Raw genomic sequence first — 136,499 nt, 5'->3', positions numbered from 1 at the left:
TTTTTAAATGATGTTTTCAATTCAATTAACTAAATATCTACTTATTGATATAGAGAGGCAACTCAACATTCAAATCTGCTTTTTTTAAGTAAATGTATTCCCAAAATCAGAAGTGTGGTTCAAAATAAAAAGTTTTGGTTTGCATAAAAATGAGCATTTAAAGCGTAATACAACATCAGCTATTTCTCTGATTGTTGTTCTTGAAAAATCAGTTTTTTAATTGGCTTAACTTTCGAAAAATGTTTAATTTATAGAAGTGTATAATAGGCTACCCAAAAACTGCAATGATTTTAACATACATTCTGTAGATTATCGGTCAAAAAGGGGAGTACTAATGGACATGGGCTACAATATAAAAGTTAATTTTACTTCAGAAAAAAATTTCTTTGACATGTTACTGAATTTTTCTAACATAAGGCCCTTTTTTGAGCAAATCAATTTGCAATTACTAGAAAAATGAAAAAGTACTCATTTAAGATTATCTGTACAAAAATAAGTTTGTATTATATCACAGCTTGTTGAGTTTTTGACTGTCTTTAATAAGCTGACTGGGTAGTTCACTGAAGCTTAGCAGGCTGCAAGCAGCTCATTTGCATATTAGATTTAATTTCTTAATTATTCACATCTAAAATGAATTCCTTTCTGCTTAGATTTTTTTTCATCCAAACAATAATTGTAATTTTTCATGTTGAAATGGCTTATACTTTTTTTATTTATTAATTATTAGATTAATTCTCTTTACTATCTATTTACACCTGTCAATATAAGTGGAGCAGTGTCAAATAATAGAGCAATGGTCTTAAACTGCTATGTCAAAATCATTGCATCATTTTTTTAATACACTGTTGAAAAAAATCATAAATATGCATATATTATATTGGTGTAGTCTAAAATCAATCCTTTTTGAGCTCATTTGAGCAATAGTATATATCTCATAGGAAATTGAGAAACAATTTGTTCAGGAATTTTTGAATAGAATTTTGCATTTTTTTGTTTTGTCCTAGTTTTAGAACAAAGTCTTCGCTTTTGCATTGTGTAGTGAGAGAGGTATTGATAAAATATGTTTAGGAACAAAATTTAAAATTATATTAACAAGATATACATATTGTAAGTAAATTAATTCTGTAAAGGAAAGTATGTACCATGAAAACTAAACTAATAATGGGACTATTAATCTGATTGAAGTTGTATAAAAACATAATGAAATACAAAAAGAAGAGGTATGAAAACACTTAAATTTATTGGGTAAATGATGACTGGATTGGATATTGGATTGGAATGGTAGTTATTTCAGCTCAAAAATGCTGATAGTTATTTATTTTTTAAAAAAGAAATATTACGTTTTGAACAGCAGAATTTTAACTCCGAATATGAATTCATGGCTGTCTATGGCAATAGCAAAACTATCCCCAGTAGGCTTTATCCAACAGATAGTTACTAAAATGTTTTATTTGTAATGAAAATCTCATACATATTATGTATTCAGGTCTTTATGACATTTAAACCATTTAGTGTTTTGTGTCTTATCCCTCCTCTCCACCAACACTGTTTCTGAAATAAAAAAAAAATTCAGGTTTTTCAACATCTAGAATTGTTGTATCTCCTGAGTGTTTCCAGGTTTTGGACATTGTACTGTATATATTCACGAGCTTCAAGTTCATAAAGCACATTGTACAACATAGGCATCAAATAGTCATGAACATGTAGTTTTTCTTTTCCAAAAAGAGACTTTAACAAATGATTGTTGTTTTATTTTTATACTTGTTTATTAACTCTTACCAAAAAACTGAAAAAATCATATCTCTGCACAATTCTTTATTCAGTTCTTTATAATATTTGAAGACTGATAATTTTTTGACTGTCAGGTAAAAGCATGCACTTTTAAAGATTTATTTGTTTAGTTTTTTATTTATTGATATAGTCTTGATTTGTGTTAAACTTTTATAGTATTTGTTGAAAAATGTTGCTAAATATTTGTTCATATTTTGATTATTTGTTCATAATTAGTTTAGGAAAAACCTGTGTACCTAGGTCCACTTTTATTTCAATGCATAAAAACAGCCATTTACCTCCCTTCAAAAGTGTGAAACTGCCATACCACACACGTTGTTATACTAATAAAACAATTGTATTGGGAGAAATATAACTGCTCAAAAAAAGAAAAAATTCTTTTAAACAGGAATTTTCTAAAGAAATTTTCCAAATGGCCCATGCCTAAAACTAATAGAATTTCCATTGTTCAAAGGTGGGACATTTAGTGTTTTGAATTTTGTGTCATGTTGCAGAGTATTAGCTAATTGTTTGAGATACTCATTATCTTTTTCAAAAATTTATATGACAATTGAGTAAAAAACACTGTAATATAGCCTTGAAGAGTTTTACATTTTTTAGAAGTTATACCTGCCTTTAAAAATATGAATTAGTCAATTAAAGATTGCTCAAACATTGTTAAAGTGATTTGTTCAAGAGACAATTTCATGAATACTTGTCAACAAGAAATTATTCAAGCTGATGAACTCTGTGATAGTATAGAACATGTCCTGCTGATATGATATTGAACACCTTATGCTCCTGCAGATGCTATTGATAAGATTGGTATCTAAGCATCCTGTCTGATGTCATGCCCATCTGGGGTCTCTGCATTTTGGCTAATTTTGACATCCAAAATTACTACAGAGGGTTTCTACTTCTATGACCCTGAGCGCTTTTATTAACCACTGAAATTCCAAATGAACTTTGTTGAGTATATATGGGATGTCTGGCAATCAAACTGTTCAAAATATATTTTGGTTACCTAACACTCTAGGAATATGTGGACTGTTGTGCTTCATTCTTGGTGTCGATTGTCTCCAGAATACTGTCAGACGCAAATTCGAATTCATGCTATTTGATGTTACGGGTCTTCTTTATGCAAGTAAGGATTTTATCTTATGTTAGTCAAGTGTATTGGTTTTTCTAGCATCTAAGTATATAATTCAAACAAACTGCTCTTATGATTTATATTTATTAGAAGTTTCTGACTGCTTGCTTCTCACAACACTGTCTTTTAGGCTCATATCTTGCTGATTGCAAGTTAATACATGCTGCTGAATCTTCCTCTTCCATTCTGTCTTCAGCCTTTGAAAGTGTATTACAGACTATCATAGCAGCATTCATGACCTAGAAAGAGTATTTTATGGATAATTTCAAACAATTATTTCATTTTAGTGATGTTTTAAAGTTATGCCCAGTTAATTTACTGACATTCAAAATTTGATATGTGTACAGTGACACACACAGGAATTTTAAAATGGGAGGGTCCAAGGTCCAAATCCTGATTCTCTCTCCCCAATACCTCGTCAAACATATTAACTTGATTTTATCGATTTCCGAGAACGAGTAACAGTGAAAAATAAACTATTGAGTAAATGTTTAGTATTATTTAATGAAATATACTTAAGTGAATAACCAGAAAGCAAACTAATTTATGCTTTTACTTTTCTCATAATTAAAAAATGGATTCAATTCCACAAAACCTCATTTAAATATGTAATTACAACGCTAAAAACATGGTTATTACAGTGTATTCATTAATAATCACCATTCTGCTTCTTATAGGCAATTCGTTATAGGAAAAGTTCACAATATTTAAAAATATCTTTTAATATGTGGATTTTATTTTTTGGCTTACCACAACTGAAATTACTGTTACCTTTGTTTGAAATTATTCTACGTACAAGATACATAGAATCATAATCAATTGAGAGAAAAAGCAAGACCTATGGGAGAGGTTCGGACCCCCTGGACCCCTCCCCTGTGTTCGCCACTATCTGTGCCATGTAATTCTGCCATCTCTTATCTAGGTATAAGACAGCTTTGCAGCCTTACATATAAGGCTGAATAATTTCATAGAAAACATCTTCAAGTAAAAAACTTGTATGGAGAGGAATCTTGTTTAATATTGTATTCCATGTTTAATATTTTGTTCGATATTTTATATTACAATCAAAATTGCACTCAAGATTTCAAAGAAAACTGTTTCACTTTCTTTTTTTTTAATGTCCTTGAAGAAAATGAACTGCAAAATTTTGCTTTGAATCTTTTCAAACCTTTTTCACTTACGACTTGCCCCCCCAAGATTCAAAATACTTGTCAAAATATCAATTGGCTTTGACACTCACTCAGCTGAATAGTAAAACATAGAACCAAATATTATTCAAATGAAATAAGGTGGCCCAACGTGCACATGTTTATTCTATTCTTGTTTGGTAACAATGTATTTTAAGCCAGTTCTTGCAAATACTGTAATATAGTCATCCTTTGTATGCTTGTGAAATGTGAATTTTGTTCACAAACATACTTTCTTAAATTTATTTTAAAAGTATATGTACAGTTTATCTTGAAAATTAGCAAATTCTCATTTTTTATGGAAAATATATTTTTGTAAAGCAATTAAATATTTTTAAAACAAATTATTTAAATGTATATACTTCACTATTTATTTATTTATTTTCCTAATGGGGCTGAGAGCACTTATTTTGCCTTTCTTTGTTATCAGATTCGTCATTATTTTATAAATTGCAAAATAAGTACAAATGAATTTTTCTAATATTTGTTGCTTGACATGACGTCCATTACCAATAGAATTGAGAATGTCAACCAGCTGATATTTTAACTCAAATCAATGTAAATAGATCAATGAGCATTTACTTGTGCCTTACAAAACAGTTCAATCAACATATTTCATTTAAAATTTAATAAACTTTTATTGTGAGTGTGCATATATACACATATATACATAAATGTATCTATTTATAACTAAAATAAGATGCAAGTTTTATGTTTATTTATGAATTTGTGCAAAAGTTTCTTCTAAAATTGCATAAAAACCTCATTTTATTTTTTGGTATAAGCTTTGATATAAGATAAGTATGATCTTATTCCGTCCTAAAAGTCTTTCCATCAGCCATCCGCATCATTTTTCTTACATTTTATTTTATTTTATCTTGATTGAAATTTCTCCTGATTACTATTTAATATTTGCATTTTTAAAAGTAATGTTTAATATTTATTTCTTTAACTTTAATATTATAATTAATTTCAATGTTCACCTACCTATAATCTCAGAATTGCTGTACTTAGGTTCTGTGAATGTATTTTAACCTGTAATGTATTTGTATTGGCATCAAGTTTATGATTAATATATTTTAATTTTCTTGATATGATCAAAGTTATTCCTTGCCTTACTTTATCATCAAATTGACGTAAGAAATGAAGATCCTATTGCAAAGGGCAAATAACAAATACTCTTACGAAACATTAGAGATAAATGGTCATGTTACGCTTAAACTTTCTGGAATATTTCAGATAAATATGAAATTTATTCACTTGTATAGCTTATTCGTTTATGGCAGCCCTCCTTCTCACAGCTGCAGGACTTGATAAGAAACAAATCAAACTTACTTGTGTCCTTTCAGTGTTATTTGCAACATTTGGGTGAGAATGTGTTTTATGAAAGACATTGCATGATTAATTATTTGGGAATATTTTACTTTACAATGCTATGATTTGTTGGTTGAGTTTTATAAAAGATATGAGAAATGTATTTCTTATTTCTTTAAGCAGGACGAGGGGTCACTGTTTTAAGCTATTCACATCTCAGGCTAACTTGGAAATAAGGAAAAACTACTACTTTAGTAGGGTCGTGGGCAATTGGAACTGCTTACCGAAAGAGTTGGTACTGAGTAAGGGGGTGGATAGCTTTAAGCGGGCAATTGATCTTCATTGGGACTAATAAACTGACTAGAACCAGCCTAACTGGACCCAGAGCCTCGTTACATTTGTATTTGACGAAACAGTTGTATCTATTCAGGAAGACTTTTATGAGGGGATGTGAGCATTTTTATTCATGAGCATTTTTAGTATTTTTTAATGCTTTATCTGCGTGTTTTTCACAACAGATTAACTGTTGAAATTCGAATATGATACCCTAATTTTCTGTATCACGGGTGAATTTTCAAATTTTTCAGCACCAGAACACCAATGAGAAATTAATTGAATCCTGAGTTGTGACCAACTTTATGCAAAATTGAAATTTAATTTTCCGTAAAAGCAACACCAGAACTGCCTCCCAGAATCAAGCGACCCTATTACATCATCATACTCAACTGTTTTTAATCCACTGCTGCATAAAGAAAATCTTGTTTAGCAGGTGGACACCCCTGCTTAGAATACATACACAGTCTAACAATAAGGAAAACAATGAGAGGGGGCTATGGCTACCCTGAGAAAGTTTCAAAAATAGTTAAAAACCTTTTTTAGACCTAAATAAAAAAAAATTCTTATTATTTCTCAAAGTCTAACAAGAATATAAAAACAACGCCGGGGAGCCATAATACCTCACAGACACAGAGGAAGTTTCAAGTATAGTTTTTTAAACCCTCTTTTTTAACTTAAATTGAAAAAAAAAATTCATTGAAATTCATGTGAAATTTAACAAGAAAGGAAACAATGCCAGAGGAAGGGCATGGCCATCCCACAAACATTTCAAAAATATCAAGTGTATATCAAATATTTGGGTTCATTTAGAATAATGGGTTCATCTCTTTAGATATTTTTACTTCCCCCATGGGGGAAAGAAAAAGGGATATGTGTTAGTAAGTGTCCAAAAGATTTATGACCGTGGTGTCTCCCACAAAGCGAGCAAGAATAGCCGGATGGTTTCCGTTCTCTTTGGAAGGTAGTCATATTTTTTGCTATTAATGAGGCAAATAAAAAATAACCATGATTTTGAAGTCTAGAGAAAATTTCTGTCTAATTTCATATGTAATTCGATATAAAAATGTGATATTTTGAGAAATAGATGTCGCAAACGCTTGCTTCCAAAGACTTTGCTTTCCACCGAAGTTTTTTGTCCTTTGTTTTTCGTACCAACGGCACACTCGTGCTCATACCCCAAGTCTCTTTTTTACACGACTCCACACCACAGAGTCTACCACAGCCTAACATCATTGAAAGTCTTCAAGAATTATGCTTCTGGAACTTCAAGTTAGAAAAATTGCTGGTCCTCTAAAAGTTACTCATGAATAATGGATTATTGTGCATTCATGAGGAGAAGACACTTCGGCACGCCTTCCCGAAAGCAGAGCTAATTTTAGCGCGGGGGTGATCGCTACCGCTTGCAGTTGAGACAACCCTAACTTTGGCGGGCATTTAAATTTGCGAAAATGTCTTTGCGTTCTTTCCTTTCGTTTCTAGCTTCGCGTAACTGTCGCCTACGGGGAATCTTTACCTTTTAAACTGAAAATTTCAGAACTATAAATATTGTATTTACAAAAAAAAAATAAGGCATTTTGTTTTCCAAATGAAACATTTCTATTAAGGATAGGCTTTCTGAATTTTGAACGATATCCTTTTAAACACTTACGTCCTATATTCGAAATTGCAAGTGCGCTGATAAAAAAAGGGGGGGGAGCAGAAAAATTTCATTGCCACACAGACTGTGGCATTGAAATGCTTAAGGGTTGCGTTCTTTTTGAAGACTTAGTATATCACTCTCCATCTCCCTCTCTCTTTTCTTGAGGGGGGGGGGAGATGACTCAGAAGCTCTCAGGGGCTGGGTCTTTGATGCTTCTGTATGGATTGTACAAAATTTCAGATCATATAGAGTGGATATACAATCAGTAAATCTACAGTAGCAGTTATTTTTAAAAAATGCTGAAAACATTATTCGAACAAAAGTTGCCCCCCCCCCAAAAAAAAAAAAAAAAACCTGGTTGAACCAAAGGCGGGGACTGGCCAGTTGTTCCAGAAAGGATTTACATGTGAGAAATAAAATTAAATGAAAAAAAAATCAATCTGAAATATATTAATGCAATTGACTATTAAAATAAAAATTATTTCTCTATGTATTGCATGAATGTTAATGTTTAGAAATATGTAATAATTTTCGGTGCTTTATAAAAAGTGACTTTGGTTGGAATACTGTTTTAAAATTATAGGTTCATCGGTAGGGCCGTCTTAAGAGATGACGAGTACCTCCAGGGCGAATATTTGCCAGCACGGGGGGGGGGGGGGAGGGGGGGCTAATTAACTTCGTTTCTATGGGGGGGGAGCAGAAACGAAGTTAGTTATAACACTTCAGTACAACAGTAGCTCAACGTCCACACGGATTGTCCATAAAGGATGTTAACCTTCACCTTACCCTCTCCCCCTCGTCACATCTCACGCAATGTTCGATGAACATATTGCTATAACGAACGCTTTTATTTGAACTAAAATGTGTGAAGTCACATTTCTTGTAATCCCCTCCTTCCCCCTTGAGACTAACTATCAGAAGTTCATGAACCCCGAACCCTCCCTCCCTACCCCTTTCAAGTGTAACATCATTTGTGAACGGCTCCTTAGATTTGCTCTAAGTCACCAAAATCGCACTAACAATTGTTTTAAGGGAAAAGACCGGCTCCCCCCCCTCCCCCTGCATAGTGGTAGTCACAATATTTTTAAGATCACGTATGTTTTTAACGAAGAATCATGTTGGACCCCGGCAAGGAAAGTAACACAATTCAAAATTTGGAAAACCGCACCGGCAACTGATTTAAATTCTACATTTAATGCTCTTTCTCGACACAAAAATCGCAAAGTTAGCTCACCTAAATGGTGCGGAGGGGAGGGGGGGAGCAATGTGCGATACGTTGAACAACTGAATAGGTTGACTATAGCAACGTTTCTTGCTAAAAATTACTCCTTTTACATTCAAAGTCAAGGACGGATCCAGAGACTATTCAAGGAGGAGGCAATTGATTTCACACTTTTTCCCTTTTATAAATTCGCAAACCTCTGCTCCCCCCCCCCCCTTCCAAACACCATGAAAGATCGTCTCATTTCAGTTATTTTGAGAGGAGGGGGGACTTTTTTTTTCTGAAAAAATTGCAGAGGAGTGTACCAAACCTTATCAAAGGTGTCCCATAATAGTTTCTCTTTTTTGGGGGGGAGCTGACTTCAATTTTCGAAACTTTCCTGAGAAGAGCCCTTGAACCCTATAACCCTATTTAATATCACTAAAATCATCTAAAATTGAGTTTTTGGAACTTTGAAATACTTCCTATATAAAGTTCGGATCCCTATCTCTAAAGTGTTAAGATATGTGCAACAATTTCATTTTCCAGACAGCAAGAGCTTCGTAAAACTATTGAAGATAGGCTAAAACAATTTTCAACTTCAGTATCAAAAATATGCCGTGGAAGAGTTCTGCATCTCGACTCAAGGAAGGAGAGATCGCCCCCATCGCTCCTCCCTTATATCCGTCCTTGTTCAGATATTGATGATATGATTTGTATTAGAATACGGGCAACAAATTTTTGCCTATTTTATGATCCCCACACGTAACGCTGTTCCGTAAAAGTACTGGAAGAACTGAATTACTTTTAGAGTAATTGCAAAAACTTAAAAAAAAAAAAGCATATACATTTTTTTCGTATTTACAAAAAAAAAAAAAAAATAGGTCAAAACAGTAACATAAATTGTTGTTTCAGGCACTTATTCAATTATTCTGTAGATAACCATGTTGGCATGTGAAAAGCTTTAACTTTTGTTTTGTTCCTTTTTTCATTTCTGAAGAATAAAAGTTATATTGAAAAAAAAAAATAGTACTAAAGTATTGAAATGTGTCACACAGAGTGCAACTTACCTATTGTGGCTTCCAAAATTATTCGTACGCTTTAAATGTGTGTGGTTAAAAATGAAGTTCCTAGAAATTGAAATAGTAGTTCAATACTTTTTCATACTGTCTCTATATTACATCAACCCAACATTTTTTACAAAATATTGACTGTTTGAAATGGGCCAAAAACGAGATGACATAGAAATATTTTCAGAAAAATTCGAAATTTAAGTTGTCGTCTGTCGTTTTCCTTTTTTTATTATTTTTTCAATGCAGTGGTTAAAAGATTGTTTGGTATTAATTTTTGCTTGTTTACTTCACAAATTCTACGTATTATTTTCAAAATGGGTCGAATTCGCAAAGTAACAACAAACGCAATTCGAAAATGTATTAATTCTTCATTATATGCGAAGTAAAACAGTTCGAAATATTGCAAAAGTAGTTCATTTGTCCCATACTACTGTGTAATACTTAAAAAAACTCTTTAAAGAAGAAAATTGGATCGAAAATAAGGTGAGAAATGGTTGACCAGCAAAGTTAACAAAATGCGATCAGAGATTTATTATTAGAAAATGCGTTAAAACCCACGTTTGGTTCTGTGTAAGTTTCAGCATAATAGAATGAAACATTTTCGTTCCAATTTCACCTGTAACTGTTCACCGTGTTTGCAGAAAATGTTAAGTTAGTGTGAAAAACAGAAAGTTTAGGATTTCCTTTGCAAAATCAATGATAAATTAACCCGAAACGTATAGAAATACACTGCAAATCTTAACAAATGTAGCACACCTTTTCTTCGAGAGAGATGGTGAGAGGTGATTAGAAAATTATAGAACACTCGTCTTCTTCCATTTCGATAACGATGGCCAACTGGCAACCTTTCTCAATGTTGGTCTGAAGCCTCATCCCCAAAAGACGCATATAGAATCTTCCGATACCACGTGTTGGGGGCATGGCCAAGTCTCAACTGCTGAAAAACGGACAATAAAGGGGAGAAACATTTTGAAGACCCTTCGTTTCAGATTGATTAGAAAAAAAGATGGGAGGGGGGATAGTGAAAGAAAGAGAGACGAGCTTAATTTGCTGAGCTATGATCTGCAGCTGTTAAACATTTTTAATTAAAAGGTTTCTTTATGAAAAAAATTGATATTTTTTCCACAACATTCTTCGCTTTTCTTTAAAAAAAAAATACTTTGCTTTCCCAAGACACGTTCTTTTCTTGAATAAGAGTTACGTATCCCCTTACTCCTTCTGAACGCCATTGCCTGATTCCCCCTAAAGCAAGGTTCCTAAACTTTAACGATTCGCGGCACAGTTTGAAGAATTAGAATTTTCTCACGGCGTCCTAGTCTAGTTTTTATATAGGGTAAGTGTTCTAGCAGTCGGCCACAAGGAGATAAAACTGCTTATAAATAAAATATGTATAACGCAAAATCGGATATGATGCATTCCCACATTCCTTTACCTGTCCCCAATTATCATCCCACAACAGTAAAGTTGTAAGTACGTTTTATTAAGTAGTAATGAGTCATTTTACTTTAAATGGTGTGCCCATCATCCTAGTTTGCGATTCTGCTTATTTTTTCCTTAAGAAGACACTTCGTCTTTAAATGTTAAGTAGCCCTTATTTTTTTTCGTTCTGATGTAAATTTGATTTTACTTATGTTTCAATGGATAGTAGAACATTACGTTTCAATTAAAAATTAAACTCCTTCTTCGACTCAATTATTTTTAGAGGGGTGGCCGACCACTGGGTACTGAATTCTTATGCATTTCCAATAGTCGGCCATGGCAGATTGACCACTGATTCTATACTGTTTTGTTGATCTACCCAGTAGTCAACTGCGTACCTAATATGGATTTTCTAATCTTCATCAAATACTAATTAAAATAAAGTATTGACACAGCGGCAATTTAGCTGTTTTGAGAAAAAATTCCCTTTCTAACGTTATTTCTTCTAAAGAAAATGTTTAAACATTCTGCTTAAACCTTTTTTGACAAAAGGGGGTTATTTCGTCATTTTATTGCCTCTAGTGTTGATTTTAACTCGGAATTCTTAAAAACTGGTGTTGTAAATTTTATTCTATCGTTTCATTTAGAATAAATGTTCTATTACTTAACATGTCATTACCAGGGCCCGATCAAGACAAACTGGTCCCAGGTCTTGAGTAAAAATTGGTGCCCCCCCCCCCCATGAGAAAATCAGCACAATTTCAAAGTCAATGTTTTATACTAGAAACCTAATACACTAGAAACCTACACATTACTACAAAAACCTGGGATTTGAATACCAAACACTTGATAGTCACCATACTAATCATAGTTAAAATTGCCTTACCTTAAGGTGAAAATGAATTAAAAAACCTTTTAAAATTGCAAAAAAAAAAAACTAGTTCAGACATTAAGCTTTAAAAAGGCTTTGGTTTTAACAGAGGCAAATATGTCGATCACATCATCGAAATCTAATTTTGATGTCACAGAATTTTCAATGGTCAATAAGAAAAACGCCTGTAAATTATCCTGAGAAACGCAGCTTCTTAAACGATTTTTGATTCTTTTCAAAGCTGAAAAGGAACGTTCACTTTAACAGAAAAAAAAGGAAGGAAGTTAATTTAGGCTATTTTAGTGCCCCTAAATTTGTGGTGCCCAGGTCCGCGAACCCGCCGGACAGTGCGTTAATCAGGCCCTGGTCATTACCGAATGGTGATTTATCGTCTTTCTTATCAAACCATCTTACGTTTATGGTTTGATTTTACTAAGGCTAATTATTTTTAAAATGTTGGTAACACATTTTATTACTGCTTCCATAACCAAATATTTATTTCCTTGGGTTTTCTTCTCTAGGAAATCAAAATTTATTTCTCGTTTAAAATAATGCTGACTTAGCTTCAAAATTGTATTACATAGCTACTAATTCCATTTTAGTTTATTCGTCATTTACTAATATTCTTGTTGAAGGATGTATGATTGTCTTCATGACACCCCAAATATCTGAATTTTCAATTTACCTATATACAGGCCCGTCACTTGGGCAATCAATTGGGGGGGGGGCAATTGACCCCTCTGAATTTTCACAATATAATGCAATTATGCATTTTTGCTTGTATTTTGATGATTTTTTCCCCTCTAACCTTTGCCCCCCCCCCCCCCCGCCGAAGAACTTTGAAAGCACGTACGAGCCTACATAATTCATCTTACTGCAGGTCGTTCACAACGAAGTACCATTGTTTTTTACGATAAATTTTGCTTTAGACGTGACCTTGATTGTTAATCTTTTAAGTTAAAGTATTTTTACTTTTATTGTTTTGAGCTGAAATTATTTCCCAAACTACAATTTTAATTTTGTGTTCCGAATGTTGAAGTTTCGTTCTAATGAACATAGACTAGTCAAATGTCAATCATATCGATCGATAATTCGCTCTTTATCGGTCATGAATTCTATCAACTCTTTCGTTCAGTCTTAATGTTAACATAAACAGTTAATGCTGAAACCTTTTTGTGCCAGGGTAGAGGGAGGGGGAGTCCAAATTCTGATGTTTTGGAAGTTTTCAAAATGCCATCCCCCCTCCCCCCCCCCCCCAAAAAAAAAGAAAATTCCGGCTTAACCCGGGTCTGTTCCATCAATCAAATTTCATCCTCCGCAGCGTATGATATCATTTCAGTTAATGACGTAGAATCGGGGTTCTCAAACTTTCAGGCTCTGCAGTCTCTCGACATGAGATCACCCCCCCCCCCCCCTCCGCTCTCTCCGTACATGCTTAATACAAGCAATCTAATTGGGAACTAGAGCTGATATGGATAGTTTAAAACTAGTAGATAAGGAAAAATCTAGATAGTTTCACACACAAAATTCAACTCAACTTTTCAAAGCTTTATTTTAAATAGCTTATTACTACAACATATGAAATCCAAGATGAAAAGAAGTAAATACAATTTTTAGAGGTAGTTTAGGATCTAAATGAGGTTGAAGTACACGTTAGTCACTTTCACAGCATTAATGAGAGGGTTGATTTTATTTTATCTGATATAGCCTAACGCTCCCCCCCCCCCCAACTTGAGATTCTTTTGAAACCCCCCACCCCTGTAGGTTGAGAACCGCTGATGTAGAAGATAAATAATAATAAAAAAAAAATTTGCATGAGATGCATATTCAAACTGATTGCAGTTTAGAAGATAATATAAAGATGAACGTTATGAAGACATCAGGAATGCAGAATTCTTTCGTAATTACTGGAATAATTATTTTTTTAAGTACACTGCTGTGTTGTAAGTTTCGCATTCAATTTTGTTCAAATTTATTCACTTACAGCTCATAAGAGTAAGAAAATGAAACGGCCAACTACTGGCTCATGCATGGCCGAGCACTGGGTTTCTATGGCCGACTACTGGAGCATTTTCTCGTATTAACAATAGCTTGGTTTTCAAAATAAAAATATTTTTATTCCAGAAACAAGTTAGTGGATCATTATCAGAAAGGTACAGCCTAAAGGTTTACATTGTTTCTGTTGTATTGATAGCTGAAATTTATAGGTTAACAAAACTCAACAACTAATCTCTTATGGCCGATTTACTGGAGCATTTCCCCTACATATTATTGTTACCATGGACACGTCGCGGCACCCATTTCGGAAATCCCTGATATAACGTATATTATAGTTATTATTATCGCTATCATTATTTCTTTTTATTATTATTATTATTTATTTATTTTTTTTTTTACTTTATTTATTTATTTATTTATTTGTAGCTAAAAGTTCAGATATTAGAGCGAACTAAAACCGAATAATAACTATTTGTAATTATTTTTTTTTTTCCAGATTTTGGAGGGGGCCCTTGCCCTCTCAGCCGCTCCCTTATGTACGCCCTTGCGATACCCTATATAGCAATGGCGTAACTACAGTTTCTTTCGCCCAGGGCGGTTCCTCTATTTGCTGCCCTTTCATTGAGACATATCTAATACATTAAAGCATTGAAAATTATCGAACTTAAAATTGAAAACTGCATTTAAGGAAGCAAAGGAACTGATTCAATCTATATTCTTCCGACAAAAAAAAGGGGGGGGGGGGTCGAGGCCTATCTCGGAGAAATATATAGTCTGAATTAACATCTAAAATTGCAGTTAAAAGTAACGTTTGGGGGGATGGGGTTCTCTACCGAATCTTTGTAAAAACTGAAGTCAGTTTTAGCCTTTGGGTCCATATTGAGTCAGCTTTTGTTCGGTAACAAAGTTCCAACAATTTGTTTTCACCGCATTAACTCAGCACTGGCAAAGAAACAACTTTTACAGAAATATATTTGATATTTATATACAGAAACATATATTATATTGCAGAAATATATTTGATAGTATTTAAATATTTTCCGAAATTTAAGTTTTAAAATACAATTCAAGTCTGTCTTAGAGGACGTACGTCAATGAGGAAGGTTCAGTGGCTCACTACGAAAATATTTCAACTTTGAACACTGAAATGACCGTTCAGTCATACCAAAACCTTACATTTCAAAGGATTTTTTTTTCTTTGCCTGCAGTATTAGATTTAAAATATGATTCCCTTATTTGATTTTTTTTTTCACATCAAAAGTGCTGAATCGTTGATCCTCGACAAGTATGCCGCCCGGGGAGGACTGCGCTCTCCGTCCCTCCCTAGCTACGCCACTGCTGCATTGTTGCACCCCTAGAATTTCCACATTAAATCCGCCTATGCTCAAAACTCTCTTCCCTCTAACATCATCCAAGATTGTCTAAAACTGCATTCTTATAGCTACATTTTCGAAAAATAGACAGGGGAGCGCCACCGAACCTCTTCTCCCCTAACATTACCAAAACCAAAGATTGTCTAAAATGCATTAAGACTATAAATTCGAAAACTTTCCGGAGGAGAAACCTCCGGACCCCCTTAATAACTTCGGAGTTAATATTATACTTACAGTTGGTTCACATCGGCTTCCTCTTAAATCAGAAGTCTTATATGTTTAAACTTGTGTCGCCTAGTGAAAACTCCTTAAAAAATGCTCTAGTTAAAAAGGTGAGCTATATTAATATATCCTTCCCTTCTGCCTCTAACAGAGTTAATAGAAATAAGCATTAATGATGATGAATGGGATAGAAGGAATAAGTAATTACTTTCAAGCAAAATCTTAGTCTCTATACCAGTAAGTGTATGATTTGTCAAAAAATCGAAACAAAAACGTAGAACTCAATAGAGATTCCATGCGAAGTCAGTTCTTCATGTTGTTGACAAAAGTTATCAGTTCCTTGAAACAAGCAGATATTGAGCTGTTTTCATTTTGAGGGAAATTTTTTATGTCATCTTCTGGAAAGAACATTGCCTGCTTTTTGTTGTAGTATTTTACCATGCATGACATTCTAAGACTCGAGGGTTGTGCAGATATGTCTCGTAAACAGGTCAGGCTCTGAGAAGTTGAGCTCCGACTCTTACAATGTTTACCTCTGTTTCGGTAAATAGGGACGGGTAGTTGGCGCTAAATTGAGTTGAGAAACTTTCTTAGTAGTTTTTCAAAAACATTCCTACTAAAATCCGAGCCAATAACACGTCTACTTTTCACTAAACTCCCCTAAAACAGGTAAACAAAGTCAAGGTCACAGCTCAACTAACCAGAGCTGCACTATAATCTGTGCTACCGCACAAATTTTAGGGGCAGCTAACTTAACTGATGGCAAAATGTAAGGAGGCAAATTTAAAAAAATAAAAAATAAAAAACTCAAATCTGTTCCTAAGGTTTTTTTTTTTTCTTTGCAGCTCAAATTGCAGCAATGCGTGTCACGGCCTGTGGGGATTTGGGAACGCGTCCTCCTCAATAATTTGGGGAGACAGCTTTTGTTACATATTGATTTTCACTCAGAAAGTACCCCCTGCTTTTTCTTTTCTTATATGGCTATTCTGCTATTAAAAAAAAAAAGAATTCACTCAATCGGCGTCAGGACGCATGGAATTCCGAGTGACCGCGTCCACTGTTCCAATTTCTAAATATGAGTCATAATAGCAAAAGAAGGTTGAGACAATTTTATGAATTTAAGCTATAAAAAGTTGAGTGAAGATAAGAGTACGAGTTACAGATATTAGCACAAATCAATAACTTAACTTTATATTCATCAGCATTTTCTCTGCAGTTTTGGCTTTATTACATATTTCACTTTATTAGTAAACTTTTTAGTATTTTCAAGCTGTTTAGTTTTGAAAATCACCATTTAATTTTTAATTGAGTTGCAAATTTGTATCTAATAGCATACAATCATGTTGTGCTGTCTTCATACCCTTGTTCAGCTTTTACTTTACACCCTATTCAGTCTGTAATAAATTTTCTTTATTTTAACTATGGTAAGACATTATGTTCAAAACACTAACAGAAGTACGTTAGGTGTCCAAATAAATATGCCTAAACGTGCCCCGCGTGCGGCGGGGCAAGTTGACGCAACCGAATTGGACTCGAAAATAATTTTTTTTTTTAACAGTTAAAAACAAACTGAGGAACAACCAAATATACCAATTTTAACTCCATTAACTGCTTTATAAAACCGTAATGTCTAAAATTTCCTAAGTTAACGCATAAAATTTAGAAAATTCATTAAAAAAAATCCGCGTGAATGTGCCCCGGTCTACCCTAATTAATTGGTGCAGCACGGAGTTGTACATGTTCAAGTTTCTGTAGATTTGTGTCAAAGGCGTAGGAGTAGATTGTGTAACCGTTTTCGAACACAGGCCAACTAAGTAGATTAATGTACATGTTATGGAGAGTGTACATTAGCTCCTCTGTCTGGTCTCGAGATATGCTTAATGATATTCCAAGGCATTTTCTGGCCTGCAATACAAGATGGTCTGTGTGAGTCTAAGTATCTATGTGTTTATAAAAAAAGTGCATTCCTCCAAATATTTTTTTCCAACTACTGTAGGGCCGTCGCACAGTGGGTATGTTAATAACACGCCCTATGGTAATTTTGGACATTGGGAGGAAAATTAAACTATTTAATATTTCATTTTTACTGTTGTATTGACAAACTAAGAACATATTCAAACTAAACTAATCAGTTTTTAACATTATAACCCGAAGAAAATACCTTATTGGGTACCAATAATTAACTTGCTACTTCGTTAGTAGACAATTTAATAAAAAGTAGGTAACTTGTTTAGAAACTCAACAAATTTAATTCTGTGATGTGCTGTGCTTTATGCGCCCCTAATAAATAACAAAAACACCCAAAAACGTATCTTAGAAAATAAGAAAATTTTGGAGATATTTTTCAAAATTTTTGAATGTATTTTTGAATTTCGAAAATCGCTAACAAACGCTAAAAAAAACCTATTGAATCTCATACATTATCGAAAGTTTCAGCTTTTATAATCCGGTTTCAGTTCTTGCCTATTCATAGTAGGGGAGCCCATGATGCTAAATGTGGATTCACTCGAGCGTCGCGGGGACCTATTGGATCTTGTAGTTTAGGTTATAAGAAGAAGAAAATGTTTCATAATGTTAAAATTCAGTGGTGAGTTAAGTGTTAACTGACATTCATAAATGTAAAAAAAAAAAAAAAACAGTTACATGGACATACTCGAGCGTGTGAGATAATGATAAATATGATGCTCCAACGTGTCTCTAATTCTCAAGTTATGTTTATCTGCTGACTTGCGTGGTGGGTGTGGCTATCCGGAAGGATAGAAAAAAAAAAAAAAAAATTTGAATTTTGACATCTTGAATTCAAATTATGTTTTTCGCAATCACAAGTGTGTGTATGTAGGCGTGTGTGTTTGTGTGTGGGGGGTATGTGTGTTTGTGTGTAGGGGTATGTGTATGTGTGTGTAGGCATGTGTGTTTGTCTGTGTGCTGGCATAAATGTGTGGGTAGTTGTGTATATGAATGTGTGTATGTGTGTGTAGGCATATGTGTTTGTGTCAGTGTGCAGGCATGAATGTGTGGGTAGTTGTATGTATGTGCGTGCGTGTGTGTGTGTATCTGCGTATGTATGCGCGTGTGTGTAGGACATGGATGCAACCTGGAGACGGCTTTCGCTATAGGAGCAGCATCGTGAGGACCCGGTCGACGGTGACAGGGTGCGGAGGGTGGTGGTGGGAAAATAAAAAGATAAGGACATCAAAACAGTCAAATGAGAACAATAAGCAATCGTGATTGCTCAAAAAAAAAAAAAAATCTGGAACGCGTCAGATATTCAAAGGAGAGGTTAAGTGACCTTTAAAAATGTCACCATTTAAAAGACTGACGTTTTGGAAGTGACGCAAGCTCGTAGCGAATTTTTGAAAATGCAAAAAAAAAAAAAAAAATCGCCACATGTATTTACTCGAGCGCATCAGATTTTTATATAGAAGGTTCAGTTTGATGGTTCAGTCATGGTAGCCTAAAATCTGACGATTATTTTGAGGGGTATTTTTAATCTGACAGCTAGAAGGGGGAAAAAAGGGGGACTTTTCTTGTTTCGGCAACTTTGTGACCCTCAACCCCTTGCGTTACTCTCAAATCGTCAGATTTTTTTAACGTACCCTCTTTAGCTAGTAATTAACCCACCTTATCTTAATCTGACGCGCATCTTTAAATCTAATGATCCTTTTCTCTTTTTTTTTTGCAAATCTGACAGGTTCCCAATAATAATTTTAAAAAAAAACCCTTTATACTGAAACATTCGAGCGTGTCTGATTTTTATACAGAAGGTTCAGCTTGATGGTCCAGTCATGGTAGCCTAAAATCTGACAGCTAGAGGGAAAAAACTTTTTTTTTGTAACTTGGTAACCCTCTAACACATTTGCGTTACGCTCAAATCGTCAGATTTTTTTAAATATACTCTTTTGCTTGTAATTAACCCACCTTATCTTAACCTGACGCGCTTCAGTAAATCCAAGGATCAGTTTTTTTTTTTTTTTTACTATTCTGACAGGCTGTCCTAGACGCATCCACCTGCAAAAAAGGCAAACATTTGGTGTAAATACTCGACAGGATGTAAGGTATCTCCCTTATCCTATGTTTAGCTGACGCGCTCGAGCAATTCTCCAAAAACACATTGGATTGGACTCCCCTTTTACCAATCTTTGTAGCCGATTTGTGATAGCCATGTCGAAATTGGTGGATTATGTGTTTTTCGAGATTCTTGCATTATTTCCTTTAACATTAAAAAAAAAAAAAAATAAATAAATAAAATAAAAATAAATAAAAAAAAATCAACCTCACTCGAGAAAATCCACACAACGTTTTTTTTTTTTTTTTTTACAACTTTATTCCCCTCCCACACCCTTGCGTTACTCTCAAATCGTCAGATTTTCTAAATGTACACTCTTGAACTTGTAATTAGTCCACCTTATCTTAATCTGACGCGCTTCAATAAATCCAATGCTTTTTTACTTCCTTTTACAAAAAAGGAAGTATTGTATTCGCGAAAAAATTTTCACTCAAAAATCGCCCTTAATTTCCATTTTTCTCACCCCCAAATGAATGTTGAGTTTTTTTTTCGATTCGACCACATGCGGAAAAGTGCCTAAGAATGTATAGACACGCGAAATATCCATTTTGACCATCACCGAGGTAATTACAACGACTTTTCTCGTGACGTCTGTATGTATGTGCGTATGTGCGTATGTGCGTATGTATCTCGCATAACTCAAAAATGGTATGTCCTAGAAAGTTGAAATTTGGTACATAGACTCGTAGTGGGGTCTAGTTGTGCACCTCCCCTTTTGGTTGCTTTCGGATGTTCCTAAGGGGGTCTTTTGCACCTTTTTGGGGGGAAATCATTGTTAATTTCGATGTAAACTCAAGTGGCGTTATAATTTGTTGGACACTTGGCGATATATCGCCAGTCTTTTGGTCGCCAAGTTTTGTCGCCAACTTGGCGACAAATTTGGCGGAGTTTTTTTTTCTTTTTTTTGGTTTCAATTTGGCCATTGTTGGTGATATTTAGAGAATAAATATTGAATCACATTAAAATAGTGAATAATGGGGAAATGACATTAAATTGGAGTAAAAGGAAGTCATGTGATGCACACATCAGCTCGTTTTTTCCTAATCTGACAGGCTGTCCTAGACGCATCCATCAGCAAAAAGGCCAACATTTGGTGTAGGTACTCGACAGGATGTAAGGTAATTCCTCTATGTTTATCTGACGAGCTCGAGTAAATCCCCAAAAACACTCTGGGCTCCCCTACTATCAAAAGATATTGACGATTAATACCAAGCAATCATTTTACATTTTTTAGTTTGTTTACTTTTCATTGCAAATCCTTTCAATTTTAATTCCCTCGGTGAATCAGTTTCATTGTATCCTTTGTAGGTTGTGGGACGAAAGCATGAAAGATGCTAAGAAACATGGTTTCTTTTGCAAATTTTGGGGACTACAAAAAGATGTATTTTTCTTATTTCATAGTGTCAACAGATGAAATTAATATGTTGTGGCCATCACGAAACTTTCTTTTATAACTTTCTTATGAATTCTGTTCCCTCCCCACGCTTGTCGAAGAAGCAATAACTCCAACAAAAAATAAATTGCACAAGCAAAAACTTGACGACCATCCCAATTTCCGAATGATCGCAAAAGCAAAGAAAAGAGCGAAAATTGAAAGTCATTTTAAAAGCCTTGCTTGAATTAATTACGAATATTTTATTTGTTAGCAAAAATAAGATGGCAACTGTTAAAAGTCTTAAATAATTGAGATATTATTTTTGGTCATTTCCCAACAATTAAAATCACGCGAAATACGCAGACGACAGACTATTACGATTTATCTTTCTTATTGTTGCATTAATGAGGCTAATTGTATTTGCACGAAAAAAAAATCAGCACACATTTATTCCAAATTTCATTCAGAACGTAGCATTACTTAATGAGATATAGCACTTGCAAGGAAAAAGAAAGAACGTTCGATTGCACCACCCCCTTTTCAGCTATTGACGCCGAAATAGAATCAAAACATTGAGACATTGCAGTCACAAGTGTCGGAAAAAACGTTCGACAGCACAGCCCACGTTTGATCTATTGACACCAAAATTGAATCAGCACCTGTACCTGTTAGGGGCAACATATGGACCAAATTTTGTTTGATTCCGCCAGTTACTTCTTGGGTAATAGCAGGCAAACATAACTCAAGAAACGTTACATTGCTCCCCACCCCCTTCTTGGAGGAATTCGAGCCAAAAACTAAGGTTCACTAGTTCCATAAATAACAATTCATTAATCAGTTCTGATCCGCCGATTTCAAATTTTGCGACCGAGGGCTCGAAATTTGCAACACGAAATGCCACAAGATGTGAAGAATTTGCTTTGAAGATGATGTAATGGAAATTGGATTAAAAGTGCCTAAGAACGTATAGACACGCGAAATATCCATAATGATAATTCCCGAGTTAATTACAACGAATTTTCTCTTGACGTCTGTATGTATGTGCGGATGTGTGTATGTGCGTATGTATGTCGCATAACTCAAGAACGGAATGTTCTAGAAAGTTGAAATTTGATACGTAGACTCCTAGTGGGGTCTAGTTGTGCACCTCCTCTTTTGGTTGCATTCGGGTGTTTCTAAACGGGTCTTCTGCCCCTTTTTGGGGGGGAAATCATTGTTAATTTCGATGTAAACTCAAGTGGTGTTATAATTTTTGGCGGGCACTTGGCGATATATCTTCAGTCTTTTGGTCGCCAAGTTTTGTCGCCAACAAGGCGACAAATTTGGCGATTTATTTCTTAAAATCTGTTTCAATTTGGTCACTGTTGACATCGCAAATTTATAATTTAGAGAGTAGTATAATAGAGAGCAATATTTAGAGAGTAGACTATTGAATCACATTAAAATTGCCAGTAATGGGGAAATGACATTAACCCTAGCGTCAATGACCAAATTTTCCCCTTACTTTCAATAACCGGGTACACGGGTACCCATTTTGAATTTCGAAGATTTAGAGCAGAAAAAATAATTTTTTTTTCTGACACCTCTTCTATTTAATTGAAACGTTTTCTTTCACCCTAATCTGGGGAAGTTTGTGTATCCTGTTTTTATTAAAACACGAAATGGTTTATTGTTTTCCAGCGTTTTATGTTTACGTTTCACGCTAAATTGTCTGTTAGAAACAAATGTGTTTCTCCAGTTTTTTCGTAATACTGGATATATTAGATTTTACACTTTGTTATTTTATAGTGAATTCGCAGTATTTTATTTATTTATACCAGTGATGTTCAACTTACGACCCGCGGACCACATGAGGCCCGCGAAGCTCATACCATATACACATAGGCCTGTTGTATCAAAAAATATTGTCTGTAATTTTATCCTCACTATCATTTGCTCAACCTTTGCTGTCATGCCGTCAAAAAAGAAAAAAAAAAAGACAGATAATATATTCCAACTGAAATATTATTGTCTACATATTGAGAGAAAGGATGATCCTAATTCGGTATCACTGATGATGTAACAATATGTTCGTACATCAGCAAAAAGAGAAAATGCCGTAATATTGTTTTCCACTTCACATCATAACAAAAGAAGTTCTGGAGCAACCAAAAATCACAACTATTTCGTTTTATAACAAAACAAAATGTAGTGTTGACACGACTGATCAAATTTTGATAATTTCGAAGCATTTGATTGAATGGTAAAAAACCAACGGGTTTAGTGCCCTGTGATATATTATTATGAGTATACTTAATTTAATTTAAATCTTAATTATATCTGTAAATGCAATTTGAATAAATGTAAATTATACGGAAACTTTCTTTGCGTCTACGATCTGCAGTGTGACTCGTGTGTAATTGCAATGTTTTCAAGTGTTTATTAATTTTCATTTATTTAACTTTTTTTTACAGCGCGAAAAATTTTTCGGATATGGGAAGCGAGTCCAATTCTTTGGTTTTACACCAGAAAATAAGTGAAAAAATTGGAAAACGAACCTTTATCGGAAAAAAAATCGTTTCTGAGGATTTTTTAGGTTTTTTTTTTTTTTTGGGGGGGGGGGGGGGGGGTATACGCTTGAGGTGTACCAAACTTGCTACAAATGTTCATGCTTTTGAACTATACTCTTCTCTAACCCTTCAGAAGAATATAAATGGTGAATACAATGCTGTTTTCCCTATCAAATATAAATAATTACTATGTATTTGCCGAAAGCGTTATACAATTTGGGGGGCGCGATTCCGAAGGGGGGAAGGGGAGTGAGGGGGGGGGGGGGAACGGTGGTCATAATTTGATTCAAAGGCTCATTTTACATGATATTCATCAAAAATTGGTGTCAGAAGCATTTTGAAGGGGTATTTTTTGACGTGCAGTGCAATGGGTACCCGGGTACCTGGTTATTGAATCTAGGTATAAAAATTTTAAAAGCTAAAAAACTCCCCCCAAAATTTTTTTTGAAAACACGGTTACAACTTTCTTTAGTTCGGATTCATGTAAATAACAAGGATTAAAAGCAATTTTAAAAAAGACCTTGTTACAAAGCGTAAAAATTATGATAAAAGTCGCAAAAAGGTACCCGGGTACCCGGTCATTGACGCTAGGACTAAATTGGAGTAAAAGGAAGTCATGTGATGCACACATCAGCTCGTTTTACATTTTAAATCTGAATGGAACTTCAGTTATAAAGTCTAACTGCTCTGAAGTGATGACAACAATAATAATAATGACAACGTCGACAGCGTAAAATGAAATGAGCAAAATGCGTGCACGTGTTTTGGAGGTTACAAGAGGCTTATATTGTGATGCAAAAGATGTGTGCTTCTGTTTGAAAATATATTTGAAAAAAAAAAAGATGTTTAAATAATCTTTCGTATATAGGTATTTATTTATTTACATTTGTTTTTGCTCTAGTAATTTAATTATGACAACTCTCATAAGTTTGATGAAATTTCACCCTTTTTTAATAAATCAGGAGTTTCGTCTACAGCACAGCATTGCAAGTAATAAAGCCAACAGAAAACTTGAGTTTAATCAATACATGTAGATCTATTTCAAACAAATCTAAAGAAGTTTCTTCTGCCTTTATATAGAAGTTTGATAAGACCTCATTTGGAGTATGCTGTTCAGTTTTGGTCTCCTGATATCGAAAGATATTTCTTTACTGGCTGAGAGGTTTCAAAGAAGGGCTACAAGACTATAATAGTAAGGGGACTTTCAGATTTAGGTTATGATACCAGACTTAAAATGCCTAATATGTATAGATTGGAACAAAGGAGAGGCAGAGGGGACATAATGGGCAGTGGCGTGCGCACGGGGGTCACCAGGGGTACCGTCGTACCCCCATTAGCTCCAAAAAAAAAAAAAAAAAACATGAGGTTGAAAGTCCAGAGCGCCACAATGTTTTGCTGAGGCTGCCTGGCAATAAAGAAGCTTCTCCTTACCAGCTTCTACATCACACACGCCCAGCTTGCATCATTTCTTTGTATGCATTTCATTTATGCTACGATAGTTTTTAAAGTAATGTTTTCATGAAACGATGCTGCAAGAGAGGAAGAACTATTGTTTCACGTAATCAAGTCAAGTTCTAAATTTGAATGGGATCGAGCTCTTTCTGACACTCTTCAAACGAATTTTTACCCCCTTTTTTATACGAATGAAGTTCAAATGGGGGCCCTTTTTCGGTAATTTTTGGGGGCGCTTCAACAGATTTTTTTTTGAAATAGAAGTTCTAAAAACAAAAGTTTAGACGATCTTTGGTGATATTGGGGGGGGGGGGGGGGGAGCATCTTGAATTTTTCCGAGTTGAAGTGCCAAAAACGAAATTTTTGATAACTTTTTTATAGCATGCAAGATTTTGAAAATTTCGGAGGGGGAGGGGTACTCCTGACCTCCCTCTCTGGCTTCGGCCTTGCTCGAGAGCAAATAAATTCCGTGTTCAAGTGGTAAGGGGCCATTCATTAATTAAGTATGGATGGTTTTGGCAACTTTTGACAGATCTTTCCCTCACGTAAAGGTTGCGCAAGATTTTTCATCCCCCCTATTTTTAAGAAAGATTCCATTTCGTTTTTCGAAATAATAAAATATTGTTAGAAATGGATCAGTTACACTAAAACTCCCAGTTTCACGTAAATCAAAGATTTTTATTTTTCAAATATATGATGCGATACTAATTAAAAATAAAGCATGCCATGCATAATGCGATCCTTGTATTATATTTTACACTGCTCATTCTTTGTGAAACAAGTGAAAACAAGCTCTTTCACTTAATACGTTTTTTACCTTCCAGACGCAAATGAAATATGACCCCTACCAAACCACTTGACCGTGCGATTTCAAATATAAAATATCTACTAGATATTACATAAGAATGGGTTTGACCCACCCTCCCCAAAGTAATGTACATGTAAGGTCTATTTTAAGAGTTTGCGAAACTGGATTGACATTCTAGTTTCGGTTTTACGTCATGTCACCGGTTAACCGCGGTTGACCGGTTGCTCTGTACGAGCACAAGGAGAGAATCAGAATTACTGGAAAAATTTGATCAATTAATTCCAGGGAGGCTAATTAAATCAAAAACTGTACACTGATGAAAAGAAAGATTTTACAGTTACCAAAAATAATTAAGAAAATCACGGAGGTTTTTACCTTCCCGATATTTTATGAACATTTCCCGTGGCATGGCAACCGTCTTTTTAAGTTTTCCTTTGCGGGTATTTTCGTTGTATTTATTTACAAGATTTACTTCTTGGAGCTCTACTTATTGATGTGCTTAATCTGTGATCTTACGTTGTCTATTTATTTCATTTTTTACATTCCTGCTTTATACATATAATCTCTTTATAAACGTTTTATAAAAATGGTAAGGATGGTTGAAATTATTCGTCATGGTTTCGTAATATTATTACGCATATGTTCAACTGAGTTTTTTTCGTAAATTTTCCAATATGATGAAGGTCTGCTACTATTTTGATTCATATCTGTTTCTGTTCAGTTTCCTATAATTGTGGTTTGAAAACGGAAAACAATAATCTGTTTTAATTTGGCGCAAATAGTTTATTAAGAAGTGGAAATTATGGCAATGTTGCATTAATTGTAAATAATGCTTTGTCATAATATAGTTAATCGGGAACTTAATGTTATGCACCCAAATATCGGTAATAATAGTTTTCATTGAATTCTCTGTTAAGTTCTCATAGCTGATCTGAATAAGCTATGGGAGAAATCAATTAATTGTACTGCAAAAGCACATTTTTTCGCGAGCCCGTCGTAATCGCGAAAATTTAAGCCTCGTGAAATATTTTTTCGCCCAAGAGTTTTCAATTTTCGGTTCTGTGGAACAATGGAACATATAAAATTTGCGAAATCACCGATACCTTCATTTTCGTGAAAATAAGTGCTTTTACAGTAATACTTTTTGCTTACATGTTTTTGTTATGCTTGTACTAGTCTGCTATGATGTTTCTGAATTTTTTATATTCATATTTTTTGAACACATATGAAACAAACACTCACTTCACTAGAAATTACTAACTTACTGATATTTTGCTTCTACATTCTGCAAAATTTTTTTTTTTAAAGTTGTTTATTAAAGTCTCTTGTAATTTAATTGAAATTTTTAATTTACGTAAATAAATATTATTTGGTTGCGCATTCCAGCATAAAGCGAGTGTTTCACAGAAAATAAAATGCATACACAAGGGCGTGCACAGGGGGGAAAAGGTACACTTGTTAGCCCAGGCCACAAGGAGACCCAAAACACTTAGAAATAACTTTGCACGTAAATCTTTCAATTTTTTAAAATATAGTTAGCCGGAAAGTAGGGTCAAAAAGAGATGTTCATTTTAAATTATTAAAATAAGCTATTAGTAAGCATTATATGTATATTTAGAATTGAAAATACAGTGAAAGCTCCGAATAGCGGACAGTCAAGGGTCCAGAAGTTTTGTCCGTTATTGGGAGGTGTCCGCTATTAGGAGGAACTACTTCATTTACCTTTTTCAAAATGGGCTGTTGTCCCCTTTTTAGAACACAATCGGAACAATTGCGAAAGGTTTACTACATTTTACGTCAAGTGTAATTAATCTGTTTTTTCTTAATAAAGGTATACTGACAGCACAAACTTGTCTTAAAAAGCATTTAATCAATTAAAGTAATCAGTTAAAACAGTTTGACATCTCTTTTTTGCATTACCAACCACGGCGATTCGGCGGAACAACCCCCCTTTCCCCCACACACTTTTTAGGGCTAATTTATTTATTTTATCTCGAGTATCACTATTGCATGATTGACAGTTGGCAATATGACCTTGAATATGGGCAAATCTTTTTCATGTCTAAAAATTAAACAACCCAACGAAACCACGGCGCCATAAAGCCGACTACTACCGGCGCCGGTCAGCTCAATTGCATTTCCCAAGAGCCCCAGTTAGAAAAAGCCCCCAGTTTCCTCTTTTTTATCTTAACTTTTGAATAGTTATTGTGTATAAAATTCTTTAAAATCTTAAGAAAAACGTACGTTAATTGTTAGACTGACATCAGTTTTCACTTATCTGCTTCAATACTCTCAAAACTAGCCGTTACAAAATTATAACTTTTTTCACTTTTTCATTCTTTGCTGCCCGCAAAAAGTACCATGCCTTTTAGTTCTTTTTTTTTCTGCCCCCAACTTTTAAGCCCCAATCGCTGCGTCTGCCCATTACCACCCTTTTAATTCCAAGAAACAGTGATAAGGAAATGACGGGGGGGGGGGGGGGGTGGAATATCAGTGGTGGAGGATGAAAAGCTTTGAAAGTCAAGCAGTTATTAAGATATTCTGTGAAAAGAAAAAAAACGGAAGTGCTACGATCGCAAGGAAACTTTTTTGTGAAATAACTGTCCGTTATTCGGAGTGTCCATTATTCAGAGTGAATTACATGGAATGGCCTATATTGAGGGACTGGGACTTGCAAAAATGTCCGTTAATTAGAGGTGTCCGTTATTCGGGAGTGTCCGTTAAGGGAGGTTTCACTGTATATGACTGTAACTTATAAATCCCTCCAACTACAGGGGAAGTAATGCTTCACCAATCTTTTTCAAAGATTGTCTCAACATTAAGATTTCAATTTCAAAACATTCTGGGTGAGAGTACCTGAACATTAACGTCACCAAATATTGTTTAAAATTTCATTTTTAAAACTTCAATTTTGAAATTTTTCCGGGAGAAAATCTCCACACTCCCTTCATCCATTAAATTCAAAGATACCTAAATTTGAGTTATAAAGATTTCAATTTGAGAGAAAAATTCAAGAAGAGAATCCCCCTAGATAGCGTAAAACTGCGTTTTCATGACTCCAGTTATAATTTGAAAAAAAATTGGAGATCTTTTTCTGAAGTCCCCAAAAGAAGTTCAAGACTCAGTTCTTAGGTTTTCATTAGTTCAGGAAAAAAAGAAAAAATACTGGGAGAACCTCGGAACCCTTTCGTTTCCCCTTAAGTCAATAAAAGAGAAGTCTGAAATAAAGTTTTAAAACACATTTATAAAAAATTTTAATTTTAGGGAGACAACATCAAACCCCTTGCTCTAAGTTTGCTGAAGATGACTTTAATTTGCATCTTTAAGACATCAATTTAAGATTATTTTCCGGGAAGAGACTTCCTTACCCTTATATTACCAAAAACAGTCCTAACTTCTTCATTTTTATTTTTATTATTTTTAATTAGACTTTATTAAAAAAAAAAAGAAAAACATTACGGTTACAACTCCTCAAACATTGACAAAACTCTACTAAAACGGCATTTTTAAAGCTACAATTCCAAAACATTTACGAGAAAGAACATCAGAGGACCCCCCCCCCCCCCCGTAACTAATGATAACCTAAAATAGTCTTCAACTTCGTAAAAAAAAATTTGGTCCCGCACTTATAAGCAGCAATTGCCGCCTCTGGTCGTGGGCTGTCCCACGTAATTACGAAGTGATAAATCCATCATTAATGAGCTAGTTGAAACTTTGCTCAAGGACACCCAGGCAGCAAAGACCCCCTTTTGCAAATATCTGGGTGCAAGCCCCCTTCTATCTTTACCCAGGGCCCCAAAGTAATAAACGTTTTTTTTTTCAGAAATTAAGATTAGATGTTTTAGTGTAGTTGAATTTCAATATGTATTCAAGCAGTTTTGTTAGCAAATGTGTTATTTATTGTTTTAGTAGTTTCATTAAAGTTTTGTTTTCATACTTGTGAAATTTAGCTCACCTGCTGCATTCAGGGTTCGTATGCTCCTTACAAACTCCTGCTTTTTAAAAAAAAGAAAATAAGGGCCCTTAAAACTCTTGAATTTTGCTATTATCTCCCTACAAACTCCTTATTTCTTCATTCTACATGACCTTAAAGATTTCTTCTATCGCCAATCCGATATGTATGATTATGTTATACCGAATTTTACCGAAACTCTGCATTTTTTTGTCTGTTAATACCGGAAATTCAATTTTTTCGTTAGACTATTTTCTTCCCCACATCCAAATTTTTTTTTTTCCAAATTTCTGACGATTATGTCGATAATTGCTAACAATAATAACACCTTGTAGACTTGTTAAAAAGTACCATTCTAAATTTTTTTGCTTAAATAAATTCTTTTATTTGCTGTTTTTATAGTTTTGATGCTTTCATTTTGATTAATGTAACCTCTTTACATCCGATATGAGAATCAATTTTTTTTGTTTTTGATGCTGATCATGCTTTTTTGGAAGGCAAATAAATGAAATTTCTTTTTATTCCTATAAAAATCACAAAGTTAAATTTTAAAGCCAAATTCTGTGTCCTGTAGAGAGTCTAAATGTAAAAATGTAAATTGCTGGTTTAATTTGATTTTTGCTTCAATTACGTCAATTGTTATTAATAATGCGTTTATTGAAGAGCTCTAAAATGCAATTCTAAAATATTTTGCTTAAATAAATTCTTTTATGTGTCGTTCTTTATACTTTTATCGTGTTCACTTTGAAAACCGCAATCTTTTTGCATCCGCCACAGGTATAAGATATTTTGTATTTATGATGCTTACTATGCCTTGGGAAGAGGCAAAGAAATTAAGTTCATTTGTATTTTTATTAAAATCATTAAATTGAAAAGTTTTTACAACGAAATTCATACTCTTTAAGAGTGTCGAATGTCAGAAAGTTAAGTGCAGAATCGCTGGTTGAAATATATTTTTGTTTCAACTTCTTTAACTGTTTTTAATACATACATAACATCTGTAGTTGGCAGGGTTTGTAATTTTTTATATTTAAAAAAAATCGTACTTTTTTCTAATCTAAATCTTTCTTTTTTTTATTTTTAAATTTGTAGATATTAATTACTTAACATGAATGAATATAACATATTTTGTACAATAAATGAAAAAGCAACTTAATAGCTAAACAGTGGTATCACTATTTCCTAGAATTATAATTTTCATACTTTTTAGAAGAAAAACTCTTAAAATTTGTCAGTTTTCTATGTTTATCAGTGCAGAGTCAACACAAAAGTTTTGAAATGGTCTACAAAATTTTGATCTATTTTGAAGATTAAAATAGTTTGTAAAATTTTTTCAAAAGGATCCATAATATTTAAATTGAATTTTCTATATTTCAATCTCGTATGAGTAACCTTATGTTTCTATGCCAAAATCAAACACAAGCTTCGGCAAAAAATTGTTTGTTGTGTTTGAAATTAGTCCTTTTGTATCCTGTAAATATTTCAATTACTTTGATAAGGAAGTTATTTTGGCCTCTACTACTTTCAGTCGGCTTATTATAGTTCTTATTTTAGCAATTATTTTATTTTGTAAAGTCTTTTTTTTTTTTTGGTTAGGAAATTATTTCCTGTTTTGTTTTTGAAAAAATACTAGTTTTCAATCAATATCACTTATTTTTTATTAATTTTCAAAATAAAACATATTTTGATGGCTCCCCCCCCCCCCCCCCCCCCCCCCCCCCCCCCCCCGGTATTTGAATTTGATTCAGAGACGGCTCAAGTCTAATAAGCAGTAAATGCATGTTTTTAAAAAATTTAGTTTGTGCATTCAATGTATTGTATGAAAACAAAAATAAATAATATTACAGTTGTACATATTTTTTCTGAAATACGTTTTAAGAAATGCATCTTCAAACAAGACATTAGTCCTTAAAAAGTAAAATGAAGTCCTTAAAAGCTCCTTACATTAATACCAAAGTGACTATTAATGGGGAAAAAAAACACATTTAGAGAAACGTACACTATATATCACCAAAAGTATTGGAACACTTTCGATAATTCCCATTTTTAAAAATTTTCTCTAGAAATAAGAGAAAAATTGTTCTGTAACTTTTATCACATAAAAGGTATGCTCCATCTGTCATTCCTTAATAAAAATTAAATCAACGTTGCATTTAGGGGACTAGCAACAAAGAGAGAGGGAAAAAAGGTTTTTGATCATCCTTCATTGGGAATAGCTGTAAATAAGCTATATATTCCAGAAATGAGTTTACGTACTATGTAAAATTTATTTTAATATTTTCGTGAAAGTGTCCCTTATATTCACAAAGATAGAAGCTTTTCTCGTAAAAATACAAATTTTATTTGAAGTATTTTGGCTTGTAAACACAGAGTTTTTTCGGCATCCTTTATCAAACTTTCAAAATATTATACAGCATGCAAGAGACATAATAGTCGGACCCCAATTTAACAAACCTCTATTTAATGCATTTTTCTCTATCCCCAACTAAAATGAATACAAAAAACCCTATTTACCGAACAATAAACCCCTAATTAATGAATTATTTTAACAGCCAAAATGTTTTTTTCTTGTTAATTTGAGTTAGGAAATATTGGATTGTTTTCCAAATGTTATGTCCATATTGTCAGAAATAGAAAACAATTTTTCTTTTTCTTCAATCAGAAATTTTTGATGGGCGAGAGGGCAACCAACGAATATGTATTTTGATGCAGAAAGAAATTGTGAAACTGCCATTAAAACTGTTACTTTTTCAAATGGTTTACATGGCCTGGAAATTAAAAAATCATACACTCCTGTTTGAAAATTGCAACACCATGAAGGAAGCATCAAAGTTGAGTGAAATTTAATACACAGTTGAGTGGTAATGGTACAAATAAATGATTACATTTTCAAACCAAACAAAGAATAAAAAGAGATAGAAATTAGTATTTTGTGTGACCAGCATGCCCTGCAATAAGAGCTGCTACACGACTCGGCATGGAGTGAAACAAAGTTTGATATCTGCCTGTAGAAGAGTATTCCATATTGTTCGTATGCGCAACCAAAGTTCATCTGTCGAAGCAACAGGATGAGGATCACGAGCGAGATGCGGCCCAATGAAATCCCACACATGTTCAATCGGTGACATATCCGGGGAATATGCAGGCGAAGGAAGAAGCTGTACCTGCTGCCAATCAAGGTAGGATTTGACAGTCCTGGCGACATGTGGATGGGCATTATCCTGCTGGAATACAACCCCTGGCAATCCTTGCAGGAAAGGGATTGCTTGGGGCTGTAAAACTTGGTTTATGTATCGGGTACTGTTCAAATTGCATACAATCCGTAGCAATTGTGATCGTCCATGATATGCTATGGCACCCCAGACCATAACTCCGAGTGTTCGTCCACTGTGCTGCCCACTAGCGCAGCCAGGATTTCCTCTTGTGGGGGGGGGGGGTATTCATAGCAATCCTTGAATGTATATACATCAATATACCAGGATTGGTAATATATCTTAAAACCAAAAGTACAGGGGTGACAATTACCACCCTCCTGGCTGTATCGCAGAGAGGGTTTTCTTACTCGAAAGAAATATCCAGAAATACAACTGTACGGAAAATGTTAATTTCAACTATTGAAACCATATAATTTTCTTATACATCCCATATTTCTGTATTACTATGTAGTGTAAATAGTGATGTGGATCGGGTAAATACCCAGCGGGTAGGTAAATATTTTTTGGGTATTTACCCGGGTATTTACCCAAGGTCTGGGTAAATACCCAAAAACTGGGTATTTTACAAAAATTGCAAAAAAGTGAATGGGATTTTTTTTAAAAATCTAAATGTGAAATAATTGGTAAAACTGATAGATACATATATGTATTACACAGTTTATAATATTTTTTTATTGAAAGACTTGATGAAATCATGAAAGAAACATATGGTGAACCAAAGAATCTTTCTTTTCAATGTCATAATTGGAGAAGTATAAGCAATTCATTATGAACTTCAGGATTTCAAAATCACAATCTAGGTTAGTCATATCCAAAATGAAAAAAAAGGAAGCATGAGGGATGTTTGGAAGAATAAACTGAGAAGTTATTAAGACTATCGTGTTATTTATTTTATTGATATTTAAGTGATAACATGGAAAATATAGAAACAGTTTTCACATTAATAAGCAAAAAACAGCAAAATATTCTTCTCTGTTGCCTTGCTCATTTGCATTTGCTCCCCTGTAGGGTGGGAAGTTCATTTTTTTGGGTATTTTTCCGAAGGCAGGGTAAATCCCCTAATAATTGCGCATTTTGCAAAAAATTTTTAGGTGGTATTAAAAGGTGACTATTTTCTTTTTTAAACATAAATCCTAAAATAAAAGATTAAAAATTTTAAATGTTTATGTATATTACGTGTGTGTGTATATATATATATATATATGTGTGTGATACAGAATACACCTGAGCAATTGAACTAAGTTTGGAGGAAATTTCTGCATAAGATATAGGTAAATAAATAGTAATAATAAATTGAGCGACATTTCGTTACATTTTGATGTCATGCAGGGACATATTACTGCATTATAAAAGACTAGGACCTTAAAAAATTGATGTTTGCTTTTTTCGTAACCAGTTAATCTTTTTACTTTTTGTAGAATGGCTTTTTATATGTGAAATTTGGCTATCGACATTGATCAGGCATATCCAACACATTTAATGTGAATATCATATTAGATTGCTAAGCTGTTTCACACAATAATTCTTTAAATATGTGATCAAAATACAATTTTTGGGCAAAAATTTATTGTTTTGTATATTGTTGGTTGTATACAGAAAAGTATTTTAGTTGAATATAAATTTTTGAAATAAATACCCGGGTATTTACCCATTTTGGGTATTTACCCGGGTATATACCCTGGGTATTTACCCCTAAAAATAAATACCCGGGTATTTTACATCACTAAGTGTAAAACAAATCTATTATGCTACCACAGTTTAAGAAATAATTTTTTTTAACTATGGAAATCAGTTTATAGCCGATTTTTTGCTTCAAAAGCGACAATAAGAATTAAATGCAATTGACTTTATATAAATATCCAACTCCTCTTTATTTGTATGTAAACAACATTTTTATCTCTGCTCATTAGCAAATTGGTTCCACTGCTTTCTGTCGAATTCAAACAAATTAACAACAACCCTAATAGAATTACTTCTAAAACGAGAAGTGTAAACAAATTATGATATTCAAGGCAATATTAAATTCAAGTGAAATAATTCATTAGAGTGTTATAAATATATGAAAAGATAAAATGGTATAATATAAAAAAAAAGCGTTAAATGTAAATGTAAAAAATAAAATAAAAGTGCAAAGGAAAATAGGCAAAATACAAATATGAATTTTTTTTTAATGGACTTTTTGGTCATTGAGATTAAAAATGAACCTTTACGAGGACAAAGGAAACTAGTTGCAAATACCATTCGGTGGTTACAAAGAAATTTGTAATCTGCGTGACTTTTGTGCTAGCTCGTTCAGAACTTCATCTTCACTAATATGAATTCGATCATGGATGTAAGTCATTGCTAGTCCATTCACACGCTCTTTGCAAGTTTTGTTTCTCAAGTACGTTTTCAATAATTTTAAAGAGGAAAACGACCTTTCAGGGGTACATGTAGTGACCGGAATCGTGGTGAAAATGATGAGAAGGGACCTTATTGTAGGAAGTAAATCAACGTTGCAGTGTTGCAAAGCTTCAATTGCATTTTTTGGTTTTTTTCTTTTACGATCTCTTGCCAAAGAATAATTTCCCCGTGTAATCTTGAAGCATCAAGCTCATAAAAGTCTGCTAGTTTCATAAGATCAGAAGTTACTTCATCGTTTATGTCATCATTTATCAAAAACTGGAAGGGTGTTAATATTCTCTGGTGAGATTCAAATTTCTCATAAAGAACTTGGATGGTGTTTTCCAGAAAAGGTATGAAAAGAGAGCGTCGAAAGTACTCTTCAACGGTATCTGCTGGGACATTATCTCTCTTCGCCCGCCACCATACCATCCTTTCCTTAGAAATTGGGACATCCAAATCAACGCAAAGCTCACTTGCTTTTTCGAAAACATGAGAAAATGTTTCCTCAGCGTTACTTCTTATATTCTCAAGCTTCCTCTTGACGATCATGACTGATTTTATTGTAGTTGAAAGATCCAGATTTTCTTTCTGCAAATATAAGCTGAGTGGCAAGGTCAGAGAAAATACGTGATCAATCACAAAAAGGCTCACCAAGAAATCACGTTTTAGTATTGCACTCTGGAGAAGCTGGGCTTCAGTGGCTGTTTTCGTGTCAAGCTACGTTTTTATTTGTTCCAAAGCTAAAAGCAGAGGGTGTAGAAGCTCTATAAAGCTTGTTCCCGCGCAATGGCATTCAATCCAACGAGTGGGACAGATTCCCTTCAATTTTTCTTTTTTTGTTCTGTTAGTTTCGATTGCTTGAATCTCTACTGTCAAACCTGCCTGCCGCTTCGGGGTGTTAAAAAAATTATGCGCTTGCTCAATGACACCAATGCAATGCCTTATTAATGGAACATAGCATCCGTCAGATATGCAAAGATTTAAGCAATGTGAGCTACAATGTACATACAGAGCTCGTGGGTACGTCTCTTGTATGAGTGCTTGAACTCCTTTTATGTCTCCACTCATAGCCCTTGCACCATCATAACCTTGACCAACTATACATTCGGGCTGGAGATTCAGGTCATTTATGGTTTTGATTATTGTTTCAGCTAGTCCCTTTCCAGTTGCATCAGTGATTGGGATAAACTGCAAGAATTCTTCGTGCACTTTACCCTCCTCGATAAATCTGACGCAGAAAGTCATTTGCTTAATTGTGCTGACATCAGTCGTTTCGTCAACGAGAATCCAAAACCACTGAGCCTTTTTTACTTGCTCAACGATCTTCCTGATGATAATGTTATTGAACGATGCTATGATTTCATTCTGAATCTGCCAGCTTGTATATGTGGCATTAGCTCCTGCTGTTTCTAAATGGTTCTTCAAGAGAGTATCTCCAGATTCAACACGAAATCTCAGAAGAGCCTTGAAGTTCCCCTCTTCTTTCGATTTTTCGTTCTCCAAACAGGCTCCAGAATCTTTGTGACCTCGAAACGCCAATCCTCTTCTGGCAAGAAAAAGTGCTGTTGATATTATGGGTTTCAGCTGCTCCCTGTTTTTCTTGATTTGAGCTAACTTACCCACATCTAAAGCCTTTTCAATGCTAGGAACTTTTTCCGTGTATGTGGCTAAGAATTCACCCGCTCTTTGAAGACAATCAGAGTGGTATTTTGCCTTTTCATGTTCCCGGAAAATTTCTTTAGCCTCTTTCCAGTTTCTGAATGGCTGTCTCACTAGTTTTCCTGGGCACGAACGCTGTTTCCCAACCGTAGTGCTAAATAAGAAGCAAAACTTACAGAATGCTCCGTCTTCGGATGGCGAGTATACAAGCCAGTCCCTCTCACCAAGCCATTTCAAAACAAATTTCAAATTTCTTGGTCCAGATGAGGGAAATTTAAAGCTCAAATCTCGTTTCCAAGGGCTCAAAAGAAGTTCCTTCTTTGTGTTATCATTAATCTGAAAAAAAAAAAAAAAACAAATAAGTTCCTGAAATATACCTTCCAAAAACATACACATACAGTATCAACAAGCTTCGTAATTTACCTGTTTTTCCATATACAAGCCAATGTCGCAACTATACGTCATTGATGAGTTCGGGCTACGTAAATCTGGTGACATTTCATTCTCCTCAAGTTTTATTTTTTTCATTACCAAAATGAGTGGAGTCGGTTCCTCTTTTCTCTCTCCTTCCTCATTACCTGTGAAAAGAAATACTAGCTTAAATATTCATTTGAAATTAGTTTAACAAATAACAAAAAGGGATTTGACTTATGAGAAACGAATATGGGCTAAGAGTATTTCAGTCAATAGAAAAAAATAAAAAATTACAAGAACAGAACAAGAAGAATTTAAAAAAAAAAAAACTTTTAGCTTATGCCTATCACTTTATTATTTTCTTTTCTTTATTGCATAACAGTTTTAAAAAGTAAAACTTACCTGAAGTAGTTGAAGTTGAGCTTGTACAAGATGTAGGAGCAGGCTGGCCGAAGAATCGTCTAATATCCATCAAAATAGCGAAATTGCGCAAGAACTCATAAAACTCTACAGCAGCGACAAACCACAATGGCAGTTTTCTTGAGCAACCAATTAAAAAAAAAACTTTATCTGCTGTTCAAAGCTATATTTTTGATTGCGGAAAACTAACTGGGAAGTAAAAGGTCTTGCAAACAGTTGCAGGTTAATCTGAACTCTTTGAGCCTCAAGGACAAAAACTTTCAATGAACCAGGAATCTCAGTCACATGTCCGAGTTTCAAATTTTGTGCTTACCTCCCTCCTGTTCCTTTGTCCTCTCTTATTGGTGTATAGCTGAGACGACACTCCAGGGACAGGACCCTATAATACTGACAATGTAAATATCTATAGTCCTGCTCCAGGGATTTCCGGGGGTATTGGCTGTGAGAAGCTAATCCTGTGTGAGTAATGTCAAAGACGCTTCCTACCCTTTTCTTCAGACTCGTCAAGTAGTGACACCTATTCTATCTTTCCCGTGAGGTGCAAATTCCTGGAAGTGAAACTGCAGTGCACATTCCTTTCCAACTGCCCTTCACATCACCTGTCGTTTTCTAATCTTTTGTACACCTCCTGTTTTGATCTGGTTTTAAACTCTGCAGTGTACACAAGAATATATCTTATTTAAGTGTATTAATTTCGTGCATTCATTTTTTTTTTGCTAGTTGAACCTTTATAAGGACCTTAGTAAGAAAAAAAATCATAACCCTCTGGGGGGGGGGGGTTCACAGCTAAAACCCCCCCTCGCTGCACCCCTGGTACTGCCTATTGTCTAGAAGAAGCTGTGCGGTCCGTCAGCCCCATACGCACCAGGTGTCTGTCATCGCGAGCTGACGTCACATTTCCGGGTCCACTCCCGGATTTCCGAGCTGTCCGACCCTTGTCCTTCCACTGCTTCCAAACACGCATGATTGTGTTGCTGTTACGCTGTGCACAAGGCCGTATCCAGAAATTTTTTTCGGGAAGGGCCCGGATTAGCACATTGCCCTAACACACACACACACACACACATATAGTATATATAGACACACCAAACTCATAAAAATGTTAACATAGAAGCCTTTTTGTCTCGATTTTTAATAATTTCACTGCTTGGACTGTTGTTAATTTTAATTCTTATTATTTTTCTTATTCACCTTGTAGTGGTAAGGATAACAAGAGAGTGTCCCTTTAAATCGGATGTAGAACATCCATAATTTCAGGGGGTCCGGGGGTTTTTCCCCCGAGAAATTTTCGAAAAAAAATCTGTATTTTGAGGCCTTATATTAGGTAATTGAAAATACAAAAATATGAAGAAAAAAAAAAGGCAAACAAAGCCTTTTAAAAGTTATACATTCTTTTACAAATCAAGATCAAACAAAATAAAAACTGCTTGCTCGACAAATCATGGAACTTCATGGACAGAGAGGAAAAACGAGAGAGGAGAAAAGAGAAGCACTTCGTCATCTGCTCATATCGGCTTTTAGTGAAGTTTGTTTTTGATCACTCCCCCTACCCCCATTTTTTTTTTTTCATTAAATGCCCTACAGTATGAAAATTGTAAAAAATAGTTTAAAAGAAATGGTGTAGACATTCAGAAAATAAGAATGGAAGAGTAATATTCTGGCCATTTGGACAATTCATACTTTATTTTCTTGATAAGATACAAAATTGAAGAACTTTTCAAGGAATTTCAAAAACTTAAATAATTTTCAAAGACTCTCGAACATTTGAAATTATTTGAAGCTCTTTATTTACACTTTTCAGAATTTGATTGCACAATCTTACAAAATGATTATAACTTTGTAAGACACACCCGTTTTAAGTTAAAAATAAATGCAACGAAATATTTCTCGAAACACTTTTTTTTTCAATCACAAGTAGTGCAGAAACTGAAAGAGAGTAGAGTAAGTGTTATTTTTTTTCTCGTACTAAAGGTATTAACAGTATGCAGTAGAAGTAAGAAAAAAAAACAAGCAATAACAAAAGAACTTCCCTGATACTGAATTTGGCATTAAATAAATGCAAGAGAAGAAACATATCAGTCACAAAAATGATCTTGAAAATTATGCTACAAAAACGCGAGAATCGTGGTTTTTGCATTTTTTACTCAGGATGTATCAAGGAGCTGAATTTGGCACATCTTGGTAACAAAATACTCGCCTAATCGGAAACTAGGGGGCCCAGCCTTTGGGAAATCCCCGACTCGAATCAGTACAGTGCAAGTTTTATAACAGTTTTAGGGGGAGGAGGGCAGGGTCGTGCACAGAGGGGAGAAGGGACACCTGTTGGCCCGAGCCCGAGCTTAAATGGGGCCCAATATTTTAAAACCTACGGTTGAAAATATGGGTAAACAATATGGAGAGGGCCCTAAAAAAGCATTTGTGACGGTCCCAAAATTTCTGTGCACGCCCCTGGAGGAGGAAGTGCACAGAAGTCAGTTTGGTAGACTTGAAAAATCTACCGAACTGACAAAGGGCCTGTCTTAACCCTGGACTGCCCTGAATTGAATTGGGAAAGAGAGCAGAAGTCCTAATTAAAGGTCTAAATTTCAAGTGTGCCTTGCAGCTAATGAGAACTAGAACTGCTTTTTCTGTACTTCTTCAAAATATTATAAATTTTGAATAGTAGCAAAATTAAGAATAAAAAAAAACTTTGTTATTTTCCTTTTCTGACATTAGGAATTAAAAAAAAAAACCTTCTTCTGTTTTACGGTACAAAACATTTTGGGTTTCGGGGGGGGCCCGGGCCCGTCAGGCCCCCCCTCTGGATACGGCCCTGGCTGTGCACGAGCGGCTACTGCATGATAAGACAATCCAGCTTCACGAAGACCAACGATTCTGCCTCGTTCAAACTCCGAAATTTGCTCAAATTTCGTTTTCTTTCGTCGAAGTGGCATAGTAAAGATTCAGTTAACGTTTACTCTAGCATATAACCACCGATAATCATACACGCCTCGCTACAGCCGTCTATTTATATTCGGTTTGATCCGCCGTTCAGAGGGCTCTGCTCAGCATACACATGCGCTACCGGTCTGCAATTCTAATCATTCCCTTCTTTACATTTCCTACAATTTTCAGCTCACTCGCGTATGTCCTTCGTGGTGTTGCAATTTTCACAAACAGGAGTGTAGTTATTGCATTACTAGTAGTTAATAGTTTTTAAGAAAATACTCAGGTTTTTGAAGAAACATTCACTTTTAAGTCTCATCTGGTATCACATTACTTCTGTAATGGGTTTGTAAATCTATTCTAGAACTTAGAAAACATGTTCTAATATCCTTTCAATGGTTGGAATTTATTGTACAAAATAATTCACTTTAAAATGATTTCAGTGAAAGAGAATTTGATTTTTGTGTCAAGCAAACGTAATAAACATATTATTTTTGATTTTAGCTTTTTACACGTAATGGAGACTGACATACTGGTCAAATGGACAAAAAATGGTCGTCATGTTTTACAAAATGAGGATCAACGACAATATCGATCAGTAAATGCTTGTGTAAGTGCGCTACATTCATCTGACAACACTGAAGCAATTCACCGTAAGCTCACTCGTTCAGTTAGCAGTGATGATGAAATGATTGATATTACTGCTGGCGGAGAAAGCATGGATAACCTCTTTGAACATACACATGCATCACATAGTATGTAATACATTGCTACGTCTTTTATTTATTTTTTATATTCACTTTTTTATTTTTCTGAGATTATATGAGGCAGGGTAAAAAGTCAGGTGGGATTAATCACTCTGACCAAATTTTTAAGCTTGATTTTAAAAATTGAAGTGGGAGTAGTTTTTTTAGTTGCTTGAACGTTTTAGATAAATATTTATTTGAGCAAAGTATTATTATTGGCATATCATGTTGTATAAAACTTATTTAACAAACAGAACATTAAAAGAGAAAATTCCATTTGTTTGCTAGAATAATTGCATTTTATTGTTTTGGAGATGTTGGCCAATTTTTTTAAAGCAAGAATTAACATTAAAATGTCTTAACTACAAAGGCAAAATTCTTTTTCAAAATCATTCACTTTCTTTATGATGTGCTAATAAAGTACTCGCAATTGTTATAAACTGTATCAATGCCTCCAAAAGAAGGAAAAAGTCCGAAAATGGCAATTTTGCTCACTAATGTATTTTGGTGTAACTTGGATGTAAAATGGACTAAAAATGTGTTTCATTAGTGCAACTAGAAACAAAAGATAAGCTCAGTTTCAAAAGGTGTTTGAACCTTCAGTTAACTAAGATTCCTAATGTTTTTTAAATGTTCATTATTTTATACACATGTACATTAATTGCTTTTGATAAATGTACTAGGCACAGTCATAATATTGTGCTAAATTAATTGCTAATGAGTTTTCAAGTACTTTAGTATTTTTACTTTTAAGCTGGTGTTATGCAAATTATCTCTAAAAAATATTTAAAAATAAAAGCAAAAATCCCGCAAATTGTTCTTTCTATATTAATTATACAGTGCAAAGTAACCTGTTTTCAGTAGTTAATGGAATGTCATTACGAAATTTCATTTTGCTTGAAGAATTGTAGTTAGCGTTAAACGGAATGCTGTCGTTTAACGAACATGAAGCATCTGTTTCATTTTCTGCCAAGGATTTCATTTGGTAGCAAAATAACATGGCAGACAATTGCAGCATCAGAACTGATATTCATTGTCAGATTATTTGAATTGGCACGAAGATACCCAGGTTCCATTTAAGTTCCTTTTCCTTATCTTTTAAAATGCAAAGCACTTATGTATCAGACATAGAGAAACAAGAGTTGATGTTAAAGCTTTTTAAAATTTAGCACAAGGGAGGTTTGCTGGAGTTTTGAGCAATCATACTTTGACTTTTATTGCTAGCCACAACCCTTTTCTCAGAAGGTTCGATTTTCAAATAGTTTTACTAATTAGTTTTGGACATAAAATTTTTTTTTCATGTGCTTATTATTTTCTTGAATTTGCTTTGTTTTTCAACTTTTCAAAAAACTGATGAAAGCTACATTTTAGTGTATAAATGCAAAATGATAAACTGATGTGTGTAGTTATTTTTACTGTTTTTGCTTGTAATTTATCTATTTTCCATCATTTATGTTATGTTTGCACTTATATTTCAAACGTTTTATGCATGTTTTTTTTTGCATGATTCATGTAAATATTCAAATTTAAGTTTTGGTTACTTTGATTCATAACTTTTTTGCATGGAGTTATATTTTTGCATGTTTCTTTTTGTATTGATTGCTTTCCATGTACCTGTTGTAGGGGAATGTCTTCCAAAATTTAATGAATTGAATGATCTGGATGAGTCTAGTAGTGAGTCTGATAATGAGTTAACTAAACTTCAAGGTAATTTTTATGTCACAATTGTAAAACTAATATTTATGAAACTGATGAAATACAGTCAAGTAGGTACATCTGTTGTAAATTTTAGCATATTACAAATACTGATTTTTTGTGTACCATGTATCTTAAGTAAGTATTGTGCATGGAAAGATAGTAAAATCTCAATTGCATTTCTATGGATGTTATCTTTACACTGCTGATAGGTTGTGCAAAAATATATTATACTGTGAGGTTAGAATTTAAAATTGTTTTCACAACAGAGTAAAAGGTTTTCATAAAGGCTCATATGGAAATTATAATGATTCATATGGAAATTAATGTCAAGGCATTTGAGTTGAAAATGATCAACTACCTCTCACATTCTCCCCTGATCATACAACACCTGATACCTACATATATCCCAAGCAGAAGTACTCGGCTATTCAGATTCACTCAAAACTATGCACATATTATGTGAAAAGAAAAGTCTCAGTTTTTAGGAATTTGCAGCAACCTATGCTCGGTTGGAAGAAGTGTGGGAGCTTTATAGTCTTCAGAGCTTCTTTTAATGTATAAATAGCATGAATTCTGCCAATCATGAGAAATTCTCTTAAAATTGAAAAGAAGTGTAGGAGCTAAGATCATGTGAGCTCCTACACAAATTAAGCCTGCCTATGCTTCAGAATCTGTATGACCAATGACTATTATAAAGTGTCTTTAGTGCCCCCTCTCATTTTGAACATTTATACCACAGAAATGAAAATAACACAGGATAACATCCCCAATACTGTATATTTTGGCACACTACTCTTCTAACATTTTGTCATTATTCTGTTCTGTGCATCAATAATTCTCTTTCCATACATCCTCGTATACATAATAGCAAATTCACTGATCGAGTAACCCTGACGTCATCCGCAATGAAACTTGTGCCATGATATGATAATTTGATAATATTTTTTGGTAATGTTTGACATGCAGGGAAATGCTTTATTTTGACAAGGTTGAGCTGGCTCTAGTAACTTAACTGTTTTACTGATAAGACTAATTTTAGGAGAATGAAGAAACAAAAAAGTGGTCAGCAATGAATACTGTCTACTGGATTTTAGGGTTAATCCACTGGAGTTACATGGTAAAATTTTCAACTGTCAAAATATCACCTAACAGGCAATTTCTTTGTTCAAATGTAGAAGCAATTTTCACCCGTCATACCTTGACGGGCGATTTTCTGGTCATGAAATAATTTTTTTGGTTATAATCTTGGTAAGCAAAACGAGCACAGGGTTGAGCCTTTAGTTTTATTTAGTTAAGCAAATGCTCTGTTTTGAATTTGGTCAATCCAAATTAACACTATCAAACTTTTAACTTCTTAAGTCATAGAAGCGACCTACCATCTTCAATTTTTCCAGGGAGTATTTCACTTGGAAAAAGCATTTTTTCTTTCTGTGTGTGGTAACGGCTAGAGCGAGGAGTGTGGGGGCGTCTTTTATTGCAGAGTAATTAGTTTACTTTGTGTCTTTAAGGAGCTGGTTGATCAAGATATCATGATAATTATCTTAAAAATTATAACCCCATACAAAAGCAGAAAAAATATATTTTTCTTGCACTAATTTTTTTGGTTATGATTGATTGACATGTAAGGGAGCACATAAGAGAACCTGCACACAAACACCCTCCAAGCATTTCATAGGTTATAACCGCCAAGCAATTCATTTCAAATAAATATTTATGAGATTATTTTATTTATTCTTCTAGGATTACATGTTTATGGCCAAGTTTTCACTTTTATTTTATGATTTACCTCAAGAAGAAAGAATTAGATACTGTATATTTTTAGTCTTTCTTAAAGAAATCAATGCTAGCAAAAATATCTTTAATAGCATTTTTCAAAGTCTTTACTATTTCCTATAGAAAAACTAATAAAATTACAGAACAAAGTTTTTTTTCTTTTATTGAATTTGGGAGCAAGACTATTTCTCTCCTTTTTGCGCCCTTGACAGAGAGTTATATGTTTAATCGCTGGAACTTGTATATGGCTCCAGCAAAATTTGCAGGCTCATTCCCCTTCCTCTTTTCTAAGAAAAGGGTACTTTAGAAAATTTGTTAAGAAAAAACTATTGTATAGTTTTGAATATGATATAATTTCTAAGGAGAGACAGTTCATTCATTTTTTTACTTCAGCTAGAACCGGTACTGGGTGAAAGCTGTAATTTTTGTCTTCATTTTTGTAAAATGTATCAGCTTAAAGCTTGCAAAGTTGTAATAATCTGTCATATCGTCACCTTTCAAAGCAACAGTAGGATATCTACTTTATTTCTCGGATTAGATGTCTTACTGTTGCTCTGTTGAGACGATATATTGTAACGAGTAATGTCTTTGCATAAATATTACTTGTTACAATTATTGAATTTTTAACCACTCATAAGCTTTGGGTTATTTCTAAAAATATAACATTAACATTTTTTGAATTTCCAAAAGAAATTTTAATATAAAATATCGCTATACTTTATTTTTGAATTCATTACTTAAATTATGAAAAAATAGTTTTGCTATAAAATATTATTTGTTTATTTAGTTAATTCCAATTTTTGAAATTTTGCTTCAGTTGTCTTTATAAAGTATTTAAATTCTCTGAAAAAATTTTATGTGCAGAATCTGTAATTACATTCATAAAAAATAATAATATTAAATTAATAAGTGCTAGTTTGATTGAATCATGCTTTATTAGAAGAAAAGCAGATGGGAATTAGTTTCATTTGAAAAGATTGAGTTTTATAATTATGTTTTTAGGTGGTTCTCAAGAAATAGATGATTTGCCTCCTGGTATTGGTCAATATGACGATTTTCATACCATTGATTGGCAGAGAGATATTGCAAGGGATCGTATGCGACATCGATACATTGTGAAAAAGAGAGGGGATTCCATATGTGATTTGATCCGTGGCTTTCATGATGCATGGTCTGGATGGCTTTGTGTTCTCTTGGCTGGACTGGCTGCAGGTAATTCTAATGTTCATTTCCTTCACCTTTACTTAGAACAAAGCAGAACACCAAACTGTATTTCTTCATTCATTAACAATACTGAAAATCTCTTAGCATTTCACATGCAGTCCATAAGTATACTTTGTTGACAATGTCAGTAAAAATAAAAATTAACTTTTCGAGCTTAAAATGTGCAATAGGGTATGTCATAAAAAAATTTTTTTTTTTAACTTTGACTTCACATTTAGGATGCACTATATTTGCACCCAAGTAACTCATTTCTAGTATTATTTTTGAAAAATATTAAGGTTTAGCTACCGGGAAGCAAGTTTAAAAGTTTGAAAAAATGGCAATTTCCAAAATTTTTTATGAAAATACAAATATTTAAAATTTTTCTTCTAAAACCACTCAAATGCTTCTTTTTAACACTCTTTTCACATATCTTTGTGATTAACTGCATTTCTTTGCAGTTTTTACTGTGCGAATAAACTGTACATTTTTGTGAAATCAACAAAAAACACCTTTTTTACCGTTTTTCGTACATTGCAATATTTTTCCTTTTATAGTCCAGTATATTTTTTTTCTCCATAAATGTGCACTGTGCATCTCTTTGTTGGAAATTCAAATATATTTTATTTCATCAAGAACCGAGAGCCACCACAAAGGCAGTTCATACTCCACTCTGCTCTTCCCATCCATCCTACCAAGAATGATAATCATTACAAGACTTACATTTACATTTACTGCACAATTTTAAACCAATTTCAATTTTTGGACCAGGGTATGAAGTTGTACTAATGATTCAGTTTCGGCATTATGATGGTCAGTATAGAGTTGCTCTTTCATCTCTTGCGTCAACCTATCTTTACCTTGTATGCCTTTCTCTGACTCAACTGCTTTACATTTGACTGTTGCTCAGTATTATGACCAATAACAAGTTCTTCAAATTGGCATAGTAGCCATATCACACTCCAGCTGCTGACAGGGTAATGAAACTGGTTAAAGAGTAGGTAAATTGGTATTTAGAGAAGATTTATAAGAAAAACATTATACTTGGGATCATCAATGTAAAAACTGACTCAAAATCCAACTTCAAACCTGTATGCAAAAGTAGACATGTTTGAAGTCATTCAGTAATTGTAAATACGTAAATAACTTGGCTGGGTGGATGGGAAGGGCAGGATGGAACTCGAAATGTAGCCACTTCCTTGTGGTGGTGGGGTTGTTAATGTACTTGAAATATAATTGCATTTCCAACAAAGAGCTGCATAGTACACATTTATAACGAAAGAAATTATTACTGGGCTAGTAAAAAAATATTGTGATATCCAGAGATAAAATCTAAAAAAAAAAATCAGTTTTGGTTAATTTCGCATATCTTTACAGTTTATGAACAAACTAAAAACTGTGAAGGAAGATAATGCAAGAAGCATTTAAATGGTATTAGAACAAAAATTTTATGCATTTTTATTTTATGTATTTGTATTTGGACTCTTAGAAAGAAAACCCGGAATTATATATAAATTCTGTTTTTCCAGTAGCTAAAATTGTTTTCCCCAAACTTTTTTTTTACATATCAACTCAAAATGAGTAAATACACAGGAAAATGTACATTCCAAGTTAAAAATAAACAAACAATTTTATGTCATACCCTACTACAGTCAAAATATAAAGGAGTTGAATTAGAGAAAGGCATTCAATTAGAAGGAAAAAATGCAAGAGATGGATTTATGAGAACACCTTTATCCTTATGATCATAACGCCGAAACTGAATCATAAGTAACCACTTCATATCCTAGTCCAAACATTGAAATTCGTTTAAAATCGTACTGTAAGTGTAAATGTAAATCTTGTAATGGCTATCCTTTGTTGGGTGGATGGGAAAGGCAGAGTGGAGCTTGAAGTGCAGCCACCTCCTTGTGGTGAGTTCTCGGTTGTTAATGCAAAAAAAAAAAAAAAAATATTTGCATTTCCGACAAAGAGATGCAAAGTGCACATTTATTGCAAAAAATAATAATAATAAAAAAAAAATAAACTGGATCAAAAAAGGCAAAATATTGCAATGTACAAAAAATGGTTAAATAAATCTATTTTTGGTAATTTCACATAAATGTACGGTTTATTCTCGTATAAAAACTGTATAGGAATGTAGTAATCATAAAGATATGTGAAAAGAGTGTTACCAAAAAGCATTTTAATTGTTTTAGAATAAAAATTTTAAACATTTGTACTTTCATAAATTTTTTAGAAATTGCCATTTTTTCAAACCTTTATACTCATTTCCCGGTAGGCCTATTAAGCCTTAATATTTTTCAAAACTAATACTAGAAATGAATTTTTTGGGCGCAAATACAGTGCATCCTAACTGTACAAGTCGAAGTTAAAAAAAAGTATATATATATATATATATATATATATATATATATATATATATATATATATATATATATAACATTCTCCTCTAGTTCATAGTTAAAAAATTTTGGTCTTTTGACCATAATTAATGAATCCTCCGCGGCTGATGAGCTCTGGATTCACTCTTTATCTATTCTTACTTAATAGCTGTTTGCATTTTTCCTTTTTATCATCACTTATTATTTATAATTTGTTTAATATTTGAAATTCGATTGCTTAATTTTATATTTACTTGGCTTTTTAGTTTTGCTGTGTTGCGCATCTATGAGCTCTTGGTGTGATCTTTTCAATATTTTTCACTTTTATATATATATATATATATATATATATATATATATATATATATATATATATATATATATATATATATATATATATATATATATATATATATGAAATGTACCCTAATGTGCAACTAAAATAATTTTTTGACCTGTTAATATTTATAAAATTACATTTATAGCATTCATATTCTACGAGAGCCTTGAGTTTCATGGCCAGTGTCAATATCATAGCATTATCTAGGGCTTGTTTTGGATGGAACTACATAACCCTGGTACATGTGTATGCAGTTCTTCGCAATTTTGTGCTAATTAAGGTTGTAATATTTCCTCTTATTCTATGAAGGGTTTAGATTCAGATAGTGAAAAAAAATAAAAATATTTCACTCTATATTGAGTTCATCCCTTATATTCACAAATGCCTCACTCACAATTTGTCTACTTTTACCAGTCACACGTCATTGAAAAATATTAATGTCGGAAGCTGCAATAACCATTCCATTCTGTTTTTCCTTCTACAGTCAAACCTTAATGTCTCAAACCTCCTTATCTTTAAACCTGAATATCTCAAACCTCCTTATCTTGAAATCCTTGATGTATTGGGGGGGGGGGGGGACCCTGCATTTTTTTTCTATGAAAATACTTATATATTTTCCATATTTTATTTTTCGAAACCCTTGATATGTCGCAATTTTGAACAGATGCAAGTTTCATTTGTTGTTTTTCCTTGGCAATATTTATAGTAGAACCAGTTCCAGAAACAATTGCTTGCAGTTTTTCATCACTTTTCTTAGAAATTTTGAAACAGAGAATTAGGGCAAAATAATAGTGGAGGGTAGTTATGATGGTAGTGCTGTAGTCCTTGTTATCTCAGCGTTTTCCCAACAGTTTAGATTTCTTTTGCATTTCTTCAGAACACGTTGCCCCCTTTGAGGACGGAGGTCAAATTTTAGTCAGTTTTCAAGCGAAAATGGAAAATGTGTTCCTCATCTACATCATTCTGCTTTTCCAGAAGTTAATCGTTTTTTTTAATGAATTAATATATTACAAAAGAGTTTAATGGGAAAATAACTCACATTGAAGATGGTTTGTAATTTGTGTTGTAGATAGTCAAAAACCATTGCCAAGCTTATAACCCAGGGTTCGAAAATATCCAAAATATCCGGTATTTTGATATATATCAGGTATTTTCGATCAGCGAAAACTAGTCTTTAAATAGTAACTATATCCTTATATCACTATTGTTTATTTTATATTATTATTATAAAATATTGGTAGACTTAAAGATAATGTTTATTTCATTACTTATATATAAATACATTTTATGTAAAAGTTTATTTACACCCAAAACCTGTTTTTCAAGTCTTTTTTTTTTATGGAGATTTTTTTTGTGCGTTATATAAAATTTCAATCAGATTGGAATTCAATTGATGACATAATTTTTAAAACAAGTGCGAGATAGTACCTTCCAAGTGACAACATGGGCACCCTGATGGGAAGAGTCACTGTGACCTCCCAAAAATTTCCTTATTCAAGAAATTTTGTCCGACTACTCGGCAGAAATTATCACTTGGTTTATTTTGATTCAGTTTAAATATTACAATTTTGTAAGTTTTTGGGACATTTTCTGTGTGAGACTTTTTTTATGTGGTCCCTATCAACCACATATTTTTTTTTTTAAAACTGTGTTACAAAAACAACTTTCTAAAGCTACTAATGAAGTTTTGAGCAATTTCTTTTTGTGCGTTTTTTTATGTGGTCCCTATCCACCGCATAAAGACAGGTTTGGGTGTACTTAAAATAGTATTTACGTATGAAGGGTATTTACAATCACACATTTGTAAAATGTCATAATTTAATGTTGTAAAAATAAAATATCATATAAGTGATACAAATGCGGGATATTACATTGGATATTGACTATCATTTTAATGTGCTCTGTAAAACTGATTACATATATGCATGTGCCCGCAAAAATTACAGAAGAACATCACAGTATCATACACATAAAATATCACGTAAAATAAAATCAAGAAAAAGTTATTACAAACTTTGTAATATATATTTTTGTTATATGTATTTTAAAATAATTATATATTTAAAAGTTATATTAATTTTAATTGAGTTACTTAAGTATTAGCTGCTTTACTCATTTTTTTTCTTTTGCCAGCATTATTAGCTTCTTGTTAGTTTATTTAGAGAAATCATATAATTCAGAAATAAAAATACTCATAGTCTATGCATAGCAATAAGACATTTTCTTTTTTTAAGACTAACTTTTAATTTTAACTAGATCTAATTAAAATTGTCACATGTTACAAAAAATTTTATGAATATAAAATAATAAAAGTTATTATGTTATGATATTATATTAATAAAATATCAATATACAGGGTGTATCAGTACAGCTTTTACAGACTTTCATGGCAGATTCTAGACGATGGGAAATCACATAGCAATGCATGGTTGGAAACGCTTTCCTGACGCAATAGTGACGACAAAAAACACAAGAAAGACTGGACATGAATAAGAGGAGAAAACATGTTTTTTATTCTTCATACAGCAAAAATACTGGTAAGTTTTTGTCTGGTGCACACGATAGATGTTGTGGACCGATGCATCAGATGATGGTGCATGCACACAAGCGGTTTTTATTACACTGGGAAGTTCGAGACGCACGCTCGGTATTTTCGCTAATGTTTGATCTTCAATGCGCCGGAGATGTGAGGAAATCATGACCTGTGGTCGTAATTTCGAACACCTACTTTGATAACAATCGATGGCTCCTTAATGTTCTTTTTTCTTAGTTTTCTACTGTATGAAGGGTAACAAACATGTTTTCTTCTCTTATTCATGTCTTGTCTTTTTAATGATTTAAGTCATCACTACCGCCCGCGCCAGGAAAGAGTTTCCGACCATGCATTGCTATGTGGCTTCCTATCGTTTAGGTGTACTCTATATGCCCTCAAAGTCTGTAAACGCTGTACTGATACACCCTGTATATCGTATTTTCCTGCGTATTATCCGCGTGCAGCCTATAATCCGCAGGTCCTAAAATCGGCCTGAAGAAAAAAAAGCTTCGTATAATCCGCGGTCAATACGATGTAAAAAAATAAAGTTTGAATTTAACATACCATTTGAGCAACTAGACGAAAAATGTGAAAAAGTAATTACTTTGAAGGCTTAATCAAAATTAATCTGAAATATAATCTAAAATATAATGATTTCTTCTTGAAATCTTGATTATAGTCCACTAATTACTTGAAAAACAAAGAGTCAAGACAAAGGAGCAAATGGTCTAATCTTGTGCAAATGGCTACCTATTTCACTGTAATCTTGCTTATTTTACATGACCTGAATCGCCAAGAGGAAAATTCAAGCAACGTAAAATAACCAACATACAGGCAGGCAGCGAGGAAGAACTTGCATGCTTCATAAAATAAACAACATTCAGTCGCATACGGTCTCGATCAGTGAATCCTACTGTAAAAGTATTGAGGTTCAATGCGTTGGTGTTAAGGGGGGAAAAAAATCACAGATAATCCGCGGTTGTGTATAATCCGCACCTCATAAACTTTGCCTTTGTTAGCAGATAATCCGCGGATTATACGCAGGAAAATACGGTAATATAAATGCAGTGTGTCACTTTTTTGGTTATTTTTAATGATGAGTGAATAACATTCATGTATTTTTTATGTTGCTTATATCATAGTTTGAAAAGTAAATATTGAAAATATCAAAATGTCCTTATATTTTCTAAATAAATATCAGATATATATATTGGCAAACTCTGCCTATACCTATAGCAATAGGAGTTTGAAAGGTACAAGCAGAAACTCTTTCTATCATTGTATAATTATCATTGTTGTATTATAATTCGCAACTTACAACATGTTAGATCATGAATTTTGTTTTCTTTTGAATTTATTGCACAAAATTACAAAATACTGAACTTTGAGAATGCTCAGCTTCCTCTAAAAGTAAAAACTATGAGTTAAAACTTCACAGTACTTACTTTTTACATAGATGAAGCCAAAAAAGTGTGTGGGACCAATGAAAATAGAAATTAAAGTCCTTTTTCGGACCACCCTATTGTAGAGGGGACTTTCACCCATTTTTTTGTTCAATTTTCCAACCGCTGTTTCATACCTTCCAACTCCAACAAGTGTTGTTTATGATCATGAGTGTGTATTTTCTTTATTGATTGGTGTTATTTGTTTTGATTGTATCAATGTATGTACACACAAAATTTTATCAAAATCAGTCCAGTAGATCTGAGATAATCGTTCAAATCTGAGAATTCTCTCAATTTTTCACACTAGCCTCATCTTACTGAGGATTACAGAACATGTAAATAGGGCTGTAATGGATTTTTCATAGGACCTATTTTTGTGAATTATAATTATATTGAAATTAAAAAAATAAACTAAAAATAATGCATCGTATATATTATTTCTCTAGCTTCCTTTGCTGTCTCAATATGAGATCTTCCTCCTTCCTCAATCAAATTCCATTATTTACCCCTCATTTTAAAGCTTATTGTGCTGGCTAATGACAAAAAATATAACCACAGTCTAAAAAATTTCTTTTTTTTTTATCACCCCCCCCTATTTTTTTGTTTTTATTACACATTACTTTAATTAATAGCATCCTAAAATGAAGACACATTTGCTCAGCTTGATGCAGCATAATGCTAATAGTGAGAAGGGCGTGGGTTTTAATTCAGGCAGAAAAATATCATTTGAATGTATTTTTTCTTCAGCGGAATTCTAATCCAAGTTCTGTTAATGTGTAATATAAACTCATTGCAGGTTTCTGAGCTACAGTTCAGTTGTTGTTAAAATCTGTAAACAAAACATTGATTTTAACCATGGTAAACCACAGTTTAACTTTGTAAAAATATTTTAACAAAATAAAAGCTTAAATTTCAATTTATTTTGTAACTTTTCTCTCATTGCTTTATAACTTCCCTAATACTCAATCATATTTGTTTTTTGTCAAAAAAACCTTTTTTTTTTAATCACACTTTACTTCAATGAATAGCATCCGAAAATAAAGACACATCAGCCCAGTTGTTTAGAGTGTCGTGCTTTTAATGAAAAAGGCGTGGGTTCGAATCCGAGCTGAAAGATATCGTTTGGCAGTTTTTTCCTTCTTCAGCAGAATTTTAATCCAAGTTTTCATTCATATTTAATACAAACTCATTGCAAGATTCTGAGCTACTGTTCTGTTGCTCAGTATAATCAGGAAACAAATCATTAATTTTAACAGGCTAAACCGCAATTAAACTTTAAAAATATATTTTAACAAAATAGAAACATGAATTTTAATCACATATATTATTTCTCAAAGGTGTTTTTTGTTACGTTGCCATAACTTCAAAAATAATTAATCAAATATCTTAAGTAAAACATTATTTTATGATTTTTTTCACCGCTTTTGAAGAAAAATGAATAGAAAACTCTCATTGCAATGTTTTTTTTTTTAAAAATCTGTTTATTCTGTTTTATCATACCCGTTTCTTAAATGTATAACGCTCCACCAGTGAAGCCTTATAGCTCATTTAGTTAAATCGTCATGTTGAAAACGAGAAGGATCATTGGCTCGATCCCGCTGTGGGTTTCGTTGTTCTTGAATGACTTTTTTTCCTCGTTATGATTTTGATTACAAATTTCCTGCAATATATTCTCTGAAGTTATTGCAGGATTCTGAACCGCAGTTGTACTATTGCATTAAAAGCAGATAAAAAACATGTTTATTTTAGCATGGTAAATTGCAGTTTCTGGAATGATATTTTTAAGGGTGTTTTCTTTCTTTTTCTTCTTTTTTTTGGGGGGGGGGTAGTACTTAAGAGAAATACAAAATTAACGATTGATTTTTCTATTCTCATCACCATCAGTAAAAAATAAAGCTTCGCATGGGTCAACTAGTCAAAATATATTAGATTTCTGATTTATGAACTACTTCATTAATAGAGGAGTTTGTGAAGTGCCTGATTTGGCCAATTTGATTTTTTGAAGGGTCCATTTTAACTAGTTAATATTTTGTGAAGGGTCCATAGACAGACAAATTTCCTTCGCCCAGAACCTTAGTAAGTAAAGTAGTTCTCTACATTTATAAGATGTACTTTATTAGTTTGACTGAATATAATAATACTTCATAATATTTAGTGTTGCTTTCATTTCTTAGGCGTTGTCTCAGCCATAATTGATATTGGTTGTAGTTGGATGAAAGATCTTAAAGATGGCATTTGTCCCCAAGCTTTCTGGTTAAATCGGGAGCAGTGCTGCTGGTCCTCAAATGACACCTTCTATGAAGGTGACAAATGTGCACAGGTAATTTTTTTTAAAAAGAATATTAAAATTTTGTACCCTTTGCTGACTATATTTTTCCCTGAAAAGAATTAAAATTATTATCTCTTTATTAACTTTATAATAGTATTGCATCCAAAGTTTCAAACGTATGTTCTTAGTTAGTTCATCCAAAATTTTTTGTTGGGGGGGGGGGGCATAGTAGAACTTCTATGTACATATAGTACCATGGAAGGATTGGCAAAATGGTAGAAACCCGAGAATTCCAGGAGAGCAGTGGCGAACACAAGGGGATGGTCCAGAAGGTCCGGACCCTTCACATCGCCCTTGAGTTTCTTTAATTGAAGATAATTCTATGTATGTAGTGCGTAAAATAGTTCCAAGAAAAATAAACAGTAATTTCAGATTTAGTAAATGAAAAAAATAAAATTTATTTTCTCACTTTTTTCCTTTGCAAAATCAAATTATATATAAACATAAAATGTTCAATAATGAAGATTTTGATTAACTATTTTTATTTTTGATTATGAGAAAGGTAAATACTTACATTCTTGTGCTTTCTGGTATTTTAATAAAGTATTTGATACTAATAATTTATTTTATTAACTAACTTTAAGTAATTATTCAATAATTTATTTTTTACTGCTTTTTACTTTAGACAATCGATGAAATCAAAAGAATAAGTTTGATGAGGTGTTGGAATATGATATGAGAATGGTGGACCTTCAGTCCTGAACCTCTCTTTTGAAAAATTCTTGTATGCGCCACTGCAGAAGAGGGTGACTGTAACCCACATTCCTTAGGTTGGCCCCCAAACCTATGGTTACAATACAAAATGCTCTACAAATACAGACACTGACTAATTTTTTTAGTTATTCATCCTAATATACTGCCAAAATGTCAACCTTTTACTCATATTAAAAGATGGTGCTCATTACTCAAATAGTTGTCAAGTTTTGTTTACTTTTGAGTGTTTTATAATTTTGCACTAGAATTTTCGAGAAGTTATAATAAATTTTATCATAGTATTTCATTCAACATTAGTATCATTCAACATTAGTATTACACATGCATAATCGAATGTTATATTACGTCAATTAAGTTGTCTCTGTTTTATTAAGTGCTTTGGGAAAAATTTTACTGATGCCAGTTTTGAAAAGTTGACAAGTCTGCCATGCTGAACTAACTTTTATTAAACAGTGAACTATAATTGTCAGATTGTTTCTCGATATTTATAACGACCTACTTTAGGAAGTCTGGCTTAAGTAGCGACACACTTTGAGCGATGCATCGCCTGCAGAGCTGCCAACTGAAAAGATTGTTGTTTTTACAAACTACAGCTTACCTCACCATTGCTTTACTACTCCAACTTTCTAAATGTAACTCTCATCTTTAAAATATTTCAAGTTATTTGTAGCTTACAAAATCTTTAAAAAAAAATTTGAATGAAATTATTCTTCAAATTATTGAAAATTCTTTCATAGCACCTATTTACTAATATATGGTTTAATGATAAAATAAACTTTTGATCATGGTAAAAATTAATAATTTTGTATGTATACTGTCAGATATTTAAGTTACCATTTGAAATCCGTAACTTTCACTAGTAAAAAGACTATTTTAAAATGTGAAACTGCATTTTTCTACTGGAGAGATAGGGAAATAGTGGTAAGACACACACACACACAAGATGGCCAGCAATTGAGTGTGTCGGTACGTAAGCTCCCTCATGCAGGGCTATTGCAAACATTGAATTTGACCCCCTTATTGTCCAAGAAGGTTAATCATGACTAGTAACTCTTTTTTTTAAAAATTGATCTAAAGTTGGAAGTCACTAGTTGTGGGATTCAGGCTGTAGGGATGGTGGGTCAGAGCTTCTATTTTTGACCACAGCAAGTCCCTTCTGACCCGGGAACCACTCATTGCATCATGTCGGTAAGCTATACAAATTTGTCCAAATTTCGCAAACTGTGGTATTCCTTGTGTTAGAAATTGGATGACTGACTGTATCTTGCATGCTGCAGGAATGTCGACTGATTTAAACTCTCACTTAACAGGAACCATATAAGTCTGCAATCTGAAGAGTCTTTCCTTGCTTGTAATTGATTCAACTGAAAGAAACAAGTGCTTTTGATCTACCAAGCACTGCTAGTACACCCCCAAAGCAGAATACTACTAAATTTGAGACTTACATCACAGAACAGATATCTGAACTGCAAAACAATTCTGTTCAAATAAGGTAGAACCCAGGCAAATTTTTTCCAGAAATTCTATAGATTTCTGTAGAAACTGCAAATTTTCTACAAATGCCATCCAACCAAAGATGTAATTTTTGTGAAAATTCTGCAATTTCTACAGATTTCTTCAAATTAGTCGTAAATCTAAAATTCCTGCAAATTACGCTCGTTTGGCTGAAAACTTGTGCAAAATGTCGAGTTTTATGCATCTTTAGCAAAAAACTTATGATTTTCCTTGAATTTGATGAAATCTGCAGAATTTCTGTAAAATTACATCATTAGTTAGAAGATATTTTCAGAAAATCTTAGTTTCCACGGCATTTCTAGAGAATTCTGCAGAAAATTATGTTTGACTGCCTGCACCTGCTTTATGACCCTTAAGTGCCGTGAATAAATGATTGACTACATAAGGTAAAACTTTTCTGTTCAACATCTTTGTGTAGTCATTTCTTGATTGCACCATTGACCATGTGCTGTTATTCTCAGGTTAAACACTGCTTCTAATGGGATGAGATATTTGGTATGGTGTCAAACTACTCGAAACTCTGCAATGTTTGGAGAAACAAAGACAGAACAATACAGTTCATTAATAATTAAAGTAATGGCAACATATTGAAGGTCAAATGTAAAATTTTTGCTCATTTCAAAGTGAGATAAGTAGCTTAGGGAACAAAAACAGAAAATGAAACATGACAAAAACTATTCACTGTAATTGTGCGTTTGTTTACCCTTTACAGTTGACAGCCCCTCAAAAATCAGAAAAATGACATTTTTAGACCCTGCAAGCCGAAAGGGATGGAACTAAAAATAATATTTCTTAGCCAATTGAGTATTCCATTTATGTACTGCATGTTTAATAAATTGTTTTGTGCACTTAGTTTGTAAAAAAAGATACAGTTGTTTGAAATCGAGTAATTTTGCTAGTTAAATGTACATACTAAAACAGAAATTAAAAGTATGAAAACATCATTGCACATTCTTGAATTATGTATATTACACAATATATATATATATATATATATATATATATATATATACTGAAAAACGTATTGTAAGTATAAAAATAATTACTTTAATGTGATAACTTAAAAATATTTGGTCAGAAATGAGTAGGTTATACTTGATATACTGTTCAAGTAGTTAATATTTAGACTATACTGATAATGTGCACACAAAAACTTGCAATACATGCAAACATACTAGCTGTACATTAAGTTACTTGCCTTAAACACATGCAGAAACATTATATACTTAATTTGAAAAAAAGTTGCCTTTATAATATCTTGTTTGAGTGTCATTTTGAGAAAATGAACTCACCCGGTAGTACTATATAGTTTTAAAGGTGATACATTATGTGGTGTACAGGAATGCTTTACTCAAGTACATTACAAAAATAGGAAGAACTTTGTTAATTTATGCAATCACAAAACGAATGTCAACTTGAGAGCTGAATGACATTTTTCGCAATATCACTTGGTATTGGACAATGTAAAAGGATCAGACCAACCATAAAAATATTTGATACAGAGGCCAACTTGCAAACAGCTACTAGAAGTCACATTTTATCTCCTGCAGAAATGTGCAAGTTCTGCTATTACAGACATTGGATGTCTTCATGTGAGCACTCAGTACAGTAAACTAGCTAAAAAAAATGCTGCAAGAAAGGTTTGTCTCTGCAAATAAAACTCCCAACAAAGAGCTAATCATTGCTTTATTCCACCCAGCTTAAATACTCTCACAGTAAAACTATTGTCCATTTGCAATAGGTATAAAGAAGTGTGTATTCCTAATATATACAGGGTGATTCTGAATTCATCATCAATATTTGGTGGGGAGGTAGGGAATAGGAAAAGAACACTATTTCACATAGGAAAGCATGGGCACAAACGAACGCATGACGGTGTAGAGGGCGGTGTGTGTCCGCATCTCCCATGAACGCACATAGCTGTCTGCCGTGTGCAGCCAGTCGTCATTCGACAAGGTGACTTCGCAGAAGTAACATGAACCGGTACACGTTTCAAGAACTTGCAGATATGCATCTAACTTACGGTGCCGCAGGAGAAAGCTGTCTTAGAGCTAGGCAAATGTATGCAGAGCGCTACCCCAACCGGCGCGTGCCACAGCATCAAATGTTTTCACGTGTGCATCGACAACTGTGCGAAACTGGATCATTTGCTGGTATTAATGTTGATCGAGGCAGGCGCCGATCAACACGGACAGTTTCAGTCGAGGAAGCTGTCCTACAGTCTATCGAAGAACAGCCAAGTTCTAGCACACGAGGTATTGCTCGCCAGTTTGAAGTTTCACAATCGTCAGTGTGGCGGATACTACACGAGGAACGTTTACATCCTTTTCATTTGCACACAGTGCAGTTACTGGAAGCAGAGGACTATCCCAAGCGTGTTACTTTTTGTCAGTGGTTCATGCAGAGAACAGCCGTTGATCCCAATTTCCCAACGTATGTTCTTTTCACAGATGAAGCGTCCTTCACTCGTGAAGGTGTCTTCAACACACACAATTCGCATGTGTGGGCTAATCAGAATCCACACGGTACGAGAGTTCGAGCTGCGCAACAACGCTTTGCCGTCAATGTGTGGACTGGGATCGTCGGCGACTGTTTGCTGGGACCGTATTTACTACCATCCCGTTTAGATTGCGCAAACTACCTCATATTTCTTCAGACTGTGTTACCGGGTCTTATGAACGAGGTTCCTGCTGTTATTCTCCGGCGAATGTGGTTCCAGCATGACGGCGCTCCAGCACATTTCGCAAATGATGTGCGTTGTTACCTGACCAGAAAATTTGGAGCTCAATGGATTGGTCACGGTGGACCGGTTTGTTGGCCACCACGGTCACCGGATTTATCTCCAATAGACTTCTTTGTATGGGGTGCCATGAAAACCATGGTGTACGAGACCCCTGTTGCCAGTGATATGGACCTTGTAGCACGCATATCGGTTGCCGCCGCAAACATCCGGGAAACGCCAGGCATATTCCAGAAAGTTCGGTTGTCCATGCAACGTCGTTGTGAGGCATGTAATCTAGCAAATGGTCAGAATTTCGAGCACCTCTTGTAAGTCTGAACAAAAGATGCACAAATAAATGTTTTTTCTCTTACCACTTTCTTGTTATGTTTTCTTTCCATCATTTAACCGGATTCATATTGCCCTACTACATGACGTCTGCGCCCATGCTTTCCTATGTGAAATAGTGTTCTTTTCCTATTCCCTACCTCCCCACCAAATATTGATGATGAATTCAGAATCACCCTGTATATATATATATATATATATATATATATATATATATATATATATATATATATATATATATAAAAAGAAAATGCTCATCATTGTCAACAAAGTATTGCATAGTCTGTGTTGATCACTGTAAATTTAGAAGCCCTGTCATTGTCTTTGTCCTGGTACAGTTTCAAAATGTCAGTTTATGAATATCCCTTGGTAAGCATCCAATATGCCGCATACTGTGACACAATTAGGATTACAGTACTACTGGATGAGTTCATTTTCGCAAAACTACTCAAACAAGAAATTAAAAATGCACTTTTTTTTTTCAATTTATGTATGTAATGTTTTTTCATATGTTTAAGGCAAGTTACACAAATTAATGTACATAGAGTATGTTTGTACATATTGCAAGTTTTTGTGTGTGCATTGCAGTACACACAAAATCTAAGTCTAAATGTTAGCTACTTGAACTGTCATTTATAAACTACTTATTCCTGTCCAAAGATTGTTAAGCTAATAATTCCTATAAATAGAGATTGGCACTGGTTCTCATAGATAAAACAGAATCAGTGATAACTTAAATGTCTTGTACAGAACTCTAATGTGAAGATTGAGAAGGTTAGAGTTTCATTTATTTTGTTGCTATATCAAACAACTGAAGTCAGCAAGTGTAAGTTGTATTTTTTAGCAACAAGTTACTACTAACATACATGGCGTGTTTTAATTAATTACTGTAACCAGACTTTGTTTATAAGAGGGGTGGCACTTTCCCTTTCTTTAAAGTAAGATGGAGTAAGTGCGTTTCATATTGTGGGGAAAGTGCGAATCTATGTAATTTGTCATTAATTTTGCTTATTATTTCTATTTTCAGTTCATTCTTTATTTACCCTTTTCAATAACCTACTAAATTCCAACAGTGCATTCAATTTTGAAAATGGGGAGACCTTATGCTAGAAATAATAGATCAAAAGAAATCGTATTTGAAGGATAACCTCTAAGCAACATTAGTCTTCAAAAAGTAAAAATTGAGGTGTCAATTACATAATTTCAAGCAGTTAGGTAAGTTGGCTCTCCAAAATAAACTTTTGTAGACCATTTAAAAGCTAGGCGAGGTTGGATATCTTCGTTTGGTAGAGTTACTGCAATTCTTCAACTGGTAGAAAGAATACAGATAGTTTCGATGAAAGCAATGACTATGAGACAGAAATGAGTTTAAAAGCAATGAACATTAACGCTTTACTGGCTGAAGAAATCAGAAAATATGAAGAAATTAAATGTCTAGAAAAATAAGAAAGGAGATTTGGACCATGTCTTCTGTAAATTCGGCAAATCAAAATATGTATAAGAGATGAAGTCAATTCTAAAAATCATAATTATATACAAAAACTTTACATATAGGTTTCAAACAGAAAATATACTTTAAAATTCATTAATACAGTGTTAAATTCATGCTCAATTCAATGTAAATATAAATGTGTGATGAAAATGGCCAGGGGTTGCACTTACCCTGCCAAGTGGGGAAAGTGTGACCCATAGAAGAAGTGCCTTAAAAGCGATCGGAAAGCTTTTTCTTGTGGTTTAATTGCCACAATATATGCTTGAAAACCTTAAGAAAGGACCTGAAAATGAACCTTAAAAATTTGGTAAACGTACAAGTTACAAGTACATACTCAAAATTCTCAGAAATTCACATGTCTCAATTCTTGAAAATGAAACAAGTGCAGTTTACAAGCAACATAAATTAAATTTCATCCCCAGCTGATGATTTTCTCATAGACTGTTTGCCTTATATTGCTGGTCAGATAAAAGCTTGTGGTGTACAAATCAAACATTTTTGTCCGCACAAAAAACTTGGAGCTCAACACAGATACTAATCATGACATCAGTGCTGCATTATCAAGTGACAATACAAGTTGAGCACAGTTTCCCAATTACAGAGAAAAAAATCTTAGTTCAAATATGGTTTATTTTTGCATGTATTTTGTGCTATGAATTAATTATGCTCAAGTTTCTCTTCTCTTACAGTGGCATACTTGGGCTGAAGAATTCGGTTACTTAAGTAAAGATGCAGGATCATATATTATTGAATACATCATGTATATTTTGTGGAGCCTGCTCTTTGCATCACTTGCTGTATTGTTAGTTAAAACATTTGCACCGTACGCTTGTGGATCTGGAATACCAGAAGTATGTTCTATTTTACTGTGTACACTTCTTAAATGATATTTTGTTGCTTAAGTAAATGCATTTTGTTTCGATTCATTATGTAATAAGAATTAAATAATTAAAGTGCTAAGTCAGATTTCATAACAGTAAATTTTAAATATAAAAATAATGCAACTTACTGAGATCCTAACTACTATAGTTTCTTCCTAGTTCCTACTAAAGGTTACCTCTTAGTATATGTTAAAAATAATATTGGTAAACAAAGGTTTTGGCTCGTGTAACATTTAGTTTTCTTAACACTAGAAAAACTGAACATTTCCATATACCTAGAACAACAGATGGAGCCAGAGCATATTTTAGGTTAAATTCTGTAAAAATACTTTCTGAGTGAGTTCACATGTCCGACGCATCTTCTTTTAATACTAAATAAAAACTTAGTATATAATTATTTTCAGGTTTTCTATCTTTGCACGCAGAAAGTTAGAATTAGTTCCCTTTCAACGAACAATGGCTACCATTTGGCTGGTTAGCAGTCGACACTGCTTATAGCATTTGGAATACCAACTAGTTGCATAAAGAGGAAGTTACAGATGAAACTAGAGTTAATGGCATTTTTTTATGCTACAACCATTTGAGAAAAGGAAAAAGAGCTTAAAGGCCACTTAGCCCTCTTCCAGTCTTCCTAAGTGTAAAAATCAATAGTCACAGTAGTATGAGGCGAATAACTAAATGATTTAATAAGCATTCATATAATGTCATGATATGAAAAGTCGGAAAATTCCATTAAGCACCTACTTAAACTGCTCGACACCAAGAAGGAGTGTTCAGAAATTTATGCAAATTTTAGAGTTGATGTACATCACTGAGTTATGCAAATGATGTGAAATGCGCAGCTCTCTGGCGCATGTGAAGTAAGATATAAGGGAAGGAACTTGCAGAATGGGCAATATTCGTGTTGTTATTTCTGATGGGAGAATTATTGAAAAAATTTTGTTTTTGTTGTGGAGGATACGTGTAACACGAGAGAATGCCAGGCCGTCGTCAAGGAAGGCCCTTACAGCAGATAGACAATTTTATGAGGGGTATGGTGATCGACTGAGAAGGGGAGATTGGCCCGTACGTCAAATTGCAGCCGATACCCACATGGATGTGGGCACGGTGCATCGGCTGTGCCGAAGATGGTTGGAACAACAAAATGTGGCAAGATTGAGGGGTGCAGGGGCAGCCAGAGTGACGTCAGAACGCCTGGATCGACGCATCCACCGACAAACTGTAGCAGACCCACAAGTCACTTGTTCCTCAATTCTGCAGCAGGTGCAAGATACCCTGAATGTTCTCGTATCAACCAGAACCATTTCCCGTCGTTTGGTCGCATATGGTCTGCAATCACGGCGTCCGCTAAGAAGATTGCCATTGACCCCACAACATAGACAGCAACGTTTAGGTGGTGCCGGACTAGAGAGATGTGGATGACAGAATGGCGAAATGTCGTGTTCTCAGGTGAATCCCGCTTCTTTTTATCCAGTGATAGTCGCCGCATATGTGTGTGGTGTTGACGTGGAGACAGATCTAATCCGGCAGTAACTGTGGAACATCGCATAATGGTTTAAGGCGCAATTGCATGCAATTCCATATCACCTCTAATTTGTATTCAGGGTACCAAGATGGCCTAACGATATTTGGATAATGTGCTGCGGCTGGTGGCAATCCCTTACCTTCAAGAGCTACCTAATACAATTTTTATGAAGTCATGAAAAAGTCTTTAAAAAATCATGGAATTTTTTCATCCAAATTGAGTATGAACCCTGTTCCTTGCATTTCAAAGTTGTTTGTTACAAAAGCAACCTAAGATTTTTTTTCGTTACATACTGAAATCATTTGAAATAGAGTTAACTTACTTGTGTACTTAAGTAATTACCTTTATTTTTTTTATTGTTAAAATGCTGTATTCATTCATTAAAACCTATGTTCTTGATTAGAGAAAAACTCCCTATAAATGGATATCAAATGGTTTCATCTGTTTTGCATTAATATGTCAACTAGTTATATAAGAATAACTACATTACTTCTATTGTTTCACTATTACTTGTTATTCTTGCAACAATTATTATACTGTTTGAAAACTTAGTTCAAAATAATTTCAATTACTTTTTAGCTCTATCATAAATACGCATATGTTTTTAAGAGTAATTTTAATAGTTTCTTAAAATTCTTATGCTAAGTAGTTTCTGGAAGTAAAGTTTTTTTTTTATTTTTTTTTTTAATTTTCTATAATCTTTTCATTGTATAAAAATTTAATATACTGTTTTGTAGGTTCTTTTCCCTTCCAAAATAATTGTCTTTTTTTTTAAACCATTTTATTGAAAAGTAGCATCTTTTTAAAATATATCTTCAGTTCAACAACTTTACACAACTTAAAACGTTTAAAATACCGCATTTTATACAAACATACAATGGGTTTCAAGTAGAGCAAAGAAAGAAAACCATTATCATTGGTAATGTAAATCAGGGAAATTTGGTGAACTTAATCAGGTAAAAGTCAGTGCACTTTTTTTCACAGTTCCTGTCCCCGCCCTGTTATTGGACCCCATGATATCCAGCAATTTAATTGCCCAGCGATATGTCACAAAACCGTCCAAGTATTGTCATTGTCCCCAGAATTTCACCCTGAAAACGGTTTCATAAATAAAAGGAGAAGCAAACACATAGGCAAAGAGAGTAAATGAGATTCTCAGAATTCAGACAGGCTTATCAGTTGGGTACTGAAGCAAGTTCTTCCTTCTTCCCAGGGTGGCTTAAAAAGGTGTTAGAAGGGATCCGGTCATCTGTGAAGGGAAAAGATTGTTTCATTCAAGCCTCATCTTTGATCTTCTGAGAATGAACAATGAGAGTAAACCAGTGTTCCAGGAAAAGTAGAAGGGGTACTTGGAAAAAGTCTGAGTGAGAACACAAATGACACGTGCTTTCTGCACTAAAAGGAAAATTAGAGTTGGGAGAAAAGAATATCGATGCCAGCAGATAAAATATGAAGATTAGTGATGTTTCAGGCATTTTTTCTTCTGCAAAATAGAACAGAAGAAGGGTTGGTATGCTCTTGATAAAACTTGAAAAGGGCTTAGGAAAAAATAGTTCATTTTTAAGTGATTGAAAATGTTATGAAAGCTTACCTAGTGCTTGAATTCCTTAGGCATTCATTGAATTGTGCATATTTTTTTAAAAAACATTTCATCAATGCAATTTTCAATTTTCTTAACGTGTCAGTATGCTTAACACGTGCATCGCACAAAATCGCCCACCACGCTTGGGATGTCAATCCTTTTGCATCTTGTAAATTTTCTAATATTTTTGACAGTCGGAAATTCTTTTGACACATGCTGACTTATATTAGCGTATTTTTTGTTTTATTTTTTAAAAGTACTGTATTTTTGAAACCATGCCAACATTGAACTCGCATTTCGCGGAAACATGCTTCTCATCTTTGAGATTGTAATATTGTAATATATTGTAATATATTTGACAATCGAAAGTTGTTTTGACATATGCAACCCAAGATTAGCTTATTCTATATTTATTTCAATAAATCTTAACACTATTTTTGGGATGTTTCGCGAAAAATTACTTCCAGTGTTTGAGATTTCAATCCGTTTCATCTTGTAAGTATTTCAGTTTTTTTAACAATTGGAATGTATATTTTAACATGTGCGACTTGAATTAGCATAAATTGTTTTTCATTTTAAATACTAAAAAATTAATTGTTTTTGTTTTTAGTCTTGTCTATTAATTACTGCAAATAGGATTTTGATCATTATTTCCTCATTGGTTATCACTGTTTTTTTGCAAAAATATACTAAATAATAAACAAATAAGCTCACGATATTTTAATTTATTAACCGTAATTAAATACTGTTCTTACATTGCAAGTTAAAGGATTTTGCAATGCCTAGAGTTTTTACTCTTACGGAATAAGTAGTAAATTTATAGCCCAAAATAATGTTGAAAATCACCCAAAAGCCAAATTTTAGGATTAGCTAAATGCTCCTCAGGGAGTGGGGAAAATGTGCTTAGTCAGGTGAACCCTTTTCTAAAGACAAGTGGCTCTGGATAATATCACTATATTTAATTCTGAAGTCAGTGGTGGCCATCAAAGAGGAGGGTGGGGGGCTCATGGTGCAGACTACACTGTTTGAATTTTTGCAAGGTGTTTTAAATTGTTATTTCTCTCTTTTTTTGGGAGGGGGGGGCGCTAAGTACTTTTTGAGTGGGTGTGTCATTGCTCTTTGGTAGAGGGATGCACCATGTTGAATAATGCCCTTTTTATGATAACAGTGCCCCTTTCATAGACCAGCACCCTGCCCTTTTTTCCGCTAGAGTGAACACGACTGACGTACATCAAATGCAGATCTTTTTTTTCCCTCAGCCCCCACAATTTTTAGGAACTGTGTGTTTCACCAGAAAAAAAAAAAGAAATTTTAAATATTCTTTTTTAAGAAAACATTTTATTTTACATAAGAATTAATGAATAATATTGTTAGATTTGTTATTTTGTCATGACTGTTATGTGTTAAAACTCCATTTCAGATCAAAACCATTTTGAGTGGCTTTATCATTCGTGGCTACTTAGGAAAATGGACTTTAACAATTAAATCTGTCTGTATGATGTTAGCTGTTGCTGCTGGTCTCAGTCTGGGCAAAGAAGGTCCATTAGTACATGTTGCTTGCTGTATAGGAAATATTTTTTCATACCTCTTTCCTAAGTATGGGAAAAATGAAGCCAAAAAAAGAGAGGTATGTTCATGTTTTTCATATTTTTTAGCAAATTCATATTTTTAAGCATACTTCTAAATGTTTTTCTCCTACAAGTCTTTGTATAATATGTTCATGTAGGTTTAAAGTATCCTGTAAGGTATTTTAAAAAATAAATAATTGGATAAAAAGAAAAAAAAATCAAAAGAGGGAAAGGGGATTTATCTGTATATATAAAAATGAATGTTTGTATGTCATCCATGAACTCAAAAACTACCCGGCAGATTTGGCTGAAACTTTCACCGTTTGTTATTTTTGGTATGGGAATGTTTATAGACCAGTTCAAAAAAAATCTGATCGATAGTTCCTTTTTTATTCCAATTTAAGTTACAATCCATTGGATAAATACGAATAAAATTATTGGCTTCAGAAATTAATTCGCGTGAAAGATCTCATTGATAAGAAGTTAGCTGTTGCCATTTTTCTTGAGTTTGAACAAATAAATTCTTTCTTTATTGTTTTATGGCTTTTCATGCAACGGGGGGATTTAAAACTTTTTCTATTTGATATTTTTAGCGATTGATTTATCTTGCAAACTGCGTGAGTTCAAAATTTGAGTATAGTCACGGCTTCACTTGATACCTGGACCAATTATTATGAAAATTGCTATATATATGTATTTTTCCATGGAGAAGGTGCATAATATGCTCATTGAAGCCACTCGCCACCAGGTGGCACTGCAGAGTAGCAATTTCTGCCCCTTTCAACCGATTGTCATGAAAATCAGTATAATGATGTATTTTTTTGTTGGCGTAGCAACGCGCGTCGGGTACAGCTAGTTAGAAATGAAATAGTTTCAACATTGTACTTGTAAGAACCAGCTGGTTTTCAGGTTCCTTAAGTATTATTGCTAGCATTGAGATATATTTTGATCCGCTTTGGCTCCAGTTCTGTTTTGGTGTTTCACTGTTTTTAAGCATGTTTGAAAATCGATTTTGTGCAGTTGTGTATAACACTTTGAATCTGTTCTCAGTGTGCCCAAGTTTAACATTTGTAGAAATTTTTATTTAACCCAAATAAAAATTGATTGATGTTCTGTAACCTAAAAAACCAAGTTGTTTTTTGCATTCTCTTGTCTAGGGGCCTCCAAACTTTTTTGCTCAAGGGCCATATTGTAAAGTTTTGGAGGAGAGGCAGGCTAACAGTTCAACAACATTTCAGTTCAGGTGGTTAATTTAGTGCCCACCAGTTACCAAACTTCCTTTTGATGCCTCAGTGATTCATTTGGTTCCCTTGATGCCTACTGCTCTTATTTAATTCCCACAAGGAGTAATTTTGTTTTCATATTTCACAAAATCAGTGTAGCCCACACTATCTTTGGAGCAACTTGTAGCATTAATCTTTGTTTCACCTACATTTCCTAGTCCCACCTCCAAAAATGGGGATTTTGAGCTGGCGAATCCACTTCATTCCAAGCCCCTCATGTTTAAAACATGTAGTTGAAGTAAAATGTGTAAATGTAAAATCCACCAAACTGCTAAAGTGAGCAATATTTGCTGACATGATGAGACAAGACTTTACTGTTGTGGCTAACAGGTATTTATGCCTAACAGAAAAAGCTTTTCTTCAGTCTTCGAAAGACTCCGAGACGCTGTGCTCTATTTCTTTCTCTATCTGGCTCATCTCGGCCGTTTTCAGACTCCTGTGCTCTACGCTTTCTCATTGGAGATGCTCGTAATGAAGGCCTTCTTGTCATGTACCATAAACTCTATCCTACATGCCTATTTTATATTTAGACACTAAAAAGAAATAAGTAAATTATTTAAAAAAAAAAACGACCACTTTCAAAGAACACCCAGGAACTAAAAAGCAAAAAATAATTGGTCACATTTACATTTGATTTCCTACCCAAACCTATACGATTCCAAGCACAAAAATCAACTAAGCTAAATACCCAGTTATAAAATAAACACTAATTTTAATTACTATGTGACAAATTATTTAATACTAATTATCTATGAACTCTTAATTTTTAATCACCTTTTGAAGTCGGTGCCTCTTATAAACTACCACCTATCATAACTGACTAGGTTTGGTTTTAAAAACTGTTAGAAAAATAATTAATTTTTGTTCTTGGAGACTATTCTTAAAGTTCTATAATATTTTTAAAGTAATGGAACTTACATTTTCAATTCAATCTGTGAGAAAATTGATCCCGTTTGCCATCCAGCGCACGAAATTCTCCCAATGTAAAAGCCTATGATTCATATTGTTATCTTTCCGCGATGGTGTGAGGCAATGAGCTGAAGTTGAGTAACATTTGGCTGATGCATAATGAAAATAATTCTATAAAGATTCACAGTTTACAGGTTCAGTTTCGATATGTCTATGCTAATTTAATTTATTCAAAATTTGATGTGCGTCACTTCATTGCATATGGTAACTGTAACAGGATAAAAAGATGATCAATCTTTCTCTTTTCTTCTGTAACTGCGACCTCAGTTAGTTGGTTGTTTTGGGTGCTGAGATTGCACCCGGGAGCTTAGTACTCTTGTTTCTTTTTCCACATTGGGGAATATATTTAAGAAATGTAAGAAATATTGTTTCCCCTGCTATGGGAGCAAGGAGGTCCTAAACCTTGTCTTGTGTACTGCGAAGATGGAATTTTTAAAGATTTAGTTTGAAATGTGAAAGTGCTTGAGTTAGGCCTAACAGGACCATTGGTAAGTTCAGACTGGACGAAGTGGATGTAGCCATAAGTGTGTTCGGAGGGTCTTCGACTAGATAAAGAGATCCCAGTGTCTGTCCTGACTGAATGTCTGCATGGATGGATTCTTCAGCAGAGGGATTAGTTCCTGGAATATAATAAGGGATGATCTACTAAGCAGCAAACACGTCCTGGAGAGGACTGCATTTTCAGCTGTTTAGTGTACCCGACTATTGAATGTGACTTTCGTATTTTGTTTGTGCCAACTTTTTGAGTGGATTAACCTGTGGTATGAACTGGGAGTGTTCTACTAGACCTTTTTTCCATGGTTTGGCAAGTACTCAAGTGATGAACTGGATTAGAACTTTTGAAACATTTTGAATTGTTTTTTGAGAACTTTTAAGGGGAGGGGGGTTATTGTCAAAATTATTTTGAAATATAAGTCAAATTATTTTTACTCATGTTATTTCCTATTTACTCTTGTATTTTATTAAATAAATTGATATTTGTTTGTTAAAAAATGAGTATGTATGTCTTTTCTCTCGGGGGGGGGGGGGGGATCACACAGACTCAATTTTCAGTTGGCTTGCTTTAACCTGCCTTTAGTTCTTTGAACTTTAGGTTCTAACTCAGCTATTAGGGGCCAACAAAGACTAATTTGGTGTTAGTAAAGTTAATGTTTAGCTCAGGATTTGGTGAGTTTTCAATTTGGTTGAGTAGTAATTTTGTAGGAGGCACCGACTTCAAAAGGTGATTAAAAATTATTAGATTGTATATAATTAGTTAGGTATTAAAATAATTTGTTGTATAGTAATTAAAATTGGTGTTTATTTTATAATTGGGTGTTAAGTTTAGTTGATTTTTGTACTGAAATTGTGAATTAAATTTTATTTATAGGTTTCGGTTGGAAATTGTATAAAAATGTAACCAATTATTTTCTGCTTTTTATTTTCTCAGTGTTTTTTGAAAGGTGGATGTTTTTTTTTTAATTAAAAATAATTTATGAGTTATAATAGTAGCTGAGCAAGTTACATTTCACTTCAATTTGAATTTTTAGGAACATATGTCCAAAGCATACATCTAATCGTTGCAATTGAATTCTCACAAAATAGTAATTTAGAAATTCTAGTGAAAAAAAAAATGTTTTTTTTCTGGAAAAATTGCATCCCGTAAGTCATTGAAAGTTATGAGCAGAAGTCATAGAATGTCATGGATTTCAAACCTCGAAATGTAGCAGATACCCTGAACCTCCATCTTAAATTGCTTTGTCAAAAAACTGTATTTTAGTGAAGCTGTTATGATTAATACTTAAATATTTAACAAAGGTATCTTTTTCATCAGTAAAGAACAAAACCCTACAATTTCAAACAAGAACGTTAGCTCTCTATTGGAAACTCAAGATCTTGGCAAAAAAAAAAAAAAAACTCTTGCTTTAACAGCCCCTGTTTGTGATCCATCATACACAATACTGGCTAGAGTAACTTTTTTTTCCTGGGTTCATTGTTATTTTATTAATTATTGAAGTTACATAACTGTTTGTTATGTATTCTTGACTATCAGTACCCTCACGTCTTACCTATGGTAGAAAATTAAAATACCATCTGGTTTGTCTGTTTATCTACAGGTGACATCTCTTATGCTTACAGTAATTTTGTTTTTCAAGATATCTATACATTTTTGGGAGAATGAAAATTTGCCACTAATAACTTACACATGATTAGCCTCTTTTATGTCAACAGCAGTATTATTTGTTGGAAAAAGGCAAAATTAAAGCATGGTTCCATGTAAAGTTAGGGTTTTGATTATGAAACATGAACAGACAGAGATTAGAAGAAGGACTTTTGCAACCATGCATCAAAATTTATTTTGTCAGAAAGTGGTGATCAACATTGTATTCATCATCCAGAAGACACCAGAATAGATCTTATGTATCAACATGCAATATTAAAGCTCCTAAACAGATCAATAATGGTCTGAGAATTTTAATGATGCTTTTTTTCCTCTTGTAGACATCAATGGAATATGGGATTGTGGGTCAAAGTATGTACTGTATTACTCCGCATTAGCCGGCATGCCGGAAAGAAGCAAAGTTGACCAGCATGCCAGGAAATTCAAATTTTCCGGCATGCACTATAATTGCAGGTTTATTTCGCAACGAAACAAAAGTAAATTTCCCTATTCAGTTACAATCAGAAAGCAGACCACTGTAAGGAAAAATAAATGAATTCAGAAAGTAACCTTCTTTCAAAAAAAAGAGTATTGCATTAATATCTGCTTGTTATTTATGGTAGGTCATTATTAACGGATTTAATTATATGCCAATAAAGTAATCAAGAAACAATCATTGTTACTGCAATTTGTTCATAATTTTTTTAAATAAATTATTTTAGATTCCTTTTAGAGAGGCGAGTTTAACATTTTAAGCGCCAATGTTCCCAAATGGGAACATCAACCTTAAAAATCATAAAAAATAAAGTTTCGCTTGTGAGGACTTAATTTTTTTTTCTATTTATTGCCAAAAATAGACCTGAATTTTTGAAAGAAAAATTAGTTCTATTTTACAATTACTGTCTTCAACAAAAATTCGCAAAAAATGCTTCTTTACCGATTTTCAGGGAGACAGATAAAAAAATTTATAATTTAAAAATGATGCTTAACTATTTTGATATTCTAGAGTAACAATAATAGGGATTCTTTTGATGACCAAAAATGACAGATGATAATTTCAAATACAAGTGTAGATCCTATAAGTGAACAAACTTTGTTGTTCCCGATAGGGAACATGGGCATAATTCAGGATACAAAACTGGGCAATTAGTCCCACAGCGTAAGTTCTGTTATGCGCCTAGTAAAAGCCTCAGAACTGAGAACAACGTCTATTGACGCATTTAAAAGCAGGTGGGCGACATTTCCACCTTTCACTGTTCCGCTTTCTGCCCCCTCCCCTTTCTCTCCAGTTTTAGGGTGGGAGTGATGTCGAAAAAGGGCTTTGTACGTTAAAATGAAGATGTTTACAGCTCTACCCTGCTTAAGCTACAATCAGTTATCAATAAATTCCAATCCCTGGTCACATGAAACTCTCCAGAAATTTGGCTCCCAATCAATGATTTTAATTTTGGGCCTACTTTCTCAGTAAAAGTCAAATAAAGAAGAAAAAAGCATGAAAGGAAACTTAATGCATCTTAAAAATATCGCTAAAAACAAACATAACAAAAATTAATAAAATAATGAAAGAAATGTTGAAAAATTAAAAATTGAAATTTGGTATTTAGATGCAGAAAATGTGTCTGTCGGTCTACCCCCCCCCCCCCCCAATAAATTTTGCTTAAATATAGTCTGAGTCAAAAAAAATTTTTCTTTTTTTGGTTGTTCGAAAAATATCAGAAAAGAGACCTTATCACCATATTTCATTTTTTGATGCGAACAATTTTTTGTTCAACTTTGTGAACAGTTCAAGAAACGTTAACATAGTGTCTGCTGGGAAATTCAAGACGAATATAAATCCCAAACTTATATATACACTGCTCGACGTTGCAAAATGCAACACCAAGAAGGAGTGTTCAGAAATTTATTCAAATTTTAGAGTAGACGTAAATCGCTGAATTATGTAAATGATGTCAAAATCGCAACTCTCCGATGCACGTGAAGTAAAATATAAGGGAAGGAACTTGCAGAATGGGCAATATTCGTGTCGTTATTTCTGACTGGAGAGTTATCGAAGAAATTTTGTTTTTGTCTTGGAAGATACATGTAACATGAGAGAATGCCAGGCCGACGTTAATGAAGGCACTTCCAGCAGATAAACGATTTTACCAGGGGTATGGTTTTCGGACTGAGGAGGGGAGGTTGATCCGTACGTCAAATCGCGGCTGATGCCCACATGGATGCGAGCACGGTGCATCAGCTGTGCCGAAAATGGTTGGAACAATGAAATGTGGCAAGATTGAGGGGTGCAGGGGCAGCCAGAGTGATGTCAGAACGCATGGATCGACGCATCCACCGACAAACTGTAGCAGACCCACAAGTCACTTGTTCCTCGATTCTGCAGCATGTGCAAGATACCCTGAATGTTGTCGTGTCAATCAGAACCATTTCTTGTCGTTTGGTCGCACATGGTCTGCAATCACGGCGTTCGCTAAGAAGACTGCCATTGACCCCACAATATAGACAGCAACATTTAGTATGGTACCGGACTAGAGCGACGTGGGTGACAGAATGGCGAAATGTCGTGTTCTCAGATGAATCCCGCTTCTGTTTATTCAGTGATAGTCGCGCATACGTGTGTGGCGTTGACGTGGATACAGATCTAATCCGGCGGTAACTGGAATGTCCCACCGCACGGCAACGTTGCATAATGGTTTGGGGCGCAATTGCGTACAATTTGATATCACCTCTAATTCGTATTCAGGACACTATGACGGCCCAACGGTACTTGGATAATGTGCTGCAGCCGGTGGCAATCCCTTACCTTCAAATTCTACCTAATGCAATTTTTCAGCAGGATAACGCCCGACCACACATCTGCCAACTTGCTCTCCAAGGCACACAGATGCTTCCCTGGCCACCATACTCTCCTGACCTGTCACTAATCGAACTTGTGTGGGATGTGATTGGACGCCGTTTGCAGACTGTCCCTGCCTCGTTCAGAAGACGAACTGTGGCAAATAGCTGAAAGGAATTGGAGAGCCATCCCTCTGGACACCATCCGCACCCTTATTGACTCTATGCCTAGATGTATTTCTTCGTGCATCGCTGTCTGTGGTGGTCCTACATCCTACTGAGTCGACGCTGTTCTCGCTCTGTATTCTGCCTATCATTTTGAAATTAAGATCATTTATTATTCCTTGCTGTCTCTATCTTTTTTCCAAATTTCATCACATTCTGACCACTCCTTCTTGGTGTTGCATTTTCAATGTCGAGCAGTGTATGTGTATATATATAGAAGCGAATTAACTTCAAACAAATTTTGTAGAAAAAAGCTTTTGAAGAAGTTTGAAGATTTTGCATAGCAAATATCTCTTTGAATTGATTGATTTTCTGTTTAGTTATGAACAGTTCAAATGCCTTACCATTAGCACCTCCTGGGAAATTAAAAGTCAATATAGATCCCAAAGTAACAAGATCCTAAAGTAGATTTCCTTCAAACAAATTTTGTTGGAAATAGCTCTCTTTGGCCAACTCCAACTCCTAGAATTTTAGACAGTCCACTTCGACTCCTGTACGTGAAACTGTGAGATTCCGAATCTGTAGCTTTGAAAAAATTTAGACAAAGAGAAAAGTTTCATTGACCACGACTCTCGGATTTCATGTAATCAGTATCAAATTTTGAATGAATTTGTTTATAAATGTGTACTTTTTTTTTCTATTTTTATATAATTTGAAATATTTGACATTTGAAATTGAAATGAATTTGACAAATAGTATCATGTATATGAAACGTTTCTGCAATAGGTACAAAACTGAAGCTATAGCGAGCGTGAAGCGTAATTGATTCAAAGCCTTAGTGGAAAAATTTAACGTAACACACCAATGTTCCTAAACGGGAACATGTCCTAAATATTAGATAAAAAATTTTCTTGGAAAATTTCTTCTTGCATTGTTTAAAGGGAGAGGTCCTATAGAGTCCCTAAGAGTCCTATTTTTATGAAGCAATTCAATATTTTACACTGGGAACATAGAGCAGCATTTAAAGGGTTAATTTTTATTTATTGAATAGCTATGGTAAATTCTTTAGCACTGGTTTAGGTAACTTACTGCTTAAATGTTTGTTTAGTTTTAATTTAATTTTTATAAAATTATTCGTTATTAAACAATATTTTTCTTGTTAAAATAACAAATGACATTGTTAGTAAATATTTTTACAAAATTAAACCGTTTATTAATACTAATAAAATATGTATAGAACTTATATTCATTTTTAAGCTGAACATATATTTTTTATAATTTTTTTTCCTAACCTCAATTTTTCTGTCATGCCAAAAAGGACCAGGCAAGCATGATTGAAAATCTGGTGACACTCGAATTTTGTCGGCATGCTGTCTTATGCGGGGTAATACAGTAAATTAAAATGATTTAGAAGATCATCTGGTGCCTTATGATCATAAGCAGAATAATGATCCCTTGCACACTTTTAAAATAGTAACAAGTATTATACTTAAACAAATTTTTCTGTATTTTTATTGTTTTTATTGTTACATAGGTTTATTATTTGAACACATTTTAAAGTTGATTTAAAATTTTAAAGCTTATTCTGGCAACACTTTACTTTTTTTTTTATTTTAAATGTGACAGACGTTAGTGTCCATTAAAATTTCAAGTTACAAGCTTTTTCTTGTGAGTGTGATTGAAAATATCATCAAAACATGGCGCAATACTCCTAGACTGCAACAAGTAGCCATATCATGCATTGAAAGCATGCACCACCACATTCAAGCCATGATAGCAGCAAAAGGCAGAGTTACTCAATGTGAAATAATTATTTTTTTTACCTATTTATAGTATCAATCAGAAGATACTTTAGGTTTTCATATGTTTAATTCATATTTTAAGTAAATTTGAAAATATGTTCAAATAATAAAACTAGGTGACAGCAATAAAAAACAATAAAAGTACAGAAAAGTTTTTTTGAGTGTAATAGTTTTGGCCATCCTCTCTCTCTATATATTTACATATATTTCTATATATATATATATATATATATATATATATATATATATATACATACAGGGGCAGACTGGCTGAGTTTGGCCCAGTCGGCAAAAGAGTATTTTGGCCCACCTCTGTAAATTATAAAAGTTAAATTAACCTGTACCGGATCTCCATTCTTCCGAGTCGAGCAAAGACATTAAACTACCGCTAATTTCTATTTTCCTTCAAGTTTCTAAATCAGTTTTAAAGTTCTAAAAAAAAATGTTGTAAACTGCAAAATAAAGCTACCACTGACACATTTTTGTATGTGCCTTCAAAGAAGGATACTAATGGTTATAAGTCTGATAAGGCATATCTTAAGGCTTCTATACTGACAACATAGGAATTACACGAGGAAAGGGTAACACGATCAGGTTACACGATCAGGTAAATTTCGCCGGAAATTTTTCGAAATTCGTTGATCTATGTAAGCGTAAGGAGAAAAGAATCAGGACAAGGGGTTCTAGTTCCCTTCAAAATGATTTTTCAAAGTTGATTTCAAAAACCGCAAATTTACAATTTTCGGTAACGTTGAGGAGAGGTAAAAGAAGGGGTACACCCCATGATTTGTTTTCTTAACTTTTTTTCAACATTGAAATCTATTTTTGTCTATCTTTCTTTACAATAGAATGTCGGGGGGCTTTCCCAGAAATTTTCCGAAATGGGGTGTTTTAGAAATGCAATTTTAGGTTATGCTTGGTAAAAATTAATGGAATAGGGAAACATCGGGAGCTCTCTACGAAACCGTTTCGACTTTGAACTATTAAACCCCCCCCCTGTGCACGCCCCTGCATGGCCCCTAGAGCTCTAAAAACTAGAGAGAAAGCTGATAAGAGAGGAAAGCATTCGGACGTGTGAACTTCGGCTATTTACTTTGGTCCTTGCTTAGGATGGGGGAAAAAACTGTTTCTACAAGCTGTTTTCACATAGAGTAAACGAATTACATGTTTTTTTTGAATTATTTATTTTTTTTTATTATGACATTTTAAAAAATGTTAGGTCTGAATTTAAATGTATTAAGTTCAATAAAAAAATTACTTGAAGTGGCCCACTCGGCGGTTGGCCCAGTCGGGAATCCCCGACTAGCCGACCTGGCCAGTCCGCCCCTGTGTATATATATATATATAAATATATCTTTACTAATAATAAAGCTGAAAGTCTCTCTGTCTGGATCTCTGTGACGCGCGTAGCGCCTAGACCGTTCGGCCGATTTTCATGAAATTTAGCAAAGTTAGTTTTTAGCATGATGGTGTGCACCTTGAAGCGATTTTTCAAAAAATCGATTTTGCTCTTTAACTATTCCAATTTTAAGAACTTTTTTCTGAACAAAATTGTCATAAGATGGATGAGTAAATTAGCAAGTTTTCACAACGTGGAACCGTAACATGGGAAAGCCAATTAGCGAGAAATTCACCATACATTATTTGTAAATATACAAGCTAACCGAAAGACCTTTAAATTTTCTACTACAAGCAAAGCCGTACAGGTACCATTAGTGTGTATGTGTGTGTGTGTGTTGGAAAGAAACTAATTATAGAAAAGCACATTTAAAATGTGCTTTTTCTATAATTAGTTTCTTTCCATTATTGTACTTTGCTGCAATTTTGTTACTGTGTATGTTTTTGTCTGTTTTAAAAAATTGTTTTATATTATGTATTACATATATATATATATATATATATATATATATATATATATATATATATATATATATATATATATATATATATATATATATATATATTTATTTATTTATTTAAAATTTATTTAGATACTGTCTGCTGCATCAGCTGCAGGTGTCTCTGTTGCATTTGGTGCACCAATTGGTGGAGTTTTGTTCAGTCTGGAAGAAGTATTTTCTTTTTTATAAATCTTTAGTTATTATCACTATGTTGTGAGCTTTTGGAAAAATTTGAATTATATTCATCTATAGAAAGAACTTAGGAATCTAAATATCTTTAACCAGTCAACCCGTGCAGAATTCCGCACTATGCTTCAAATCATTTTGTATGGCTTTTCACTCTATAAAAATTTGAGAGAAAGGAAAATATGAGAAAGAACAGCCAAAAAGTAAATGGATGTTGACACAAAAGAAGGCATGTAGACTTCACTACAAATAGTGTTACATTTTTTTTTCTACAGAAGTATTATATTAAAACACACTAATTATATAAGCGTTAACAAAATCTCTTTAAATACAATCATGGCAGTGATGATGTTATTATTAATCACGTTTTGGTTGTACGTATCTTCGATGCAAACATAAATATGAGTAAAAATTTTTACTCATGAGAAAGCTACATGTAGTTTTGCATGTAAAAAAACAAGTTGTGGCAAATAGAAAACTGCTTTTTGTGCCTCTGACCCTGCCTTATGAATGGTCATGACATATGCTACATTGATGGGCAATGATTTTCTGACCAGTTTAAATGGCATATTCGGATCAAAGAGAATAAGTATAACCGAGTCGAATTACTGACAAACCAGTAATTATTTGACGAATAATTACTGGCTTGTCAGAACCAAGGAATTTTGGCATTATTATGTATCCATAAATATTAGTTATTACCAATCTTGTAATCAATTAGTTATTGATAAAAGTTGCAAGATTAGTAATTAGTAATCTATAGCTGCCAACTTGTACGATTTAGCTGTACATTGTAAGAATTTCGGACATTTTGTATGATTGTATGGTCTTATGACAGATTTGTACGATTTGTGCAAGAAGTGTGCACTTCTTTATCAGATAACAGCATGGAGAACATTTTAATCTGTAAAAACTTACAGAAAAACTATTTTTTTGAACAAGTTTTTGGTAGATAATTTTTGAAAGCTGCAAAATCAGCAACTTTTCAAAGTTTAATTTCAAAGAAATAAAAGTTTATTTATTTACTTATTTTTAAATTTATTCATTGATTTTTTGCTTATAAAAGCACAGATCAAATAATGGTAAGGGTTTGAAAATGATATAATATTTAAAATTTTAATACTTTGCTTTATAATGGTCAAAAAAGCGTAGAGAAATAGCTACCGCGTACATCGTAAGATTTTTTAAGTTGGCATATTGGCAGCTCTGCTAATCTTGCACCTTTTATTAACCCTTGTTTAGCGTTAAGATTTGTAATGAACATAATGGTCTCATTTTTATTTAAAGAATGAATGATTTGTTCTCTGATTTTAACAATAACAGAACTGTAGCTCAGAATCCTGCAATGAGTTTTTAAAGAATTTTAATGAAAATTTGGATTAGAATTCTTCTGATCAAAAAAGAAACATAACAGTGATATTTTTCTACACGGCTTCATACTCAAGCACTTATCATTTTCAGCACGACACTCCCTGGGGGAGGAGCGGAAAAAAAAAGATGAAGAATAAAGAATTTATAAAGCAATGCGTATTTAAGCTATAAAATAAATTGAAAAGTTTGCTTCTACTTTGCCAAAATATTTTTAAAAAGGTAAAACTGCAATTTACCATGTTAAAATCAATGTTTTGTTTCCTGATTTAACAACAATAAACTGTTGCTCAGAATCCTGCAATGAGGTATTTTACTTATTTGTAGAAACTTAGATTAGAATTCTGCTGATCGAAAGAAAATAAAATTATATTTTACTGACCGGACTCGAATTGACGCCCTTCATCACTTCACATCACACTTCAGAGTCCCCCCATGTCCTTCATCAGCAAAATGCCCCATCCGACCAAACAAATTCGTCTTTGTTTTTGAATACTATTCATTGAATAAATGTGTAATAAGAAACAAGGGGGGGGGGGGGGTTCAAAAACAAACATTTTTATACCGTGGGTCTATCTTTCGTCATTAATTAGCACGATTAACTTTAAGATGCGTTTAAAATTTGATTAAGGAACAAGGAAGATCTTGCGCAGCGATAGCAAAACAGGCTTTACAATTACTCTAAAAAATAAAATATTGAAAAGAAATGCTTTTTTTTTCTGTGAAAATTTATACAATTTCCCATAGCAGGCTGCTTGAACTGTTATGGCTTTGATGGCAGCACATGTAACTCATTTTACTGAGCAGTTAAAATAGAAAATCAACTGAATCGAGTCCGTTTTTTAAGCGTAGTTTTTCTAACTTATATATAACATATTTTGTATGGTGTCGGTCTAATTTTTCGATTTTGACAAATTGACCCTGTGAAGCCAGAACTTGCGTCCAGCTGGTTAGTAACCGAACGCCTTGCCGATTGAGCTACTCAGCTCTGTAAACTTATAAATTTAACCAAAAAACTCTGTCTAGTGCTTTTAAACAGGTTTTTTTTTTTGACAGAAAAAAAAAAAATAGACCGTGGGTCTACTTTTCATCATTAGCCTACATGGTAAGCTTTAAAATGAAGGGTAAATCAAGGAAATTGATCAAGAAATGAGGAAGATCTTGCTTAGCGACAAAAAAACAGGCTACAGAAATAATATATAAAGATGTGAACAAAAATTTAATAATTTTTATTTAATAGGATGATTATTATTGTTTGGTAGCTAGGATATGCTGATACATTATAATGCATTAAATGTTTTGTTTCCCTAAGCGGGAGAAATATTGTGTTAGAAATTTCAATATTGATCGAAAATGGTTATTTACTTTCTGTTACTTTTTTTCCTGGCCAGCAATTACAAATAAGTGCAAAAAAAGCAAAACAATCAAAATTCATAAAAAAAGTTCTTATTCCAACAGCAGATTAAATTTCAGCACTCACCACTGAAAAACATATAGTCCCTTTTTATTTCTCATTGAACTTTCACATTTTACAATTTTACTCCTGAATCAATTTCAATCAGAAATTTCGCCTTTTGTTTCAGTTTTAAATAACACGTATTGCTAACTGCAAAATGAAACACTTAAAAGTCAAAAATCTGGTCTGAGGCAAAGGAGATACAGAATTATCATTCTAGTAATCTGTAAGAGTTTCTTTGTTTCATCAACAGGCATAATTTAATTGTGTTATTTAAACAGAGTTAAAGAAATATAAGAAATTATTTTTATACTAATCTAAAAGTTATTGAAGTTTCAAACTTTAATGATTTTGGCTTATTGTGTTTCATTTGTAAGTAAATGATATAGAGATGTTCAGGATGCATAATACATACAATAATTTTCATTAATTTTATTTTTAATTTTAGGTTAGCTACTACTTTCCTCTGAAAACTTTGTGGCGGTCATTTTTTTGTGCCCTTGTAGCAGCTTTTGTGTTACGGTCAATCAATCCGTTTGGGAATGATCATTTAGTGATGTTTTATGTTGAAAAAACGAGGCCATGGATCTTCTTTGAACTTGTTCCATTTGTGATTTTAGGTATTTTAGGGGTGAGCAATAAAATTGTCTTTTATTCATTTATATGTGTTAATTTAAAGGATAAATGCCCCTTTGGTGTGCAATACAGAATACACTACTCTTAGTTCTTTAATGGGAGATATTTGTTTACTTGAGCTCTTCAAATCAATTTTTCTTTTTTAAAATCTTATACAGCTATCTGCATAAAATTGCATCATTCAGTACCAGAGTGAAAATAGGCTAACTGTAAGCCAAAAGTACTCAAATATCTCCCGAAGAAGATGATGCTGAAGGGAATTAAGGCCACATCTTAAAAAAGTCTTTACTATTTTTCTTCTTTTTATATGACTTATCTTGATAACATTTGAGTTTGTAAAAAAGCTCAGTCCACCCGGGTTCTTGATAAATATTCTGGGTTTTGCTGCATTCTTAATTTTTTTCTAGAAACTTGGAAAATCTTGATATCTATTTGAATATTGTGTTTTAATAATTTTTAAATGCCACAAGAAAAGTTAGAATTTCAATGATTAATCACTATTAATAATTAGTATTATAGTTCTTCCCCAAAGCTAGTATCAGAGTATTTTGAAGAGCAGTCCCCTTGCCTAGTGATTCCCAAACTGGGTTCCTCTGAAGGATGAGAAGGGTTCCACCATAACTTTGTTCTTCTATGAAATTGTTATTTTTCTCAGTAATTTAAGAAATAAAATAAACAATATCAAGAATTTAAAATACCGGACCAGATTGTAGTATTAGTCATCATGGTGTTTTGCATCATCATGCCAGCATTACGAAGGAACTGCCATGTGATTTAAAGCAAATTTTTGATAATTCTTCAAAAGTAGCTAATTTTCTAAAGTCTTCCTTCCCTTAAGACTAGTCAGCAAGAATTATGAAGACATGGATAGTCAACACAAATCACTACTCCAACCTGAAACACGCTGCCTACTCTAAGTAATTTTTTCTTTGGGAGATTGTATGAACTTCCCAGATGAACTAAAGGTTTTCAAACTGAATCAAAATACATCAGTTTTTTCAAAACCATTCTGAATTTTCTGCATGAGGAGGGATGACTGGTAAAATCAGCTTATCTAGGGGACATTATTTTAGAACTGGAGGAAACTGCTATTTCCATGCTTGGAAAAACTGTTTTGACATTTTTAAGAGAGACAAAATAACAGAATTAACAGAAAGCTGAATTTTTGTACTACTCGCCTAAAAGAAAATAGCATTGAGTGTTTTCCTCTCCTAAATGGAACTTCTGCAGTAAAATCATCTCTATAAGGAGAATGCGTGGAGTTATCAAAAAATGTTCTGAAAAACAGTAATAGACATTCGTAAAACCATATAAAATCCTGTCGGATCACTACCAGCACAATTTCACTCTTGATGACTTCAAATTGAGGGTACAAATTAAATTTAGCAACAGAGATATGACACTGTCCAGTGTCAATGCTTGGAACATAAATCATTAGTTCAACTAATTAGTTCATCTCCTTTCTTTGAAATATGTTCGATTATTTTCCACTGAATTTTCAGTTAGTGTTGAAACGTGGTATATGGTATTGGCAGAAAGTTATGTACCTTAAAACAACTTCCGTTCATAACAACTTAAGAACATGTTTCCAGCCTTATGCATACACAAAAAATAAAATGAGATCTAAATTGGATGCTGCCCTGGTTATGCGTGCTGAACCTTCCGCCTATATAAAACAGAACTTTACAGCCATTATCAGTAATGCAATAAATCAATTTCATTCTTCCTGTTAATATAATGTGTTGCAAAGACAATCAATTGTAAGTAGCTATAACCATTTCGTGTAAAAATTTTGTCTTTATAAATAGGTCTTATTTTAAATTACAGGTATATGTTTATTTGTTGTCTTGTCAATTTTCAAATTTTTTTTTTTTTTTTGCAATCAAGTTGAATACATAAGTTGTTTTTGCCACGGTTCTAATGCACAGGCACTGAATCATGAAAGAGAAGTTCAGTCTTGCTGGGCAACTATAGCCTTTTCTGGAGACTGACATTTTTTTTTATTTTACATTGAATACATTGTAGTTCCATTTTTTCCCCTTTGAATATTTCCTTTGCTATGATTATCAAAATAATGATAAAGCAGCAAACTAAAAGCAGCAAAAAAAAAAAGTTTGCATAAAATGACATTATTAAATTTTTTTGGCTTATTTCCATTTTCCTCCAGAATAAGAAAAAGAGAAAATACTTTTAATATGTTTATGCCTTTAAGCAATAGTAAATAATAATGGTGTATCTTATGTTAAAATGTCTTACTCTCAACATGTTGTTTTAGGGCATTGTTGGTTCAATATTTATTAAAGCAAATATAAAATGGTGCAAGTATCGGAAAGAATCAAAACTTGGTCAATATCCCATATCAGAAGTAAGATATTTCTTATTAAGTATCTTGTATTTATTTATTTTGTTATTTTCCTTTTTTCATTTAAAATGCAACACTTCTTTTTATCTTACATTATTTCATTTTCATCAGAAAAAACAAATAATACAATTTAAAAAATAAATAAGCGATCTAGTAATAGGGTCATTCCATGTCAAAGCAACAAGGCACTCAACCTAAACATTACAGTGGGCCAATTTTCTTTTCAACTTTTATTTTAGCATAATGCAGAAAAGTTATGCTATAATTCTGTTAGAACCCTCAAAAAGATTCATCCATATTATTTAGTATTTAGCTGTGCCTCTCTAGCACCAAAAAAATTTTTTTTTTAAATACAAAATCTATTATTTTCCAAAGAAAAAAAAGTTTAAAAATTAATTCTAAAACTACAGTTGAGTCTTGTTAACTCAAAGCCTATAGCTCGAATATTCATTTATCTCAAAGTTTTCATTTCATCCCAAACTCATTAGAGGGCTGTGAGAACTTCCTATAGCTCAAACTACAAATAGCTCGAAGGTTTTAACTGGTCCATAGGGACTATGTCTGAGAGTAGTGCGGAAAAGTCGTGCAATAACTCTGTTATGACTCTAAAAAAATTTCATGGAATTTTTTTTTTTTACAATCAGCTGTGCTCCTTTGGCATCAATAAAAGTGAAGCATAACTCTATTTTCCAAAAATATATATTTTGGAAATTAATTTCAAAATTGGTCTGGTTGTTTTTAATTTAATGGCAGTTTAAAATTTAATTTGCAAGGAAAAATGTAATTCCGTTCCCTTACTTTAATACTACAAAAATTATGAAAAATGTTTCCAAACTTTTATCTAATTAAATAATAATGGAAAAGAAAGCAAAATACATAATTAAAAAAAGTATTTCATAATTTGTTTTTAAACATTAATAAAAAATTTTTTTAAAAGATTATATTTTGAATTTTGAAGAAATATTTCTATTTTCACAAGAATTTTTATTTTTTTACATTACAAACATTATTGCATCACTTATGTTTATATTCCCTTAAGTAGTACAATATTTTAAAAATACACACATAATATTTTTCAGTAAAAATAATATTTGTCAATTTAAATTCAATTTTTTATACGGGGACAGAAATGACGATGAACTGAAAAAAATCTTTAAAATTCTTTTTTCGGTGTTTTAAGTTGTAATAATCTTTGACATAATACAAATCACCTTCAAATTTCAAAATTTATTTCTCCTATGTTTATTTTTCCTAAATTGCCTATGGTGTTGAAACAAAGGGAATTTCGCCTAGGTGGCATATTTGTATGATGCATAGTTTTGTTTTCAGGAAAGCTCTGTTTATCTTATGCACTATAAATATATTATGCATAAGATAAACACAGTAAAGCTATTTATAGTGCGGGGGGGGGGGGGGACTGTTAATAGTGCATATTATCTTGTGCACTATGAATTGTTTCTGCCCTTGAAAGTCCATGAACGATGTACTAAAAGTGAATGATGTACTGTCTTACAACATTTAAAGGCACTAGAAAATGTATTTAAAAAAAACCTCTAGAAATTATTTACCATTGTTAAAAAATAAGGACAGTAGTATTTATGAGTCAGTTACAATGAATATCTGGATACCATTTTCTGTCAAATAGATGCAACCTACTGACCAACTCTTGTTTTATTTCAAGGCATTACAGTTTCTTTCCTTTATCTTTAAGTGTAAATTTTAGATATTTTGATTTCATTGATAAAATGTTGACTATCGATGGACTTGATGCATACTGCTTACAAATTAAATCAGTTTCACAATAGACACTGGCCAGACTTCGTAAGCCTAACACTGATTTGCTTTACAACAGCATTTTTGTAAAATAAGGATAAAGCAGAATCAAAATATGAAACTCTATTTTAAACCATAACTTCGTTAAAATAAGGGTTCAAAGCAAAAGTTCGAAATTATTCTAAGAATGAAAGAGAAAACAAAGTTGTTAAACTTATAATGAACAAATTTCACAACATTGAAAATGCTGTTAATTTTTGAAAAATATCTTTTTTTTAAATGTTTCATTTTGCTCTATGCTGTAAACAAAAATTATTTTCAAGCACTAATTATTTTAAACTTAAAAAATATTGATTAGAAAATTTCAATTTCACAATAAGAATAGTAATTAACTGCTAAAAGTTTATTCTTAGAAGTTTTAAAAATGTATCGTATAACCAATAAATAATAATAACTTTAGATATAACTAAATATCTTTAAATCTTAAATATTATGATAAATATTCTTAACTTATTTCTATTTGAAATTCGAGAGAAGAATTAAAAAATGACACAATCAAATAAATCAAGTGCTCTAAAAGCTTTCTTTACCACTAAGTAATTACTGTCACCTGAAACTACCTATGACGAAGAGACAGAGGGGACAAAATAGTAGTTTTTGCCCAACAAGGAAAAGAAAATTTCATTACTTTAATTTAACTATTCATAGCTTATAAATGTATGTAATTACACTTTCGACAAACTAGTTTTTTAAAACTTATTTCAATTTCTTGGAAAATAGGTAAAAGGACAGAGGTGATATTGAATAAAGTTACATATGGAGTTTTCAAGATAAAACAAGATTCACAGCGACCTTTAAAAATATGTTATTTCATTCAAACTTTGTTTTTCTGCAGAGAAGAACACTCTTTGTATTCTGGAAGTTAATTTTTAGCCAACTAGTGCCACTTATAGATATTACTCTTTTTTTCTACTTCTGGCAGTATTAACACAAAACCTGGGGACGCATAAAAAATGATGCGTTTTTTGAAATCTATAGATAAATTAAAGAATATTGCTATGACACATTCACGTAGGCAGTGATACTATATCATAATGCATATGTTTTTTTTTTTTGACCCTTTCGTAACACAATAAATTTGTTCAAAAGTTGACAAATGTGTGTTGAGGATAGGGTACAGAAATGACATTTGGCATACATTTTAGTTTTTTTAAATAAAATTTAAACACAAAATGTGACTGATCCACATTTTTAACTCTTTGTGAGTATTTTAAGTAAAATATGTCATTAAATATTAAAAATAAATATTTAGTCGAAAGATATAGCTTTAGTTCACAAAAGAACAAATTAAGAAAAATCACCCTTAAATTATTTTTTAAACATTTTGTACACCCTTTAGCAGGGCTTGAAAATTATATTTCCCAACATGCGTGGGGCATGTACAAACAGGGTTGGCACACTCCTTACAAACTCCTGCTTTTTAAGAAAAGAAAATAAGGGCCCTTAAAACTCCTGAATTTTGTTATTATCTCCTTACAAACTCCTAATTTTTTTTCTATTTTACCTTAAAGATGTTTTTCTATTGCCAATCCGATAGGAGTGATTAGGTTGTACCGAATGTTACCAAAATTCGGCTATTTTTTCATCTATTAATACCGGAAATCCAATTTTTTTTCCAAATTTCTGACGATTATGTCGATAGTTATTTGTAATATAACATCTTGTTGACAAAGTATCATTCTAAAGTTTTTTTTTGCTTTTATAAATTCTTTTATTTGCCGTTTTTAGACTTTTGATGCTTTCATTTTGATTAAAGCAATCTCTTTGCATCCGATATGGGAATCGAAATTTTCGGATTTTTGATGCTTATTATGCTTTTTTGGAGGGCAAATAAATGAAATTTCTTTTTATTCCTATAAAAATTCCAAAGTTAAAATTTTCAAACCGAATTCTGTGTTCTTTATATGAGAGTCAAAAAGTTAAAAATCTAAATTGCGGGTTTAATTTGAATTTTGCTTCAATTACGTCGATTGTTATTAATAATATGTTTATTGAAGAGCTCTAAAATGCAATTCTAAAATAATTTACTTAAATTCTTTTATGTGCCATTCTTTATAGTTTCATTGTTCACTTTGAAAATCGCAATCTCTTTACATCCGCCATGGGTATAAGGTTTTTAACTTTTATGATGCTTACTATGCCTTGTGAAGAGGCAAAGAAATTAAAATCATTTGTATTTTTATTAAAATTGTTAAATTGAGAAGTTTTTATGAGAAAATTCATGCTCTTTAAGAGTGTCGAATATCAGAAAGTTAAGTACGTCATCACTGGCTGAAATTTATTTTTGTTTTAACTTCTTTAAGTGTTTTAATACATACATAACATCTGTAGTTGGCAGGGTTTGTAATTTTTTATTAAAAAAAATGGACTTTATTTATTTATTTTATTTTTTTTTTTAATTTGTAGATATTAATTACTGAACATGAATAAACATAACATATTTTATACAATAGATGACAGAGCAACGTAATAGCTAAACAGTAGTACCACTATTTCCTAGAATTATAATTTTCATACTTTTTAGAAGAAAAACTCTTAAAATTTGTCAGTTTTCTATGTTTATCAGCGCAGAGTCAACACAAAAGTTTTGAAACAGTCTACTAAATTTTGATCAATTTTGAAGATTAAAATAATTTGTTAAAATTTTTTTAAAAGGATCCCTAATGTTTAAATTGAATTTTCTGTATTTCAATCTTGTATGAGTAACCTACCTCTTTCTATGCCAAAATCAAACCCAAGCTTTGCCAAAAATTGTTTGTTGTGTTTGAAGTTTGTCCTTTTGTATCCTGTAAATATTTTAATTATTTTGCTAGTTGGAAGTTATTTTTACCTCTACTACTTTCAGTCGGCTTATTGTAGTTCTTTTTCTAGCATTTTTTTTCTTGGTTAGGAAATGGTTAGTATGTGTTTTTTTTTTTTTTTTTTTTTTTTTTTTTTTGAGAAAATAATAATTTTCAATCAATATTAATTTTTTTTATTCATTTTCAAAATGAAACATATTTCAATGATTACCCCCCCCCCTCCTTGTATTTGACTTTGATTCCAAGATGGCTCAGGTCAAAGAAAATGCAGTAAATGCATATTTTACTATAAGTTTAGTATGTTCGTGCATTCAATGTTTTGTATGAAAACAAAAATAAATAATATTAGAGTTGTACATATTTTTTCTGAAATAAGTTTTAAAAAATACATCTTTAAACAGGAAAATAGTCCTTAAAAAATAAAATGAACTCCTGAAAAAGTCTTTAAAAACTTACTTTTAATTTTCAAAGTTGAGTATAAACCCTGACAAATTCCGATCAGGCATGAATCTTTTACCCTTGCATGCATGGCTGCCATGTAATTATTATAATTTTTTAATTACGTATTGGTATTTTTAATGACGGCTTATTGTGTACTCAGACCCTGCTCTTAGGGTAGGAGGCAGCAAATTTTAGGGGCAGCAAATGTCGAAGTCAAAGCATTTTGTTTTCAAGTATGAATATTTTTTCCAGTGCCATAATATTCAGTCTCAATGCTGGGAGGGGGAATATCCAATGCTTGGATGGATATGCAAAACAAAGTTAGGAATTAAACTAGAAGGCGGCAAATTGGGTGAATTTTCAACAGCTAGAGAACTTTGGAAAAGTGTCTACAAATCTTGAATTTTAAAATTTCTAGCAAACAGGAGGAGGTGGAGGAATTCCAAAATATATCAAATTCAGCTCCTTGCTACATCAGGTACCAAAAATGTAAATATTATGGTTCTCACGCTTCGGTAACATATTACTTAATATAAGTTTTTGTGACTCATATCTTGCTATTTATTCAATCACGAATGCAGTATTTTGGAAATTCTTTTGTTAGTGCTTGCTTTTATCTCACTTCTGCTTACTACTTGTAATTGAAAATGTTATTCTAATGAGAAATCTGTAGTTAATTTTTTCCTTTTGAACTTAAAATAGCTGTTTCTTACTTAGTTATAACAATTCTGTAAAAATATACAGTCGAGTACTAAAATGTCAGAGACTAGAAAGTGAAATTGAAGCACCTTAACTAATTTTGATTGTTCTAGAGTCCTTGAAAATAATTAGATATGCCTTTGAAACTCCTAAACAAAGATTGTTTCTATTTTATTTTTTATCAAGTAAATAAATTTTGAATTATCCAAATGCGCACAGTATCTTACTCTCTTGTTAATTATTTTCTAAATCTGTGCAACATTTCTTTTGAGGATTTTTTAATATTGATCATTTTATATTTAATTCATTGTTTTATTTGTTGGTGGGTTGAAGGGGTGATCGAAAACTAATGTTACCGAAAGCCGATGGATGAATGCATTATCTTTTCTCCTCCCTCACTCTTTCTCTCTCTTGACTGCTGCTGTCGTTTGTGTGTCAAATCAAAAACAATTTTTTCTGTGTTAATTTGCAAAAAAGCATATAACTTTTAAAAAAATTTGTAGGCATATTTTTCCCTGATATTTTTGTAATTACAATTATCCCTTATAAAGCTTTAAATGCAGAATTTTACATCAAATTTTCAAAGCTTCCTCTGGGGGAAACCCCCCAGACCCCCTAAAATTGAGGATATTTTATATCTTTTTTAAAGGTCAGTTCTCCATCGATCTCTTGATATTATTCCCCCTCTTAAGAGCAGAGCGGAAAAGACAGCAGGGAATATACCTCAAAACTCAAATTTTGAATTGGTAGCCAATGGCTACCAGATCCTCACAAAATGGTAGCCAAACTTTATTTTAATTTAAATTATTTAATTTATTTTAATCCGTTTATTTATTTAGTATTTGTGCATATGTCATTGGCGTAGCAAAGAACGTTTCTTATAAAATAATAATTAAAAATAAAAAAGTGAATAGAAAATATTAAAAAAATAAATAAAATAAAATAAAAACGAGCTAAAAATAAAAAAGAAAAAGAGGGTTGAGGAAAAATTTTGAAGGGGGGGGGGAATTGAACTTGGGGGGGACGGGCACCCCTGCCCAGATATTATTTAACACATCTTTTGCAAACTATAATCTGCATTAATTTATCTTTAAGCAAAACACATCAGGATAAAAAAATAAATAAATAAATAAGATTATTATTATTATTAATTTTTTTTTCAGCTTTCAAAACTTCTAGAAACATCACAGCTTTCAACCAAAACACGAGTTAGTTCCTTGATAAAGAAAACAACAAAATACCAAAATCTTGAACAGAATGTAAAACCTAAACCATTTGCGATTCTATAAAAATATTTTTTTGTTTTTACAAATGCATGCAGAATTTTATAAAAATCGAAGCCAGAGTGTCAAAAAATGAATAAATAAAAGAAAGGTAAACAATATAAAACAAAACGAAAAAAAAAATAAAAAGTGAAATAAAAGATCCAGCAGAAGAAAAAAAGGGTTTCAGCCGTATTCTTTCCACCTTCTCTAGATGCAGGAATGCCATTTTTTTTTTATTATTTATATGTTTTATAAATACGATTGTACTTCTCTTTATTTATTTTGGAACACACATTTTCCTCTTCTAAATGGTGAAAATGGACAATCTACAACGTGGCGCCATTTTGAAAACGCGGGACGCCATTTTGAAAATTTACCGCGAAACTTAAAAATAACAACTTTTTTAAGGAGAAATAAAGTAAATAAACGGATATGTCCTCTCCTCCAGTAGGTTTTTTATTTTAAAAAGAAAAGAAAAGGAAAAACTAACAATATGATTAAAACAAAAAAATCAAAAATCTTGCAAAAGAACTTTTTTTTCAGCGATATAGTTTTTACCTTGTCTCGGTGCATTTTGACTCAAAGGCGCCATTTTTGTTTATTCATATGCAAACCAAATGTACAAGATTAATTCTTTTTATTTTGGAAAGGACATTTTCGTCTTGACTGGTAAAATAAACAATAACAAAGTGACGCCATTTTGAAAACGCGTAGTTTAAAAATACCGCAAAACGAAGAAATAGCCAGTTGTTAAGGAGAAATAAAGTTGAAAAATGAATTTAAGATCAAAAAAGCGTAATTTACTAAATTGGTGTATGAAATTTGTCTATTTTTACGATCGCGTATAAAGAAAGCCGAGTTTTCAAAATAGCAAGTTTTGTAACGAATTTGCCATCCTGATTGCGATTTTTGTTTTCTATTCAGAACAAGAACACATAGCACAATTAGCCACAATTGGACAATACTCCCCCCCTTCCCTCCTTCATCCCTGGCGATCCGATAGACAAATTTTTAGTGGACAAAAGAATTAGGGGAAAGGTCATATATCAAGACTATAGGTCAGGGAAGGTTGCATTGGCGAATGGTAGCCACATTGGCTACTGAAGTGAAAATAATGGTCGCCAAAATTTGAAAATTGGTCGCATTTGGCGACTGGCGACCGCGAGTTTTGAGCTTTAGCAGGGAAACACATTAAAAAACCAATAAAACATAGAAAGCATGCCTTTATATATCAGAGGAAAGAGCCAAAATAGTTAAAAAACAAAAACTCTTGAAATTGACCCTTTCGTCACCGTCAGAATAAGTTGTCCAGATTGCAATAGGAGCCCCATACCTGAAATAGCTTAGGGGCCCGTTTGGTCTAAATCCGGCTCTGGACAAGAGATGCACTACTTTAATGTTAAAAAAGATAATTTAAAGTACCAGTGCTTAAATATGCAAAACCCAGTTCAGAATTCAACTAAAAAGTCACTTTAATATTAAGAACATTACTGTTATTTTAATTTTGTTAATATATAATTTTTAATATTATCATTTAATGGGGAGGGGCGGCACTTGTTAAAATCGCTTAGGGCGGCAGAACTACTAGAGCCAGCCCTGGGTGTACTAATTTTTTAAACTTTTTTAAAAATGTTTTATTGAAATAATCTTGATTCAGATATAAAGCTGTTAAATTATCTTTTTGTCTGATAATGCTGTACAACATTCAAATGTTTCTATTATCATACAATAAAAAAACTCGGAATGTAACATTTTTATTTGGGCATGTATTTTTTAGACAAGCATGCCCGACAGGGCATGTAAAATTTTAAAGATTTTTCTAGCCCTGCCCTTTAGCATTTAGAACATAATTTGTTGATCCCCTATTTTAGGGTCTCTTATCTAACATTTATCATTTTTATTTTTGCATCCCCACATAAGTCATGCAGTTAAAGAAGTTCAAATGGTTAACTAATGATATCCTGAGCAGTATGGAGTTCCCTCCTTGACTTAGACATTTTTTGAACTCAATTGAAACAAAATTTCTTCAGCCACGTAAATTTTCTTTCAGTCCAGATTTTTTGAAGGAAGCTCTTATGCCATTTATTGAATTGAAATTCTGATCTAGTATTTTCTATTCTGTAGTTTTATAATGGATCCTCATAATTTTTATCCATTGTTCCCCAAAGAAGCTTTGAAGCACTAATTTTGATTTGGAAATCATTATAATGATTGGACAGAATTGTGGCTATTTACTTCTTGGCGAAACATTCTGCTTGTTTTGGATCCTTGAAAACTGTTCAATGATCCAATTTTTAAATGATAGAAAAAGTTTACAATTTTATAAGAAAACCCTTGTAAAAAAAGTGTAATTTAACCTCCCCTACCCACACACAAAGGTAATATGGTCATGGCCTCATTAAATTAGTATGTGATGACTTAGGTAGATACTTTTAGTGAATGCTTTGTACTGATTCAAATGATAAACTGTGATTCAACCTTACTTACACGCTTTTTGTTCAGTCATAAATGTTGTAACTGCTACTTAGGAGACCCAAGTCCCTTTCGCTGAACTGAGTTGAAATTAAGGCAGAAGGATCATTTATCATTCATTTTTCTCAGTGAAAAAGAGTTTGCTGATCTGACATAAATATGTTTGTTAGATAAATTCTGGCTTAAGGGATCACTATTTTTTTCATACTTATAAGCTTAAGATGCAGATTTCATATAATATAAATATGTCAGTAAAAATAACTTTCAAAACTTTTTTTATCGTTAAAAACAATAATTGTTGCTTTTGAAGATTTAAAAAGAGATATTCACGTTTATTGATGCTATGGCCTTGGCGAATTTCTCCTTAGACTGGGAACATGGAAATATCCCATTTAAATTAATTTCTTTAATTTACCAATACTTATTAAAAACAGTATTATGCTTATTTCCTCAATTCAACTTTGAATACCAACCGTAACTTATATTTTAGTCTTTTTCTTTGCTTCTGTACTTTTCTTAGTTCATGAAGCAAAACTTTACTTTGCAGAAATACTCTTGTGTGCAGTACCCAATTTAGTAGCTTCTTTACCTCATTTGCCTGTATGCTCATAGGTAGGGTGTGAAAAAAAAAAAAAAAACACCCAATCTATTTTCTGATTTTATTAAATGAACTTCCTAGATATTTTCCTTATAAATTTGCAATAAACAAAACTGACTTTGGAATCTTGATCTTAGGTTTTGTGAAAAATCCTATTGGCAGGTCTGCTAGTAACCCTGACCCAATGAAACTGGCTCAAAAATTTTCCTAAGTGCCTGCTTAACATTATAGGGATCTTATGTGTAAAAAAACAAATTGTTTTAACTGTTTTAAGTACTCTTTAATCCTTGAATAAATGACATATGGAATACAAATAGGATTATTTTATGCATCAAATTTTGAAGTCTTAATTCCCCATTTTGGTTCTGTCCAATAAATCTCTTTTAATCACAACTGTCTTCATTTCTTGTGACTGTCAGTTGAGCAAAAAAGTTTCTCAAGGCTAAAGTTTCATGAATATTATTATTATTTTTTTTATATATTAAAGTTACATGCAAATACTTTTTTCTATTTGTAATTTGTTATTGCATATCAGAAAAGTATCATTATATCTTATAACAATAAAATTTAAAATAAATGTTCATTCTCTAATGTGTCTGAAATTCCTTTTCCATTTCTTATACTTTTATAGGTTTTGCTAATTACCCTCATCAGTGCAGTTATAAACTATCCTAACCCATACACTCGAATGAATACTAGTGACCTGATCAAGTTGCTGTTTAGTCAGTGTGGCATTGCTAATGTTTCTCCTTTGTGGTGAGGGCTTTCATTTATTAATCTTTGTTCTTAAAAAAAAGTTAACTTTGTTTTTTGTCAACAAATATTTTTATACTGTTGTGCAAAAGTTTAAAACTGCAAACTGTGCCAAAATTGATCCATTAAAATTGAAATTCTAATCATGGAGAATTTGTATTTAAAGCATACGAAAATCATACTAGGATACAAATGAATCCAGCATGAAAGTTTTCATCCTAAGTGTAGCATTGGTATGAGTAATTGATTTCAAAAGAAAGAGGATTATGAACAGATTATTATTTTACTAAAAAATGTTTCTCCTTCACTACAAGAGTTACATGGCTCCTCCATTATGTATGTATCGTTATATTTTCTGATAACTGTTGAAGTAACACTAACCACTTAGCAAAGATCATGTGTTTTGATCTGGTGTGTGTGTGTATACCATATAATTCTGAATATCTCCTTTTGTCTCAAAAATATGTTCTTAAACTAAAATGTGACTCTTAATCAAGGACTTTATATTTGCTTTATTATCAAATTTTTGTTCTAACTACATATCAAGTTGACAGTAGTGCTTGTAGTGTGTGCTTCATCCAGTGGCGTAGCTAGGGAGGGGCGGTCCGCCATGGGTGGCACTTTTTTTGGGGCGGCAGTTTTACTTTTGATGCGAAAAAAATCAACGCATTTTCACAATAAGGAAATCATGCTTTTGATCTATTACTGGAGGCAAAAAAAAGGTACAGTAGAACCTCGATTATCCCAGCTTCGATTAACCAAGATTTCTGTTAACCGAGCCGATAATGAAGTCTATTTTTCAAAAAAATAATGTAAATTTAATGAAATGAGGAATTTTCAATTTGAAAATAAAAATATTTTCTGGAAATATGTGTGTTTTTTAATGCATCTTTCAATATTTAACTTGGAATAGCTAAAAAAAATTGATTGGCTTTTTAAAACGTACTACAAGTTATTTTCCATTTTAGTTTCTTAACTGTAAAACATTACTTTTTATCTGTCCATCTTTTATGAATATTCAATCGTATTTTTAATTAATACAATTTATGATCCTGACGAGTTTTATATAAAGTTTCTATTAACCGAGAATTCCGACGTCCGAGGCTCTAGCGGTTCCAATTAGCTCGGATAATCTATGTTCTACTGTATTTAAATTGTAAGGTTTTGGTACGACTATGCTTAATAATAAAATTACTCTATTGCAAAACATGTGTTTTTCTTGTGGACGTCTCAGCACTATTGTTTGTTTTTTCTCTTCTTCGTCTGAAGCTATTGACTGAGGGAGGGGGTAGTGCAAAATCTAGGGACAATGTTTTATATATATATATATATATATATATATATATATATGTATATATATACTGTTAAGGTTAATTATTGCGGGGGAAACGATACATTTCATAGCCTTTTGTTAGATCATGAAGCTACCACTTGATTTTAAGAAAGTTCTTTGGAAACCACCTTATTTTTTAAACAAAAAAAAAAAAACTATTTTTTTTAAAGGAGAGTGACAACAAGTATATGAGGAGAGAGGTCTCGAAAGGTGGGCAATTTCTAGCACATTTTCAGGATAGCATCACCTGTATCAACAATTTGTTTTGTTTTTTCCTTGATTACAAAATTTTCATTTACAGAATGAATTTTACGTTCATTTTACAAAAGCATTTAATCACATCTCAAATAATAATTGCTTGTGTTACTGCTTTATGTCAACAAACTCCTTTAAACAATGAGTTTCACATTTAGTCATTTATTTTAATGAAACATTTTTTATCAACAATGATGTCTAGGCAAAGCCTTTCACATTTCCATCAAAAGTAATGATTTTTGATGCACAACTTTTTTCTTCTCTTGAATCACAGTCTGTTTAATCGAATGTAAAGGGCCTCTTTTTCTTATCATCCTTTATCAGTGAAACAGAGAATCATCCAAATTTGGTAATATAGCAGTATCGGATCTAGGAAAGGGGAGGGGTTAAGTCTTGCTCGTACCCTGGGCTTCATTAACTTCTGCGTTCGCCAACATTAAGTGATTCGCTCAAGCACAGATCCAAAAGGAAGTTTTTACTCCATTTGAAAACCAAAGAGACCCAAAATTTGCATTTCTAAAACTTCCAGGTAGGAAAATTTCCCAAACCTTTACTCTCCTTCCTACTGTCACAAACTTAAAATGCATTTTCAGGACTTTAATTTTGAAAAATTTCCAGAGGAGAGCCACATATCATCCCTTCCTCTTTGAACTTGACCAAATATATCCTAAAACAGCATTTTTAGGGGTTCCATTTTCAAAATCCCCCCCTACTCCTTTGCTGTCTAATGTTGCAAAAGATAGCTTTAAAGTGTGTTTTTAGGCCGGAGAATTCTGACCCACCCAAGTTAAACTTTAATAAACGTCACATTTTGGAGGAAGAACACCCGAACCCTCTGATCCTTTAACGTCAGCAACGGAAAGGGCCCACTCCATCCGTTCACATCTTTTAGCACCTTTTTTTGGCACCTTTTTTCCCCCTTTTTGTACCTTTTTTTTTGCATCCTTTGGAGGCCAAGGTTGGCGCGCTCTTGTGGGGACCAATCCACCCCTGAACATCTGTGTTGATATAAAAGAGCATTTTGAAATTTTGTAAGACAATTCATTATTTAGCATAAAATTCAATTAAAAAAACTAAAGCCACTTTTTTAAGATTGTTTTTGAGCTTTGATAATCATTTTGAGCACAGGCATAAAAACAATTATTTTTAAATTAATTAAACAGCTTTAAATACTATGTCATGCTCCAAGTATAACCATCTTTAATTTCTCTTATTTACATGGCTATCATAATAAAATAGCAAAATGTAATTAAAATTAATTTTATTTTATTCGAATCTTCATGAGGATCATTCCACGTCAAATCACCTAAATTAAATAGTCGGCTGTGCCGTCATGTCTCCCATTTTTTCCATTATTTTTTTTTACGAATAGATATCTATGAGAAAAGCCCAAATTAATTTTTTTAGATTTTTTTGAATAAAAATTACGCTTTGGAGAATTTTTTCAAAAATTCGATTTTTGATCATTTTTTGGAGTCACCGTTTTGGCATGAATTCAGAAAATGTCTCTCTATTTTTCAACCAATTAAGCTGAATTTGGTATCAATTTCAAGCTAATATTTTTCTCTTTCAGTGTGAACGACAGAAAGTATTCTATGAACAGTTGGGTGTTGCCACTCTTTATCTAAAGTCAGTTTTTATGTTTTTTTCAAATGGAGGATTAAATAAGTTATTTCTCCGTAATACCTACTACAATCTGCATCAATTTTTTTTTTGTATTATTTTTACATCATTCTCTTGCTAGGTAGAAAAAATTAGAAGGGTGTTTTTTGTTGTTTTGAAATAAAAAAATAAAGTTTGTTATGCAAAAATACAAAATTTCTTTTACTTTAAATCCTTTTTAAGCTTAAAAAAGGCCAAAAACTTTTAAGAACAATTAATACTGGATTCTCAAAGGATTTGTATCAATAGTCAATCGCTAAAAAGTTGTTTACTTTTGAAAAGAATTGTGCAAAAACCTCCATTTCATCAGACTTCTTAAAAATAAATAAATTAAAAAAGAAAACACTTTTGATTGAAAGTGTACTAAATATTAAGAATAATAATTTGAAGAATAGTATAAAAATATTTTTAATGGAATTATTTTGCTTTTTTTTTTTTTTACATTAAAGGACAGGAAAAAAAAAATACTGTTAAACTTTTCTTAGCGTAATCTTGTTTGGATTATGTTACACCTGACAATGAACTTCCACACTTACAGTAAGTACTCCACAACTCTAGATTTCTCTGAAGAAGATTATTTTTGCTGGTTGAAGTATATTTTGAAACCTCTTTGAAACTTATTGATAAAAATCCTGACTTTTTCATCTTTACGAAGGAAATAGAAAATTAAAAAAAAAAAAAAATGCTGTCCACACAAGCATGCCGATCATTTCACATTGTATAATTGACAAAAGCTATGTGTCGATTAACTTTCAAAGTGAAAGAAGAATGATGCATATTGCATGAGTATTGTAAGAGCGAAAGATCATTGTCAGGTGTTACATAATCCAAACAAATTTAGGCTATGAAAACTTTTCAATAGTAATTATTCTTTTTTTTCTCCCCATCTTTTATTTAAAAAAAAAAAAAAAAGCTAAATAACACCATTAGAAATATTTTTTATGCTATGCTTCAAATTATTATTCTTAATATTTAGTTAACTTTCAATCAAAAGTTTTTTATTTATTTACTTATTTATTTTTGCGAAGTCTGAAACGGAGGTTTTTTGCACAATTCTTTTCAAAAGTAAACAACTTTTTAGCAATTAACTATTGATACAAATCCTTTGAGATTCCAGTATTAATTGTTCAAAAAAGTTTTTGGCCTTTTTTAAGCTTAAAAGGGATTTAAAGTAATAGAAAACTTGTATTTTCTGAAAAACAAACTTTATTTTTTTATTTCAAAAAAACAAAAAACTCCTTCCTACTTTTTTCTATATAACAAGAGAATGATTTAAATATGCTACAAAAAAAAAAAAAGATTGATGCAGATCATAGTAGGTACTCCGGAGCTATAACTTATTTAATATCCCAATTGAAAAAACAAAAACTGACTTTAGATAATTAGTGGAAACACCCAACTAATCATAGAATACTTTTTGTCAATCACACTGAAAGAGAAAAATATTAGCTTGAAATTGATACCAAATTCAGCTTAATTGGTTGAAAAATAAAGAAATTAGAGAGATTTTCTGAATTCATTCCAAAATGGTGACTCTGAAAAATGATCAAAAATCGAATTTTTGAAGAGATTTTCCAAAGCGTAATTTTAATTCAAAAAACCGAAAAAAAATAATTTGGGCTTTTCTCATAGATATCTGTTCGTAAAAAATAATGGACAAAATCTGAGGCATGACATTAGGCGATTTGACGTGAAATGACCCATGAGCTATAATTTCGGTAAGCCTGTTGAGTAACAAGACTAAATTTGGCGAATGATGAACTTGGATGGAACTGGATAAACATTTTTGAGTTTCAAGGCAGTCTTCAGCCAAAAAATAAATTTAAGAATGCTTAAAAATACTAGTCGTTGAAAAGATATTAGTGTCTGAGTGGTAAAATGGCATAGTAGACAAAAATGAAAAAGTGTTATTGAAGCGAATGCAATGAGATTTCAAAATACTAAAAAATCATCACACAACGAGCTACATCTAATGATTCTTCCATCACTCTCAAGCAGTCCCTTTCAGGGTTTAAGCTAGGTTCAAAAGTGCTTTAGCATAAAAGCTAAAATTGAGGGAAAAATGTTAGCAAAATGCTGAAATGTTACACAGTCTCATATATTTATATATTTTGTTTCATCTGCAGTTGAAAATAAGATTCATATTTCATATGTGACATCTTTAAGAAGTAAGTACAACAGCTATTTTTTTCAAACATAAAATAAAAAAGAAAACACCATTGGTGTTTAGAACCTTGCAGTCCCCTCCTCGTAATAAATCAGTTATTGGGGGGACATAATGCTGGATAAGCCTATTAGTTCTTGAACTTAATCGTAGTTTAAACATCTTAGCTAAGATTTAAAAAAGATTAAGATGATTATCGCCATGCATGCTTCCTCTCTAGGATCATACATTTCTTCTTTTTTTAAAAATTAATTTATTTTTTATCTGAGCAAAAATGCGAAAATGCGTTGTTTCATTTTCGCAATTCAGATAGTGTTTTTGCATTATGGGAAAAATACGATCATCACGGAAACTCTGGTCCCTTCACTCCCCTTCTACCCTCTTCACCAACAGTAATAAGTTCCTTTCTTCTGTATGGGGTATTAGCACAACCATTTGAAAATGTTCGGTCGGGAAATTGTTGTGGAAAACCGATAAGCATATGTCTTCAGCAAAATAATAGTCTGCAAAAATGTGTAAAGGTCTAAGTGGTAGGACGACATAGCAGACAAAAAATAAGCAAGTGATATGGAAGCGTATGCTATCGGATTTTGAAATGCATAAATGCTAACGCTTGCACCATCAGTTCTCCTCACCCACAGTATGAAGTTCCTCTCTTCTCACTTGCATCAGAACACGTGGGTCAGCAAATATCCTGATGCAGGGCTTGGAACAAGTCTCTTTTCTAGCTATTTGTCTCTTTTTTTTTTTTTTTTTGAGTGTCTCTTAAGTCTATATTTTCATGATTTAGTCTCTAAAATCTCTTTCTTTTTTTCGCGAGTGCTATGAAAATCTTACTTTTGACGCCTGTTGAAACGATTTTCAGTTCGCGGAATTTCGTTTAGTAAACGTACGCAGTTTGACCAATCAGATCGCTTCTAATGATCAGAAAAATAGCTGAAAAAAATGAGTTTTTGTCAATGGAGTGTAGTGCAATAAACCACTCCCCTATGTGCAGTTTTTTTTTTTCAAAGAGCTATTGTGTGAAGCTTGAGGGGATGGATAGTCCTCAAGCACTCTGTGTCACCAATTCTAGGATAAGCTGTAAAGTTCAGAAGCTATCAATACAGAATAGACTTTTTATTGTGCAGATGTAGTTTTATTTTATGTAGTATAAAACCTGTTAAAAAGGAAGATTAAAACAATAAAAAAAAGTGCAAACATGGAGCCACGTGCTTCGCGGAAAATTGACTGCTGTGTGTAAGATATCAATCTTTTTGCATCCTTCAAATATTTCACTTATTTTTCAGTTTGGAAGCTTTTATATGCAAATGTAGGACAGCTTTTTTCATTTTCATAATTTATTTTATAATTATTATTTTTTCTTTTTGTTAACTTTATTTCAGGGAAACATTGGATCGGAAAGACATAAGCATTTGATTTTACATTTATTGAAAAGCTGTTTAAAATAAATTTAAGTAATGGAAGAATAAAAGTATGAACATGGAGCCACGTCCTTCACGGAAAATTGATCTCTGTGTATAAGATTTCAATCTTTTTGCATCTTTCAAATATTTTAATTATTTTTCAGTTTGGAAGCTATTATATGCTAATGGAAGGATAGCTTTTGTTTTTGTTATAATTTATTTTATTTTATTTTTGTGAACTTAATTTCAGGGAAACATTTGATTGGAAAGGAATAAGCATTTGGTTTTTAATTTGTTGTGAGCTAAAATAGAACATTTATTGAAAAGATGTTAAAAATAAATAAAGTAATGGAAGAATAAAAACATGCAAACATGGAACACGTGCTTCGCCAAAAATTGATCACAGTGTATTAGATTTCAATCTTTTTGAAGCCTTCAAATATTTCAATTATTTTTCAGTTTGGAAGCTGTTATATTCAAATGTAGGACAGCTTTTTTTATTTAAATAATTTATTTTATGATTATTATTATTTTTTTCTTTTTGTGAACTTAATTTCAGGAAAACATCGAATCGGAAAGGCGTAAGCATTAGATTTTTAATTTGTTGTGAGCTAAAATAGAAAATATATTGAAAAGCTGTTTAAAACAAACAAAGTAAGGGAAAAATAAAAGTTTGCGAACACGGAGCTACGTGCTTCGCCGAAAATTGATCGCAGTGTATTAGATTTCAATCCTTTTGCATCCTTCAAATATTTCATGTATTTTTTACTTTTGAAGCTCTCATATGGAAGTATAGGATAGCTTCTTGTACTGCAATAATGTATTTTAATTTCTTTTTTATTATCTTTTTTTCTTTTTGCAAACTTAATTTCCATGTAAGATTTCATTATTTTTGCATCCTTCGAATATTTTTCAGTTTTGGAGCAATCATGTGACAGTGTAGGATAGCTTTTATTTTATTGCAATATAATGTATTTCAATTTTATTTACTTTTTTATTACCTTATTTTTTATGAACTTAGTTTTAGGTTAGAAAGAAATAAGCATTTGATTTTTAATTTGTTTAAAATTTAAATAAAACATTTTTTAAAAAGCATTGAAAAAAACAAAACTGAAAATTATAAAATAATAATATGCCGACATGACGTTATTTTTTGTTTTACTTGCTTTATGCACAAAGGTATTTTTTTAACCAGGGGTGCTGACCTGGTGGGGGGGGGGGGGGTCATGGCACAGACTGCGCCATTGAAATTTTTTAGGGAAGGTTGTTTTGAGAGGTATTTTTTTCATTTTTAGGGGGGGCTCTTACTTTTTTGTGGGGGTGGGGGGTCTTTGCAAAATTTAGGGGCGGTGCAACCTTTTTCTAAGGGAAGGGGCACCCCTGATTTAACTTAACCCTGATTTAACTTGAGCTGCGCAGTTCTGTGTGGCTAAGCAATTATGTTGAATTTTCTTCATGCAAGTCATATGGTGGCAGGCAGAATGGACAAGGTGAGTGAGATATGCTATTGAGGATCACTATTGAAAATGAAACCCTCACTCATGCTAGTAAATAAGCAAAGCAATGTCTAAAAGGAAAAAAAAATCCTGAAATTTCATCCTTGAAATAAAAACAAAACTTTTGTGGAAACTTTGAGTCAAAGGATGTTGATTCAAGATATAAAGATTACTTTGTACTGGAAATCGCTAAATTATTTTAAGGCCCAATGAGCATTTTAAGATTTAGGAATATTTGAGGTTTAAGGCTTGATCCATTGGGAATCAATTGTATGTTTTTCATTGTTCAGTGAACATTTTGATTTTGTTCATACTTTACTGATGTTTTGTGATTCATGTATCAAATGTGCTTTCTTTTTTCAGTGACTATAATCGCAATTTCACGAAGGTGAACAGTCCAGTTGAAATGGCAGAAGCAAATGCTGGTGTTTATCATTCTTTACTTCTGTTGAATTTATCTCTTATTTTCAAGCTTGTTGTCACAGTCTTCACATTTGGAATTAAAGTAAATGCATTTGCATTTTGGCTTTATTTTGTGGCACTTATTTTATGATTTATGTAATTAACTCAATCATATAGTCTGCTAGGGTTTTCAATTCTGAATTCTGGATCCCTCAGTTCGCAAGATCAACCTGATAGGAAGATTAATTTAATAAAATTGACAGCTGATCTCATTGGATATCCAGATCTCTAACTCGTGCCATTCACAAAATGAATATTTTCGTTAGTATTATCTAAAATGTAATGCTTCTTCTCATCTGATCAGATTTTTCTCCAATAACTTCCTCCCTTTTTCCATGATGCTTTTAAGATTGCCTTATAGTGCACTAGTTTCTTCCCATGTTAGGGATCTAGTGTAGGTCATTTGTGTGAGAAAAAGTTTGAGAAATATTTTTCATCTATTTGTTTCTTCCCTTAATTTTATTCTTTTATAACTGTAAAGGATAAAAATGCAGGCTATTTTTAAGCATAGTATATTTTTATGTATAATAGTTAATCATGGAATAAAACTCTAAAAAGGTGTGTAAATAGAAAATTAATTAGAAAAGTTATAAAAAAATAATTAAATAGAAAATGATTTATTTAGGTGAAAAGAGAAGCATGCTTCTCAAGTAAATAAGAGGCGAGAAACATGGTTTTGATCAATTGTGAGTAAAAGCCTTTAAAATAAAATATCATTGGTATTAAAAATATTTTGAGAAGAACCTAAAATCTTCAGTCAATGCCTTTCATGGATCGCATATTTTTCTTTTGAAAATATTGATTTAATGATTAGATTTTCTGTTTTGTTTTAAGATCAGATTAAGCAATGGTGTTCATAGCTTTGATATTACATGCTGCAGTAATTTGAGGTATCACCCTTCCCCCTTAAATATTTATTTACCTTTTATGTTTTAAATAAATATGTAATTTTAATGGTGGAAATAAGTTTATTGATTTATTTATGGTGACAAAAGTTTTGAATATTTTCTATTTAGTATTATTGAAATGTATTTTTATTCATTTGTTTTATATTTATTCATCAATATTCATTCATTTTACAAATGCCAAACATTAGCCCCTAAGGCCTAAAGCCGTTTGTTCATCAGCTGTCCGGTACTTTCAAAAATGTTCTTATACTGAGATAGCACAATGCAATTATGCAAATATTCAAAAGTTATTGGTTGATTAAAGTCACTTAAAATACAGTCTGGGAAATTCACAACTCTGATTCTAAAGAAATAGTCTGGAGAAAAAAACCTAATTTTTATTATAAAATGGATTTTTATAAATTTTTGTAACAGACCTTAAGAATGTCAACTGTTAACTAATTTACATTGCTAAGCATAACTCCACTTAAAATTGATGTTTTTAAAATGTACAAAAAACATGTTTCAAGTATAACTTTATTTAAAAAACTTTCACTATGCAATGTTATTGTAGATCATTCAAACCAAATTTAGTGTAAATGGCATAGTAAGTATGCTTTTAATGCAGAAAAATAGGGGTCAAATCAACAAATTGGCCGTGTTATATGCAGGTGAATATCAAGTGAGAGTAAAATTAAAAAGAAAAAGGATTTTTTTTAAACTTTATTTTTCAATTAAAATCAATTAAATAAGAAAGTTCAAGTATTTGTTATATATATAGAGCTGGTATTTGTAAATCAGACTGCTGCATATTTTTATTTGTCCTCTTTCTTGTAAAAGAATACATACACTTGCATTCACTGTTTAGGTATAACGGTATTCATCTACAATTTGTTTTTGGAAATTCAATTTTTTTCACTTGATAAATATTTTATGTACATGTTTTAAATTTTGTATAAAAATTGCAGAATGAAACAATTATCTTTTAAATTCATTTTTTTTTTTTTTGTATAAATATTCATGCAATAGCAATAGATCACATTTGCAGCGGTGTTGCTACAAGGGGTGGGGAGGCGGTCGGCTCCAGGTGTCACCAGTTTAGGGGATGAAACCCTAAGTGAAATTGAAAATGTCTTTTCTTTTTCTCTTCTTTTGTTAAATTTATCATGGGCAACGCCATTTGTCAGAAAATATTGAAGTTGTATAACTTTAAATTCTGGAGTTGTACTGAGAAACTAAGTTATTGAGCAACGGCTCTAAAACTGTAAATGGGTATTCTCCAGAAAATGTAACCTTTGAAGGCATATTTTTTAGTTTCAAAACCTTTTGTTTTCTTTTTTTTATTCTTACATGAAAGTGTCACGTATTAGATGTAACCATAAACATTGGCTCAGCTAAGTTCCAATTATTTTATTCCTGAATAAAAAAAAAAAAAAATGCCTTGTTCACGGAAATAAAGAAAAATTTTTTTTTATAATGTTTAAAAATCAAGACCAATTTAATATTAAAGTAGTAATTTTGTTAATTGTGAGAACAATGAGCTATTTTAATGATTAGTGGGAATCTAATATTAAGCTCTCTTAATTCAAGTATGGCATAATTTTTAGTTATCCTTTTAGTTCAAATGTGTGCTATAAAATATTTAGTAAATTTGAGAAAATACTGGTAATTTAAAATTTTTGTAGAATGCCTTATATTGATGTATTTCTCCTCCATAATTTATTTTCACCTCAGAAATAATGACTGATAAGGTCTGTCATGGAGGTGAAGAATTTTCTATTAATAGAGGCCTAATGGATACATTTTTCAGGGAAATATTTTATTTTTTCTTCGTTGCTACAATCTGCACACGTTAAAAATATGAAAACATGTTCACTTCTTTCTTTACATTACATCCCTGAAATTCAAGTTCATAGAGATTAGAGTTCACAATAACCACACTTAGTTTTACAAACGAAATCCATCTTCTTGTTTTTCAACAAAATTCTCACAACTTCTTTATGGCTGAAAATAAACAAGGAGGCGCCCTTGTATCATGGAAAATAAAATGTGATGTCATTACTGCTACGTGTTAATGAGAAGTGGAATTTTGTGTTTAGGTAACGGAGATGTTTTGTGTTTAGGTAACGGAGACGGTTTTGCCATTAGAAACAGGCACTCTGATTTTTCAAACCTTTTAAAAACTCTAGTTCTCATATGCACCTCCTTTCATCAAAAACCATGGCTGTCAATAAGTTTTCGGGATGCACAAAGAAAGAGTTTCTTGCAACGACAGGGTAAAACAACTTGTTTCAGGTTCTCCAGGCAAGTATCCACAAATTTAAATTGTTTTGAAAACTTGAATGGGACCATTCGTGAAGTTTTTCCAGTTCTTTATTTCAAACCAGGCTGGCATGTAACATTTCAAGATAAAAGTAACAATGTGTTTTAATGCATCTGATGGGATTGTTACATTTACGTTAAGTCTATTCCACAATTGTGAACCATCTGGAATGTGAGAGTGGGCTGGGGTTTAAGATTTGACCAATCATCTGGGCCATTGCAACTCTTTATTGCTTGAGATATATCCAAAAGATAACTTTGACTCTAGCATTTTCTGTTTACTTCTATAGTTGTATCTTGTACAATCAAATACTTGAAAATCTATTACCGGCAGTTTTTCACAACCTCTGAGATGTTCTAGTATTGGTCCAGAAAATAAACTTGAACCGGTTGTTTCACCATTCAAATGCCGAAAAAGTGACGAAAAGACAATATGATGAAATTGGATTAACAAATAGCCCATTGCAATGGCTGTCCGACATAAATTTCAAATTGACGAATTATGCCACTTTTCCATCTGGTATAAATTTTAGTACCATTATAAACTATGATGTCTAAGTAGTCTAGTAAAATTCGTTGTTAATTTTGCTATTCATTGTGTCTTTGGCTGATCTGGAGTTTGGAAGAGACATGTGGCTTTGCTTAAAGTTTACAAAATTAATATCAAGAGGTGGCTACCTAAGAGCAACATTGAGAGCAGCATTTCCAGATGAATTATTTCCTAGTTTTCCAAAAAATCTAATTAATTAGATTCAACAAGTCACACTTAAAACAATAAAACTTGTGTACTGGATGATAGAAATTTTGCTAAATATTTTTATAATCTTTTATTATCTTAAAATGGCTAATTACTGTAAAGAATGGGGCTTCTGCATGGTTAGAAGATAGCTTCAAAATCAAGAAATAAATTAATGATTATGTGGAATGTAGTGCATTTTAACAATCATTTTCCCTATATTACTGGGGAAAAAATTGACCATTTTTTTAAATCTGAAATATAACTGAAATTCTAATTTGGTCTTAGAACAATAAAAAATAGACACAAAATTCTTAAAACATCTGTAAAAAAACATAAACGTTACCATTTTTCTGAATTTTCAGCCTCATTGCACAATTGGAAGATAGTATCCGATTTCAAAAAAAAAATGTTTTGTTTTTTATGTCTTCACCAATCGCAACTTTCCGCGCTATAGCAAGTCTCAAAAAAAATTTCGTTTTTTCCACTCCACCCTAATGTGTGTTTGTTTTTAACCCTTTTTTTAAAATAAATTCAAAGATTTATACATTCCCTCCTTATTGACTAGTATAGTGCGGCTCTGATAAGTTGGCTGCAATATTGACAATGTTCACCTTTTTTTGGATGATAGGGAAGGGTAATTAGGGCTGAACTGAGAGAGGCTGATTTGGTGGTAGTTTTGCAAAAGTATTCCAACTTAATTTTGCAGTATTAGCACATCCCTTTCTCACTGAACTCTTTAGAAATACAATATACATTGGAAGAAGCCTTATTTATTTTGGATAAACTGAGTTTTGCTGTATATATTAAAATTAATTCACCATACTTATCTTAGATACAATAGGGCATCAAAAATCTGAACTAACGGGGACCAAAGGTAGTTCGGACTCTCAAAATGTTTTGGTTTTCTACAACCAAGAAAACATCATTTAGGAAAATCAAATAAAGTGGTCATACAACATGTATGTACATAGTATGTAATACAGTACGTAATGCTACAATATGTAATTACATTTTTTGACAAAATTTAACAGAAAGTAACTCTCTTTATTTGCTGAACATAGGAAAAATATTTATAGAAATGTATGTAGACTGTAAGAAACTATTATGCTGTAATTAAACAAAGAAAATTGAATAAACTTCTGGAAAATACAGACTTTGTGTAAAGGTAAACCGATTTTTGTAAGGGAAACCAACTTACACTCATTTAAAAAAAAAAAAAAAAAACAGATTTTTAGCTGAGAGAGCTTTGAAAGTGTTTGGGTTTTTGATGTTTTACTGTTCAATATATTTAATATTTTATTCTTTTTTAGATTCAGTATTTGAAATTTCCACACACATTTTTTGATTGAAATAAATTGCAGAAGTGTATCTATTTTTCAGTTTTATTCCTTAATGAACAATACTTCTTTTCAGGTTCCTGCAGGTCTCTTTATACCAAGCATGGCAATGGGTGCAATAATGGGAAGAATGGTTGGCATTGGTATGGAACAAATAGCTATGTAAGTTTTAGTGAAAATGTTTCAGTTGTGAGTTTTTTCTCTAGTGTATACATATGTTGTAGGATCTAAAAATTTAGAGACTAATTACCAATGACAGTGAAAACATGTAGTTGAAGTAAAATTGTATGAAATGCATTCCAGTATCACTCCCCTTAATGTTTAGATTGTCTTTCCCATGCATAATTTTTCTTGAAACCTTTTCATATTTTCTTATATTTTGATTTCTTAAAATTCAAATTTAAGTTAAAATATCAATTTTTAAAGATAAAATAACTTAAGATTTAAAAAAATCAAAACATCAGAAAATTTGCAAACTTAAGACAAAAATTGTCCAATTATCTGATGCCTGCTGTATACCATTATGAAATCAATTCTTGGGTTATTAAAAATGATTTATATTCTCACCTTGATCAGGTCATACAGTGATTGGAAACTGTTTGAAAAAGCTTGTCCTGAAGGTGAAAGTTGCATGTCTCCTGGACTGTATGCTATGGTTGGTGCTGCTGCATGTTTAGCTGGTGTCACAAGAATGACAGGTTAATATTTTGTTTATTGTAGTATTTAAAAAATATGCTGAAATGAAACTTTAAGAAAAACTTTTCCAATGTTCAAGTGTTCATTTTGTACTTTCCTTGTTTAAATAGATTGTAGATAAAATATGCTGTATTATATGATTTCTTTTAACCCCCCCCCCCTTTTTTTTTGAAATGGGAAAGAATTTTATTATGGTTATGTATTTATAATAACATTGCATGTACACATAAAATGTTTCAGCTAACTCTGGTTATTTCTGTGACCACAAGTGCACACATTTATTTTTGGTTTATTGAACTTAATATTTTACTACTTTTTATAGTTTACATCATTGAATTAGGTGTAATATTTTTTGCTTTCAGTCTCCTTGGTAGTCATTATGTTTGAGCTTACAGGAAGTGTTAATTATATTGTACCACTTATGGCTGCAGTAATGGCTAGCAAATGGGTTGGAGATGCTCTTGGTAAAGAAGGAATGTATCCTTTTTTTATTTTAGAAGAAAAACTGTTTGAAATCTCATGACTTTTTAGTTTATATCAGTATTTTGAAATTATGTATGAATTATTCCTGTTTTGTTTGAAATTAAAGTTGTTGAAGGTTTAGAATTTTGTATACATCAAATCAGGGTTTGGCATCGTCAGACTATTCAGCCTGCTAACAAAAAATTAGAATTGCTGCGGAAAAAAAAATTAATACTTTATTTCAGAACTGTAATGTATATTTGCTTGTTTCGAAACCTGTTTATCATTTTTAAAAAGGCAACAACAGAAGTTTACCACCTTGAGCTCATTGGAATGCAAACTAATGATAAAGTTAAAGAAGTCTTTCATAAAATTACCAAACCCATCTTTTTTAAAATCTGTCAGATACATAGTTTCTTAATATTAAAAAACTTGCAGGTTGCTAACAGTTTTTGAATGCACTTACATATGTGAGCAGACATTTTTTGCATGTGAGCAGATTCGAAAAATCAAATGTTTGCTTGAGAGTGACTGATGACCAATGATATCACTACTTACATAGCTTTCGCTTACTTTGGGTTACATCGAAACTTCAGCTACTATCTTCTGATTGAACCAAAAGTATAAATTTAAATGCCAGTTTTTCAAATATTTAAATCAGGGACACATTGTTGGAGAGTTTGAGTACATGAATGACATCAAAATCACAAAGGCTACATTTTAATATTAATAATTTAGTTGAAATTAATGATAAATCCAATGGTAATAAAGTTCAAAATTTGGAAAGGAAAAAATAGTAAATACTTGCTTTGGGATTACTAGAATCATAGTTAAAATATAAAAAATATATAAAAAATTAAAGCTTTCTTTTAATCATAAGATCACTTCTTTTGCATTGGAAAAGAGGGATCTTGTAAACTGAAAAATAGTGTACAATTTATTTGGAAAATTTTGTGCTTTATTATAATTGTGGAAATATTTCTTGAAAAAATTTTTTGTGCTTTATTACCATTGTGTTTATCATATAAAATTTTAGCACGAAGATAATATTTTCACTTTGTAATTTGACTACTATTTTATTTAATCATATTATTTCTTCCGCTTTGAATACTTAGAAAATCAATGGTCATTTGTAATGCAATATAAATAATTTAAATGGCAAATGTACATAGTGACCAGATTACTTTCCATCTACAGTGGCTCCCAAAAGTGTTCATACACTTTGAAATTTTTAGTAGAACTGAAAAACCGAAACTGAATTTGAATGTGAAGTACAATATTTTTTTACATCATTCCTATGTCGTTCTAAATACAACCCAGTAGTTTTTTCAAAATATTGATGTATCTTCTTTTTGAAATGGGTCAAAAAACGAAGAAATAACACGCCACAAAAATCATCATACTCAAATATTTTCGAATAAATTCATGATTAAAATTATCATATGTAATTTTTTTAAATTATTTTTGCATTGTTTTGACCCTTAAAAGTCATTTGATTTTAATTGTTGGTCAATTTATTTCTTAATATTGTGCTTATTACTTTAAAATGGCTGGTATTCGTAAAAACAAAAAACACCATTCGAAATTTGAATTTTTTTCCTTACAATAGCGGTAAATTGGTTTGAAATGTCTCTAAATTAGTTAATTCCGTTCTATAGTAAAGTGCTTTAAAGAAAAGAATCAGGCCGAAAACAAAGTAAGAAAAGGTCAAACGGCAAAGTTGACAAAGCATGATCGGAGATTTCAAGTTAGAAAATTTATGAAAAATACACATTTGAGTGCTGTAAAAGTTTCTGCAAAGTTAAATGAAAATGTTTACATTTAATTTTCACCTAATATTGTTCGCCAAGGTCTCTGATTAGCTGGATTAAATGGGACCTCTTCCCACAGAAATTTTCTTGGTCGAGCAAAAAACAAAAAGCTATTTGTCGCAAAATCAATGATAAATTAGCTCAAAATGTTTTGGAATTAGGTCTTATTTACAGATGAAAATAAATTCAACATGTTTGGTTAAATTGTATAATTGTAAAAAGAAGAAAAATTAGGAACTTAATCTTAAGAACGTAGTTGGATCAGTTAATCAGGACAGGGAAGGTGTTCTTGTGTGAGGGATTATATCAGCATCAGGACTTGGTAGTTTGGAATTTTTTGCTGAAATAATGAATCATGCATTTCATTTAAATATTTTAATAACCAATTTTAAACTCTTAGCCAAAAATTTGGTTATCGGAAACAACTTTGTTTTTTTTTTTTATCAAGATAACGATAAGAAGCACACAATTTTCAACGTTTGCATCTAGTGCCTCAAAAATTGACCTAAAGTTTAGAAAATACCCCCTCAATCTCCAGATTAGAACTGAATGTAACATATTTAGAGATATCTGGAGGCTAGATTTCAAAAATACGGCTTTAAAACGAAAGTAGAGCTAGAATCAGTAAGACTCAAAGTGTGGTTGAACACTTACTCAGAAATTATGCAAAAAAAAAAGAATGAAATCTATTTCCAGATGTTTAAAAGGTGTTGTTGATATTACATGATATTCTAATAAATAATAACTTAATAAAAAGTTAGATTATTCAATAATATATAGAAATTTTTTAAAGTGTACGAAGACTTTTGTAAGCTAAATTTTCTGGCACTTTTTGGTTTTTGATTTTTAAAAAATTAAGTTTTAGTAATTTTTAAAAACATTTCATATAGTTTTGTTAAAAATTGATCATAGATCTTATAATTAAATACCTATTCTGAAATATTAATTCTAACCAACGGATAGGGACCTATTTAATTGAAAGTCGTAGGTGTATGAACACTTTTGGGAGCCACTCTATGTGTCTAATTAGGGGCAAAATTTTATGGCAATTGATATTTGAAGATTTCACCATCTTCAGTTTTATTGGTAATTTTTTGTAAAAAAAAAAAAAAATATGGAGCAACACTCATTGAGAGCCCAGGTATAAAATGATCTAAAATCATTTTTAGACTTTTTTTTTTTTTTTTCAAAATTCATTGTATTTCTGAACTGCAATAGCTATGATGCTCACATTCATCTAAATGGATATCCATTTCTGGACAGCAAAGAGGAATTTAGTCATACTACTCTAGCTGCAGATGTAATGAGACCAAAGTATGTATAACTGTTCATTAATTATTTTGAGTTTTCGTTTTAGGGATTATTTTGTTTCTAAAAACTTTATTAATTAGTTTTTTTTTTTTTTTTTTTTTTTTTTTTTTTTTTTCACGTCTGTGTAAGTGAAACTTCTTTGGGATTTTAGAGGTCAAGCATTTTTCAGCACTTTTTTCTTATTAAAACTTAATTACAATTTTTAATCTGCAGAAAAATTCTTTAAAACTAAGTATATACCTTTCTCCTATGTGTGCCAAATTTTGAAAAACTGCAAATTTTGTTCATTGTAATCAGAATTTTGTTACAATAGAATTCAAGCAATGTAATAAAAATTAAATTGGAACTAAAATTTTATTTCATTGAAACTGAAATTTTGTTGTATTGAAATTCATTATTATAGAATCTCACTGTAGATATATAAAATGTTTCAACTAACTTGGAAGAGTGATAGTACTCTTCAAGATGAACAAAAAATGCAATGGAACTTGGGATTGCAACTAGTGTTTTAAGAGTGAAATTTGCAAAACTTATAAAAACATCAAAATCTTGCATGCTGCTTTTCTACAGAACTGGCTAGTAGCACAAAGCTGGTTTTCCTTTCACTTTGTGCATACCAGATGAGAAAGAACCAACGAAAATGGAAGTTAGAAGAAAGGGAAACAAATCTGAGAGCAGAAATCCACTTATACAAATATTTCATCTATTTAGAAGCATACCAAAAATCTGCCAGTTGTTTCTCCATCAATGTACTTTGTGTAATAATATCCTAGATCAACTCTATAAACAATTGTTGTGAAATGTTTGTTTTCTCTGGAAATCACGAGCTGTGTTCACCACCTATTCTGTGCAATAAATAATTTTCTGGAGTGCTTTTTTCTTGTCTCAGTTTGTCCATCTTCAGATGCTCAATTTTCACCCATTAAAATGTCATTGCATTTTGTGTTTGTCTAGATGAGTACTATCATCTCTCAAAGTTTGTTGAAGCAGTTCAGATACACCCTGTATATATGTGTGCGTGTGTGGGGTCTATATTTGCTTTATTTATAGGAGAAATGAAGGTCCATTGTGTGTGATAACTCAAGATAGCATGACAGTGGACAATATTGGTAAATACCACATCTTTTTCTTTTTGTTTCATCCATTTTATATTTTTAATAACTAAAAAAAATAGTGTTTCTTATACCCTCCATATATGGTAATTTTTGAAACAAACGGAGTCACAACAGCTAAAATTCAAAACTTGGTAGATGTGATAAATTCATTCTGCATAGTTTCTTGTTAAAGGCAAAAATGATTTGATCAAAATATAATTTTTCAATTCACTAAAATAAATTTGAATTGATTAATTGTTAAAACTTCATTTAAAATTTGCTGAAAAGTTATTTTTTATATAGTCTTTTTTCAAAATACCAATTTTTACCAATAAATCAATTTGGCCGATTATTCATTGCGACCGATTAATAAGTGCATCCCTTCTTTTAACCAGTGTTGTATCTAGGGGAGCAAGCCCTTGCCCCCGGCAAAACTAAAAATCTGTGGGGAGTTAGAATGTTTTTAAAAAGCTTTCTGAATCTGATTTAAAAGATAATTATGAGTCTTTTTTTAGCTTTGTGTAAAACTAGCTCTTCCCTTTTCTGTTAAAATTAAAGGCAGGTAATTTTATAACATTATATGTTGTCTCCCTAATTTTGTATCTTCTGTAAAATCAAAGGCAAAATTTAGAACAAATGAATACAAGGTGATCCAAATTAAACAAATATGCTTAGTGGGGAAATCTATGAGGTCAATTTCACCCAAATTTCATACATATGCTCTCCTGAATGCTGGTACACTTGTGAAACAAAGTTAGCTCATTTTTAACTAAGTTAGCAACTAGGAGGCAAAAAGGAACTGCAGAGCAAATTAATAATTTGTAGTTTCATGACATACCTTACAACGTTTGGAAAACCACATTATTACTTATGAACTTGTTGCTCCATTCTTTACAACTATGGGTGCTTCTTCAACTTCCTACAGTCATTTTGGTTTTTCAGCCATGACAGTTCAATTGGAACTGTTCCTTCTCTTTTAAATGCAAGACCAGCAGACCCCTCAGTTGGGCAATTAAAGGGGAGATCAGTTGACCTCCTCTGGTTTTAGAAACATAATTTATTTCCACATTTTTAAGGTGTTTTGTTTTTTCCTAATAAAATGTTGCCTCCCCCCCCCCTCAAGGAAAATTTTGAAATGACGGGCCTCAAGACCAGTAATCTAAAAGATTTTTAATAATTGTTGCAGGACTTCTACCAGAGCTTTTAACCTCCCATACATACACCAGTAGCATTGCTGTTTTGTTGATAACGCAACTTAATATTTGATGCATGCTTTGTCATAATCAGTTTTATGATGGAATCCTTGTATAGCAAAAAAGAATGCTTTTCCCCCTGTACCAAAAGCGGGGAAAATGTCAAACATGTTAAGAAAAATATAAAGTGCCTGCCCTACACTAGTACTTATTCCTGTAGAAGTAAAAATATGCTTTTTTTTTTGCTTTTAGAAATCAAAACAACATACCTAGGAGATCACATGCGTGAATTACGAGTGTAATGGGCCTAGTAATTATTATTACCGAGAGTTGTAATACTTCTTGTGTAATTTGCAGTAGTTTTTGCAGTGAAGAACCTTCTTTATGTTTTGATGTCTTAAAACTTTCAGCTACTAGTTTTTGTTTTAATATATTATTGTCGATTCTTTAAAATTATTTGTTTTATAGGAACAATCTTAAATACAACTGATCACAATGGATTTCCAGTTGTTGTATCCACTGAATCACAGTATTTAGTGGGATTTGTATTGAGACGTGATTTAAGTTTAGCAATTGGTAAGTTTAAAAAAATAAGTTTATCTCTATTTTTTTCCTTGGTTTTTATTTTACTGTGTTAGATAGTTACTATGTTGCTATTTACTAAAGAGCAATAACTACTGCAGTCTGATTTTTTATGTTTTGCTTTTATATAACAATTCTGTTGCTTAAGTAAGTATTTTGTGGCCTGCTTTTGAGCCAGTTATTTAAAGATTTGAAGCAAAGTTTGCGTATGCACTTTCCTAATTTTCTAATGCTATATTATCAGCACTTATTTAATATCAATAATGTGTCATATTCATTGCAGTGTAGTATCAATTACTGTATTTTCCAAAGTAAGATTCAATTGCTGCATGTTAAAATTACCCTCATGGCAAAAATTCATTCTTTTTAAAATTGCCTAAATATATTGTAAATTTAAGATCTATTATTTTTGATTTTTTACCCTCAGTGCGTGTGCCCAGGGGTCTGGCTAGAGGATATTTGGGTCTGTTAAGGGACCCTTCATAAAAATCGGATCAACCAAAACGAACCTTTCGCAAAATCCCGATCAACCAAAATGGACCCTTCACAAAATTATGATAAACAAGAACGGATCTTTCACAAATTGTTTACTGAAAGAGCAAATTTGAAAGCAAAATGACGCATATTTCCGTGTATAAAACCGGTAATTTTTGGAACCTTTTTTAAAGTCAAATTGGCAAAATGTCCTTTCTTGTGACATGAGTAGCAAATAGTTTTTCATTTATCAAATTTTTCTTCTGCATTATTTCCTTTCCACTTGTTAGCTGAAGCTCCTGAATTTTACCTTTTTCCCCCAACCACAAAAATCTTTGTGCACAAAGTCTCTCCTATTCTCCAACAATGTTGCCATATTGCTGTGTTTCTGCTACAGGGCATGCTTAATAAAAGAAGTCTGTACTTATGTTTAAAAAATATCTTTTATAATCGACTTTGGTCGTTCAATTTATTCATGCAACTGCAAGTCTCTCTAATGATACACATAACTCTCTCTAATTTTCATCTTTCAATGTTGGCAGCAATGCTATATAAATAATATATATCGCACCCCAACAAGGAAGATATGCTATGTAGATCATATATATATCGCACCCCGGCAAGGAAGGTGACACAACGCACATAAATTAGTATTGGAGAAAATCAAGGTGTTACGCGATATTAGTTTTAATCAATTTGGTCTCAAATATTACAATGCACACCAAAAAATTATCATGTAAAGTTTACTGGTTAGCTTTTGTTGTTTAATTTAACACTACATACTTAAAGTTCAAAAATGTTCCTTATAAACTATGAAATTTTAGTGATGTGTCACTCTTGATTATATTGTCTTTATCCCATCACCCACCAGTTAAGTAAGCTAACTTTTTGCAATTTTTGTGTCAAGAAAGAGCATTAAATTTAGATTTTAGATCTGTAGTCAGTATGTTTTTCCAAAATTTTGAGTTGTGTCACTTTCTTTACCAGGTTGTGATAAGTGTGTATGTGCGTGTGTATGTGTAATGAAGTTTAAAAGAAAGTTTTGAATCATTTGTTATATATATTTTCTAATTATGTGTCCACTTATATTTACAAATCAAGCAAATGCCAAAAGGACTCAAGAAGGTGTTGCTGGAAATTCAAAAGTTATTTTCACAAGTCATGTACCTACTCCTTACACAGGGCCATCACCAGTAAAACTTCGGAAAATCCTCGACTTGGTAAATAGAACCTTTATTTTATTTTTTCAAAGTACAACTTCAATTTATTCTAAACCTAAAAAATTAAAACATTACTATGTGTTTGTCAACTTTTAAGGAACTGTATGTATGGTTCTTTTTTTTTTTTTTCAACTCAAAGAAAGGTTTGCACTGTATGAGCAAGTTTACATTGACCAAAAAGCTGGTGGTATTTTCAAATCAAATAAGAAAATTCCCTATGATTAAGTAAAACAAGCAAATCCTTGCTGGTAGAATTTTTAACCACTACCAAAAAGAAAGCAAATTAGTTTTAAGTTGTCTTGATGAAGTGCAGTTGACAGGGTGTGGCAAGATTCTTCCTTTTCCTTCAAAACTCAATAAAACCCATTTTGTGGATCAGAATGTTTTTGGGTTTTTTAAAATAATGTAGGTACATATCTGAAATTTTGGAACTCAAATCAGATTGATCTCCCTCCCCCCAACTGTCCGTAAATTGAAACAGTTTGTCTGTTTTCTGTGATTTGATGAATAAAAATTTTGAGACATTTGCTTGCAGCAGAACATAGAGGAGCTCACTATTCAAGGGCATCTTTGTTTGCTTTGAGGGAATTCTTCTCAAAATGCCCTCTTTAATAAGAGGTAAATTGGAGTGTCTTGTCCACTCCAGTGATTTGACACCTTGCAATAATTTGTGGGCTGAAGCTCAGTGACTCGGTGATAGCGCTTCGCGCTTCTGCGCCACAGGTCTGGGTTCTATCCCTGGGTCGGGCATGGTCGACTCAGCCATGCATCCCTTCAGTGGTTCGATAAAATGAGTACTAAGCGTGCTTGGGAACTAAACCCTGGGGGTTCTGCAATAGGCTGACCACCTAACCAAAACATCTGCCTAGCACCCAATGTTGGCATAATTTAAGTTAAGTTTAAAATCCAAAAGTTAAGATATTTAAACTAAGCCAACATTAACTGGCCGTGTAATGTCAAGTTGGAGACAAGCAAAAAACATGTTTCAGAAAAATACATTTATTAAATATGACTAGAATAACATTCCCATAAAATACACCCCCAAAATATCATAACAAAAGTGGTTCCAGTAAATAAAGGAAAAATGTCACCAAAATGTCGATGCAGTCGCTTGCCGCTCCGAAGGATCAACTTGAAGACTCTCAAAAGGTCCGCCGGATCACACTTCAGGAATGTCCGTAATGGAAAGGCAACATTACACAATTCGTAGATCGGTGAACATCTCAGGTAGACACGTAGGAACTCACTTCCCCGGCATTTTAATTGGCCGGACACAACACAAGTGTTTCTTCACCTGGACTCACTAATTCCAGGACTTGGAAGATTAAATATCACATACCACAAAAAAACCCCGCTAGCATCGCGGGGAAAAAACCCCCACACGTGAGCCGGACTAGGCTTCACGATCAAAAACAACAACTGGGGATCGTTGAGAGAAGAGAGCCGAGCCCCGAGTGCTGCCACTCGCCACAATATATATGTTTTATCAACCAATGAGATTCCATGCCTCGATGACGTCACCACACTAACTTCTACTTCGACCATCACTCATTCGCATATTCCACTGCCGCGAATATTCGTACTCCTCTCCATAGCACGTGCGGTCAACAAGTGGAATTAATTCGAATCAATCAGGTGACAACTCAACTCTTCTGAATCGACACATCGAGACATGCAATCTTCGATAGTTTCAGTAAACAGTCGCCATTAATTATGGCGTGGGGGAATCGTCGATTGAAGTGTTAGCACCAACTAGTTGACAAGTTCTACTTTTACCAGACTGGGCTTAAAGTAGGTACACTTAACTTTAAATTATTTTCTTTAAATTATCGGCTGTGGACCGAGAATAAAAAGATAAAATAAAATAATATTTTATGCCAACAAATTCCCCCCTTCTCGGTCACACAGCACGATACACTTCAAAAGACATGAAAACTGACATATTTCAAACAACAATTTAAAAAAAATTTTAAACACTTTTGAGAAACATTGAAAAATTTACACATTTGAATATTAAACTTTTACATTTTCATAATTACCAAAAATGAGTTTGCACATTTTTTTCAATGTACCCCGAGTCAGAGGCTTGGTAAACGTATCCGCAGGATTTTCTGCGCTTTTCACATATTTTAATTCAAATGTATTCTCCTCTACTAAGTTTCTCAAAAAATGATATCTGACATCAATATGCTTTGTTCTGGAATTTTCTATATAGGAATTTGAAAATTCTATTGCAGCTATATTGTCACAATTAATTACAGACCCGTTAAATTTATATACAGCTATTTCAAAATGTGATGTTTCTTCTAAAAGTCTTTTTAACCACACCACCTCTTTTGCGGCTTCTGTCAAAGAGATATACTCAGCTTCCATGGTGGACAATGAAACACACTTTTGTTTAAATGTTCGCCAGATAATAGGTACTTTGTCAATGTAAATAATAATCCCCCCCATCGAAATCCTATCGTCCCTATTTGCAGCATAGTCTGAGTCAGAAAAACCATTGATTTTTATTTCATTTATTGCAGATAGACTTAATTTACAATAATTTGTATATTTTAAATAACCTAAAAGTCTTAATAAACACTGCCAATGTCTTTTACCCGGATTTGCTTGAAATTGAGATAATAGATTAACTGTATAGGCAATATCCGGTCTAGTTTTCCCTGCTATATAGGACAAACATCCCAATAAATTGCGATAAGGTACTTTCTCCATTTCTTTTATTTCTTGGTCCGTTTTTGGACAATCACCTAAAGACAAAATTGTACCTTTCGCTATTGGGAGGGTCGAGTATGGGTATTGATACTTTTCAAAATTTTCACAAACTGTCTTAATGTAAGAATTTTGGTGTATAAAAATTCCCCCAATTGATTTCTTCAAATTCTACCCCCAATAATTTTTTAGTTCTCCCTAATTCTTTAATATCGTAATGTTTTGATAAATCCTGAATTGTTTCCTGAATTATGATTTCATTTTTTCCAAAAATTATTATGTCATCTACATACATCAATAAAAACACATTTCTGTTTCTTGTATAAACACAGTTACTACATTTAAATTTCATAAAATTTAGACCTTGGAGCACCCTATCAATTTCCAGGTACCAATTTCTCCCCGATTGATGGAGACCATATAGCGATTTCTTTAGACGGCATACCCAGTCTTCTTTTCCCGGGATTACAAAACCCTGTGGTTGTCGCATATAGATTTCTTCATGCAAATCAGCATAAAGATATGCGTTTTTTACGTCTAATTGAAAGTGGCTCCAACCCAGGAATATCACCAGAATTGAGAAAAACATTCTGATCAGGGAGAAATTGATAACTGGGGAGAAAACCTGAGAATACGATTCTCCTGCCACCTGTCTATTTCCCATCGCAACCAATCTGCTTTTAAACCTGGCAATTTCCCCTTTAGCATTCCTCTTCAAGTCATAGACCCACTTATTACCAAGTACTGGTTTACCAACTGGCTGGGGAACTAACTGCCACACCCCCCTTTCTTGAATCACTTTCATTTCTTCTGACATGGCTTCTTGCCAATGTTTTACTTCTGGGGTTTTCAAGCATTGATTATAGTTTTGGGGAATTAGCACTTCTGACAAATTTGCCTCTGGCTCGGGTTCCATTTGTTCATTAGGGGAATTAAAAATATCAAACAAAGGATTATAAGGTACATTTTTACTTTTGAAATCAAATAGCTCAGGATTGTAAACAATGTTATTCTTCTTACAATATTTTTCTACATCATTGGGTGACCTTAACCTTGTTTTATTTCCCTTTTCATAATAGTAGATATCAGTACGGTCCCCTGTCTTTCTTTTTACTGCATCCCTTACCCATTCAATTTCCTCACAAGGGGTGGGAGCCTTTCTTTCATCTATCTCTTTATCTAAGAGAACTTCACTAATAGGTTTAATAAAAGAATAATCATCATCATTGTCTACATTCCCATTCAAGTTTGATTTCCCCCAAATTAAATTTTCCCTGAAGTCCACATTGATAGTTTCAAAAATTTTCTTTAGCTCTGGGTCCCAAATTCTGTACCCTTTTGCTTGGGTTGCGTAGCCTACCATTATGCCTTTCTTACTTCTCGAGTCAAATTTCTTTAGATTTTGTTTTGGCATGCCTCTGTAGGCAATACATCCAAACCTCCGGAAATGCCTTACTGAAGGCTTGTTTCCCCAGAACAGCTCAAATGGGGTTTTCCCCCTTTCTTTTAGGACTGTTCTATTCCTGACATAATTAAAGCATAAGGCGGCTTCCGCCCAAAATTCTTCCTTTAGTCCAGAGTCTTTCAACATCGCCCTAACCCCATTCATCAAAGTCAAATTGTATCTTTCTACTACCCCGTTCTGTTCGGGAGTATAAGGGTTGGTTCTTTCTATGCTGATGCCTTCTTTAATTAAGTGGGTCTCAAAATTAGAATTTGTAAATTCCCCCCCCCCCCCCATTATCAGACCTTATGGCCAAAATTTTCTTGTTGAGGGCTCTCTCTACATGCCTCTGGTATCTAAGGAAATATTCAAAAGCTTCATCTTTTGACTTTAGAAAGTAAATAGTGGACTTCCTTGAGAAATCATCAATTATGGAAAAAATATATCTTTTCCCTCCTAGTGACTCCACCGGAAATGGCCCTGCTAGATCCATGAAAAGAAGCTCAAGTTGCCTTCTCGACCTTATCCCTGGAGTGGGCTTAAATGAACACCTTCTTTTCTTTGCAATAATACAAGGCTCACAATCTGGCCGGTTTCTACCCTTTATATTAAGTCCTTTGACACAGTTTTTCTTTTCAGTTTCCAAGATACTGTCATAATTAATATGGCAAAACCGTTCATGCCACAACTCCAGGTTTAATCCTTTGACCTCGGTTACATTTACATTTGGTGGTGAGTCACTACTTTGATTGCTTAAAAATGAGGTGGGTTTTACAAAGTACAATTTATCAATTAAAATTGCAGAAAAAAGTTTGATACCATCATTATTAAAAATACATATTTTACCAGGATACCACCTTAAAGAAAAACCAAGACTGTCTATCCTGGATCCGGAAAGCAAATTTCGTCTAAGTGTTGGAGCATAATAGACCTCATTCAATGTGATGGTTACTAGCTTACCATCTGTTTTAATTTCGAAAACAATTTTCCCTACCCCCTCGACTTGACTATTTACATTGCCCACAGCTACTTCCATTTTTGTATTTTTAAATTGGCCTCAATTCACAAAATAGGTCCCTATCTTTACAGAAATGTGCCGTGGCACCTGTATCCAGTAAAAATACTGGTATTTCCTCCTTCAAATTTGTGTTGTTGGCCTGTACTCCTGATATTTTACTGATGGTGCAAAACATTCCAGCCTTAGGGGTATTACCTTGTTTGACAAAATTACGATTACCTTTATTTTGATTAGTTGGTTTTCTGCTCCAACACCGAGCCGAAATATGCCCCTTTTTGCCACATGTGAAGCAAACTCTCGTTTCAAATTTATTTACATTTTCAACTTTCCGCCCAGTCTGGTGTTTATTTTGAACTGAAAAAGCATTAACACCTGAACTACTATTTCCAAAATTTTCATTTCCTAAAAATTTTAATCTTCCCTCTTCTGCCAAAAGTTTATTCAAAACATTTGAAAAGTTAAATTTACTTTCATCCCATCTATAAATATTTTGTACTATTCCCCTAAAATTTTGATCTAAACTACGTATTAGTTGAAATCCCTTTAATTTCTCATCCATTTTATAGCCATTCTCCTCCAACTGTCAGAGCAAACACTTCAATCGAGCCGCGAACATTCCAATAGTTTCTTTTTCATTAATTCTACTAGAAAAAAACTCTTCCCACAATCCGGCAACACGGGCTAAAGACGGAGGTTCAAAATTCAATTTTAATGACGTCCATACTGCATATGGATCGTCTAAATCATCAATTAGTTGTTTTAACTCATCCTCTATGTTGAGGTAAATAATCCCCACTGCTTGGCCCCTCCGTTTCTTTATTTCTGCCGAAATACCTGCTTCTAATTTTGTTTGGGTTAATTCCCATAAATCTCTTTCTATCAGTACCATTTTCATATTTTTCGACCATGTTGCCCAATTGCAGGAGTTAAGTTTCTTAATGTTTCTATAGTCCCGTTCCATTATTCTGAAAACTTTTGCAAATTTCTCTCCAACTAAAAAGACATTCGACCGAGCTCTGCTACCACTCTGTTGGCATAATTAAAGTTAAGTTTAAAATCCAAAAGTTAAGATATTTAAACTAAGCCAACATTAACTGGCCGTGTAATGTCAAGTTGGAGACAAGCAAAAAACATGTTTCAGAAAAATACATTTATTAAATATGACTAGAATAACATTCCCATAAAATACACCCCCAAAATATTATAACAAAAGTGGTTCCAGTAAATAAAGGAAAAATGTCACCAAAATGTCGATGCAGTCGCTTGCCGCTCCGAAGGATCAACTTGAAGACTCTCAAAAGGTCCGCCGGATCACACTTCAGGAATGTCCGTAATGGAAAGGCAACATTACACAATTCGTAGATCGGTGAACATCTCAGGTAGACACGTAGGAACTCACTTCCCCGGCATTTTAATTGGCCGGACACAACACAAGTGTTTCTTCACCTGGACTCACTAATTCCAGGACTTGGAAGATTAAATATCACATACCACAAAAAAACCCCGCTAGCATCGCGGGGAAAAAACCCCCACACGTGAGCCGGACTAGGCTTCACGATCAAAAACAACAACTGGGGATCGTTGAGAGAAGAGAGCCGAGCCCCGAGTGCTGCCACTCGCCACAATATATATGTTTTATCAACCAATGAGATTCCATGCCTCGATGACGTCACCACACTAACTTCTACTTCGACCATCACTCATTTGCATATTCCACTGCCGCGAATATTCGTACTCCTCTCCATAGCACGTGCGGTCAACAAGTGGAATTAATTCGAATCAATCAGGTGACAACTCAACTCTTCTGAATCGACACATCGAGACATGCAATCTTCGATAGTTTCAGTAAACAGTCGCCATTAATTATGGCATGGGGGAATCGTCGATTGAAGTGTTAGCACCAACTAGTTGACAAGTTCTACTTTTACCAGACTGGGCTTAAAGTAGGTACACTTAACTTTAAATTATTTTCTTTAAATTATCGGCTGTGGACCGAGAATAAAAAGATAAAATGAAATAATATTTTATGCCAACACCCAAGAGCCCATGGTCGAGAAGACTGAGATGGGCACAGTAGGTCTTGGCAGTGGCAGCGATTCGACGGGCCACACTTTTTGTGGTTAACTTATTCATTTTATTTTCCAATTTTGAAGCCAAAACAAGAAACTATAAAAACTGCAGAAATGTCAAAATTTTCAGAAAATAGGTCATTATTTATTTTACTTTGTAGATCTATTTATGAAACTTTATTTAGCACAAGCAATTACTTTTTGTTTATGTATTCATTGTTTAAATATTAATAAATCATTTGTTTTACTTGAACAAGCCATACTTGTTTAATAAGATTATTACCAAGTGTTTGTCACCTCAAAATATTTCAGGGAAAACAATATAAGATTAATTCATGTTTAAGTGTTTCTTCGGGGAAAGTTACTGTGTACAAAATTCATCAAAATCTTAAGAAAATTGTGAGTTAAGTAATTAAACTTGCATCAATTTCCACTTAACTGCTTCAATATTCTCAAAACCAACCATAACAAAATGTTGTACTTTTTTTTTTCATTTTTTGTTGCTGCTAAAAGTCCCATGGTTTTAAGTTAGTCTTTTTTTTTTGCCCCTCCCCCCCCCCCCAAATATAAGCCCCAATCATCGCCACTGGGCCTTCGCATTTTGGGCTAATCCATCCAAAGCCCTACAAAGACTGAAGTTTAACACCCAGGCAGAAATAGTACCCACTTTTATGTTAAAAGGGGTCATGAGAAATGTCAGAAATAGACTTCTTCAGTGCATTGACAATTTTGGAGGGAGGAGTAGGAAGGGGGATTCATTCACCTGATGTGAGATTCAAACTTGTCCAAAACAAAACTTAAGATATGAATGTACGTTGTTAAAAAAACTAAAACATTCTTATTCAAAAAATGTGTTTTATTGAGTTTTGCAATAAGGGAGTTATCTTCCTTGCACCCTGTATAGTGTTAGTAAATTAAAGTAGAAACAAAATTAATTATAGCTTCAAAAATATGGAAAGAAAGTGGTTCAATGGACACTCCTCAGGAACACACTTATTGAAATTAAACGTGTCAAAAATTTAACATTGAAGAAGAAATAGATTTTTAAATCACCTCTGTCAAGCACAAGTTTTAATTAGAAATTAGAAAGGGAGAAATAGTTATTTTGTTATACAGATGTGATACTCCCCCCCCCTTTTTTTTTTTTTTTTTTTTGAATGAGTGAAATCATGAACATGTCAAGCATAAATACAACAGAATTTACTAGTTTTGATTTAATGTATTTTCGTCTTATGTAGTTAACCAAATAATACCTCCCTCCTCCTGGTGGTATGATAGAAAAAAAGAGTCAATTATTTTGTTTAAGAAATATGAGAAATAAGATTTGTCTTTTATGGCCAAGAGCAGCCAAAAATTATTATGAGGGGGGAATGGTGTCGAAATAATATAGCACTCCAAGAATCAGTACCTTGCACACATATGCTATCTGAATAACTTTCTCTTATTAGTGATGTGCCAAATTATCCAAATGCGTGTCCATCTATATCTGAGGGAAAATAAAGATCTATTGGGTTGTTCGGAAAGTAATTTCGTTTTTTCCCGTCAGAGGACTTAATTACGTTTTTTCGAAATCAACTTCACACTTAAGCCGCATAACCATTATATGTCTTGAGAGCTGATATTGCAAGGCTTGTGTGTGAAAAAGTTCTATTAATTCTACGCAGTAGTTTTTGGTTGGTGCATTTTTAAATATGGAGAGCAATAAGCAGCATTTTCGTCATATTTTACTTTTTTATTTCAGAAAAGGTAAAAATGCTGTCCAAGCGAGAAAAAAATTGACGGATGTGTATGGAGAAGGCGTGTTAACAGTACGCCAGTGCCAGAACTGGTTTGCAAAATTTCGATCCGGCAATTTTGATGTCGAAGATGCACCACGGTCTGGAAGGCCGGTCGAAGCTGACAAAGATGCGATAAAGACATTAGTTGATGCAAATCAGCGAATAACCACACGAGAGATCGATGAGAGATTAAATTTGTCGAATTTGCCATCTTTTGGCCATTTGAAAGGCCTGGGCTTAACCTCGAAGCGTTGACGCGTGTGATTCGCTCCTCAAACGTCAAGAAAATGATCCATTTTTGAAGCGGATTAGTACTGGGGACGAAAAATGGGTTGTATACAACAATGTTAAACGCAAGAGGTCATGGAGCAGAAAAGATGAACCGGCTCAAAGCGTGTCAAAAGCCAACATTCACCAAAAAAAGGTGATGCTCTCCGTTTGGTGGGATGTCAAAGGAATCTTTTTTTTTTTTGAGCTTTTGCCGGACAATACAACGATTAATTCAGAAGTCTATTGTCATCAGCTGGACAAATTGAATGATTCACTTAAAGAGAAGAGGCCCGAATTAATCAACAGGAAGGGTGTAGTGTTCCACCAGGATAATGCGAGACCTCACACAAGTTTGGTCACTCGCCAAAAACTTTTACAGCTTGAATGGGACGTACTGCAACATCCACCGTATTCTCCAGATCTGGCGCCTTCCGACTACTATTTGTTCCGGTCCCTGCAAAAATTTTTGGATGGCAAAACCTTTACCTCAAATGAAGATGTCAAAAACCACCTGAACCAGTTTTTTGCCAGCAAGGACCAAAACTTTTATGAGAGGGGAATTATGTTACTGCCAGAAAGATGGCAAAAGGTGTTGGACCAGAATGGCCAATATATAATTTAATAAAATATTTATTCATTATACGAAAACTGTCTTTCATGTTCCCCAAAAAAAACGAAATGACTTTCCGAACAACCCAATATATCCATATCCTGATATGTTTTCGATGGATCTTAAATGAATCTATTAAATTCCTAAATTTCATCACATATTTGAATTCTAAATATAGGGAGGTGTAAAACACTCTTTCATTTGAATTAGGTTTCATTTCTTATTTAAATTATAAGGTATCATTTCCAAAGTCAGTTTTTAACCCCTGACGCAGCAAGGAAGGGGTAGTAAGTTTGACATGTGTATTTATGTATCTTGTCTGTGATATGTAGCTCCTAAACAGGTGAATTGATTTTAATAGTTATTTTTTGTTCAAGAGATGAGTTGATTGAAAGTATTCTTAGCTTGGTCTCGTCCTTGTAGAATTTAAATTACCGGAGGTATTAATTAACAACTGACCTAGCATTTCCCAACTATTTTGGTAGTGAAAACTTACTAAAAAAATAAAAATATTGACACCAAGAAAGAACAAATTTTTCTTCATTTGATATTTGTTTGGAACTTTCAGGTTATATATAGAAGGAGTTATAGGGAATGGTGGGCCACCTTGGGACACTTTTTAGACGTTCATGTTTAGAAATTTTATTTACTAACCAATTTTTACCAAACTTTCCTGAACATGCAATTTAGACATTTTTGCTTCAAATAAAATTAATTTGCTGCATTATTTCATCAAATTAAAGTTTCATAAAAGAATTAAAAAATCATTACAACCTTCCACTAGGTGGAGTACCTTTGGATACCAGCAATAATCCTAATAATAGTCATCTTAAATAATTGAAATCTTATAACTAAGTACATTTTCTGTTGCTGTTTCAAGAGCAGATGCATTAACAGCAGGGAACTTCCTATTTTCTTTTCTAGATCTCACCATAATGATCCGTATCCGCAGATCTATATTTTAAACGATTCAGCACATCACTATTGCTTATAATCAATGCTCATTCTATATTCTGCTATTAGTTTGTTAATTTACTTATTGCTTATGTTTGATATCAGTGAAATTTCATCAGCATTCAATTAAAAAGTCAAATTCCAAAACATTGTTAATTTAAACTTTCAATTTATCATGGAAAATAAAAGTAATTTTACAAACACCTTACTCTTTAAGCTAACTGATGTAACTTTAAATTGTATTATTAGTTAATATCATGAAATAAGTAACTGTTAAGTAATTCATTGCATGTATTTATTTTTGTGCACTTAATGACTTTTGATGTGATGATTTTACGATGTTGATAGGCATGCATTCATCTTCTGTTTTCAATCCACTAATCTTAAGATTCAAAAATGCATGGTCAGTCTAAATTATTTATGAGTACTAAATACATTTATACTTTTCAGGCTCCCATTACAATTACCGATCAGACACCTATGGAAACAGTCATTGACATGTTTCGTAAACTTGGCTTGAGGCAAACATTAGTTATTCATAATGAGTAAGTAACTTTTTCCTGGTGTTTTCAGTTGAATCATGCAATACTCTTCCTCCCAAAAAATTTTCATTTTTTATTTCTCATAGTTACTTCTCTTAATTACTTTCCAGCTTTCTAAATGTTTGAAGTTGAACTTAAAAGTACTTGCTCAAATAATTACTGATGTATTTGGCCAGAAGGTAGAACCAGAAAACTTCAAAGTTTCTAGCCTACTCTAATTTTCTGAAACAGTCAAGAGAATTATAGAAATTCTATAGATAGATATTCATCTTAATAAAAATTGAAGCGATAATGAAATTATGGAAGAATGTGACCTAACTGTCCCTTGGGGCAAAATGATCACTCTCAGCTTTTATGTCATTAATTAAGCTATCTTGTGAAGAACATCATGTTGGGTGATTGGGGAGAGCAAAGAATCTGTAAACCTAGAACAGTTATTTGTTAGGGAAATGTTTTTTTAAAGGGGGGAGGGGTAAACTCCGACACTGATACAAGTAGTCTACCTCAATGTAGTGCTGCCACGTCTTGCTGGATGAAAACCTGAGATTGACATAGGGCCCTCTGAGGCACAGAGTAATTCTGTAAAATGTCCAATAAGGATATGACTTGAAAAAAAATTGTCTGTAGCAGAAATCAATGAGCTCCTTTGTTCAACTTATTTTTTTCAATTCCAAAAAAATATTCCCCACCAATGACATTGGAAATTTTAAAACTTGAGTATTTTCAGCACAGTCAAAATATGCAAGCTGAAATAAACTTCAGATTTGCCTTTCGGGCACCATGCTGCAATTAATTTCACCATTCCTACGGCAAAAATATTCGCCTGTATAGCATATTGACATCATTTTGTCAATACAAGTTAAAAGTAGTTGATGTCTACTGAGCAATTGAATTTCAAAATTTTCTCCATCAGAACCAGGCTTCTGCCATTTGTTTGAACAGAAGTTTTATAAGCATAAGTATTATAAATAGCACCAGTTTTTTTCTTTTTAAGAAAATCGAATGTTGTACACAACTCATACAGAAGCATAAATCATCTAACCAATAACATCTCATAACAATCATTATAGTATCTGATTATATAAACAAGCATTGTTTATATCCTTGGCTTTTAATATAAATTTGAATTATTTTTTACTGCAAAAAAAAAAAAAAAAAACAAGCTTACGAAGTATATGTTCTGCTTTTGTTGCATTTTACTTAAGTAACAGCCTGTTACTGAAAGCATGCAAGAGTTTTTGGAAATGATATCTTCTGAAGAAAACTTTCTATATTTATGTTATTAGGTTAATACAGTGGACGCCAGTTAATTGAATCAGTGGTTAATTGAATTAAACACTTTAACCCTAGCGTCAATGAACGGGTACCCGGATACCTTTTTACGTCTTTTATCATAATTTTTACCCTTTCTAACTAGGTCTTGGTAAAATTGCTTTTAATCCTTGTCATTTAAAAGGAATGTGAACTAAAGAAAGTTGTAACCGTGATTTCAGAAAAACTTTCGGGGGAGCATTTTAGCATTTAAAATTTTTATACCTATATTCAATAACCGGGTACCCGGGTACCCATTACACTGAACATCAAAAAATACCCCTTCAAAATGCTTCTGACACCATTTTTGATGATTCTCATGTAAAATGAGCCCTTGAATCAACAAATGACCACTGTTATCCCCCATCACTCCCTCCCTCCTTTGATATCGCGCCACCTAATATTATTCTGTTTTCAGCAGTTACATAGCAATTATTTATATTTGATAGGAAAAACAGCATTATATTCACCATTATTCTTCTTTTCAAGGATTAGAGAAGTGTATAGTTCAAAAGCATGAACATTTGTGGCAAGTTGAGACACTCAAGCGAGTACCCCCCCCCCCCCCCAAAAAAAAAATCTAAAAAATCCTCACAAACGATTTTTTTTTTGATAAAGGTTCGTTTTTCAACTTTTTCATTTATTTTCTTGGTGTAAAACCAAAGTATTAAACCCACTTCCCATGTCCAAAAAATTTTTTCCCGCTGTAAAAAGATAATAATAATAAATGCTTGAAAACATTGCATATTACATACCATTCACACTGCAGATGCAAAGACACTAATTGCATTATTGACGTTTATTCCAATTACATTTACAGATATAATTAAGATTTTAAATGAAATTAAGTGTACTCATAATATGGATTAATATATTTTTATATTCCAAAGGGTATTGCACCCATTGTTTATCATCATTCGATCAAATGCTTCGAAATTATCGAAACGTTTGATCAATCGTGTCACCATCAGATTTTGTTTAGTTATAAAACAAAATAGTTGGGACTTTTGGTTGCTCCAGAGTTGCTTTTTTATAATGTGAAATAGAAAACAATGTTACAGCTTTTTTTCTTTTTGTTCATGTACAAACATATTGTTACATCGTCAGTGATACCGAATTATGAACTTCGTATCTCTCGATATGTAGAAAATAATATTTTAGATGGAATATATGATTTTTTTTTTTGAGTATACCTACGAATGTCAGACTGTATGACAGCAAAGGTTGAGCAAATGACAGTGAGGATAAAAATTATAGATAATATTTTTCCATGGAACGGGCCATATGTATGAGCTTCCCGGGCCCTATATGGTCCGCAGGACGTAAGTGGAACATCACTGGTATAAATAAATGAAATAACTATGAAATGCCAAAGCGTAAGACCTAATACATCCAGTATTACAAAAAAACTGGAGAAACACATTTTTTTTTTCTGACGGACCATTTAGCATATAACGTAAATATAAAATGTTAAAAAAAGAATAAGCCATTTTGTTTTTTGGTAAAAACAAGCTACACACATTTCCCAAGATGAGGGTGGAGGAAAACGTTTCAATTAAATAGAAGAAGTGTCAGAAAATAAAATATTTTCCTGCTCTAAATCTTTGAAACTCAACTTGGGTACCCGGGTACCCGGCTGGTTATTGAGAGTAAGGGGAAATGTTGGTCATTGACGCTAGGGTTAATGAATCAAACCATCAAAAACAGAACAAAATCCAGCTTTATGGAAATAGCCGTGTTATTGAATCAACAGCTTTATGGAATCAAAACTGTTTAGAACAAATGTGATTCATATAAACGGCGGTCACTGTATCAAGATGGAGTTTTTCAACTCTCAAAATTCCCAAAGTTCCTCTAAGTGCCAGGTTTACTTCTATTGTTTTACATATGTAGGTTTTTTGAACATCTAATTGGTATTATTTTTTCCATAATGCAGTCTGATGTATACATCTTCATGAATTTCTAAAATGCACTTATTTATGTATGCCCACCCTGCATGAAAGAAAGATCACAAACAAGTTCAAGTTGCTATTTCAATGTCACCATAACTGTTTTATACAGGATAACCGAGGAACAATCTTAAGACTTCCTCTTTATTAATAATTCCTCTTGCACTAGAATAACCAAATTAGATCTAGATTAACAACTTGGATGCTTTAGAAAACCTTTCAATTACATGTTGAAAAAGTGTTTTTTCACTTCTTATAATTTTGTGGTTTATAGAAGTATCAAATATTCAATAAATTCTTAATGATTAATAGCTATACTTATATTGCATGTAATGTTTCATTTCATTTCAGGCGTCTTCTTGGAATTATTACTAAAAAAGATGTGCTTAGACACATTAAGCAACTGGCTAATCAAGATCCTGAATCTGTGTTATTCAACTAAAATATCCCCCCCCCCCATGAACATTCATATAATTGTGTAAATGTTTTTTTTTTTTTTTTAAATCATGTGTCAAGTTTTCATTTTTTGAGTGCAAAAAATGGAGAAAACCAAGATTGGCTCCAAATAAAGAACCAAATATTTGTTCAAAAATATGAACTAATGTAAAATACCAAATATTCTTTTTTATTACTAAGTTATTATGATTTTGTACATAAGTCATTATGATTTTGTACCTGCTCAAATATACCCTTAGAAATAATGAAAAAAGTACTTGACTCCTATTTCAAAGACAGACTAGTCATATTTTATGTGTGGGCATATAACTATTATGCTATGGAAGCAATGAAGTGTTATAATTAATTACAGCAATTTTTATGATTAGTTAGTTGCCCAATGTTTCTAATAATTGCTATATCTGGTCGCCATACTGCTGTTTAAAACACATGTTTTGCATTTGCATAATTTGTGAACTTGCATAATAAACAGCTTTGTTATCTAATGTGTCCCTGATCCATTATGTGCAATGCGTAATTCATCTGTATTTTGTATAGAATATGCAATATACTGTAATTATTCTAATAAACAGACACCAACAAAACTCACTTATAACAGGCTTGTCAAAATATTGTTGACATTTAAGATTAGATAGCGTTAGTCTAATCTTGCACCAACATTTTGACAAGTCATATTTTCTACGCTTTTGAGTTAAACTCTATAGGTATAGATGAATAAAAACTTTTCTTTTTTAAGCATGAGAGATACTCGATCAACAATTTTGATGCCTTTAGCAAGAACAATTAGATATTTATTCACTATAAATATTAACTACAGTAGGCCCTCATTATATTGTTCTTGACTGAAGGCAACAATAAAGCCAACTGTATCCAAAGTCACAACATAACAGAAGTCATGAAACATGCCTATTTTTTTAACATACAAATGAAACAAATAAACGATCCATATACCTTTGCAACAGTTTATTAATTTTCATATTAGGAAGATTTCTTAACACTAAGTACATAGGAACATTAGCTTACAATTGAGGCAGTGAGAAGCAAAGGGATGTAAGTGGACTTTTTCAAGTTTCAAGTAAAACATGCTTGAAGTCAGATCTTAAGTAGGCTTTCATTGATTTTTTTTTTTTTTTCGAAATCAAATTGTATAGCAATACCCGCCAGAGCTACTAGTTCCATCTCTTTCCCTAAAACGAAGGAGAGGTTCTCTTACTATCTGTACTGACTATCTCCAAATTTTTGATTTTAGAACTGACATCCCTTTGCTTCTCACTGCCTCAATTGCTCTTTTAAGATAGAAAAATGTGTTCTATTCCTGAGAAATTCAGTATTTTTACTCTGGTGATCTCAAGTTCAAATGAAGGTTTTATTTGCTTTTAAATTTTGAGAGATAATGATGTATACATGAATGAGTTATATATATCAATGTGCATGTAACGAGAAGTCGCTGTAATATTCCATTGATAGTTTCTATTTTTTGAAGTGTTTCTATGTTGCAGTAATTGACTGAAATGAACATGAAAAGCAAAGTGACTTTGCATTTTGTATATCAATTTCTCAAAATATTTTCTAATTTTGTTAATAAATTTATCAAAATACTTTTTTCAAAAGTTTTAATATGCTTCATGAAATTTGCAACATTTTTTTCATTGCTTTTATTGTGACTCGGGCGCAGTAAACAGTAAGAAACAAAATGTGTGCTTTAAAAATCAACAAATCGTTCACTTTAATACAGGTCACACTTCCTACTAGAATTCCAAAACTAAACTCACTTAAACATTGCGTAATATGTCATTTTTGTAAGAAATCTGTTTCCAGACAATTTGTTTGCACTTGAATTTTCTGTGAATCACCTATAAAGAACTGCCACAGGATTATTTTCCTAATTGAACTGTTTCAATACTTTATATGGGATGGTCTGTTAATTTTTCTTAACAACCAAACCAAACTCTAGAACAAAAAAATCGACGCACGAAGAAGGAGTGATCCGATTGAGACGGAAGTTGATGGATAGGAAGACAATGCACAGAATAGTAAATGATTAAATTCTCAGAACAATTGAATAATTTATGTGAGAGTTACAGTAACTAGTTCAATAAGGTATTGACCCACCTCTAGCCTGGATACAAACTGAAGCACGGCGTTGCAAACACCGATAAAGCTCCTGGAGGGGGTCCTGCGGTATTTTCGGTCAAATTCGCTCCAATTGTCGGACGAGGTTATCAACATTCCTTGCCAGATGCAATTGCCATCCCATCATATCACAGGCATGCTCGATGGGAGAGAGATCTGGCAGGCCACAGAAGAGTTTGACAAGCTTGCAGACAGCTCATAGCAACACTTGCGGTATGTTATCTGGCATTGTCCTGCTCAAAATCATCCGAGGGTACTGCAAAAGGAACGGCAGCAAAACAGGTCTTAGGATGTCCTCGACGTACCACTGTGTAGTAAGTGTACCTCTGATTACAACCAAAGGGGTACATTTATTAAAGGAAATGGCACCCCAGACAATAATGCTTTGTTGAGGGCAAGTTTGGCATGTAAAAGTGAAACCAGGATCCTCCCCTCTATCCTGGGTGTCTCCAAACACGTCTTCGATGATCATCATGACACAGTTGGAAGCAGGATTCGTCATTAAAGACTATGCATCCCCAGTCGGCACCATTCGAACCTGATCGAGCCATGCATCACTATAATCTGGCTCGGCAGTGTGTAGGCGTCAGTGGCTGGTGGCATAACGGTTGGCACGAGCGCAGATTTCGTTTTCCCAAACGTCTGTAAATGGTCATGATGAACACTGGAGTTTGGGTTGAACGTCTGATGGTTCATAGGGATGAAGAAAGTGCTGTGACAGCTGATTGAACAATCACTCTGTCATCACGAACTGTTGTGACCCTAGGTCGACCTATACCATCCTGACACTGAACGCTGCCATTTTCCAACTATC

At 32.8% G+C, this 136,499-nt stretch overlaps 2 protein-coding genes across 3 annotated transcripts; one reads left to right on the top strand and one right to left on the bottom strand.

Annotated features, from left to right (window-relative positions):
• The first annotated feature begins 26,244 nt into the window (after positions 1-26,244).
• LOC129219358 (H(+)/Cl(-) exchange transporter 5-like) lies at positions 26,245-134,037 on the top strand. 2 transcript variants are annotated; one of them, XM_054853730.1, is made up of 21 exons: positions 26,245-26,392; positions 41,278-41,528; positions 43,143-43,226; positions 45,993-46,202; positions 55,070-55,215; positions 62,702-62,863; positions 67,421-67,627; positions 78,751-78,831; positions 82,119-82,301; positions 84,582-84,671; positions 95,409-95,533; positions 104,210-104,351; positions 109,670-109,755; positions 110,170-110,291; positions 110,652-110,766; positions 113,781-113,876; positions 114,924-114,982; positions 116,629-116,736; positions 118,318-118,436; positions 129,745-129,839; positions 133,448-134,037. In XM_054853730.1, exons 2-21 carry the CDS (start codon positions 41,291-41,293, stop codon positions 133,536-133,538), a joined length of 2,559 nt encoding a protein of 852 aa, XP_054709705.1. In that variant the 5' UTR covers positions 26,245-26,392; positions 41,278-41,290; the 3' UTR covers positions 133,539-134,037. The 2 variants fall into 2 exon arrangements, with proteins under 2 accessions (XP_054709705.1, XP_054709706.1); XM_054853731.1 differs by lacking the exon at positions 43,143-43,226 and having other exon boundaries at positions 26,251-26,392.
• On the bottom strand, positions 30,915-37,479 carry LOC129219113 (zinc finger MYM-type protein 1-like). Its single transcript, XM_054853433.1, has 3 exons — positions 37,438-37,479; positions 36,444-37,350; positions 30,915-30,937 (listed from the first exon to the last, which is right to left on the bottom strand). The coding sequence occupies exons 1-3, from the start codon at positions 37,477-37,479 to the stop codon at positions 30,915-30,917; spliced, it is 972 nt and encodes a 323-aa protein (XP_054709408.1).
• Positions 134,038-136,499: the final 2,462 nt, after the last annotated feature.

The sequence above is a fragment of the Uloborus diversus genome, chromosome 3 (assembly GCF_026930045.1).
Source record: "Uloborus diversus isolate 005 chromosome 3, Udiv.v.3.1, whole genome shotgun sequence".
In the NCBI taxonomy this organism is placed as follows: Eukaryota; Metazoa; Arthropoda; class Arachnida; order Araneae; family Uloboridae; genus Uloborus; species Uloborus diversus.
Note: the sequence above shows the minus strand (reverse complement) of the source record. Positions and strands in the feature narration are given on the sequence as shown.

What these genes read in the sequence shown, in the direction of transcription:
- LOC129219113 (XM_054853433.1), bottom strand. Translation starts at nt 37,479, where the DNA reads ATGACGTATAGTTGCGACATTGGCTTGTATATGGAAAAACAG. An exon ending in GCTTGTATATGGAAAAACAG is followed by an intron (nt 37,351 to 37,437) that starts GTAAATTACGAA and finishes TTTTTTTTTCAG; the next exon opens with ATTAATGATAACACAAAGAA. An exon ending in CGAATGTATAGTTGGTCAAG is followed by an intron (nt 30,938 to 36,443) that starts GTTATGATGGTG and finishes TTATAATTCTAG; the next exon opens with GAAATAGTGATACCACTGTT.
- LOC129219358 (XM_054853730.1), top strand. Translation starts at nt 41,291, where the DNA reads ATGGAGACTGACATACTGGTCAAATGGACAAAAAATGGTCGTCATGTT. An exon ending in TCTTCACATTTGGAATTAAA is followed by an intron (nt 104,352 to 109,669) that starts GTAAATGCATTT and finishes ACTTCTTTTCAG; the next exon opens with GTTCCTGCAGGTCTCTTTAT. An exon ending in CATGACAGTGGACAATATTG is followed by an intron (nt 114,983 to 116,628) that starts GTAAATACCACA and finishes TTTGTTTTATAG; the next exon opens with GAACAATCTTAAATACAACT.